The 144,179-nt window shown below is 43.0% G+C and overlaps 1 protein-coding gene across 1 annotated transcript; it reads right to left on the bottom strand.

Moving 5' to 3' along the window:
- Window positions 1–49,478: 49,478 nt before the first annotated feature.
- acad9 (acyl-CoA dehydrogenase family, member 9) lies at window positions 49,479–138,949 on the bottom strand. Its single transcript, XM_084317000.1, has 18 exons — window positions 138,706–138,949; window positions 136,025–136,118; window positions 104,811–104,912; window positions 99,584–99,690; window positions 96,042–96,142; window positions 95,677–95,755; window positions 94,811–94,985; window positions 92,159–92,232; window positions 91,021–91,096; window positions 90,011–90,081; window positions 86,262–86,381; window positions 84,830–84,958; window positions 83,741–83,820; window positions 82,706–82,832; window positions 79,826–79,903; window positions 72,692–72,820; window positions 50,724–50,796; window positions 49,479–50,433 (listed from the first exon to the last, which is right to left on the bottom strand). The coding sequence occupies exons 1-18, from the start codon at window positions 138,871–138,873 to the stop codon at window positions 50,333–50,335; spliced, it is 1,884 nt and encodes a 627-aa protein (XP_084173126.1). The 5' UTR covers window positions 138,874–138,949; the 3' UTR covers window positions 49,479–50,332.
- Window positions 138,950–144,179: the final 5,230 nt, after the last annotated feature.

The raw sequence follows: 144,179 nt of genomic DNA, 5'->3' as shown, positions 1-144,179 counted from the left end.
TAGCTCATTAGCTCACTCTGGCACATTTACATTGATGTGGAAACTGAAGATGTTGATTAATGTGCACTGTCCCTGGGTAAAAAAAAACTTAAACTTGATTTTCTAGTCTCTTAGACCAGTGGTTCCCAAAGTCGGGGTCGCGACCCAAAGGTGGGCCGCGAGCAGCCACGGATGGGCCGCGAGATGATTTAAAAAAAATATATATATTTTTTTTTTATTTTTTTGTCAGGCCACTGAACTTAGAAGCAGGCCAGGACAGTGTTTCTAGTTGTATTCTAAAATTATATTCTATTGTATTCTAAAATGTGACTATATTGTTTTATATTAACTTAATAAATAAACAAAAACGAAAAATCTACTTATTTCAACGAACATTTCAAACTAAATAACAGATTATGCACATAAAACGCTGAAAACAACCGAAGCAACAATAGTATTTTAATGAGGCTATTATTATTATCATTATTATTTTGCAACAAGTTAGCCCTCTCATAAATAGCACAAATAAAAATTAATAACTAACTTGAACTAACTTAATAGGATTGAAGTGATATTTGGCTTAAAAAATCGATCGCCCGACAAAAAAAAAAAAAAAAAAAAAAGCCAGACGATGTGCATTGGGCCGCGGCTCTCTGACGCCTTATTTTCTGGGCCCCGGCCTGAAAAGTTTGGGAACCCCTGTCTTAGACTACCCACACTTACAACTAGTAGCTCTATGCAAGTACATTTAATATAGTCTGATGGTTATATAATACCAATAAGCATAAAACAATGCACTACTGTTTTTGAAAATGCGTAATGTAATTTTGTAGAGGAATAACCTTCAATATGTAGACTCGTTTAAAACTCATTAAAACGACTGAGTTTGTGTTATTGATGCCTAATGAACAAGCCTATCTTGCATCTTCACTGATTGAAAAGTCTCTTTAAAATAGTGTTTGTTTCTACTGTGACTATTGTACAGATGGAAGTATCTTTAAAATAGTGTTTGTGTCTAATGTGTTCGTTTAACTATTTCTGTGTGCTGATGAGATTTGGTCTCAGACTCAGGTGACAAGATCTGGTAACTCATTACAATCGAGAATGTTCTGCTTGTACAGGTTCCAGTTGTGACTGTGAAACATAATACTTACATCATAGCATAACACATTACAAGTAAACAGGATAAAGGACTAGTACACACAGACAGACATTATACTTACATCATAACATAAAACATTATAGGTAAACAGGATAAATGACTAGTACACACACAGACATAATACTTACATCATAACATAAAACATTACAAGTAAACAGGATAAATGACTAGTACACACAGACACAGACATAATACTTACATCATAACATAACACATTACAAGTAAACATGACAAAGGATACACACACAGACATAATACTTACATCATAACATTACAAGTAAAAATGACAAAGGACTAGTACACAGACATAATACTTACATCATAACACATGACAAAGGACTAGTACACACACAGACATAATACTTACATCATAACATACAGTATAACATTACAAGTAAACATGACAAAGGTCTAGTACACACACGCAGACTTAATACTTACATCGTAACATTACAAGTAAACATGGTCTACTAGGACTACAGACTTGGAATAGTACACACACAAGCTCCAATATACAATAATCCAATACTCAAACTATGTGAAATAGCTAAGAATACTGTACACAACTATATACCCACACATTTGTTCATACATGCCTATTTTAACAGCCCACTAAATTGATGTTGATACATAATGATGATCACATTTGAGAAACTTTCACACATTTCAATAATATTTCATTTCTACATTTGTTCAAACATCCCTGTTGTGTAAAAAAGAAAGTAACTTACACAAAGTTCATAAAGAAAGTAACTCTTACATGAAATGCATAAAGAAAGTAACTCTTACGGGGGCGACTACGTGGCGTAGTGGGCAAGGCGCTCGCCACGAAATCTGGAGACGCTGGGCTTGCCTGTTCGAGCCCAGCGCTCCACATTTGCTTTCAGTTTAGCTGGTCGTCCGTACTAATACACATTGGCCGTATTAGGGGGTGGGAAACTGATGGGTGGGGATCGGGCGTTGTGGACAGCGACTCCTACAGGTCGGTTGGTGCGCCTGCGCAGTAGAATCAGGAAGTGTCGGGGGCAGCGTGAGCCTCCCACGCGTTACTCCTCGCCACTGAGAGATCGAGCTGCGCAGGTGAAAAGATGCGACTGCTGTTACCTCAAGTACCGGAGGGGACTTGTGCTATGTATGACTTAGTCCACATTGCAGCCGGCTTGTGGGAGGCAAGAAACAGCGTTCGTGACAGGGGAGGGTTGGATTGGATGATACGAAATTGGGATGGGAGAAAATAGAAAATGGGAGAAAAAAAGTAGATAAAAAAAAAAAAAAAAAGTAACTCTTACATGAAATGCATAAAGAAAGTAACTCTTACATGAAGTGCATAAAGAAAGTAACTCTTACATGAAGTGCATAAAGAAAATAACTTACATGAAGTGCATAAAGAAAGTAACTGTTACATGAAGTGCATAAAGAAGTGCATGACGACGTGTGTCTTCCCTCCCAGTTGGCATCAGCAGCACGGTGAACAGGCTGAGAGGCCTCTGTGAGCAGGACGGGTCAAAGACGTCCAAACCCCACAGAGACACTGCTGCACCGGGTACGTTTACAATTATCTGTGCTGCCTAATGTTTAATTTTCTATTGCATTTGTCTTTATTTATACGGGTAAAACACAGAGATCTCCTTCATGCGTGACCAGCTTACAATAGACATATAAAAACAGTACAGTTCAGACAAGAATTCAAATGTCAACAAACATGTATATCATTGCTTTCTGAGTAAAGTAGTCATTATGAAGAAAGAGAAAATAATGGCTCCGGTTTCTTTGGGGGCCTGAGGAATAAATAGTGTGTTATCAGCATGATTCATAGACATAGATTGTAAAGGATCTGCCTGAATTGTACAAGTGATGGCTTATTTTTAAGGTATGAACCTGTACTTTCATATTATGTAAAACAAATAAAAAAAATTTAAGATAAGGTGGTATGATACACAGCATGAGGTGTTTTAAGGTGGTATAATACACAGCATGGGGTGGTTTTAAGGTGGTATGATACACAGCATGGAGGGGTTTTAAGGTGGTATGATACACAGTGTGGAGGGATTTTAAGGTGGTATGATACACAGTATGGAGGGTTTTTAAGGTGGTATGATACAGTGTGGAGGGGTTTTTAGGTGGTATTATACACAGCGGGGAGGGGTTTTAAGGTGGTATGATACACAGCATTGAGGGGTTTTAAGGTGGAGAGAGTCATGTACAAAATGTCACCATAATCAAATAGAAAAGCATAATTTATGAAACCCAGTATTACTTTCAACCTTTTAGACAGGTGTTCCACATGTCATAGGTTATAAAATTCATAAATATTTACAATATTCTTCCATTTCATTTTGAGAACCCTGATGTGTATAAATGACAGCCGTGCAATCTTATTTTAGTTTTTATTATTATATATATTATAATCTATACAATCTCATTAGTTATTATAATCTACACATAATAATCTATACAATATTTTTGTTATTATAATCGATACATATTATAATCTATACATTTTATAATCTATACATTTTATTTCTGTTATTATAATCTATACAATCTTATTTTAGTTATTATAATCTATATATATTATAATCTATACAATTTAATTTTGGTTATTATAATCTATACATATTATAATCTATACATTTTTATTTGAGTTATAATCTATACATATTAATATAAACATTGTATAATACTGTATATAATATAATATAGTGTAGTATAAATAGTATGATTTAGTTAGTATAATAAAAATAATACAATTATATAGTATAATAGTATAGTATATAGAAGTATAATATAGAATACTACATTATATAATAGAACAGTGTACTATAAATATATAGATACGTGTGTGTGTGTGTGTGTGTGTGTGTATAAATGAATGAACCTCAGTAAATATGCAATTTAACTGATAGATACACAAAATGTATTTATTTATGTACATTTTATGTGTTGGATGTTTTCATTTCTGCAAAATAAGTATGTACATTTTGTTTGGTTTGGACTATGAACAGTGTGTGTTATGATGTCTACCAGTGTACTGTATGTGTGTAGGAGCAGGTACAATAAGAGTTTTCTTCTTCCTGTTCCTTTCGGCCATGGCATTTAGTGGATCATATTAACATATTAGTCATAATCCAGAAGAGGTTCCTCAGGATGAATTCTCACTCTACCAGATATGAACCATCTGCACCTCTGTTCCGCAAATATTCTCTACTATCAATTGACGAACTTAATACCTTTCAAACATGCTCATTCATATTCAAGTTCATTAACAATAGGCAAGATCTTCCTGATACCTTCCATAGTTTCTTCATCTTTTCATCAGAATTTCACTCATATCCAACAAACCATAGTAATAAACTCCACTTACCTTTCTGTCTGATATCTAGCCATCAATTCAACATTAGCTTTAGAGGTCCTAAACTCTGGAACACTCTAAGTTCATCATCGAGGTCAACAACCTCCTTATCTATATTTAAAAAACAATTAAAATCTAATTTAATTTCATCATAAATGACCATCACATTAAGTTACTCCTGTGCATCAGTGTTACATCTACTGTATGGCTGCTTGTTTCTTTTTCCTCATTATATACTGTTATTAATATGTTATTCTCCTCTCCTTTGCCCTCTTGTACAAAAAAAAAAAATTGTTCTTGTTATTGACTCGTGTCAATCTTCCATGTTTTCGCTATAGTGTCTGCCTTATGTCTCTGTTCCTGTTTTGTAGTTTATTTTCTAGACCATGTTTACATGTATTTCGTTCATATTGTTTATGGACAATGAGATGGGAGTGGAACTTTGTACAAGCCCTTTGGGCTTCGTTCCCTGCTAGCACTGTTTTTTCTTTTTTTATATATTGTGCTAAATAAATACACTAAACTAAACTAAGTGAACTATATGTATTGAAGACACTGTTGGACTGTAACAATTCCATGTACAAATAAATAAAAATTATGATGATGATGATGATGATGATGATGATGATGATGATGATGATGATGATGATGATGACATATTATAATCTCTAAATGTTTCAGCTCAGAAGCAGAACATCAGAAGGAGAGGAGCTGCCGCAGTAAAGATTGGTCTGACTCGTCTCCTAGCAGGTAGGTCTCTTGCCGACGACATAGTCCTCCTCTCACACACACAAACACAAATGCAGACCAAACTCACAAAACTTGCCACAATTGCAGCTACCACAGGACTACACATCAATAAAGCAAAAACAAAGGAGATGAAGATGAACCACAATTTAGAAGAGGCCGTACAACTGGACAGAGAAGCACTGGATGAGGTGGACACCTTCACATACCTGGGAAGCATCGTTGGGAAGGATGGAGGCAGCGACAAAGACATCAAAGCAAGAATAGGGAAGGCAAGAACAGCATTTTTAATACTGAAGCAAACATGGAATTCAAACCACATCTCCACAAAGACCAAACTCCGCATCTTCAACACCAATGTCAAATCAGTTCTATTATACGGAGCAGAAACATGGAGAACCACAAAAGCAACCTCAAACAAACTGCAAACCTTCATAAACAGATGTTTACGACACATCCTGGGAATCTACTGGCCAAACACCATCACAAACGAACAGTTCTGGCAAACCACTCAACAAGAACCACTTGAAACCCTAATCAAACGCAGGAAATGGGGCTGGATTGGACACACCCTGAGAAAACCATCCTCCAACACAACCAGGCAGGCCTTAACCTGGAACCCACAGGGGAAGAGAAAGCCAGGAAGACCCAGAAACAGCTGGAGAAGGTCTGTCGAGGCGGATCTCAAGGAAGAAAGAAAATCATGGAAGGAAGCAGAGAAAATCGCCCAACACCGAACCAGCTGGAGAGATTTCATGAATGACCTATGCTCCCCAAAGAGCAAAGGGGTTTAAGTCAAGGTCTCTCTCAGTAGATGAACTATGTATGTAGGCTACTATGTATGTAAATGTAGAAAAGTGCTTCTCCCTAGCCCTTTTCGGACAATTGGACAATGCTGCAATAGCAGCTGGTAAAACTTTGGCGATTTATGGAATGACCATTGTTATGTGTCCAAATCCCGAAATAGAAAATAGCTAGTGGTGGGACTTGATTAAAAATGTTAATCGAATTAATTCGAGACTTTATAGTTAATTAATCGAAATTAAACACATTTTAATCACATCAATATTTGATGCGAAAAGCAAAAATTTTCAATTCAAATTAATTTTCGTATACAAGTGAATCAATGAATATACATTATGATTATACATACATTTAAGCAGCAAAATCCTGTATTAGCTGCTACACAGACCAACAGAGCAATGCAATTTTTAACAAAGTGCAGCAATTTTAGGAATAATATATATATAGCGCAAAGGACCTTTTGTAAACTCAAGCACTTTCAAGGTAAAAGTAAAACGCAGTATTTTCAAGTACATTCCACAACAGTTGACCATTGAAAAAAAAACTCTTGATTGATCTCAATCAGGGATGCTCGATATTGGCTTTTTTACCGATACCGATATACCGATATTGTCCAACTCTTAATTTCTGATACCGATATCAACCGATACCGATATATATATATCTCTTATTTAATTTTTTTCTATGAACAAACCAGACTAAGAAAAAAAGTTATTTGCGATGTATTATACTTTATACTTATACAGCATTGCTTTGTTTCCGTGACGACCAGGGGAGCGATCGGTGACCAAGCGCTTCACCACTAACTCCACTGCAGTGTGCGAGGCGATGTGCTGCGTCTCGCTGGACCGCCCGCTGATGTCCGACCGGCTGAAGGCTGAACTCAACCCGCTCGTCATCACCATCCTGTCGGCCAAGTCCATGCCTCCGATCCCCATCCACGTCCTAGAGGTATGAGAACCATCTCACTTAATGTTGGCTTCAGGATCAGCCGCAAGGTTACGCTAATGCATTTTCTTTTTTTTTATCCACTTTTTCTCCCATTTTCTATATTTTCTCCCATCCCAATTTCGTATCATCCAATTCAACCCTCCCCTGTCACGAACGCTGTTTCTTGCCTCCCAAAAGCCGGCTGCAATGTGGACTAAGTCATACATAGCACAAGTCCCCTCCGGTACTTGAGGTAACAGCAGTCGCATCTTTTCACCTGCGCAGCTCGATCTCTCAGTGGCGAGGAGTAACGCGTGGGAGGCTCACGCTGCCCCCGACACTTCCTGATTCCACTGCGCAGGCGCACCAACCGACCTGTAGGAGTCGCTGTCCACAACGCCTGATCCCCACCCATCAGTTTCCCACCCCCTAATACGGCCAATGTGTATTAGTATGAACGACCAGCTAAACTGAAAGCAATGTGGAGCGCTGGGCTCGAACAGGCAAGCCCAGCGTCTCCGTCATTCGTGGCGAGCGCCTTGCCCACTACGCCACATAGCCGCCCTCGCTAATGCATTTTCATTAGGGATGTCCAATTGGCATTCAAATGTAATATCGGAAATGATCGGTATCTGTTTTAAATTTTAGTTTTTACATTTATTTAACCTTTATTTATCCAGGCAAGCAAGTAAGAACTAATTCTTATTTTATTTATTGTCAAAAGTATGCATAATGTTGTGTTAATTACACAACAAGAGATATGTAATGTTAATTACCTGAAATTATTCCGTTTTTTTCGGGGGGGAAACCCTGCATATATCGGTATCGGTTGATATCGGTATCGGAAATTAAGAGTTGGACAATATCGGTATATCGGATATCGGTAAAAAAAAAAGCCAATATCGAACATCCCTAATTTTCATTACAACTCATTACATGAGTTTCTCAAAAGGAGTAATTCTCACGTTTGACTTGCAGTGACTTGAGCTTTGAGATTGAAGCGGTTTACCGTTTAACGTGTTCTCCACCAGGACGAGTGCCCTCCCGTGTACTGCCAGTACAAGTTCCACAACTGCGAAAGGCATCGGACCCGCGGTCGAGAGCGCGGCGCCAACGTCTACTTCAACAACCGCAACGTGATCCTGAGCGGCCTGATGAGCCCGGGGGCGCTCCGGGAGTTCCTAGGAGGGCCTCCGCTGGAGATCCAGGTCCACGACCGCGACAGGAAGAAGGAGCGGACCGAGGTCCCGGCGCTGCCCGACGACGACGCCGCCAGGCTGGGGGGCAGTGTGGCGTCCCTGGTGGGCGGGAGACGCACCAATCACAACGCCGTCCGGGGGGCGGAGGAGGAGGAGGACGCCGAGGCGTGGGACTCCTACGGCGTGGCCCGGCTCGACCTGTCCCAGCTGCTCCTCGGATACACCAGTCTGAAGCGCCACTTGCAGATCACGTGCGGCCCTCCGCCTCGGCTGCTCGGGGGCGGCGAGAGAGGCGCGCGGGAGAGGAGGATGATGATGATGATGAACACGCCGGGCGCCGCCGCCGCCGACGGACCCGGCAAGCGGCCCCCCGTGCCCGCGGGCGAATACTTAGAAGCCAACTCTCAGCTCAAGGTCACGGTTCAATTAGCTTTCCCGCTGAACGCCGAGAGCGGTGGTGGTGGTGGGGGGGAAGCGGGGGGCTCGTCCGCTTGTCCGTTTGGACGCGTCGTCTACCTCTTTGCGTACGGAAATATCTCTGTCGTGACCAAGCTGAGGTCTGAGGTCCTGAGGATCAACGTGGCGGCTCTACGTCCAGACCGAGGTGAGTGAGGAAGGAGAGCAGCGTCGACCGTCACCATGTATTAGGGATGGGCATGGACACCGTGTAGTGTATTGAGAGGGGACCCTATTAACTGTTACACCGCTGAACGGCATGCTGGGTACAGCTCGCTAGCTAGTGTGGTGGAAAAACGCATTAAACACCACATTCTATATAAATGTAGTACAGGCCATATACATGTGCGACCCTTACTCTAACGTCTGAGTAAACTCACAAAGAGATTCTGAAGAGGACAGCGATTATGACTTAAACACATATAAATATAGACTAGATATCAACATAGTTGATAATGAAAGAACATACACACACGCTCACACACACACCACACACACTCACACCACACACACGCTCACACACCGTTTCAGATAGCAACAGAGTAAAGTGATGTCCAGTGACGTCAATGTATCTATAAAAGAAGGATAGGAGTTGATGAGACCAGGAGTTTTTCCAATGCTTTGATCAAAGATTAAACTTCCTCGTGCGGGCGTTCCAATTGAAGTTGAGTTTCTGGAGTCATCTTTGAAAGCGTTGTTTGCTTAATAATAAATCTGTTAAGAATGTAGTATTGAAATCCACTTTACTAGCCAGGTAGCATAACAGTCTGTTATAACTGCTGGGAGAACAGAAAAGAAAGATGAAGAAAGAGAGACTGGAGACGTCGTTACACGGTAGCAACGTTGTGTACGTTTGCCATGTTGTTTCACAGAGTTCACACATTTCAAGCATCGGTGAACTTTCAGAATGAATGCCTTTGTTCCCGGAAATACGCTAGCCTGCTCCGCTGGCGTTAGCCATTAGCAATGACTATTGAATAGTAATCCTGTGAGTTCTGCCCCTCCCTACTATGTATATCCCTCAGTTCTTAACATTTTTCCGAGGAAGGATTCCTTCACAAGGAACCAGAACCACGGCTGGCTAGTTGAAAGTAAATTAAACTAATTTGCTACCAACGTGTGTTATTGGACCTCAAATTGATCTCAAACTCCATCCTCTTTTCTCGATGTCTTCCCTCTGACATTTGTGATTGGAGGATCAAGAGAAGAGGGCAGGGTTTGAGATAGTAAAAACATCGACAGCCACCTTGACACTTGATGCATTATCTGCTGCAATAAATTGCCAATATTAATCACCCCCGACAGAAGGTTCACTGCTCCCATGAGTTGTGTTTACATTGGACAGCTTTGATGATCATGATGCCGCGTTGACCCATCCTCGTTCTCTCCCCCCCAGGTCTAGACTCAGCCTCGCTGGAAACCATTGAGAAGGTGCTATCAAATTACAGTGTCAAGGAGAGGGAGAGCGAGGATCTGGATTTCGTTACAGGATTCCACGTGATAGATACGAAGACGCACCTTTTTGTCCTTGAAGGGCTGAGAGATAAAGCCGTCAAAACACTCCGGGAGACGGTTCCCATGAAGTAAGGTTACAGCCGCTGTATTGGCTGAAAGGGGCAGTTGACCGAAATGTGATGCCGATTTATGACACACATCACCCGTGTGTCATCTGTACTTATACAGTGGCGTGTGGGAATAACCGGTTGTAAAAGGCTGCGAGGTGGGCAGTATTTCTGAACACGACCTCCTCGTCTGTCATTTAAACTGCGCTCATCCATCATCCCTTACATATCTAGAGTTGGGCCAGTTACTCAGGAAGTGTAATTCGTTACTTATTACTACTATGATACTTGTTACTTTCGATTACACCCCTCCCCCCTCAGAAAAGTAAGTACAACCTGTTCAGATTCTGTTAGCTGTCCAGATGTCACAGCTGTGGTGGAAACAAAGTCTACCTCTCCGAGTGAGGCCTTCAAATTAGCCTCCATCACCGCACATCGCGTAACAACACGTGCAACACGACCTCCTCGTCGGTCATTAAACTGTGCTCATCCATTGTCCTTATATCAAATCAAATATCAAATCTAAATTGTAATCGTTCTTGCAAAAAATGTGTTTGGTTTGAGAGTAAATTCGTTTAACTTCGTCCTCCTACTGTACTTACATACGTATTCCATGTACTGCTAATTACACCTCAGTGAACCATGAAAATTGGAGGCAATTTAATAATGGAAGAATTTATTTCATTAGTTGTTTTACATACTACTAAGCAGAATGAATGCAGGTTTTTAAGGAACAAGCCATTATAACACAAGAATGAAGCAAAGACTGTAGCGAAGATCACTCTTGGAGAATCAGTTACACTGAAGGATGGAATTGCTGCCATATATTATAAAGGTGAAATGCCCCTTTAATATTAGCAGTAATCGGCTGGGCAGTCCATCCATACGACTCTGCACTCAACACCGCAGCACCCAAGGTTCAGCACTGTTTGATGATCATTGCTACTCAGCTGAAAGAGTTGTACCCTTCCTGCTGACTTGTAAGTCGCTTTGGATAAAAGTGTTCAGCTAAATTAATAAATGTAAATGTAAAATGTAAATCCATCTGGCTGGAGTGGAGACGTCAAACTGTTCAAGTTGGTCATGAGCAGTAAAACCTGTTTGTTTTTAGTAATACTGTGCATGATCATTACACTAGAGGTTCCAGTAGTGGGCAGTTTGATTTGCCAGGTCCAAAAACCAACGCTTTAAGGAGACCTTTAATTTTTAGAGCATTAACTCTTTGGAATAACCTGCCTCAAAACCTCTTGCTGCATTTACAGTAGATTCACTTTTAGAAATAATCTTAAATTGTATTTAACACTGTAAAGTATTTTGTTTTGTTTTTTTTGTTTTCCGTTTCTTTGCCTGCATGTCATTTTAGCCATCTTAATTGTTAGTTTCGAGTACTGACTTTTAATAATTTTGTTTTGCAATAATAATTGTTTTTGTATGTTTTTTTGTGTGTGGACCCCAGGAAGACTAGCTGGTTGCTATGGCACCAGCTAACGGGGATCCGTAATAAAATCTAAATCAAATCAAACCCCGGTGGTGGATGTGGTGTGTTGCAGGCTGACGGGGCCCGAGGAGGAGCGGGTGATCGTTCTCTACAACTCGGGCCTTGGTTTCTTCCGGCGCCTCTATGACTCTCTGGACGTGGGCCTGAGGCCCGTCCGCCTCCTCCGACCCCTGGAGGCCATCATGAGAAACCCTCTGGTCTACGTCAGAGACATGGTCCCCAACCCCTGCTTCCAAGCGCTGTCACGGTATTCAATTTTCTTTTTTCAAAACTTTGTTTATTGAAGTTTTTCATTGCTATATGAAATGATGAGCAGGTCATATATATGTACACATATATGCCAGACGTATTCTACATATAAGTAGTCTCAGACCCCCCCCCCCCCAGGTTGACCCAGCTCCTGCTCCTTTATTAAACCCCGCCCCCAGGTTGACCCAGCTCCTGCAGGTGCAGCAGCTGCAGGTGGCGGTGAGGAGCGACCTGTTCCCCTCGGCCCTCATGCTGCTGAGCCTGGGCCGGGAGTACGGCGTCGTCCCCAGGAAGAGGGAGGAGGAAGAGCCAGAGGCGGAGGAAGAGGAAGAGGAAGAGACGGACGCGTGCCCTCTGCTCGTCCCCGAGGACGTGTCCACGCCCCTCGACACGCGCGGCAGAGAGGACAGGAAGTGGAGAGAACACAACGACCTGCGACCACAGACCAAGGACTATATTCAGGTGGGTAGGCCTCAGATTAGATTAGATTACATTAGACTAGACTAGATCAGATTAGACTAGATTACATTACATTAGACTAGATTACATTACATTAGACTAGACTAGACTACATTAGATTAGACTAGATTACATTAGATTAGACTAGACTAGATTACATCAGATTAGACTAGATTACATTACATTAGACTAGATTACATTACATTAGACTAGACTAGATTACATCAGATTAGACTAGATTACATTACATTAGACTAGATTACATTACATTAGACTAGACTAGATTACATCAGATTAGACTAGATTACATTACATTAGACTAGATTACATTACATTAGACTAGACTAGATTACATTAGATTAGACTAGATTACATTAGACTAGACTAGATTACATCAGATTAGACTAGATTACATTACATTAGACTAGATTACATTACATTAGACTAGACTAGATTACATTAGACTAGACTAGATTACATTAGATTAGACTAGACTAGATTACATTAGATTAGACTAGACTAGATTACATTAGATTAGACTAGATTACATTACATTAGACTAGATTACATTAGACTAGATTACATTAGACTAGACTAGATTACATTAGATTAGACTAGACTAGATTACATTAGATTAGACTAGATTACATTAGACTAGACTAGATTACATTAGATTAGACTAGATTACATTAGACTAGACTAGATTACATTAGATTAGACTAGACTAGATTACATTACATTAGACTAGATTACATTAGACTAGATTACATTAGACTAGATTACATTAGACTAGACTAGATTACATTAGATTAGACTAGACTAGATTACATTAGATTAGACTAGATTACATTAGACTAGACTAGATTACATTAGACTAGATTACATTAGATTAGACTAGATTACATTAGACTAGACTAGATTACATTAGATTAGACTAGATTACATTAGACTAGACTAGATTACATTAGATTAGACTAGACTAGATTACATTAGATTAGACTAGATTACATTAGATTAGACTAGATTACATTACATTAGACTAGACTAGATTACATTAGATTAGACTAGATTACATTAGACTAGACTAGATTACATTAGACTAGACTAGATTACATTAGATTAGACTAGATTACATTAGATTAGACTAGATTACATTAGACTAGACTAGATTACATTAGATTAGACTAGATTACATTACATTAGACTAGATTACATTAGACTAGACTAGATTACATTAGACTAGATTACTTTGGACTAGATTACTTTAGACTAGATTAGATTACATTAGATGAGACTAGATTACATTAGACTAGACTACTTTGGACTAGATTACTTTAGACTAGATTAGATTACATTAGACAACATTACATTATATTAGACTAGATTACATTAGACCAGACTAGATTACATTAGACAACATTACATTATATTAGACTAGATTACATTAGACCAGACTAGATTACATTAGACTAGACTAGATTACATTAGACTAGATTAGACTAGATTACATTAGACTAGATTACTTTGGACTAATTACATTAGACTAGATTACATTAGACTAGATTACTTTGGACTAGATTACATTAGACTAGATTACATTAGACTAGATTACTTTGGACTAGATTACATTAGACTAGATTACATTAGACTAGATTACTTTGGACTAGATTACATTAGACTAGATTACATTAGACTAGATTACTTTGGACTAGATTAGATTACATTAGATGAGACTAGATTACATTAGACGACATTACATTACATTATATTAGACTAGATTACATTAGACTAGACTAGATTACATTAGACTAGATTACTTTGGACTAGATTACTTTAGACTAGATTAGACTAGATTACTTTAGACTAGATTAGACTAGATTACATTAGACTAGATTACTTTGGACTAGATTAGATTACATTACATTAGACTAGATTACTTTGGACTAGATTACTTTAGACTAGATTAGATTACATTAGATGAGACTAGATTACATTAGACTAGACGACATTACATTACATTATATTAGACTAGATTACATTAATTAGATTAGACTAGATTACATTAGACTAGATTACATTAGACTAGATTACTTTAGACTAGATTAGATTACATTACATTAGACTAGACAACACTAGATTATATTAGACTAGATTACATTGATTAGACTAGATTACATTAATTAGATTACATTAGATTAGACTAGATTAAAATGTATCGTCATCATGCAGCACAACTAAAAGAAGTTTGGCATCCAACCAGAGTGCAAATGTAACAGTGAAGTGTAACAGTGATATACAATGTACAGGTGATTAAACTGGGTATAAAGTATATAAATTAGTACTACTGAGTAATAGTGCTAATCAGATGTATGTACAGAGTTGTAGTATTAATATGATACAGTTGATTACATGATTATGATTACAGTGATACAGGTATAAAGACACTATGGTAGTAAATCATACTGGCCAGCAACATAACTAGTAAGAGTAGGTAAGGTATATGTACAGACATAGATATAGTATCTATAGATATGTAAAAATTATTATATGCAGGTGTGTACAGACAGATGTGGATATATATGATGTATAAGAATAATTGCATGTATATGGATACCGGCACAGCATTCATGTGCATGCTATCATACAGAGTTATATAGGTTATATACAGATTGAACATTTGCTGGTTTAACTGCATGATTTTAACTACAGTATGTGTTAATATTGCATTATTGCAGGCCAATATTAAAGCGGTGCAACTGGCAAGTCTGCTGTTACAGAAGCCAAAGCCTGCAGTATTTGTGGCTGAACAGACTACAGAGGCAAAGGTATCTTACTATAGGAGATGGCTAATGTATTTTACTATAGGAGATGGCTAATGTATGTTACTATAGGAGATGGCCAAGGTATCTTACTATAGGAGATGGCCAAGGTATCTTACTATAGGAGATGGCCAAGGTATCTTACTATAGGAGATGGCCACGGTATTTTACTATAGGAGATAGCCAAGGTATGTTACTATAGGAGATGGCCAAGGTATCTTACTATAGGAGATGGCCAAGGTATCTTACTATAGGAGATGGCCAAGGTATCTTACTATAGGAGATGGCCAAGGTATCTTACTATAGGAGATGGCCACGGTATTTTACTATAGGAGATGGCTAATGCATCTTACTATAGGAGATGGCTAAGGTATTTTACTATAGGAGATGGCTAATGTATTTTACTATAGGAGATGGCTAATGTATTTTACTATAGGAGATGGCTAATGTATTTTACTATAGGAGATGGCCAAGGTATTTTACTATAGGAGATGGCCAAGGTATTTTACTATAGGAGATGGCCAAGGTATCTTACTATAGGAGATGGCCAAGGTATTTTACTATAGGAGATGGCCAAGGTATCTTACTATAGGAGATGGCCAAGGTATTTTACTATAGGAGATGGCCAAGGTATCTTACTATAGGAGATGGCCAAGGTATTTTACTATAGGAGATGGCCAAGGTATTTTACTATAGGTGTAGCTAAGGGGCTACACAACCCTGACTGTATTTAAATGTTTAGATTAAACCACTACTAGAGATATTAGTTAGCCAGACAATATTGTTACACAAAATGGCGGACACTTCATTAACTGCGAGGGGACAGTGAAACCGAGTTAAACAATCACTTTAATAGGGATAGAAAGCATACATAGAATATGAACACAGATCTCCTGTTATCACTTTAATATCAATGCCACAATGTCCGCGGTAACGATAGTTCCTATACTACGGGTACCCGACCGTTGGAGCTCTGAATGGAGTGAGACGGAGACGAAGCGAAGCAGTACAGGGAAAAGCAAGATGGTAGATGGAGACGGTACTTCTCTCTGGAGCTCCGACTCCAGAGAAACTGCAGACTGGTGGGATAATCCTGTCGTCACTGGGAAAGAGGGTCTCATACGGACTGGTCCTTGTATTCCTAGCGCCCGATGGCAGGATTAATAGCTATTAGTCCAAAGCCCGTTGGCATGGATGATAGCTAGTTAGCTCCGTTTGTACTTAAAGCTAACCCGCAGGAAGTCTTCAATGAGTAGTTATGTCCAGAACGTCGCTGGGTTCAACTATAAGTCTCTCCACGTTACTTCGCTTACACAAGTCACTATACTGTGCCAATAATGGCTCGACAATATTATGGTTGTATCTAATTAGCTGTTCGGCTCTCTATAACGATACGTTGCCTTGCCGTCCTGTTTACAACTGCGCCAACGTCACTTCTCTCTCACTCTGTTACCTGTGGACTGAGCCTGTTCACCCACACAGATCAATGCGCTCTCTCTGGGCTTGTCTGGGCATGTTCTGAAACATGTCTAGAGGGGCGCCTACGGCGTTAAGAATGGGACATATGATAAATACTGACACGTAAAACAGATGACGTGAAGATATATATCTTATATATATAAACAATATATAAGTTATACAAAATAATAAACGCAGACTTTCAGTGTTAATCTGGACCTTCAGAACAATAGGAGATGGCTAATGTATTTTACTATAGGAGATGGCCAAGGTATTTTACTATAGGAGATGGCTAAGGTATTTTACTATAGGAGATGGCTAATGTATTTTACTATAGGAGATGGCCAAGGTATCTTACTGTAGCAGGGTGGATTATCCCTACTTTATGAGAGTAGATGTACACTGTCACCAGGTAGTGGGAACGCAGCAGATCTGAGTCCGGCTGAATCCCCGACTGTAGTGCAGGAGTATTAGAGTGGAGCTTTAGCAGAGGGAGTGGATGGGGCCTAGGATTTACTAACCTAGGGGTGGTGCGCTGGTCCTTCTTGCCCTCCAGGGCGACTCGCAGTAATTCCCCACACACCCACACTTCTCCTAATACTACCCGCACCCTCCCACACCCGGTGGCAGTAGTGATAGATGATATACTTCCTCCCCAAAGCAGTACCTTTCCTTGCTGATGAGCAGAGACCTGTCCCAATGATGCTTAGGCAGGGGGTGGGGAAAGGGTTAAACAATAAAATGCATTACCCGGGCAGAAAGGGGTTAAGACAACAGACACAGTAACAGACACACACACACAGTGCTCCCATTCAGTGTTCTTTACTGAAGAAAGTATCCCGTTCTTAACACAAGGCACAATAAGCAAAGCTCTTCCCGCTTACACGAGGCACAATGACCAAAGCTCTTCCCGCTTACGCAACACAATGAATAAAGCGCATGGATGATAGCTAGTTAGCTCCGTTTGTACTTAAAGCTAACCCGCAGGAAGTCTTCAATGAGTAGTTATGTCCAGAACGTCGCTGGGTTCAACTATAAGTCTCTCCACGTTACTTCGCTTACACAAGTCACTATACTGTGCCAATAATGGCTCGACAATATTATGGTTGTATCTAATTAGCCGTTCGGCTCTCTATAACGATACGTTGCCTTGCCGTCCTGTTTACAACTGCGCCAACGTCACTTCTCTCTCACTCTGTTACCTGTGGACTGAGCCTGTTCACCCACACAGATCAATGCGCTCTCTCTGGGCTTGTCTGGGCATGTTCTGAAACATGTCTAGAGGGGCGCGCACTGGCGCCTACGGCGTTAAGAATGGGACATATACAAAAGGCGAATGATAAATACTGACACGTAAAACAGATGACGTGAAGATATATATCTTATATATATAAACAATATATAAGTTATACAAAATAATAAACGCAGACTTTCAGTGTTAATCTGGACCTTCAGAACAGCCGCCCCCTAATTAGTCCGAACCTAATTAGCAAATAAAATTTGGGGCACAGATTAATATTAAGGGTCAAGTCAACTTCTCCATAATGGGCTATGGGGAGTTGGAAGTAATCTATAAAGTCAGTGGGTTATCGTCGTCGTCAGGGGGGTCAGGGAACGCAGGAAGCTCTATCAACTTAGCTACTGGTCTGGTATAAGTCCGCCCTTGTACGATGACCTCTGCCGCTCTGACCTTCCCATCCGAACCATTGATCACTCTGCTCACACGGCCGGCTGGCCACGTAGCTCGGGGTAGTGACTGGTCTATGATCATCACGACGGTCCCCACGGTCAGGTTGTCCCCGTCTTTCACCCATTTCTGACGGGCTTGAAGGGAGGGTAAGTAGTGTAGGAGGAAGCAGGCCCAAAACTGGTCGGCCAGTACTTGGCTGTGTCTCCACATCCTCCGTCCGTTCATCTCGTCCTGTCTGTACACAGTCTGAGGAAGGGCAGGGTCCAGCCGCCCCATCAAGAGGTAGTTTGGGGTGATGGGGTCGATGTCAGCTACGTCGCTTGAAACGTAGCCGAGGGGCTTGGAGTTCAGAACTCCCTCAATCTCTGTGAGGACCGTAGCCAGGACTTCATCGCCCACGGTCTGGGCTCCAAGTACGGTGTACATAGCAGTCTTTATTGATCGGGCCTCTCTCTCCCACATTCCCCCGAAATGGGGGGCATTCGGAGGATTGAACTGGAAGGTGACCTGAGCAGGAGCGAGGCGAGTCTTGAGTTCTTCACCCATGTTCAGGAAGCTCGCTCTCAGTTCCGTGTCTCCTCCTCGGAAGTTTGTCCCTTGGTCTGACAATAGCACTGATGGGGTCCCTCTCCTCGCTTGGAACCTCCTGAATGACATGAGGAACGAGTCTGTACTCATCGACTGGAGGAGCTCAATGTGAACAGCTCGGGTGGTCATGCATTTATACACGATGCCCCACCTCTTCTCTGTTCGTCTTCCTCTCTTGACGTTGAATGGGCCGAAGCAGTCCACGCCCGTGGAATGGAAGGCCCGCTCGCCGAGTCGGAGGCGGCAGGGAGGCAGGTCTGCCATCTTCAGGATAATAGGCTGTGCCCTCCACTTGCGACAGGTCGGGCAAGTTCGTTGGAATCGGCGTACAGCTTCTCTCCCTTGGAGTATCCAGAAGCGCCGTCGGATCTCCGCAAAGACTCGCTCGGCCCCCGCGTGGCACACCACCTCGTCGTATTTCTGAATGATCAGATCTGCTATCCTGTGTCGGCTGCTTAGGATGATGGGATGCTTAACATCCTCGGCCAAGTCCGGGGCCCGTCTCAACTGACCACCCACCCTGATGAGGCCCTGGGCGTCGATCTCTGGGGCTAAGGTGAGGAGTCGACTGTCTGAGGGGACTGGCTTTGCCCTTATCAGACACTCTATTTCCTCTGGGAAAGAGTCTCTCTGCGCTCTCTGCAGCATAAGAAGTTCCGCTTCCTTGTATGCAGGTGCATCGAGGTCTGTGGTGGGGGGAAGCTCCGGGTGGTGCCATAGGAATGTCCTTTTCTGGGCACTCTCCAGAGTTAGACAGTCGTCTAGGTCCGGGCCCGTTGAATCCGGGGCTTGACTCAGCCCGCAGAACATGGACCTTTTTATCTCTGACTCGTCTTGGTTCGCCTCACGCGGTGTGGAGATAGGCCACCTCTCCTCCGGGAGCTTGAGGAATTCTGGGCCGTTACTGTATGAGTTAGGACGGGTGAGGTCGGCTAGGGACATCCCCCGTGTGATGACAACCGCCGGGTTCTGCTTGGTGTCAACATATCTCCAACATGCCGCTCCTACCAGGTCTTGGATTTCGGATACTCTGACTCCTACGAAAACCTTGTACCGACAGGAGGCGGACTGGATCCAGGTGATCACCTTTCATGGAGTCTGACCATAGGATGGTCTCACGCACCGGTATGGTGAGTTTACTTTGCACCATTTTGGCGAGTTGCGCGCCTACCAGAGCTGCGCAGAGCTCTAGTCGCGGGATCGACTGCTGCTTGCGGGGAGCTATCCTCGACTTCTCCTCCCTCTTCTCGAGCTCTCAGGTAGGCCACTGATCCGTACGCCACTTCAGAGGCGTCGCTGAAGACGTGCAGGTTGACCTCACAAGTCGCCAAGCGCACGGTAGGAGGGAAGTAGCTCCGCGGGATGGCCACCTCGCGGAGTAAGACAAGTTCATCCTCCCACTCTCTCCATGTGGTGGCTAGGTGCTCGGGTATGGGGTCGTCCCAGCCCTGCTCCTTGGCCCACAGTTCTCTCACCAGCATCTTCGCCCGGGTGGTGTAGGGGAGGATACACCCCATTGGGTCGTACTGGCTGGCGAGTGTTCGGTACACACTCCGCCGAGTGGTCAGTCTAGTCGTGGACGTCTCCTGATCCGTCCTCAGAGGTGTGTGTCGGTAGTGAAGCGAGTCCGTCTTGAAGCGTCAGACGAGGCCCAGAGTCATCTCTTGCGCTTCGCCTGGGGTGTGCGCCATCCAGGTCTCGCTGCTCGCGGCCTTAGTCTCTGGAGGGAGGTGCCGGAGAACTTGAGGGTCGCTACTGGCCCACTGTCGGAGGTCGAATCCACCTTTGGCTAACGAAGCCCGTAGCTTCAGTAGGATGCTCTCTGCTTCTTCTGGCGTGGATACGCTCTGTAGACAGTTGTCCACGTAGAAACTTCGTTCAACGCTGTGTCGGACGTCATCGTCAGCTCCGGGGTCTTCGGCCACGTGCTTCTGTAACGCGAACGTGGCGCAGCACGGGCTGCAGGTGGTGCCGAAGGGGAGTACCTCCCATTGGTATATCGAGGGTTGTTCGTCGTCGAGCCTCTCCCTCCACAGAAACCTCAGTAAAGGCTTGTCTTCCTCCATCAGTCGAACTTGTAGGAACATTCCCTTGATGTCGCCGCTGATGGCCACTTTGTCCTGACGAAAGCGTATCAGGACGCCGAGGAGGGAGGGTCCGAGTGTCGGGCCGGGCAGGAGTAGGTTATTCAGATTCTGCTGTCCAATCTGATAACTGCAATTGAACACGATGCGGTTATTTCCGTTGTGGGTGACCTTGTGGTGGGGCACGTACCATGACTCTGTCGTCCCTTCTGCCTCGTGGTCATCGATTTTCTTTATGTGGCCGGCTGTTACCAGCTTCTCGATCTCGGTGCAATAGATCGTTGCTTGGGGGGGATCCTTGGCGAGGCGCCGCTCAGTGCTCTGTAGGTAGTGGTGCGTCGCTCCCTTAGGCACATGCAGAGTGGGCATCCCTTCCCGCCTCAAGAGTGGGGTTGCGTATCTTAGCACTCCGTCGACCTCGACCCTCGTAGTCTTCTGCTCTAGTAGAGCGATGGCATACTTGTCCTCTTTGGACCGAACCATCTTGCGTTCGTTCTTGAATGGCAGCGCGTCTAGTGTCCATAGCCTCTCAACGTGCTGTAGGAGAGTGTTGTCTGTGTCGCTCACCTTGGTGTAAAGGCAGCGTGTGGACGTTGGTCGGCTGGAAGGCCCGGAGAGGGGGCCCTGGAGCGTCCACCCCAGTCGGGTCTTAACCGCGGCTGGGCATCCTCTGGGTCCGATGTGGACCGCCTCGGTTGGGACAATGAGGTCCGCGTGGTCGGAGCCAATGAGTAGGGTCGGTGTAGCGCCGCTGATAAACGGTATGGGCAATTGGCGTAGGTGGTCGTACTTTTCCCTCAGCTGTGAGATGGGGTAATCATAGCGTGACAAACCTATGTCGTAGCTCGTGAACGCCTTGCTGATGCTGTACCGCTTCTCAGGCTGGTCGATCGCTGCAATGGTGAACGAGACGTTTTCACCTTTGATTGTCTTTAAGTCTCGACGAATGGTACGGAGGGTCATGGTCTCCTCTGGGCCCGCAGGTCCAACTGGGTCGCGGCGGAGGCGAGGAGGAGTGTCTTCTCCGACCCATCGTCGAGGACGGCGTAGGTGTCGAGTACCTTGTCCCCGTGACTGAGGAGTACTCGTACCACCTTGAGGGGCACCCTGGAGCTCCCACTTTTCGCGGGGTCGATGTAGAGTACTTCTGCTCTCGAGTTGCTTTGTGGAGCTGGGTTTCGCTTGTTGCTCTCGTGCAGTGCTTCGAAGTGAGCGCCGTCACACTTGCCACACTTCTTAAGGCGGCATTCTGCTGCCATGTGGCTGCGTGCGCAGCGGCGGTTAGCTTTAATCCACTGACTTACTTCGACGGTGGTCAGTTTCTTGAATGCTTCGCACTGTGACAGCCAGTGTTCGTTGTCGCAGTATTGACATGCGATCTTCCATTTCCCCTTGGCGGGGGGGTTGTGACTCTTCTGTCGTGACACCGACTCGGCCTGGTGCATCACTGTGATGGGCCTGCTTTGGTCTTTAGCCCTCCTCAGTCCCTCTTTAGAGTTCGAGCCACCCCATGCGAAGGTGTCGATTCTTAGGCTGCTAACCTCCCTAGCTAGGAAGTCAGCAAGATCCAGCAGTGACTGTTCTGGGGCATTCGGGTCACGGTAGTTTCTTTGCCGCTGAAAACGTTCTTGGCGGAATGGGGGGAGCTTCTCTAATATGCGCTCCACGTTGGAGTTGGCGTACAGCTCGTGCATCCCCTTCTCTCGTTGGGAACCGAGCATCCCCACTAGGGACTGTACTTTGACGGATAGGTCGTCCAGGGCTCGGTTGTCTCTAGCCGGGGGGAGACGTTCGATCTCACGTATCTCCTGAATGACATAGTCCCATGTACGTCCGTAACGTCCGTCGAGGGCCGCCAGGGCGTCAGAATAGGGAGTTTGTGAATTGGAGTATGCCAGCGCAATGTTGTGAGCTCTAGTTACCTTGAGATGCTTAAGGAGAATGGCGTACTTGTATGACTCGTCCTGTACTCCTGATATGATTGTCTCTAGGCACATACGCAGCTCGGTATACTGCGCTCGGTCTTCTCTTGTGAAGTCTGGGAATGTGGGGGTCCCAATGTAGGGTGCCATGGATGGCTGTGACACTGACGCACGTGGGGGGAGAGGCATTCGCGGCGAGTCTCCCTGTGCGTTGGGCCGTTGGTTCGACGTTCGTGCTGGGCGGGAACCATGGGCTGGGTTGCCAGGCACCAGTGCATGTGAGCGGATCAGAGCGTGAGCGGCGCGGGGCGCGGAGCGGCCGGTTTTGACGTGAGCGAGGAGTGGGTTTTAAAATGAGTCGGCACGACGTCCGGAGCGAGAGTTCTCCTCCGCTCCAATCCACTCCAGGCCGCTCACAGTGGTTTAACACTGTTGATGTAATATACATGCAGTACAATGCCAAAGCAACAGATGGCGATGTACAAACATGAAGGCCATTTTCAACCAATGAGAAGGGTGAACCTGTGATATCCGGTTCAGGCTTCACTCCTCCTCCTTCACTCACTCCTGTTAGAAAAAGTATCGACGCCATTGTTGTTGTCGTTAGCTTACATGCTAACGTTAATGGCAGCGACCATAGCATTGTGGCTCGGCTAGCCTATCATCGCTTAATAGAGCTAGTGAATGGATAAACAATGTTATTTAACATTGCAGAATGGGTACAATTACAATGCGGCTCAATACAAACAATTGTTAAGGGGCCCAGGGGGTGTAGACTGTTGTAGTTTGAGCTAATTTACACCATGCTCCAAAAAAAAAAAAAAAAAAACTGCCGAGCGATCTGGCGCGGGGAGCGGGGAGCGCTCGATTCAAGGTGAGAGGGGAGCGAGCGGAGAGCGACTTGGGGGCGGGGTCAACATGACCGATTAGCGGAGCGGACCAAGCTTTAAAGAGCGAAGAGCGGATTTCTCGGCCGCGCCGATCCGCTCACGTGGCCTGCCAGGCACTAGTCCTCGGTGCCGTCTGGTGCTCGAACTCCCCACTGGGACGTGTTGGGGGTTCATGACGCAGCGTGTCGGGACTGAGGCCGGGGCTGCGCTGTGCCTCCTGGTCTGAGATGGAGTAGTGCGGGTGGGCCCTCTGTCCTCCCTCATCCTCAGTCAGGCTTTGTAGTCGCTCGGCTAGCTGTTCTGCAACGTAAGCAGGTTCTTCCCTTAGGCGGGTTCCCATGTAGCTTTGTCGTGGAGGGGAGGGTGCCCTCGACCCTTGGCGTGATGATCTCCGGGAGCTCCGGGTGGAAGAGTGGGGGGTCGCATTCTGGAGCGCTTGCGCCATCATTTGTGCTTGTAGACGGTCTCGCTGCATGGTTTCTTCAGCCTGGAGGCGCCTCTCTTCCAGCCTGAGATGTATCATGGCGTCAGCCTGGAGGCGACTCTCTTCCAGTCTGAGATGTTCGCGCTCACTCTCTCGTTGCGCCTGGAGGCGGTCACGCTCACCCTGGAGGCGGTCACGCTCACTCTCTCGGTGCTCCTGGAGGCGATCCCTTTCCGCCGAAGCGGTTATCGTGGCGATCAGGACTTGCGCTAGCCTCTGGTCGGCTTCGCTTGGGGAGGACGCTGATGATGGTGATTTGGAGTTGGCCGGGCTTGGCGTTGACCTGGTCTTCTCCCGCTCTCCGAGGTCCATCTCGGGGGCGCGGTACTCTTTACTTTCATGCGCTCCGAAGTCCATCTCTGGGGCGCGGTGTTCTATGGGTATAGTCAAGTCATGCCCCGCTTGTCCCCCCCCGTAAGCTAAGTCAGTTTCACTTAAACTAGCTTGGGTCTCTACATCTGGGGTTGACAGGTCGATAAGGTTGGGCATACTTGAGCTACCAATGTTATCCTTGCTTAACGTCCTCGTAGATAAGCTAGGGGGTAAATCTACAGCGTAGCCCTCCAAGTGGTGAGAGGGCTGACGCTGGCGCCTAGGGCGCTCTAATGGGGGAGAGCCGATTGGAGAGTGTCCGCCGCTGGCCATATTATCACTAATATTATTATTACTGATACCCTCCGGCTCGAAGGACCAATTGTAGCTAAGGGGCTACACAACCCTGACTGTATTTAAATGTTTAGATTAAACCACTACTAGAGATATTAGTTAGCCAGACAATATAGTTACACAAAATGGCGGACACTTCATTAACTGCGAGGGGACAGTGAAACAGAGTTAAACAATCACTTTAATAGGGATAGAAAGCATACATAGAATATGAACACAGATCTCCTGTTATCACTTTAACCCTTAGAAGTCAACGGGGCTTATTGCTCCCGTGGGCGGAGAACAAAATAATTAGAATCTCTCACAAATGCTCAGGAAGTCCCGTTTTTCAACAAATCTGTAAAAATAGAACAAAGACAATTTCGAGTGCATATAGTGTAATCTATATGTATCCTTACTTGCTAAACATAATACGACTTGTAAATATGTTTAATTCTTGCTAAATTGTATAGTTCTAAATATCCCTGTATTCCCCCGAAACTACAACGCGTCACGTACATGCACGCGCGCACACACAAACAGCGCATAGGTGTTAATCACTGAGTGATCTAATATGCATATTCTTCAGCGCGAGAGGGGGGGGGGGGGTTGTGTTTCTCACTGTCTGTCGTTGATAATAATAGTCCTGCAGTTCGCAGTTCATTCAAGCGCGCATCACGGTGATGACAGCTCTCTGGTCTAGAGTAGAGAGGTGGCCTGTTACTGTTCCATGATTTTCATTCGGCGCTTCAGCTCACCTGGCAGAGCAGCGGTCCTGCGCTCCTGCGGTCCGTTGTTGACGAGTTCGAATCCCATCAAAAAAAAAATGTAACGTGATTTTTTTTTTTACACGTGTATTCTTTCGCCGGTTAAGGTTAGGCATGGTTAAGGTTAAGGTTCTAGAATGTTCGATTATGATATCATACTGTGACATACTCCTCCTGTAGTGTGAAAAAACATGCATTCTCATAAATATTACGATCAAATCTATTTTGTACTTGATGATACATTTGAAATTGGTTTGGTTATGATCATGTTATTAGTGTGTGTGTGTGTGTGTGTGTGTGTAAAAAACTAATTAATAATATAATTATTATAAATGTCTCTCTCTGTATATCTCTCTCTCTCTCTCTCTCTCTCTCTCTCTCTCTATTACTATACTATTATATATCTATATATATATATATATATCTAAATGTCTAAACCTCTGTCTATCTAGTGTGTGTATACACCAGTATCACTGACTACCACGGCAAGCCTATAGAAAATGATTCTATTCTCTCTCTCTGTATCTTTCTTTCTTTCTTTCTTTCTTTCTTTCTTTCTTTCTTTCTTTCTTTCTTTCTTTCTTTCTTTCTTTCTTTCTTTCTTTCTTTCTTTCTTTCTTTCTTTCTTTCTTTCTTTCTATTATATTACTATTATATATCTATCTAAATATCTAAACCTCTGTCTATCTAGTGTGTGTATATGCATGGCATCAAATCAAAGTGTGTGTTGCCTGTATTGATCAGTCACACTATACCCCCATTCAGCTGTAATTGTTCCCTGCTGGGCCTTTGTTTCATGGTGTGAATTAGTCATTGAAATTAACATTGACATCACATTGAATTCTGGGAAGGAGTGTAGTTCCCTTATCATTAGCTGAATTCACTGAATTCTCTTCAGAGGCTCCTGCTGCAAATTGGCAATGACTGTACCAGAATGTTTGATAGGACATTGATTGAAAACTGTCGTCTCAAATTTGACAATTGATGGCTTATTTTGAAGGTATGAATCTGTAATTTTATATTATGTAACAAAAAAAAAGGGGGAAATTCTCAGGAGGAGGAGCTATTTAGGTTAGACTTATCAATGCCACAATGTCCGCGGTAACGATAGTTCCTATACTACGGGTACCCGACCGTTGGAGCTCTGAATGGAGTGAGACGGAGACGAAGCGAAGCAGTACAGGGAAAAGCAAGATGGTAGATGGAGACGGTACTTCTCTCTGGAGCTCCGACTCCAGAGAAACTGCAGACTGGTGGGATAATCCTGTCGTCACTGGGAAAGAGGGTCTCATACGGACTGGTCCTTGTATTCCTAGCGCCCGATGGCAGGATTAATAGCTATTAGTCCAAAGCCCGTTGGCATGGATGATAGCTAGTTAGCTCCGTTTGTACTTAAAGCTAACCCGCAGGAAGTCTTCAATGAGTAGTTATGTCCAGAACGTCGCTGGGTTCAACTATAAGTCTCTCCACGTTACTTCGCTTACACAAGTCACTATACTGTGCCAATAATGGCTCGACAATATTATGGTTGTATCTAATTAGCTGTTCGGCTCTCTATAACGATACGTTGCCTTGCCGTCCTGTTTACAACTGCGCCAACGTCACTTCTCTCTCACTCTGTTACCTGTGGACTGAGCCTGTTCACCCACACAGATCAATGCGCTCTCTCTGGGCTTGTCTGGGCATGTTCTGAAACATGTCTAGAGGGGCGCCTACGGCGTTAAGAATGGGACATATGATAAATACTGACACGTAAAACAGATGACGTGAAGATATATATCTTATATATATAAACAATATATAAGTTATACAAAATAATAAACGCAGACTTTCAGTGTTAATCTGGACCTTCAGAACAATAGGAGATGGCTAATGTATTTTACTATAGGAGATGGCCAAGGTATTTTACTATAGGAGATGGCTAAGGTATTTTACTATAGGAGATGGCTAATGTATTTTACTATAGGAGATGGCCAAGGTATCTTACTGTAGCAGGGTGGATTATCCCTACTTTATGAGAGTAGATGTACACTGTCACCAGGTAGTGGGAACGCAGCAGATCTGAGTCCGGCTGAATCCCCGACTGTAGTGCAGGAGTATTAGAGTGGAGCTTTAGCAGAGGGAGTGGATGGGGCCTAGGATTTACTAACCTAGGGGTGGTGCGCTGGTCCTTCTTGCCCTCCAGGGCGACTCGCAGTAATTCCCCACACACCCACACTTCTCCTAATACTACCCGCACCCTCCCACACCCGGTGGCAGTAGTGATAGATGATATACTTCCTCCCCAAAGCAGTACCTTTCCTTGCTGATGAGCAGAGACCTGTCCCAATGATGCTTAGGCAGGGGGTGGGGAAAGGGTTAAACAATAAAATGCATTACCCGGGCAGAAAGGGGTTAAGACAACAGACACAGTAACAGACACACACACACAGTGCTCCCATTCAGTGTTCTTTACTGAAGAAAGTATCCCGTTCTTAACACAAGGCACAATAAGCAAAGCTCTTCCCGCTTACACGAGGCACAATGACCAAAGCTCTTCCCGCTTACGCAACACAATGAATAAAGCGCTTCCCGCTTACCCACCCAACACAATGAATAAATCTCTTTCCACACCGGTCAATACACAGTAATGGAACCCGTCCCTTTAAGGGTTGAAATACCTGTTCATGCACCCGTAGGTGGGGAGAGAGGGGAGAAAGAGGGAGAGGGGTACGGGGCTACTAAATGGGAATTTTATAAAAGAACACACGTTATCACACCACACATTTTAACCAAAAGACAGTGGGCCCACGTTGAAAACAAAAGTCCTAGCTATAGCCGGCTCCCCAAAATAATAAATGTCGGGGCGCCCCTAAACACTGTTACCAGCGTCAGTTCAATGTACTGCTTCTCTTCGCCCTTAAAGGGCCCGCGCCGCACAAAGAGAAAGTCTACCAATAAAGTTCCAGCACTCGGAGCGCTCACGGTAACAGGCTGGAGTGTACTTAACCAAAGCTTGGCCCGCTCCCACCACCGACCGTCCGTGTAGTGAGATGGCCGTCGAGAAGTCCCGTGGTACTAGGAGGCAGGGCTGGGTGGACGTTAGGCAGGTGGCGGCTGGAGGTGCGTGCAGTGCCGCGACGTCCGTTGAGTGATCCACTGCTCGGCTTGAGAGGTGAAGCGACACGCGGACTAAACTGTGCCCTAGGCCTAACGAAGCTAATCTGCGGATCGGGACGACCCCCTGTCAATGTATTTTACTATAGGAGATGGCTAATGCATCTTACTATACGAGATGGCTAATGTATTTTACTATAGGAGATGGCCAAGGTATCTTACTATAGATGGCGGCCAAGGTACAGTATTTTACTATAGGAGATGGTCAAGATCAAGCCTAACTCTTTACTATAGGAGATGGCCAAGATCAAGCCTAACTCTTTACTATAGGAGATGGTCAAGATCAAGCCTAACTCTTTACTATAGGAGATGGTCAAGATCAAGCCTAACTCTTTACTATAGGAGATGGTCAAGATCAAGCCTAACTCTATATGTATGTAAATGTACTCTTTACTATAAGAGATGGTGGTCAAGCTAAAGACTAACTCTTTACTATAGGAGATGGTGGTCAAAATAAAGACTAACTCTTTACTATAGGAGGAGATGGTCAAGATAAAAACGAACTCTTTACTATAGGAGGATATAGTCACCATGGAGCCAGTTGATGTGGCGGCCCAGCGGCCCTGCACCATGAAGCCAGGTGACGTGACGGCCCAGTGGTCCTGCACCATGAAGCCAGGTGACGGATCGTTCCAGTGGTCCTGCACCGTGGAGCCAGTTGACGGATCGTTCCAGTGGTCCTGCACCGTGGAGCCAGTTGACGTGACGGCCCAGCGGTGCAGCAGCACTCCTTACATGACCTTCACAGGCATCGACAACACGCATCCTGTATGTCCAGACGAGGCCCGCATGGAGGAGCTGAGGAAGGTGGGTCACTGTTCCTCTCCCATTAGTCTGTCTTCACCCGCTTACTTACCTCCAGAGTGAAATACTTTACTATGAGGTGCCATGGTTTAGAATCAGCTAACCTTGCCTGGCAGCTGGCTTTGAGAGATCACATGAGAATCCATTGCATGCCTGAAAATGGATCAAAGCTACCCTTTCACAATGGTGAAAACCTGACGAGTGGCAATTGATTTACGTCGGTAAATTGTTAGTCTCGTCAGGCCGTGGCCTCAGATCATCTGCCCACACCGTCCTCATTAACCCCCGTCACAGGGTTAACTAAGCACACATTTAGAATAATTAGAATGGTGTGAATGCTCAATGGTGTGAACGCTCAATGGTGGCCAGTGTTGGAAAGTTAATTGCTCGACATAAATTGCAACATGATGCACTAAACCAGGGGTTCTCAAACTTTTTTATACCATGGCCGCATTTTATTTAGGATTTTTTTTTGGCGACCCGACACTTAACTCATTCAGCGCCATCGCTTAATGAGCCAGGGGGCGCTAGAACGCCATCGCTTTAATCAATGGGGAGACTGCAAGATTTGCGAGTGCTTAAAATATATCTTATATTATAGCTATGGGTCTAATACACCCGTCGATTGTCAGTGAGTTGCTTCCAGTCAACATGCACAAAACAGATTGTTTTTTCATCCGTACATTTCCGTTTTATACCGTTTTGAATATGAGTATAGTTTGTGATTTTTAGTAACCCCAGGAAAAGACGCGATAATAGCCCTTTAGTGGAATACACTAAACACGTTGTAATTTTTCGCCTGATTATCTAATCTTCCTGAAATCAATGCTAGATCATCATTATTATCCTTCCCCGTGCATACATGAAATGGCCCTCGTAGCGCGGCGCTCCCCCCGCCACCACGGTAAACAGCCACACACACACACACACACAGCTTCGATCGCGGTAGAAAGAAATAGCAGATCAACGCAAGATTGGATATATAGAGTCCTTACCAGGTCTCTGATGTAATGCAAAAGAAATAATCCAATTATCTGATCGCCATTCCAAATACTGCTTGTGGAGGTCCGTCCCACATTGCCCGGCATTGCATATGAAGGGGGGCAGCCTTGCAGATGTAACGTTGTAAACGCTAGTCCTGCCGGAGTATTTAAACCCCGCCCGCACGGCTCAGATCGGCCCAGAAAAGAAACTACACCATTTCTAATAGAGTGCAATACCGGCTGGATGGATGAAAAATGAATGGATATAGCTAATAAAATAAATAACTATTAAAACCCGAGCTTTCTTGTGATTGGCGCTGAACGGTTGGCGAGTTAACCCGACTTTTCTCGTGACTGGCGCTGAATGAGTTAATGTATCGCGTAATTTCAACGTGGAATTAAGGAATATCAAAATAAAAGCACACGTTGTTGAACTTGATCATGCATATTTATTAGAACATTTTATTACAGCACTATGTGTGAGGGTTTCGGTCAGGGATAGGAGAGGAGACCCCACATGCAGGAAACACGAGCAGAGAGAGAGAAGAGGCTGAGGCGATGGAATGAAGTGAACAGGCTTTTACTGAGCAGTTGCAAACAAGAATACCCTTCCTTGCTGACCAGTCGTTAGTGGCATTGGATAAAAGCGTTCAGCTAAATGACTAAATGTTTTTTTTATCCACTTTTTCTCCTCCTACTTTTCTGTATTTTCCTCCCATCCAAATTTAGTCGTTATGCCAATTCCCCCCTCCCCTTCCTGGTCGTTGCGCGCATGTTCCCCCCACTGGTCGGTCTAGGGAGCCCTGAAGTCTATCACATGCGTCCTCCGATACATAGGAGACAGCCAGCAGCCTCTTTTCACCTGGCAGCGAAGAATCTCATTGGTGAAGTGGGAGGTCACATTACCTTCACCATTTCCCTCGCTGTGCAGGCGCCCTGACCGACCTGTAGGAGTCGCTGTTTACAACGACCAGATTACCACCCACCGGCTTCCCTCCCGCTGACACCGCCAATTGTGCCAGTATGACGGCCGGCCAAGCCGGAGGCACCGCTGACAGCCGGATTGTCTCTTGCGGTGGTGGGCAGATGCTTAGTCCGCTGCGCCTCCCGGCCGCCCCCTAAATGACTAAATGTAAAACGTACCACCTGGTCACATGGCGATGGAGTCTTGAGAGCCTGCCTAGTCATCATGGGGTGAGAGCAGCGTCTTTGGGTTGGGTTTCGGTCCCTGTGGAGCAGGAGTGGCAGTTTTATGGGCATTCCTCAGCATCTGGGTGAAGGGATTAAGTTTTCATGTGTTTTCCCTCGGAGTCTCTTCTTCCCTCGTGATCCACGGAGCTCTGGGGAGGCACAGAGTAGCGTAAAATACGACCCGACGAGTGGCGATTGATTTACGTCGGTAAATTGTTAGTCTTGTCGGGCCGTCGCCTCAGATCATCTGCCCACACCGTCCTCATTAACCCCCGTCACGGGGTTAACTAAGCACACATTTAGAATAATTAGAAGCGTTTCGTTTTTGGTATTCCGTCGTACCCAAAACTATTTTCTACCGAACAATATCCCACATGATAATGAATGGGGGGGGGGGGGAATAAGGGTTTGCACAAGGTCCTTGAAGTGCTTAAAGTGCTTGATTTCTCACAAAAAAAAGTCAAGGCCTGGAATTCCTTGAAAACAGCCCATTCTTTTAACAAGGTGCTTAAAAAGTCATTGGATTTCAAATCAACCATTCACATTGAAAGTTTTGTTCATCCATGATCAAATAGTTGAATCAAGAAATATAATTTTTTTTATCTAAAGTGTAACTAATTGTCGGAAATGGGTTTGCTTGGAAAAGTACTTGAATTTTATTTAGCAATGTCTGTGGGAACCCTGGGGGATTTACTTCGGTAGAAGATAGTTCCTACATGAAACTGCTCACAGCAAAGTCTGTGGGATTATCTTGAGTAACAGGGTCATGATGTCTGGAAAGACATGTCGTTTGAGTTTTTAACAATATATTTCTGGAGCTTCGAGCCACAAGCTAATGTCGTTCAGCTCCGTTGTATCGGAATGACGGCACATATCTCCAAAAACTAGATTATCTGGATGGATAAATAGCACTCCGGGTAAATTATGTATTTTGGGTGAACTGCCTCTTTAAGAATTCTGGAGGCTGAAGTTTAGAGCACATGGTTGAGAAGGAAACACTTGGCATTTTGTCACCACCATCACGACGGAGTTGACCACTGATCTGATTACATCTACTATATACACACACACCTTAAAGCTGTTATAGATAACATTCAGCCACTAGATGTTGCACAAGAACACCTCTGTGGATGCATTTTTTTTTTATAAAGACTAATTAATTTCTGAAAGAAAATATAAATAAAACAGAGACATGTGTTTACAAACACACTGTACATTCTTTTTTATTGATCTTTTTCCCCCTCCTTTTTCCTCAGATTTTTCTCCCATCCCAATGTTAGTCGTTATGCCAATTCCCAATCCCCTTCCTGGTCGCTGCGCACTTACCCCCCACAGTCGGTCTGGGAGAGTGGAGGCTATCACGTGCTTCCTCCGACACACGTCTAGCCAATCAACCGCTTCTTTTCACCTGGCAGCGCGGTCTCTCACTGAGAGGGTGTAACGTGTGGAAGGATCACACTACCCCCCTTAGATCCTATCCGCACTGAGCAGGCCCCCCGACCGAACTGTAGGAGTCGCTGTTTACAACGACCCGGACCCACCCCGCCAGCTTTCCCACCCTCTAATACAGCCAATTGTATTAGTGTGAACGGCCAGCCAAGCTGGTGACAACGCCGGAGCTGTGAGCTGGATTCGAACAGGCGAATCCAGCGTCTCCGGTGTTGGTGACGAACGTAATAATCTCCGCTATGCCACCTGACCGCCCAACACACTGTACATTCTAAAGTATTGCATTCTCTGGGGATTTTAAATGTTTGATGTTTTGTTCCAGATCTCAAGAATCAGTGACATTTTAGACAGAATTAAAAATCACATATATAGGCCTATTATATTGTCAACGACGGTAATTCAACAGCACAGACCTTTGCATAAAAAATAACCCAAAACTACTAACCTTCATACTGTTTTTTACTATCATGCACTTTGCTACCAAGTAATCTTCCTTGCCTATACTACTATACTATGCTAATATGTCTATATTACTACCTATGCTAATATGTTTACTAATATACACTCAAGACTGTAGCACTCTTTCAACACTGTTTGACGAACAATTTACTGACCCTTAGCTGCCAGAGTTGTTTCCTTCCTGATGACCTGTCGTACACAACTTGTAAGTCGCTTTGGATGAAAGCGTTCAGCTAAATGACTAAATGTAAATGTGAATGGATGCACGATGGTGTCCCTTTTTAGAACAAGGCCCAGTCCTGATTGGTTCCGTTGTTCCACAGCCGTGGAGAGAGAACATACTGCACGGTAACACCCTGAAGCCCAGTCCTGATTGGTTCCGTTGTTCCACAGCCGTGGAGAGAGAACATACTGCACGGTAACACCCTGAAGCCCAGTCCTGATTGGTTCTGTTGTTCCACAGCCGTGGAGAGAGAACATACTGCACAGTAACACCCTGAAGCCCAGTCCTGATTGGTTCCGTTGTTCCACAGCCGTGGAGAGAGAACATACTGCACGGTAACACCCTGAAGCCCAGTCCTGATTGGTTCTGTTGTTCCACAGCCGTGGAGAGAGAACATACTGCACGGTAACACCCTGAAGCCCGTCCTGACCAGGGACCCCTTGCCTTGGAACCAGCGCTCACAGGACTTCCAGCTCTACACCAAACCTCTACCCATCTTCGGGCCGGCTCCCCCCTACATCCTCCTGGCAGGTAAGAGCCACACCATTCACCTGGCAGGTAAGAGCTTTGAGTGTCTAGAAAAGCACTATATAAATGTAATTAATTATTATTATATACTATATTACATATAAAAAATATTTTACCTTTAAGAAAACATTTTAGTTTCCCTGCTGGGGAACAAACCCAGGACGCTCACATGGGAGGCAAGTGACTTTAGCTCAAGACTTCCCACCTCTTGCAGAGACAAGTCGCATTTGTTTCCTCTCTCCCTAGGCCTTCGAGGTCGTTCCCATCGCCGCCGCTCACCGCCTCCCTGAAGCCGGTCTCGACGTGTCGACTCTACCTTCTTCAACGGAATCACCCAAATCAACTCGAAATGGATCTAATCAGTGGATTGCATATTGTCGTCAAGAAAGCAGAATAAGGCTAACGCTCTCTGCCTCTTGGGAGATTTCAATCGGGCTACCAACTTGAAGACGTGGACATTTGGATTATCGAAGCTTTTGGATTGCAATAAGAAGACTTTGGATCCGTTCACCACGCACAGGACCTACCAAAATGAACTGACTAAGACACTTGGACTAATGCATTCAGTCATTTGGACGGAGTTGTTAAAACTCACTCCACTCAAATCAATAGTTATAATTCACCCCCCCCTACCTCTCCACCCGGGGGGGGGAGCCAGGACTTGTCTTGCGCACTCCCATTCATCCCCCCCCCCCCTTCCTCTGCGTTGGTGCCACGCTGTCGGCCGCCTCGTGTGTGAGGGAGACCCCCCGCCTCCAACACCCCCACCCCCCTCCTTCCGCACATGCCGCCGCCTAGGTCGGCTGCCAGTCTGTTTGCGGTGGTGAATACGCATAATTTTGTCTCAAGGCTAGCCCTACATGCATCATCAAAGCGCATGTAGGTGTTTTTAATGCTCTGTACCATTATTACTATCTAAACTGTAATAATTGTGGAATATTACTGTAATGAGCTGCATGTGTATGATCCAAGCGTCCTATGATCCTCATAGGAGCATAACAGAAAAAAGCATTCCATGTGAAGGTATTCTGTATTTTTGCATGTCAACTAATAAAGAAACTTGAAACTACCAAGACACTTTTCTGATAGCCTCACCCAAACCTTAACCACACGGTTACCTTAAACTAACTATAAACCATAACCTTAATTACACTGTTACCTTAAACTAACTATAAACCGTAATCACACGGTTACCTTAAACTAAGCTTAACCCTAACTTTCCATCTTATCCATAACTGTTAAAACGAACCATCATCATAGTATTGCTGTTTGTATCAAATAATAATAATGCATTTTATTTAAATGCGCCTTTCAAAGCACCCAAGCTCGCCGTACAGGGTTAAAAACAAATACAATTACACACAGTAAAAACACAATATTAAAGTTACACATAGGGGAGCAGTTATAATAAACTTAAAATTAAAGTGAATATGCCAGAATGAACCGATGTGTTTTGAGACAGGAAACAAAGGTGGGGAGGTTGTCTATTGCACGGATGTCTTAAGGAATTCCAGAGGCGGGGGGCGCAGCGGGAGAAGGCTCTGGATCCCATGGTAGTCAGACAGGAAGGGGGAGTGACAAGTTGGAAGGAAGAGGAGGATCTGAGTGACCGAGAGGGAGTGTAGGACTGGAGAAGTTCTGTGAGATAAGGAGGGGCTGCGTCTATATTAATCCCAGCCGAAGAGTGCAAGAGCGCTTCCGCATTCTTCGCCATACGCCAGTACGGTAATGCGCATTTCCTTTTCCTTCACCCAGGTGCTCGCCGCGTATGCGCATCGACGCGAGACCCCCATTCAACACTAATCACAGATGCCAGAACGCGCCATATTAAACGCTGGTCAATCACATTAATACTATACGCTATTGCAATTGCTATATATGCTAACTACTGAGCTAACATGAAGCTAACTGCTGAGCTAACTACTGAGCTAACATGGAGCTAACTACTGAGCTAACATGAGCTAACTGCTGAGCTAACTACTGAGCTAACATGGAGCTAACTACTGAGCTAACTGCTGAGCTAACATGGAGCTAACATGAAGCTAACTACTGAGCTAACATGAGCTAACTGCTGAGCTAACACGAGCTAACTGCTGAGCTAACATGGAGCTAACATGCAGCTAACTGAGCTAACTAAGAGGTACGCGATTGATTGATTGACATGTATTCCATAATATGTAAAGTACATGTGGTCCTCGTTTGGATAATATGTAAAGTACAGTTGACAGCTGCGTTGTGTTAACGTTGCAATGTACAGGGAAAACGTTATGGTGTTGCGAGTGAATCGCGTCGCGATAATATACATGTATTCCATTTCGGCGTCTGAGCGGGGGAAAAGAAAATGCGCATTTGGAGCGCGTTACCGGGGCCAATCAGGGCAAAATGCGGAAGCGATCTTGCACTCTTCAGCTGGGATTAATATAGACGCGGAGGGGCTATGTTATGTCAAGTCAAGAGTAAGAGTTTTATTTGTCACGGCATACAGGGCATACAGTGAAATGCGGGTGGTCATGCCCGCAGCGATTGTGCAATAATACAAGTAATAAGAACAAGACATAACAGGTATAATGTACATAACGTTTAAAATGCATGGTAAAAGACATGCTAAGGTCCTGCGATAGTGCAATACAGTGTTAAGCTACACATGAGGCACTGGGTCTTATATACACTACTATACTATACAATACTATGGAGGGCCTTGAAGGTGAGTAGTAATACTTTGTAGTCAGTGCGTGACTTAACAGGCAGCCAGTGAAGTTGGTGGAGAACAGGAGTGATGTGGTTGGTGGAGGGAGTTAGAGTGATAATGCGGACCAGTTTTGGACCAGTTGGAGTTTATAGAGGTACTTGTGTGGGAGACAAATGAGGAGAGAGAGTGAGGGGGCTTTCACACTAGCCATCGGGGTCGAATCAGAGCGCGATCGCACCAAAATATCGCATGATGAGAACGCTCCCCCCCCGTCCCCGGGGACGCTGATTCGCTCCAAACCTGGACCGCTGGAATAGGTGGTCTCGGGTGCGAACCAGCGTCCCTGACGAGGAACGGAGCGTGGTGTGCAAGCTTACTGTAATGCTTTCATGCTTGCTTGAATTTTGGGCAGATAAAAACATACAGCAACAACTGGACAATACCCACAAAAACGATATTCATGGGCAATTTGGAGAGTTCAGATCTCAACCAAACAAGCATGTTGAGCCTCACGGCTCAGTGGATGAAAACTTCAAGATGAATCCACAGACGGTGGCATGGCATTTCCAGATTTTTTCCACTATTTTAAGGCGTACACATTAAGACCATTGACAACATGGTTTGATCCCCAAGCATTAGTATCCTGGAGAAAATTAGAAGAAAACATAGTAGCCCCACATAGACTGAAGGACATAGCATACACTAAACTATCAATCAAGCATTGCGAACGGAAATTTGGCCCCATAATTACTCATGCGATCCGGATATGGCGTGAAACACAAAAAAAATATCCTAACCCACATAAATGGCACAATCACTCCCTTATTCAATAACAATGCACTCTTGATTGGAAAACGACCTATAAGATTCCCTATATGGGAAAAGCAAGGCATACACTCATTAGGGGATGTTTTTAACAAACAGGGTTTTTGTAGTTATGAAGAAATACGGAAAAAATGTAACCTCACCAAGTTCACACATCTTTTTTACATACAGTTATTGTTATGTTTGAAGACTCAATGTGTTCCATTAACGAAACCAATTGAACACCACAGATACCACAAATTCTTCTATGAAAGAGAGACATCAAGAGGTTTTGTTTCAGATTTTTATCATCAATTACTAACGTCCTCATATGAAACCCTCCACCTAGACTCCGTCTGGAGGAGGGATATACCAGACCTGGAAAGTGATTTTGATTGGCAAGAAGCCTGGGCAAATGTTCGACTCACATCAAGGAACCCGGACCATCAACAAATCAATCTTAACTATATTCACAGGACATACTTGACTCCTATAAGACTGAAAAAAATGGGTCTTATACAAGACTCCAAATGCTCCTCATGTACAAATGGGGACGAGGGGACATTTATGCACATGTACTGGGACTGCCCACCAGTTAGGATATTCTGGAAAGAGGTGACCCAGCAATTATCAAATCTCTTAACCTGGAATATACCTGTACACCCCTCTGTATTACTGCTGAATGATGTTTTTGAGTGTGCAGTACATCCACAGCTAAAGAGATTGGTTTTATCGGGTATCACAGTGGCTAAAAAGCTGATAGCATCACGATGGTTCCAACCGGAAAAAATGTGCCGAAAGGTCTGGATTATTACATATCTCGATGTGATCTATCAAGAAATATCTACAGCAAGAATTTTGGGTCTCAATGAATCCAAAATGACATTGTGGTTAGAAGTGGTGGAGAAAATAAAAGCTAGCATATAATGGTAATGTCTGGTTAGGAGCGAGGGAAAATGGATGGATTATCCAATGGGGGGTCCGGGAGGGGGGGGTACGAGCTGGAGCATATGTGTGTAGGTTTTTAGATAACAGGTATTAATGGTATATCCTATATAAGACAATTAACTAAAATGTGATCTCATTGGATGTGCACTGTCAACTAATGCTTGTATATCTTATCGTGTGTTGTCATGTTTGTTTATGTGTTTGTTTAAAAGAATAATAAAAAAAATAAAATACAAAAAGATGAATCCACATTACAAGCCCAAGACTTCCCTGGCTCGCATTAGGCCTGGCAATTTTTTTTGCCATTGCTATGTCTATATACATTGGTTTCTTGTTCGAATGCATTTATTTCTATAGACCAGTGGTGCCCAACCAGTCGGCCGTGATCGACCGGTAGATTGCAGGCTGATCAAGTAGACCGCGAGATTATTTTTATATAACATCGAGTATGTGGTCATGTTGCGGCTGAGATGAGGCTTGCTTTAGCGCAGAGCTTTCCTCTCATTTCATTATAGACACAGACCAGCGCGGACCTTCAATGACATGCAATTGTAATTTCATTAGACACAGACCAGTGCGGACCTTCAATGACATGCAATATAATAATTGACGCGAGCAATGGGCTAACGTTAGCTGCTAACTAAGTTATCCCATGACTAGGCTAAGATAACTAGCATTAGCCGCTAACCCTGGAAAACGCTCAAAGCGGACTCCACGACACCAGTTCCATTCGTGAGAAAAGGGGGTGGGTTATATTGACAAGGTTTGACAACAGAGTTTCAAAGATAACTTCATATTGATTGGTTATTCGTTTGAATCGTTTCTTTATATCGGGCATCCAGTTTCCATCACCGTGTGTTCAACTCTTCATGTGCTTACGTTCGAGTGTGATCATCGCCTACGGCAGCTTACACGCTCAAAACGCAAACCGTAAACAAAACCCGAAGCGAACCAAGACTGCAGTGTGTACACAAACCAGAGGGGGGAGAGGGAGAGTTCGCACTCGGGGACGGAGCAAGGACGGAGCGGAGCACCCGTTCCTAATGAGAAAGCCCCCTTACAGTAATCCAGGTGGAATGTGACCAGCGTGTGAACAAGAGTAGTGGTGCCGGTAGGTGTAAGTGATGGGCGGAGACGATTAATGTTGCGTAGGTGGAAGTAAGCAGACCGTGTGATGTTATTTATGTGGGATTTGAAAAGCAAAAAGCAAAACAAGCAAGCAAGTAGAATAGAAGTAGAAGTGAAGTCAAAGAAGTCAAAGTAGACTTTAACAAGGCGAATCTTAAAAAAGCTTTACCGAACTTCTATCAGCATGTGACTTGTCCCACCAGAGGTGAGAATATATTAGACCATTGCTACTCACAATTTAAGGACAGGTATAAGTCGCAGGCTCTTAGCCCATTCGGTAAATCTGATCACGACGCCATCTTTCTTATGCCAAAGTATAAATATTGGGGTCTGCACCAGGTTTCTTTAACACATTCCCTGCCACGCTTCTATCCATCAATGTAGGATCACTGCCACCAGTCTAAGGCCCCGTTTAGACGGAAACGCTAGCAGGTGAATTCCACCTTCCAGGGTGGAATTCCTAGAAACGGTAAACCTTTGCGCCCTCATCTAAACTGTCAAACCGCATAAAACGATGACGATAGGGTCGTCAAGGCTCTCGTCGCGCCTACTGCTTACATCACAGGCATGCGCCAGTAGCCTAGAAGCGTAAACAAAGCATGTCTGATTCTATCCATGGCGATCACCTGAAGGCTACATTGGCAGTACTTTTAAATACACAAGAATCTGTCCCGCGGCTATCACAACTATTATGACTGGACCCACCGTCTGTGAGTGACTCTGCTTTGGTCCAATCACATTCCCCACCCACACTCTGCGAATCAGAGGCAGAGTAGGGCGGGTCTTCACAGCACGTCATGTGACATATGCGCCAATCGTGTGACAGCGGGGCTCCGTTGTCTCGAGTTGTTACAGCCTCGTCTGCACGGAGAATTCCACCCCAAAACACTAGTCTAAACGCAAAATTAAAAGTGAGACCGCAAGACGACTTTTGCGGTTTCTGTTCAGACTCTCTCAGTCTATACGTAGCCTAAGCCTATGGAGATGTTCACCTTCTTTGCAGGGCTATAACTTTTTAAATTGTATTGCTAAATTGACATTACTATGGCCCATTCAACATCGATTATCTATCGTTCAGGATGTAGGAATTCATAGATTCTTCCAAAAATACCTTCTAGAATATAAGTGTTTTTATCGTTTTCTGCAGTAATTCATAGAACGTGAGTTATAGGCATAAACGCATATATAGATTATCAACTGCCGTTTATTGCCGATACACGCTATATTAAAAAAAATCAACTGTACATGATCGTATACGTTATGATTAATCATGCGCGGATGAAAGGGGGGGGGGGGTCGTTTATAATTCCGTGATCGTCAGTAAATGCTTTATGTAGTATGGGTGATATAGTAACGGACAGTATTGATCTGATCGGTTTGCAGTGAAAAGAATAAACAATCAAGCTGAAAGTAACGTTACTGTCCTCTTACCGTTCGCCGATGAGACTGGAGAAAAAAGATCCCACTTATTTGACGTTGATCGACTAGATCCATTTCCGGTTTGTATGGCGCAATAAACGCCCAAATCATATCAATTATTGAGTTATGGCAGCGATCCATATGCACGCCAGTGTGTGTCCGTAGTCCCGCAACGATATGTGACTGCCGGACGGATTTCCCAGATGCACCGAGATCACCAGATCCACTCCTGGTTGTAACTCGCCCGATCATCCACCAGGCGGCGGTATTGAAGCGTTGCACTGTTGTGCATGGTCCCACTGTATCACCAGAGGCTGGGTGGCGGAATTATGAATGCCATGGCGAAAAAATGAAATATGATCTCAATAACGTCGTACAGCGTGGTCTGGCAGAATTAGCATGGCCAGCAAACACGTCGTAAGCCGTTTTTGGCGGTCAATGTGTTAATATGGGAGTAATAGCGGCTGTTTTGAGGGCAGATGGAACAAGAGCAGAGGTAAGGGAGGAGTGTATGATGGCAGCTATTTGAGAAGACAAGGATGGTAGGCAGGCTTTAACTAGGTGGGTGGGAAGGGGGTCTAACTGACATGTAGAGGATTCCTTTTCGGATGCGTTCGTACCAGGGTGGGTGTCTTAGTCTAGTAGTGGTGAGAGCTGTGTTTGTATCAGGGTGGGTGGGTGTCTTAGTCTAGTGGTGAGAGCTGTGTTTGTATCAGGGTGGGTGGGTGTCGTCTTAGTCTAGTGGTGAGAGCTGTGTTTGTATCAGGGTGGGTGTCTTAGTCTAGTGGTGAGAGCTGTGTTTGTATCAGGGTGGGTGTCTTAGTCTAGTGGTGAGAGCTGTGTTTGTATCAGGGTGGGTGGGTGTCTTAGTCTAGTGGTGAGAGCTGTGTTTGTATCAGGGTGGGTGTCTTAGTCTAGTGGTGAGAGCTGTGTTTGTATCAGGGTGGGTGTCTCGTCTAGTGGTGAGAGCTGCGTTTGTATCAGGGTGGGTGTCTTAGTCTAGTGGTGAGAGCTGTGTTTGTGTCAGGGTGGGTGTCTTAGTCTAGTTGTGAGAGCTGTGTTTGTATCAGGGTGGGTGTCTTAGTCTAGTGGTGAGAGCTGCGTTTGTATCAGGGTGGGTGTCTTAGTCTAGTGGTGAGAGCTGTTTGTATCAGGGTGGGTGGGTGTCTTAGTCTAGTGGTGAGGGCTGTGTTTGTATCAGGGTGGGTGTCTTAGTCTAGTGGTGAGAGCTGTGTTTGTATCAGGGTGGGTGTCTTAGTCTAGTTGTGAGAGCTGTGTTTGTATCAGGGTGGGTGTCTTAGTCTAGTGGTGAGAGCTGCGTTTGTATCAGGGTGGGTGTCTTAGTCTAGTGGTGAGAGCTGTGTTTGTATCAGGGTGGGTGTCTTAGTCTAGTGGTGAGAGCTGTGTTTGTATCAGGGTGGGTCTAGTAGTGAGAGCTGTGTTTGTATCAGGGTGGGTGTCTTAGTCTAGTGGTGAGAGCCGTGTTTGTATCAGGGTGGGTGTCTTAGTCTAGTGGTGAGAGCTGTGTTTGTATCAGGGTGGGTGTCTTAGTCTAGTGGTGAGAGCTGTGTTTGTATCAGGGTGGGTGGGTGTCTTAGTCTAGTGGTGAGAGCTGTGTTTGTATCAGGTTGGGTGTCTTAGTCTAGTGGTGAGAGCTGTGTTTGTATCAGGGTGGGTGTCTTAGTCTAGTGGTGAGAGCTGTGTTTGTATCAGGTTGGGTGAGTCTAGTGGTGAGAGCTGTGTTTGTATCAGGTTGGGTGAGTCTAGTGGTGAGAGCTGTGTTTGTATCAGGGTGGGTGTCTTAGTCTAGTGGTGAGAGCTGTATTTGTATCAGGGTGGGTGTCTTAGTCTAGTAGTGAGAGCTGTGTTTGTATCAGGGTGGGTGTCTTAGTCTAGTGGTGAGAGCGGTGTTTGTATCAGGGTGGGTGTCTTAGTCTAGTGGTGAGAGCTGTGTTTGTATCAGGGTGGTGTCTTAGTCTAGTGGTGAGAGCTGTGTTTGTATCAGGGTGGGTGTCTTAGTCTAGTGGTGAGAGCTGTGTTTGTATCAGGGTGGGTGTCTTAGTCTAGTGGTGAGAGCTGTGTTTGTATCAGGGTGGGTGTCTTAGTCTAGTGGCGAGAGCTGTGTTTGTATCAGGGTGGGTGTCTTAGTCTAGTGGTGAGAGCTGTGTTTCTATCAGGGTGGGTGTCTTAGTCTAGTGGTGAGAGCTGTGTTTGTATCAGGGTGGGTGTCTTAGTCTAGTGGTGAGAGCTGTGTTTGTATCAGGGTGGGTGTCTTAGTCTAGTGGTGAGAGCTGTGTTTGTATCAGGGTGGGTGTCTTAGTCTAGTGGTGAGAGCTGTGTTTGTATCAGGGTGGGTGTCTTAGTCTAGTGGTGAGAGCTGTGTTTCTATCAGGGTGGGTGTCTTAGTCTAGTGGTGAGAGCTGTGTTTGTATCAGGGTGGGTGTCTTAGTCTAGTGGTGAGAGCTGTGTTTGTATCAGGGTGGGTGTCTTAGTCTAGTGGTGAGAGCTGTGTTTGTATCAGGTTGGGTGTCTTAGTCTAGTGGTGAGAGCTGTGTTTGTATCAGGGTGGGTGGGTGTCTTAGTCTAGTGGTGAGAGCTGTGTTTGTATCAGGTTGGGTGTCTTAGTCTAGTGGTGAGAGCTGTGTTTGTATCAGGGTGGGTGTCTTAGTCTAGTGGTGAGAGCTGTGTTTGTATCAGGGTGGGTGTCTTAGTCTAGTGGTGAGAGCTGTGTTTGTATCAGGGTGGGTGTCTTAGTCTAGTGGTGAGAGCTGTGTTTGTATCAGGGTGGGTGTCTTAGTCTAGTGATGAGAGCTGTGTTTGTATCAGGGTGGGTGTCTTAGTCTAGTGGTGAGGGCTGTGTTTGTATCAGGGTGTGTGTCTTAGTCTAGTGGCGAGAGCTGTGTTTGTATCAGGGTGGGTGTCTTAGTCTAGTGGTGAGAGCTGTGTTTGTATCAGGGTGGGTGTCTTAGTCTAGTGGTGAGAGCTGTGTTTGTATCAGGGTGGGTGTCTTAGTCTAGTGGTGAGAGCTGTGTTTGTATCAGGGTGTGTGTCTTAGTCTAGTGGTGAGAGCTGTGTTTGTATCAGGGTGGGTGTCTTAGTCTAGTGGCAAGGCATTTGCCTAAATGGACCGACCGATGCCTTTTTTTTTATAAAAAATTTGATCTGAATGTCGTTTTATAAATGTTTATAGTTTTAAAACATTTTCCATCTCCTTTCATGTAGCACTTTGAGAATGTTACAATATAAAGTGAGTTACATTTTTTATTTATTATTATTATTATTATTATTATGAGAGCACTCGTCTCAACCACAATAATTTGTTCGACTCCCAGTCGAACCCCGGTTTGTTTTGGACTTTCAACCGATACGAAATGTAAATATAATTACTTATACAATCAGTAAATATATTACTTAACGCAATAACATAAGGTACATTATATACCTTTTTACCTGTGGTCGATTAGTACTTTCTTTACGTTTTCTGACGAGACCGCGCGTTTCCTGCCTCAGGAGACTCCCTGCGAGAGGAGCAACTCCAGACGGCCAGAGCTCAGTACAGCCGCTGGCTCAGCAAGGTGCTCCCGGCCCACAGCGCCCCCGCAGGACATGGCAGGGTCTGCGAGTTCAAGTGCCACATCCGCCAGGACACAGGGAGGCTCCAGGACATCCTGAAGGATGAGCCCCAGAAGTACTCGCTCAGGGCACCAGGCCTGGAGCTGAAGGTAAGGGGCGGTGTCATCAGCGTATTGTACAACAGGGTCAGTCCAGATGAAGGTACAGGGCGGTGTCATCAGCGTATTGTACAACAGGGTCAGTCCAGATGAAGGTACGGGGAGGTGTCATCAGCGTATTGTACAACAGGGTCAGTCCAGATGAAGGTACGGGGAGGTGTCATCAACGTATTGTACAACAGGGTCAGTCCAGATGAAGGTACAGGGAGGTGTCATCAGCGTATTGTACAACAGGGTCAGTCCAGATGAAGGTACGGGGAGGTGTCATCAGCGTATTGTACAACAGGGTCAGTCCAGATGAAGGTACAGGGAGGTGTCATCAGCGTATTGTACAACAGGGTCAGTGCAGATGAAGGTACGGGGAGATGTCATCAGCGTATTGTACAACAGGGTCAGTGCAGATGAAGGTACGGGGAGATGTCATCAGCGTATTGTACAACAGGGTCAGTCCAGATGAAGGTAAGGGGAGGTGTCATCAGCGTATTGTACAACAGGGTCAGTGCAGATGAAGGTACAGGGTGGTGTCATCAGCGTATTGTACAACAGGGTCAGTGCAGATGAAGGTACAGGGCGGTGTCATCAGCGTATTGTACAACAGGGTCAGTCCAGATGAAGGTACAGGGAGGTGTCATCAGCGTATTGTACAACAGGGTCAGTCCAGATGAAGGTACAGGGAGGTGTCATCAGCGTATTGTACAACAGGGTCAGTGCAGATGAAGGTAAGGGGAGGTGTCATCAGCGTATTGTACAACAGGGTCAGTCCAGATGAAGGTACGGGGAGGTGTCATCAGCGTATTGTACAACAGGGTCAGTCCAGATGAAGGTACAGGGAGGTGTCATCAGCGTATTGTACAACAGGGTCAGTGCAGATGAAGGTACGGGGAGATGTCATCAGCGTATTGTACAACAGGGTCAGTCCAGATGAAGGTACGGGGAGGTGTCATCAGCGTATTGTACAACAGGGTCAGTCCAGATGAAGGTACAGGGAGGTGTCATCAGCGTATTGTACAACAGGGTCAGTGCAGATGAAGGTACGGGGAGATGTCATCAGCGTATTGTACAACAGGGTCAGTCCAGATACAATGACCTCCAAAAACAGTTGGATATTATTTTCGATATTAACGCATTGAACACCAAAAACAAGTATACCGTAATTTCCGGACTATTAAGCGCACCTGAATATAAGACGCACCCACTGAATACATTTTTTTTTAAATGTTGTACATAAATAAGCCACACATGTCTATAAGCCGCAGGTGCCTACCAGTACATTGAAACAAACAAATAAACTTTACTCAGGCTTTAACGAAACATGGCTTGTAACAAAAATAAATACGTCACATTAAGTTTTTTGGCGGCATGAAGCTTGTGAAAGCAAAAGATGGTAGATTATTATATTAAAGAAAATTTAAATCCATAAATGAGCCGCGTCATTGTATAAGCCGCGAGGTTCAAAGCGTGGGTAAAAACCTGCGGCTTATAGTCCGGAAATTACGGTACTTGTTTTTATGTTTTTTTTTATTATTATCATACTAAAGTCCGCCAGAGCTTGCGTGTGGTCCTGGTAACCTAAGATAATTATAATTGCAATGACGATTGAATCCCGATAGGTGGCAGTCTTGCCTACCTTTTGATCTGGGCTAGTTTCCTGTAGGGGGGGGGGGGGGGGGGGGTTGCTCACTGTTTGCAAACAGTCTGCCTCGGCAATGGCGACGCGTGGAGCGAACTATTGGAGATTATTATGAAGAGGACAAAAGGGGACGATCACACTTATGGATGATAAGGTGCCATCCATGTTCCATAACGCCCCCTATCCTGCTGACTGTTCATCGTGGCCATCCATGAAATGATCAGCCATTAGTGTTTCTATTAGGCTCAGTTTGTCGGGTCACTTAAACCCATCAATGAGTCAAATGAAGGCTTCGAACAATGGGAACCCAATACAATGCATTCAGATGGTGTTTCTGAAGTGGGATTTAGGATGTTGACTGTTCTCACTGTATGTAGCTCCTCTCTGGTTCCAGTCAAGTCGTTGTCCCGATATTAAAACAATGATAATAAATACAGATAAATTAGCATTTAATCTAGATCATTTCACGATCTTCCAAAAAAAAAAAAAAAAACGTTGTCCAAAATAAAGCCCAAAACGTGCTGAAATATAAACACGTCCTGACCACAGCAGGCCTGCCTCAGAAAGACCGGTAGCCCCAGGATGTAACGGCTCCAACGATACCTGCTGAAATCAGATGCACTTAATCAGAAGAATCCCAAGCGACCAGGCTAATGTTTTAGTGAGTCACGCGTGTTGTGTGTTCCAGGCCCTGCCTGCTCTGTCCCTGATCCACTCTGGAGATACGTCTCTGGCTCCGGGGCTCTTCTTCCCAGACCGACGGCTCCGCTATCACCACATCCCCAGACACCACCTTCAGTACAGGAAGTACCACTTCATGTCAGTTCACCGAGCAGCGACCTTTATTTATAAATGTTCTTTAAAAAGAGAGAGAAAGAAACCAGCGGCCGTAAAAACGACGCAGAGGGGAAATCAACCCGTGTGTTTAACCCTTTCACTGCTACACTAGAGAAGGTTAACCCTTTACTATCACACACTACTACAGACGGTAACCGGTCGGTACTGTAACCGTCGGTAGTGTGATGGTAAAGGGTTAACCTTCTGCAGCGTGGCAGTGAAAGGGTTAACCCGCTGTCGTGTGGCAGTGAAAGGGTTAACCTTCCGTGTATTTGTCGCAGTGAAAGGGTTAACCGTTTGGCATTGCACCCTTACCCTAAGTTGTACCTCATCCCAGTTCTGCATTGTACTGTATATTGTAACTCAGTTACTAATTTTTTCTACTCTGTATTGTATATTATATATATATATTGAACACTTTTGTTTTTCACTTGTTTACGTACTTTTGACTTTCTATTTTATACTTTATCTATTTTTTATCTAGCACACTCTCACAAGAGCAAAACACAAAAAAGCATTTCATATAAAAGTATTCTGTATTTTTGTATGACAACTAGGGATGTTCGATATTGGCTTTTTTACGATATAGTCAAACTCTTAATTTCCGATACAGATATCAACCGATACAGATATATGCAGGGTTTCCCCCCCAAAAAACGGAATAATTTCAGGTAATTAACATTACTTATTACATGGCGTTTTCACATTCGCCGAAATGCTTGCTTGTGATTGGTCAATAGCCCCCCGACAGCGGTCATTATTTTTCAATAATGACCGCTGTGCGCAGCTGTTCGCAATCAAGCCCACTGACACACACTGTTTCAGTGCAATTAGACACTGCCGGTGTTCTGCTGCCGGCGATGACAGGGGGCGGAGCGACGAGCGGAGCCAGAACGCAGCCAGAACCAGTGTTGCGAGTCGATGTAAAATGAATTAGGTATATTGTTAGTAAGTTAGCCATGTAATAAGTGGGATAATGTATAGCTATACTCGGTCATTGTCGCAAAATAATTGACCTTCACTGACGTTTAAAACACCTCGCCAAAGCGGCTCGGTATTTTAAACTCCGTGTCGGTCAATTATTTTGCGACAATGACCTCGTAGCTATACATTATCCCTTACATATCTCTTGTCGTGGAATTAACACAACATTATGCATACTTTTGACAATAAATAAAATAAGAATTTGTTCTTACTTGCTTGCCTGGATAAATAAAAGGTTAAATAAAATAAAAAAAGTTATAAAATAATTATTATCTTTTTCTTTTGGAAAACCGATAGCGATATTTTCCGATATTACATTTGAATGTCAATATCGGACATCCCTAATGACGACTAATAAAGAAACTTGAAACTTGGTAGTACAGCAGTGAAAGGGTTTAAATGACTCCTTGTGTTTGCATGCTGCACAAGCGCACGGCCACGCCGCTGACGGAGGAGGAGAGGAGGAGGAGGGCGTACCCGTTACCGCCGAGCCTCCCACCACCCGTCGACCCACGGCTCTGTGCCATCAGCGAGGAGGAGGGCGTACACGTTACCGCCGAGCCTCCCACCACCCGTCGACCCGCGGCTCTGTGCCATCAGCGAGGAGGAGGGCGTACACGTTACCGCCGAGCCTCCCACCACCCGTCGACCCGCGGCTCTGTGCCATCAGCGAGGAGGAGGAGGAATAAAGGCTCTCTCTGGATTCTCCTGGAAGCGTCTGGAAGGTTCTAGAACATGGAGGAGCACTCTGAACAGATAAACACCACCAAGTATCATCACACAGCCTCCGTTTATTACCTCCATAAATCACAAACGATAAAACTATTAATGGTATGTACATGTCATTACATTATTAAATTACATGTCAGATAAGTGTCGTTTTAGAAGTGCATGTATAGATAATGCAGGAGCAGCAAACACTAAAAACCCTGAACCACGTCGGAAGCAGAATCACTGCAGAGCAGGACGGAGAGCGGCAGTCTTCTCACTCGCCAACAAGACGCCTCTCGCACCCCGGCCGGTCTGCCTCCAGTGTGGTTCGGGGGTAACAATCATGATGTGCAGCAAGTCTCACTGCCCCGCCAGAAGACCACCCAGCCTGCGACTCTCTCAGTCACTTAATTAAGGGCCTTGATATTCAACATCTGGATCCACAGAATCAATTCTCCACGGCGCGAACACCAACGGAGTGTCTTTCAACGGTTACCAATGGTGCCGTGCCTTTTTTTTTAGCATTTGATTGATTGGAAAAGAAGACATTCATAGAGACGTGTCGTGTCTTAGTGATGCGCTTCCAAAGCCCATCCGTCGCTAATGTTGATGTGAACAGGGAATTAGTGATTTATTTTCTTCTCTTTTATATAAATCGCCTTCCAAATTTTTTTCAAACTCCAATCATAAATGACAAAACATCTTTATTCTAGACAACATGCCGACGTCTGTCGAGGTTATGTTGGCCACAGATCTTCGGAGGGACCAATCATTTGAAATTCCTTTCATTCTCCCCAAATTACTTTTCTCCCCATAAAACGAGGCAACTGGATCCGACTTCAAATTATGGTCCGTTTTAAGTATCAACAGTAAGGGACGTCGTGAGTTAGGTGGTCTACAGGAGGAGAGAGAGCTCAGAAGGTCCTGTCCAGAGGGTGAGAGCAGATGTAGGCCCTCTTCTCCAGGACCTCCTTGGCAATCTTCTTGATATTGGCATCGTTGTTCTCCGGAGAATCTGGAAAGAATACGCCTTCGTTAGTGGCAAGTTGACTTTTTGTCAAACACGAAAGAAAAGAAAAAAAAAACAACGACGTTGCTTTCTTTATGAATCACCATCGCTGGATACGGACGTGTTTTACATTTTTTTCCTAATCAAAGCGACTTGTACAACGGGGAAATCTGAACACAACAGGAGGGTTGAGTGGTGGGGGGGTTCTCTGCAACACATGCAAGTCTTTTGTACCGAGAGGCAGTAAAAAAAGTTAACGGGGGCTGTTCCCAATTATGTTTCTGTGTTGGACTTACTTTTCTGCAGCTGAGTCATCAGATAGTTGTTCTTGAAGTAGGCTTCGCTGCAGAACGTGTTTGCTAGCAGCACCTTGGGAAGCCGAGAGAACGCACACCTTCATTAGACGTGTGCGAGAGTACGACTGTAAAGGATAATTAAGATGAATGAAACAAGTATGGAACGCACGTCGGGAAAAAAAAAATACTTCAATATGCACCGAAATGTACAATGAGACAATTGCAACCATATGCTAGATTCTACTTTGAATATGCACGCACGCGCACACACACACACACACACACGCACACACACACACACACCAAAAGTCAAGAACATAGCTCTGCACTGCAAATCACAAAAAACACAAGCTTTATGGCACGTGAATTAATTAAGGCACTGTATTTGTTTTTATATTTGACTATTTTCTGCATTTGGCTAAAGAGATTTCTTTCCCCTGCCGCTACGCCCGACAGACCTCAGGTCTGCCGCTACGCCTGACAGACCTCAGGTCTGCCGTTACGCCTGACAGACCTCAGGTCTGCCGTTACGCCTGACAGACCTCAGGTCTGCCGTTACGCCTGACAGACCTCAGGTTAGGGCTGGGCGATATGACGATATTATATAAATATCGGTTACAGTTCATTAACGATACACTTTTTAAACGTATCGTGGATATCGTGATGTTTTGCCCAAGAGGATTGTGTCGCGTCAATCTGGTCCACACGTTGAAACTTTTGAACAGCGCCGCCCCACACACACACTACTGCATCAAAGTTACTACTTATGATAACAAAGGCATTCGTTTTGTGGCATTAACGTTATATAGTTACACGTTCAATAACATCAGCGTATTTACATAGCAACGACCGAGGTCGACCTAGATATAGCAAGCATTAGCCGTTCATATCTCAGCCCGTGCTGACTCAGTTGTGCCCATTCTGCGGTCTGTTAATAAAGTTTTCAATCAGACAGATGTATGGAAAGGCTTTTATTATAACATTCGTTGCAGTAACATTATGCCTCGTTTAGTCATCCTGCGGAGCTAAAAGCTAAATGTCGGCCACGGGGAGCTACCGCTACCGTTGTTGTTGTCGTTGAGCTGAGCTCTCGTCAAAATCAATGGCAGATATAGCGGAAGTAAAAAATGAATACGCGCTTGCCGATTGGTGCTAAGAACAGCAGGGCGGGTGCAAGCGGTGTGACGTAATTGGCAGACTCGACTGTCAATCAAAATGATTCTGTTTGCCGTCTGAATGAATGAAAACGTTATTAACAGATTGAAGAATGGGTACAATACAGTACAGCTCAATACAACAACAGTGGACTGGAGGATGCAGACGAGAGAAAGACTTTCGTCTTGTTTACATCAGGGTCCCCCATTTTCAATTCATCATATTTCATATCTAAATCATATAATATCTCATTGCTAAATATATGCAATATATAATCTAATAATCCAATAATCAAAATCTAATATATAATATAAAAATGCTAAATGCATGGGTATTTTATTTTGTCTTTAATGTTAGCTTGCAAACTCAAATACCGTCTTGGTAAGCCTCATAATGAATTGTTTGGGGAAAAATAGAAAAACATTGTGATGCGTATCGTGTATCGCCGAAAGGTCAGAAAATATCGTGATATCATATTTAGGCCATATCGCCCAGCCCTACCTCAGCTCTGCCGTTACGCCTGACAGACCTCAGGTCTGCCGTTACGCCTGACAGACCTCAGGTCTGCCGTTACGCCTGACAGACCTCAGGTCTGCCGTTACGCCTGACACAGACCTCAGGTCTGCCGTTACGCCTGACACAGACCTCAGGTCTGCCGTTACGCCTGACAGACCTCAGGTCTGCCGTTACGCCTGACAGACCTCAGGTCTGCCGTTACGCCTGACACAGACCTCAGGTCTGCCGTTACGCCTGACACAGACCTCAGGTCTGCCGTTACGCCTGACACAGACCTCAGGTCTGCCGTTACGCCTGACAGACCTCAGGTCTGCCGTTACGCCTGACACAGACCTCAGGTCTGCCGTTACGCCTGACACAGACCTCAGGTCTGCCGTTACGCCTGACACAGACCTCAGGTCTGCCGTTACGCCTGACACAGACCTCAGCTCTGCCGTTACGCCTGACGGACCTCAGGTCTGCCGTTACGCCTGACAGACCTCAGGTCTGCCGTTACGCCTGACAGACCTCAGGTCTGCCGTTACGCCCGACAGACCTCAGGTCTGCCGTTACGCCTGACAGACCTCAGGTCTGCCGTTACGCCTGACACAGACCTCAGGTCTGCCGTTACGCCTGACACAGACCTCAGGTCTGCCGTTACGCCTGACAGACCTCAGGTCTGCCGTTACGCCTGACACAGACCTCAGGTCTGCCGTTACGCCTGACAGACCTCAGGTCTGCCGTTACGCCTGACACAGACCTCAGGTCTGCCGTTACGCCTGACAGACCTCAGGTCTGCCGTTACGCCTGACACAGACCTCAGGTCTGCCGTTACGCCTGACACAGACCTCAGCTCTGCCGTTACGCCTGACACAGACCTCAGGTCTGCCGTTACGCCTGACGGACCTCAGGTCTGCCGTTACGCCTGACACAGACCTCAGGTCTGCCGTTACGCCTGACACAGACCTCAGGTCTGCCGTTACGCCTGACACAGACCTCAGGTCTGCCGTTACGCCTGACACAGACCTCAGGCACAAGAGGAAGCCTAAGAAATGTAGTCCACTGTAAACACAACAGGAAGAGAGCGCTGCAGGGTTCAGACCCAGGAGAAGGGAGCCGCTGGTTAGAAACCTGTCACTGTGATGTTGGTGCGACTGTATTGGGCCTAAAAAAAAATAATGGTTTGTTTCCGGTTGCCGACGACCCTGCCGGTTTAGGTGCGACCCAATATATTTTATGAGTTAAAAAAATAAATAATAATTTTTTTTTTTTTTTTTTTATTCCCCCTTTTTCTTTAATAGAGTTTCATAGAAATCTTAGTCAAACCTTTAGTATTATGGATATTAAACATGCTGGCAGAGTACATGCATCCATGTTGTTGTGAACATTTTAATTAAATAAAGAAATTCCCTATCCATAGTCGCCGTGGGAAAGAATAAAATAAAAAATCTAATAAATTCCCTACCTACCCATGGCCTTAACTGACAACCAACAGGAACCAAACAATATTTTTTGTTATGCCTTATGTGTTGAACCTCTGGTGAACGATGAGTAATGTCTCTGTGCACTTTGTTGATGAAAATAATTACTGTTTTTAATGCACCAATGAACATGAATGATGCTTATTATACATAAAAAAAACTGAAACATGAATACTACTACGAATGCACTTTAGATTATGCACTAAGAATGCTCGATGCACTTCAGATGCCATCGTGCCACTTGCAACCAGTAACAGGGACGACGATGGAAATAAGTCCTGGTCTTTTCGTTTTATCCCTGCAAGGCAAATACAAAAGGTTGATCTGTCAATGTTGTTATGTTTGTAAATAAAATAAAATCAAAATCAAAAAGGTCCGCTCAAGTCAGAATGTCAAGAAGACCTGTATCAACGAGCTCGGTTCACGTGAAGCAGGGCTGTGCCCGACTAAGGATTTGGATGGTCGACGACTATGATTGGCCAAAATGTGCCGTTAGTCGACTATTGGTAAAAAAAAAGAAAAATAAAAAGAAAAATTTACATTTATATTTTTTTTATTTTAGACAGGGTACATTTTCAGAAAATCATAACCCTGAAGGCATTTCGTGTTTATTTTTGGTACACAACATTTCTAGGGGTATTAAGGGGTGCTGAATCCAGATCTGCTGTATACCAAGCTCAAAAATGTCAAATAAGGCCTCAAAATTGAGAAATACAACATGGCCGCCAGCGCCAGGCTGAAATCTATTTAAGTGCTTTATATCTTTTTGACTAAACAAGGTAGAAACATGAATGAAATGTGTTTTTATATGTTTGCATACATGAGGAATTTAAAATCATATCCTGATTTTAGATCAGTTGTGAAAATGTTGCTTGAAACTCATATTTATAGCAGAAACTGTGGTTGTTATTGATGCATAACTCATCAACCAAATAAGAAAGAAAAGCAGGATGATCCCAGGCCATGGATTTATTCATCAAACTCTTTTCTCTTGAATTATTTTAATCAACATGCCATTTATGCAAATTAGATAGTCCTTAATATGCGTACAGTAGCTTAGGTACAGTAATTTATTGTCAGTCATCAATCGTATTCAGGCAGGTGTCGCAGGTGTCTTGCAGTTGCATGATTCATCCAATGCCACTTTTCCTGAATAGAATAGATTATAATATAATATAATAAAATAAAAATATTATTTTACCATATCAATATAAGTGAATGTTCAAGTTTCTTTATTAGTTGTCATACAGAATACTTTGCATAAAATGTTTCTTTCTGTGTTGCTCCTGAGAGTGTGCTAGATAATAACAAGTTAGTATAAAATAAGTATAATAAGTATAAAATAGAAAGTCAAGTACATAAACAAGTGTAAACAACAAAATTGTTCAGTGTATCTATATATACAGTACAGCTGGTACAAGAATGGTGAAGTATAGCTTAGCTTGTGGTGCCACCTTGTAGTGGTGATGTGCAATAAGGAATGAGAATGATGTGCAATTTCCTTACCAATAATATAAATATAAAGTGTAAAGTGTGTCTAAAGTGGTAAAGTGGGTGCTACAGTGTGTTGTTTATTTAAGTGAGTGTATGTGCGCTGTGGGTGTGTTGATGGTTTGCTTATTGTTCATTGTTCATTCATTGAGCATCCTGATGGTCTGGGGATAGAAGCTCCTTCTGAGTCTCTCTGTGCTTGCTATGAGACTCCGGTATCACTTGCCTGACCGCAGCAGTTCAAAGAGGCAGTTGTTTGAGTGGCTGGAGTCTTTGATTATTCTCTTAGCCTTGCCCATGCACCGCTTGTTGTAAATGTCTTGGAGAGTGGGAAGCCCACCTTCAATTGTGCGTTCGGCTGAACGGGCCACTCTCTGTAGTCTGCTGCGGTCTTGTGCAGTGCCCAAGTTCCCAAACCAGGAGGTGATATTGCCAGTCAGGATGCTTTCTATATTGTGCATGAGTGGAAGTTCTTGAGGATCTTCTGACTCACGTTGAACTTCCTTAAGCACCTAAGGAAGTAGAGGCGTTGTCGTGCCTTCTTGATAACACTGTCAATGTGTGTGGTCCATGTCAAGTCCTCGGATATGTGGACTCCGAGGTACTTAAAACTGTTCACTCTCTCAACCGGTGCCCCGTCGATGCTGAGGGGGCTGTAGTCCCTGACCCCGACCTCCTAAAGTCCACAATCATCTCCTTTGTTTTGCTGACGTTCAGGGAGAGGCTGTTCTCTTGACACCATCCCGCTAGAACCTTAACCTCTTCCAGGTAGGCCCTCTCGTCGTTTGCAGAGATCAGGCCCACCACTACTGCGTCGTCAGCAAATTTTATGATTGTGTTGTTGTTCCGCTGTGCCACACAGTCATGTGTGTACAGGGAGTGGAGGAGGGGACTCAGTCAGGACACAGCCCTGGGGGGCCCCTATGTTGAGAGTGATGGATGAGGAGGTGCAGTTGCCTGCTCTCACCACCTGGGGTCTGCCCGTCAGGAAGTCCAAGACCCACTGGCAGAGGTCATAGTTCAAGCCTGGGTCTCTGAGCTTGGCTATGAGTATGGAGGGGACTATGGTATTGAATTCTGAGCTGTAGTCGATGAATAGCATTCTCACATAGTTTCCCTGCCTCTTGTCCAGGTGTGATGCTGCTGTGTGCAGCACATGGGCTATGGCGTCCTCCGTGGACCTGTTGGGGCGGTATGCAAATTGCAGGGGGTCCAGGTTGATGGGGAGGGAGGAACAGATGTAGCATCCGAGGTTGGTGGCAGAGTCTCTTGTGGACAGCCTTTGCAGAATAACTCAAGGCACACCATAGATCTTGCAGATGAATCTCTCTGTTGATGTCACAAGATCTTCTGTGAAAGGGCTCTTCCCAAGGCCAGCAAGATCAGTGTGATGGTGCTTGAACACCTGCCAGGCTGTTTTCTTTCCGTGACCACTGAACTGGGACACACTGTCACATCCGGTGAGGGCATGGAAGGCAAGGATTGTGTCCAGTTGATCATCAGATAGTAGCTTTCTAATGTCATGTACTGGAAAATATTTTGGATCCTTCGATGTCCCAGCTTTCATGTAGAGATGCGTACATCGGATTCTGTCATAGTGAGCCAAGAGTAGAAGCAGCACATCTGTGTCACGCGCTGACACAACGATTGTTTCCACTGGAGCCTGGATGAGAAAATCAGACGTGTATCAGCTTCCTCATGGTCAGCACTCAGAGAGGAGACTTCAAGATCTGGATCTGTTGACTTGACAGTTGTCGCTTCAGCAAACCTCTCTGATACTACAACTACAGGTTCATCATCCGGGCTGTGTTCTATCAGGTGGTTTGAGAGTAGTTGAGCGATATCTGATTTGTTGTCTTCAAGGGCCATGAAGCTCGACCAATCGGCAGGAAGTGGAACAGACTTGTTTTTGATTTCACGACGTACTGGTCTGTGGCGCTGTTTGCGTTTCACCCTTGTGCCTGTTTTGATGGATTGGTCATGGTATCTGTCAAAGACGACATCTACTCTGGTATTTTGCTCCCATCTTCAACACGGTGTCAGTGAACTTGTTGGCATAGTCACCAAATGTTGTAGTGTCAGGTGGCTTTCCGAGTGCCATTACCAGAGCTTGGCCATCAATGACCAGGCAGCTGGGTCCCTGAAGGGTAAGATCTGCAGGGGTTTTAACTTGTTTCGTCAGTATATTTGCGAACACAGACTTGTTGGTGGAATGTAGACTCCCATTAGTTGTGGCCAGAGATGGCGAGATGGGCATGAGCTCATGCTGGAGGATATTGTCAAGGTCTACCTTACGACCTGCTCTGTAAGCTGTGATGAGCATTTGTAGAATCTGCCTGTCCACTTTGATGGTGTTTTGCTTGTTCTTGGAAAGTTGCACAACTTCATACAAAGAGGCAAATGTCTTTGGCTTTGTTCTTTCGAATGGGTGATTTCAGGTTCAGGTGCTGGTCACTATCTGGAGGTTCACACAAACGTTTGTCCTAGGGCTGGGCGATATGGAAAAAAATCATATCGCGATAACGATATGATAATTTTATTTTATTTCTCGATATCGATAATTATCGAATTGTTATAAGTATAATTTTTTTCTTTTCTTTTTTTTTAACAACAGATGTATGTTTATTTTGCAGCAATTCTTTGTCATTGCCGCCATCTTTAGTGTTACATCCCCTCACACTCCAGTTCTCAGGCTGCAGCTGGTTTAAAAGCTAAAGTAAACCGGCTTCTCTGCTGGCTGTGGCTCCAGAGGAGTTGAACAGTTCTGGCTCTGCTAGTTTATTTTCGATCTTTTGGCGCTTTTTTGGTGGACAAACCACCGCACATGTGCACTGTGACTTGTGACTGGAGTCTAGTTCTGCTAGCACACATAGCCTACTGTGTACAGACGGTTTCAAAATGTATTTTAAATTAGAAAGCAAACAAAATAAATGGACAAGAGAAAAAGAAATCTGAATTTGGTCAGTATTGTCATTTGGACAAGCAAAGCCATTACTTTAAGTTGCAGGCAAGAAAGACAAGTCTGTCCACTGTCTCTGGTTTTAAAACTGCCCTGTTGCAGGTAAAAAAAAAAAAACGATTTTTCGATTTTTTTTTCTTTTCGATATTCGATATCGATTATTAAAATATATCGCGATATTTATCGTTATCGTTATATCGCCCAGCCCTAGTTTGTCCACAAACATGTTCAGTTGTGCCTGTCCAAGGTGTTCTGCGCCAAGTATGGATTCTTGAATCTCCGGTGTGACTACGTCCTTGTTGATGTATGTAAGAAAACTTACAAAAGCACATTTAATTCAGGTTTGTACCTTGTGTAGTCACACTTAACTCATTAAGCACCACCATTTATTTTTTGAAAATTCGCCTAAAACAGCATGCTTACATTAAAATGCTTATATATCCAGATTTATAAGAGCTACTTGCATAAACTTGGTACCTGAAGAAAGCCAAGACTTGGGGGATTCTAATGTTGGTGTCCAACACTGTACAGTTATTACCAATTGCTGTAGTATTCCTGCAAACACTGAAGAAATGTCATTTTTTGTATCCTCACCTATACAAAGATTACAGTTAGACAGTCAAAAACACCCTGTTACTCATGGTTGCACCCCAGCTATATTCCTACTTTCTTCCTCCATAGGTGCAGATGTTCAGTGCAAACGTTCATGTCAGTAGAATAAAAACTGTGGGTTTAGCACCTGTTTTTGTGGAGAGAGGGCCTGGTGCTGGCGGCCATGTTGGATTTCTCAATTTTGAGGCCTTATTTGACATTTTTGAGCTTGGTATACAGCAGATTTGGATTCAGCATCCCTTAATACCCCTAGAAATGTTGTGTACCAAAAATAAACACGAAATGCCTTCAGCACTTTATACAAGCACATTTTCTGAAATTCTGCCTAGTCTATTTTGTATCATTCCATTTGGGCTGTGGGGGTGCTTAATGTCTGAAGGAGTCGACTGAAGGCTTCTTGTCCTCTGCAAGAGCATGCAATTGGTCCACTGATGGATACATCTTGATATTTGTCTAGTCTAGTGTGTTCATTAGATGGGTGAAATCCTCTTTCAGTGCCTCTGAGCCTGTTTTCGTAGGCAGTTAGCCTCTGGTATGCGTGCCATTAGCGTTAGCCACGCTTCTAGGCCTCTTTTCTTTTGGAAAGAATGATAATTTTATTTTTTATTATTATTATTATTATTATTATTATTATTATTATTATTATTATTATTATTATTATTATTATTATTATTATTATTATTTATTTTTATATATTCGACTAAGAGGTTGGCCAGTCGACTAATCGACTAATAGGGGTCAGCCCTAATGTGAAGCAAGAGATACTTTTGAAAAAAAGAAAGAAAAGAAAAAAGAAAGTATAACGCAAAGCATAACGCAAAGCAGACGCTGCCATCTTGAATTTCGTTCCCACGGATGTTCTGCTCTCGTTGCCTCCACGCGAGTGTTTCTCATTACGCGCAGGCCTCGTCTGCAGTTAAGTGTAAACTCCCTGCCATCTTGTGTTCCCGCCGGGAGCGTGAGACGTGAGTGTTGCTGCACATCAATGTTTTCTACATTCTTCTGCCTTTTCACTCACATTTTCTCCCCCAATTTAGTCATTAAGTCAATTCCCCCGCGCGTCCGTCCTGGTCCTGGTGTGGGGAGGGAGGGAGGAGACGACCACATGCACCTTGTGGAGACGGATTACTTTCACTCATAGTATGTATTTTTTAAATTTGATTGCCTATATTCCTATTCCTGTCTCCAGTAGCCAACTAAATTAGTTAGATTGGACATTTTGATTAATTATTTCAAGCGGAGAATTGAGAAATTCGGCACTACTGATATTATACTGTATGAAGTTATTTCAGGACACTGCCTATTATTATTATTTGTTTATTTAGACGGGACAGAGCATATTAACACTTTGAACATCAGCCGTGTTAGCCATCCTTGTACTCAGTGTGCCACCGCTGTAAAAGATAGGGATTTTCACTGTGTGTCGCGGTGTTTGCAGGGCTATATCTATATTCTATATCAGGGGTCAGCAACCTTTTTGTGTGCCTGTTTGAAATATAGTTGTAACTAGTGTGCCTCAACAATATTCCATGCATCGTACATTTTTTTCCCTCATAATCAGCTGCATACAGTGCAACCATTTCACTCACATTTGCCCATTCATTTTTGGACACATCACACACCATCGGTGTGTGTACTGTACGTGTGCTGTCATAGCTCCACCTACAGGTCTAATGGAGAACACTAGGATGTGAATGGAGGGTGAATGTGAGGTATATCGTGTAAATAAGTTTTAATTGATCGCAAGACTACACTGTAAAATTTTTTATAATAATAAGTTACCAGAACTTAAAAATATTGAGTTGTTACTGTGCATTAAGGTTCAGTTTTCAATCCATAATAAGTTAACAGAAAAATAAGTACACAACCACATTATTTCAACCTAATAAAACTATGTTTATTATCATTGTTTTAAGAACACAAGTTGACTTGGTAATACTCACATTTTGAGTAAAAAAAATTGCTTTTAACATGTGCAATGTTCAATGAAATAGACAAATAAATAATAAAATGTGTTGATTAATCCCACTGGTCACAATGGTGACCGTAATAATGTTTTTGTTATAAGGCTCTGCAAATGTTACTGAATGATGTAGCAATGTATTTCCAGCTAAATTGAAATAATAAACAAATAAAGGGTCTCAATTAAATATGTGGTAGTAAAAAGAACCTGTGGGAGGATTTCAACAAGATAAATGCGACAACAGTGCAAAATATTTCACTATAATATATAAAAAAAAAAATATATATATATATATATATATTTTTTTTTTGTGCTGCCCCCTGTGCCCATGAAAATTCCCCTGCGTGCCTATGCAGGCACGCGTGCCTAGGGTTGCCTACCCCTGTTCTATATTATAGCTATGGAGACAATACTATGGCTCATTTGACTGTCTCCGGTGTACAAATTCTTTATCGTCTATATCTATTGTAACATATAATATAACCGATAGGGCATACAGACCCTCATCTGCACCTTTGTTTACACCGTTTGTTTTTCTCATATTTTTATATTCAGATCTAAATTGTATTGCCCATATTTATGTCTTTCTACTATTACCCTGCCCATACCTGTACCTCCCCCCTCCCCCATGCTACTCCGACGCCCACATTTCCCTAACGGGATCAATACAGGAAGATGTCATGCCTCCTCCGATACATGTGGAGTCGCCGGCCGCTTCTTTTCACCCGACAGCGAGGAACGCGTGCGGAGGTTCACACCATTTACCCCAGATCCCCTCCCCAGGGTTCCCACAGACATTGCAAAATGAAATTCAATGACACTATTTTTTTAGTCTACTTTTTCTCCCCCTTTTTCTGTGATTTTTTCTCCCATCCCAATTTACCTCTCGTGCCAATTCTCCGTCCCCTGTCCTGATCGTTGCTCGCATGTGCCCCCCACTGGCCGGTCGTAGGGAGGATAGAAGCCCATCGCATGTCCCCTCCGATACATGTGGAGGCAGCCAGTCACATCTTTTCACCTGCCAGCACGGACTCTCATTGGCGAGGAGTCAGTATTACGGCCGGCCCAAGCCGGAGGCAACGCTGACAGCCGGATTCGAGACCGGTGTCTCTTGCGTTGATGACGAGCGCAATGTCCGCTGCGCCACCCAGCCGCCCAAATTCAAGGACTTTTAAAGTACTTTTCCAAGTACTATTTTTCATTTTCAAGGATGTCACTCGAAGGATACAATTCACCAGCTAGAGCATCACACGCGAAGAAATGAGGAAAAGCAGTTGGAGCGTGCGAGACAGCGACTAGTCAGATTTAATTAAAAACAGAATAAAAAGAGGCGGTTAGGTGGTCGAGCGGAGATTGCGTTCGTCACCAGCCCCGGAGCTGTGAGCTTGATTCGCCTGTTCGAATCCAGCTCACAGCTCCGGGGTTGTCACCAGCTTGGCTGGCCGTCTGCACTGATACAATTGGCTGTATCAGAGGGTGGGAGAAGCTGGCGGGGTGGGTCCGGGTCGTTGTAAACAGCGACTCCTACAGTTCGGTCGGGGCGCCTGCTAAGCGCGGATTGGACGTGAGGGGGATAGTGTGGTCCTCCCACACGCTACGCCCTCTCAATGAGAATCCGCGCTGCCAGGTGAAAAGAAGCGGTGATTGGCTGGACGTGTGTCGGAGGAAGCACGTGGTAGCCTCCACTCTCCCAAAAATGATCCGACTGTGGGGGGTAAAGCGCAGCGACCAGGAAGGGACTGGGAATTGGCATACGACTAACATTGGGATGGGAGAAAATCGGAGGAAAATGGAGGGGGAAAAAGACCAAAAAAAAAAAAAAAAAAAACAGAATAAAAAATAAAGATTTCTTGATTCAGAACAATTTGATAATGGATGAACAAAACATTCAATGCGAATGGTTGATTTTAATTTCAAGGACTTTTTAAGCACCTTGTTAAAAAATTGGCTGTTTACGGAATTCCAGGCCTGGATTTTCTTTGTAAAAAAATCAGGCACTTTAAGCACTTCAAGGACCTTGTGCGAACCCTGCCTCCCTGCTGAACAGGCGCCCAGACCGACCAGTAGGAGTCGCAACGACCAGGACTCTTACCCCACCGGCTTCCCACCCGCCAACACTAACAGTTGTGTTCGTTGGAACGCCACGTCAAGTCCTGTGTCACCGCAAATTGGACCTGGGTCTCTGCGGTGGAAGGCGAGTGCTTACATCTCTACATTACCCAGACGCCCCAGCGCTTAGACCTCTACATTACCCAGACGCCCCAGCGCTTATACCTCTACATTACCCAGATGCCCCAGCGCTTAGGCCTCTACATTACCCAGACGCCCCAGTGCTTAGAGCTCTACAAAAGATTGGCGCTAATTGCCACGCGCAGTTAAAGCGCCGCTATTTGCGTCTTCAGCGATTTAGTGGTAACTAAGCGCATTTATAAAGGGGCGTCATTGCCAGCGTCTCAGGTTATCAAGGCAGCAGTAAATTTTTGCCAGGGGGCGAAGGCATCGTAATGCCAGGCGTGCTCGTGAAAGAATATTATTTTAGAATATATATCGTGGAGAATATAACTTTGATTTAGGCTGAGACTGAAATCATCCGGAGACACAGGTTGCCAGCTCAAGCAATTCTTGGATCTACTCTATGAAATCAAGGATGCTATTGAGCCAGCCACCCAGAGATCCCATGCAATCTAATTTAAATATTGTTATTTAACGTCGTCGGCTTTCTCAATGTTGTCGGCGCTATTGATTGATAGATTTTGTAACGAGATTTAGATTTTGCATCATGCTGCAATTTTTATTTGTGTTATGCATTGCTCTTGCTGCTTGTTTTATTATGTCTTCATTTTATGAAGCATTTTGCACTGCAATCCTTGTATGAAAGGTGCTATATAAATAAAGTTTATTATTGTTATTATTAACTCATTATTAACTCATTAAGCCATTCACGAGAAAAGTTGGGTTAACTCGCCATGCGTTGAGCGCCAATCACGAGAAAAGTCGGGTTTTAATCGTTATTTATTTTATTCGCTATATCCATACATTTTTCATCCATCCAGCCTGATGTTATCATTGGGAATGGGTCTGACCTCGCAAAAGGCCAATACCGCCGCCTAACGCCTTCCGGCCGGTATTGCACATCATTGAAATCCCTCCCCCTTGGGCTGTACGCTGATCTAAGAAGTCCGGTCCAGGTTTTCCTTCTCGGGCATGCAGTATCGTTATAACACATGGACTGGAGAGACTGGGAGCAGCATGGAAAATGCGTTTGACATACGTTGGATCAATAAACGCGATCAATATTTGGAATGGCGATCAGGAATTGGATTAATCTTTTTGCAGTACATCAGATGTGAGGTAAGGACTATGTTACCAATCTTGGGTTAATCAGATGTTTCTTTCGTAACGATCACGCATGCGTGTGTGTGTGTGTGCGTGCGGTTGGCTGCGACCAAGGCACGGAGAAGCGATTTTTCAGCCCCACTTCTGTCCGTGCATGAAGACACAGAATACCGATAATCTAGCGTTATTTTCAGAACGATTCATAAATCAAGTGACAAATGGCACGATTTCTAAGGAAATACATTGAAGCGCGGTTTGCTCGAGTTTCTTGAGATTAGACAGAATCGCTCTGGAACTATATTCATATTCACCACGGTATAAAACGGAAATGTATGTATGAAAGAAGTATCTGTTTTTTGCATGTTGACTGGACGCAACTCACTGACAATCGACGTGTTTATTAGATCCATAGCTATAATATTTCGTATAGTTTTAGCACTCGCAAAACACGGCATTCTCCCCATTGCATTACAGCGATGGCGTTCTAACCAGAAGGTAAACAGCGCCCCGTTGGCGTCCATTGAGTTCATGACTGCACTCACGTTCCAATTGTACCACCAAGCGAAAACGAACATGTTTTTTAGAAATAGGAAGCAAACGTATTCAATCAACACAGGTAGTGTGCAACGGCAGTAATATAATAACGAATGTGGTTGCCAAATTCCCTGGGTCCACTTGCCGTGCATAATCCTGCCAACGTTGGAGAGGCGGCGTACAATCGAGCTCACATGAGAACTAGGCGTGTGAACATTTCTCAATTCTAAGATGCATCACGATGCAGACGTGGATGATTCTGCATCGATGCAGTGACAGAACATAATCGATTATTAAAAAAAAAAAAAAATGTTCTTTTACAATGTAGCACTTTTATATATAATCAAATATATTATTATTATTAAAGCTAGTGCTCTGGTCATGCATCCACTCAACTCAGAAAATACAGCACCAGGCTATTCTAAAGTATTGATACTAATAAAATAGAGTATTGAACCGTTTTAACAGCTGGGTATCGAGATACCTTTCTAGTATCTATCATGCAACACTAGTAAAGACATTTATTTTGACAGTGATTTAAGAACTTTCTAAATAAAAGTAAATTTATCTGGTTGCTTGTATTAATTGATAAAGTAGCCATGTGCAGTAATATAGATTTTAGAAGAATAGAATAGAAAATTGAGGATGTAATATATTATTGAGCTGGAGTAAATCAGGAGCAAATTTCACACTATGGGCGGTTTTGCGCTAGTATATATATCTGCCGCAATATCTTTAGTGAATCGGTTGCAAAGACGGAGCAGATACCGCTCGATAATCACGCGCAGTTACGGGTGCTATTAGCGCAGCGCAATCCATTCTTTGTGAATTCGCCCCTTACCTGTATGTTCCCTCTACCCCAGAGTTGTTCCATACATTGTTTACATTTCTGCTGTTTGTAACATTGTATTTTGAGCTATAATGAGCTATGAATGTTATTTTCCATTAACAAGTGAATAATCTATATGCATGTTTGAGTCAAATATACTACGTATTGAGACTTTAAATTTACTATTTGATTTGACCATCTACTGTTAGGATGCATTATTCACACATGTACGTAAACAGTTTGACTTGTGAAATGGAAAATACACTTTTTTTTATAACCTTGTAGTTGTAAATAGAGGAGAGTTTTCCTTAAATGTTTACAAACATTACAAATTTAAGCAAACGTTTAATAGCCTGAAAAGTAAACTGGAACTCCAATGTTTGTTCATTTTGTAGGATTCTTCCTTGTCTTTTTATCATCGTGGAGCAGGCCACGTGAGCGGATCGGCGCGGCCGAGAAATCCGCTCTTCGCTCTTTAAAGCTTGGTCCGCTCCGCTAATCGATCATGTTGACCCCGCCCCCAAGTCGCTCCCCGCTCACCTTGAATCGAGCGCTCCCCGCGCCAGATTTTTTATTTTTTTTTGGAGCATGGTGTAAATTAGCTCAAACTACAACAGTATACACCCCCTGGGCCCCTTAACAATTGTTTGTATTGAGCCGCATTGTAATTGTACCCATTCTGCAATGTTAAATAACGTTGTTTATCCATTCACTAGCTCTATTAAGCGATGATAGGCTAGCCGAGCCACAATGCTATGGTCGCTGCCATTAACGTTAGCATGTAAGCTAACGTCAACAACAATGGCGTCGATACTTTTTCTAACAGGAGTGAGTGTGGGCGTCTCTACAGTGACAAAGCCTGAACAGGATATCACAGGTTCACCCTTCTCATTGGTTGAAAATGGCCTTCATGTTTGTACATCGCCATCTGTTGCTTTGGCATTGTACTGCATGTATATTACATCAACAGTGTTAAACCACTGAGCGACCTGGAGTGGATTGGAGCGGAGGAGAACTCTCGCTCCGGACGTCGCGCCGACCCATTTTAAAACCCACTCCTCGCTCACGTCAAAACCGCCCGCTCCGCGCCCCGCGCCGCTCACGCTCCGATCCGCTCACATGGCCTGTCGTGGAGACATCGGTCAGTCTGATACCAGGCCAGAACAGGTCTGATACCAGGCCAGAACAGGTCTGATACCAGGCAAGAACAGGTCTGATACCAGGCAAGAACAGGTCTGATGCCAGGCCAGAACAGGTCTGATACCAGGCCAAAACAGGTCTGATACCAGGCCAGAACAGGTCTGATACCAGGCCAGAACAGGTCTGATACCAGGCAAGAACAGGTCTGATACCAGGCAAGAACAGGTCTGATACCAGGCCAAAACAGGTCTGATACCAGGCCAAAACAGGTCTGATACCAGGCCAAAACAGGTCTGATACCAGGCCAAAACAGGTCTGATACCAGGCCAGAACAGGTCTGATACCAGGCCAGAACAGGTCTGATACCAGGCTAAAAACAGGTCTGATACCAGGCTAGAAACAGGTCTGATACCAGGCTAGAAACGGGTCCGATACCAGGCTAAAAACAGGTCTGATACCAGGCCAACACAGGTCTGATACCAGGCCAGAACAGGTCTGATACCAGGCCAGAACAGGTCTGATACCAGGCCAGAACAGGTCTGATACCAGGCCAGAACAGGTCTGATACCAGGCTAAAACAAGTCTGATACCAGGCCAAAACAGGTCTGATACCAGGCCAGAACAGGTCCGATACCAGGCTAAACACAGGTCTGATACCAGGCCAGAACAGGTCCGATACCAGGCTAAACACAGGTCTGATACCAGGCTAAAAACAGGTCTGATACCAGGCCAGAACAGGTCTGATACCAGGCCAGAACAGGTCTGATACCAGGCCAGAACAGGTCTGATACCAGGCCAGAACAGGTCTGATACCAGGCCAGAACAGGTCTGATACCAGGCCAGAACAGGTCTGATACCAGGCCAGAACAGGTCTGATACCAGGCCAGAACAGGTCTGATACCAGGCCAGAACAGGTCTGATACCAGGCCAGAACGGGTCTGATACCAGGCCAGAACAGGTCTGATACCAGGCCAGAACAGGTCTGATACCAGGCCAGAACAAGTCTGATACCAGGCCAGAACAGGTCTGATACCAGGCCAGAACAGGTCTGATACCAGGCCAGAACAGGTCTGATACCAGGCCAGAACGGGTCTGATACCAGGCCAGAACAGGTCCGATACCAGGCTAAACACAGGTCTGATACCAGGCCAGAACAGGTCTGATACCAGGCCAGAACAGGTCTGATACCAGGCTAAAAACAGGTCTGATACCAGGCTAAAAACAGGTCTGATACCAGGCCAGAACAGGTCTGATACCAGGCCAGAACAGGTCTGATACCAGGCCAGAACAGGTCTGATACCAGGCTAAAAACAGGTCTGATACCAGGCTAAAAACAGGTCTGATACCAGGCCAGAACAGGTCTGATACCAGGCCAGAACAGGTCTGATACCAGGTCAGAACAGGTCTGATACCAGGCTAAAAACAGGTCTGATACCAGGCTAAAAACAGGTCTGATACCAGGCTAAACACAGGTCTGATACCAGGCCAGAACAGGTCTGATACCAGGCCAACACAGGTCTGATACCAGGCTAAAAACAGGTCTGATACCAGGCCAGAACAGGTCTGATACCAGGCTAAAAACAGGTCCGATACCAGGCTAAAAACAGGTCTGATACCAGGCTAGAACAGGTCTGATACCAGGCCAGAACAGGTCTGATACCAGGCCAGAACAGGTCTGATACCAGGCTAAAAACAGGTCCGATACCAGGCTAAAAACAGGTCTGATTCCAGGCCAGGTCTGATACCAGGCTAAAAACAGGTCTGATACCAGGCTAGAACAGGTCTGATACCAGGCCAGAACAGGTCTGATACCAGGCCAGAACAGGTCTGATACCAGGCCAGAACAGGTCTGATACCAGGCCAGAACAGGTCTGATACCAGGCTAAAAACAGGTCTGATACCAGGCCAGAACAGGTCTGATACCAGGCTAGAAACAGGTCTGATACCAGGCTAAAAACAGGTCTGATACCAGGCTAGAACAGGTCTGATACCAGGCTAAAAACAGGTCTGATACCAGGCTAAAAACAGGTCTGATACCAGGCCAGAACAGGTCTGATACCAGGCCAGAACAGGTCTGATACCAGGCTAGAACAGGTCTGATACCAGGCTAAAAACAGGTCTGATACCAGGCTAAAAACAGGTCTGATACCAGGCTAAAAACAGGTCTGATACCAGGCCAGAACAGGTCTGATACCAGGCCAGAACAGGTCTGATACCAGGCTAAAAACAGGTCTGATGCCAGGCCAAAACAGGTCTGATACCAGGCTAAAAACAGGTCTGATACCAGGCTAGAACAGGTCTGATACCAGGCCAGAACAGGTCTGATACCAGGCCAGAACATGTCTGATACCAGGCTAAAAACGGGTCTGATACCAGGCTAAAAACAGGTCTGATACCAGGCTAAAAACAGGTCTGATACCAGGCTAGAACAGGTCTGATACCAGGCCAGAACAGGTCTGATACCAGGCTAGAACAGGTCTGATACCAGGCTAAAAACAGGTCTGATACCAGGCTAAAAACAGGTCTGATACCAGGCTAAAAACAGGTCTGATAGCAGTATCTGAGAATACCAAAAAAACATGTCAGAAAATCTAATCAAATTAACTTGATTTTCTGCATTTTTGGCACATAGTAGAATATTATACGTCTCTAACAGTGAACTAGTAGAATGTTAGATGAGTGAGAGAGTGAGGATATAAGATAGGTTTTCTTTGATCAAATAAATAAAATTGATCCACAGTTTATCCATCTGCCTGATCATCAAAAGCTGTTATATATATATGTGGGGAGAAAAGTCAGTGTACAGTATTAGCTGCAAAATATATAGGTTGTTGTCATACAATAAGAGAACAAGCTCTGTAAATACATGTATCTCAAGTTTCAAGTTTCAAGTTTCTTTAATAGTTGTCATACAGAAGTACAGAATACTTTCATACAAAATGCTTCTTACTGTTACGCTCCAGAGACTGTGCTAGACAAGATAGTATCAAATAACATAGTATAGCATGTAATTTAGAAGAAGAAAATGAGGTCACAGTGTTCGGTATAGACATATGTACAATGTTCTGAGTTACCATATAATATACAATACTATGCAGTGTACTAATGTACAGTACTATATAGTGCAAAGCAGAAATGGGATGAGGTACAATTTAGGTACAATTTACAGTAAGGTGTACGAGTTGTAGTGCAATCCTTCATCAATAAATATAAAGTGTGGGGAGTGGGTGCTACAGTGTGTTTGTTTAAAGTGGGTGTGTGCTATAAAGTGTGTGGAGTGGGTGCTACAGTGTGTCTGTTTAAAGTGAGTGTGTGCGTGTGGATGTGTGTGCTATGTGCGTTTGGTGGTTGTTGTTGTGTAGTGTTCATTGTTCGTTTAGCAGTCTGATGGCCTGGGGATAGAAGCTTCTTCTGAGTCTTTCTGTGCTCGCCTTGAGACTCCGGTATCGCTTGCATGACCGCAGCAGTTCAAAGAGGCAGTTGTTCGGGGGACTGGAGTCTTTAATGATTCTCTTAGCCTTGCCCTTGCAACGCTTGTTGTAAATGTTCTGGAGGGTGGGGAGCCCCCCTCCAATTGTGCGTTCGGCTGAACGTGTCACTCTTTGTAGTCTGCTTCGGTCTTGTGCAGTGCTATTCCCAAACCAGGAAGTGATGTTGCCAGTCAAGATGCTCTCTATTGTACATGAGTAGAAGTTCTTAAGGATCTTCTGACTGACTTGGAACTTCCTTAGGCGCCTGAGGAAGTAGAGGCGTTGTCGTGCCTTCTTCACAACACTGTCAATGTGTGTGGTCCATGTCAAGTCCTCGGATATGTAGGCTCCGAGGTACTTAAAGCTGTTGACTCTCTCAACCGGTGCCCCGTCGATGCTGAGGGGGCTGTAGTCCTTGACCCCCGACCTCCTGAAGTCCACAATCATCTCCTTTGTTTTGCTGACGTTCAGGGAGAGGCTGTTTTCCTGGCACCATCCCGCCAGGACCTTGACCTCTTCCAGGTAGGCCCTCTCGTCGTTGGCAGAGATCAGGCCCACCACCACTGTGTCGTCAGCAAATTTGATGATTGTATTGCTACTCCGCTGAGCCACACAGTCGTGTGTGTACAGGGAGTAGAGGAGGGGACTCAGAACACAGCCCTGGGGGGCCCCTATGTTGAGGGTGATGGATGAGGAGGTGCAGTTGCCTGCTCTCACCACCTGGGGTCTGCCAGTCAGGAAGTCCAAGACCCACTGGCAGAGGTCATAGTTCAAGCCCAGGTCCCTGAGCTTGGCTATGAGTATGGAGGGGACTATGGTATTGAATGCCGAGTTGTAGTCGATGAATAGCATTCTCACATAATTCCCCTGCCTCTTGTCCAGGTGTGCTGTGTGCAGCACATGGGCTATGGCGTCCTCCGTGGACCTCTTGGGGCGGTATGCAAATTGCAGGGGGTCCATGTTGATGGGGAGGGAGGAGCAGATGTAGCCCTTTACTAGCTTCTCAAAGCACTTCATGGCTATGGAGGTGAGAGCTACAGGGCGGTAGTCGTTGAGGCAAGCAGGCTTGGATTTTTTGGGTACAGGGATAATAGTAGACTTCTTCAGGCAGGTGGGGATGACAGCCTGTTCTAAGGACAGGTTAAATATGTCAGTGAATACCGGGGCTAGTTGGTCGGCACAGACTTTTAGGACGCGGCCGGGGATGCCGTCCGGACCTGCTGCCTTCCTGATATTCACTTTTTTTAAAGGTCCGCCTCACCTCATGCTGTTACCCTGAACACTGAGTCTCCATAAACTCTCATTTTGGTAGTGGGGATTGTTTCTTCCACCAAAGTACAAACATAGTCCAGCACTGTCTCCGTGTAGACATTAATGTTATCTGTGTCGCGGAACACGTTCCAGTCTGTGCAGTCAAACGCAGCCTGGAGCGTCTCCTCTGACGTCAAATCCCATTTCTGCACCTCTCGCGAGACTACAGGAGTGCTTTTGATTCTCTGTTTGTACTTTGGTGAAAGGAAAATGGACGCGTGATCTGATTTACCAAAGCCACTATCAGAATGAGCCTTGTAGCCACCCTTAAATTGCGTGTAACAGTGATCTAGGATGTTACCGCCTCTGGTGTTGCAAGTCACATGCTGATAGAAGTCAGGTAATACCTTTCTCAGATTGGTGCTATTGATCTGGGTGGCTACATCTGTAAAATGATTACCCGTTTCTGTTGATTGTTTTACCGTTATTGCTAATGTTATGGTATTTTTGATTGCTTATATATGTTATTGTTTGTATGTTGGACTTGCTTTGGCAATAAGTAGGTTGATATTTCATGCCAATAAAGCCTATTTGAATTTTAATTTGAGAGAGACAGAGACAGTGAGAGAGAGTGAGAGAGAGACAGAGTGAGAAGAGAGAGACAGAGAGTGAGGAGAGAGAGATAGATAGTGAGAGAGAGTGAGAGTGAGAGACAGAGAGTGAGGAGAGAGAGATAGATAGTGAGAGAGTGAGAGAGAGTGAGAGAGAGGGAGAGGGAGAGACAGAGAGTGAGAGACAGAGAGTGAGACAGAGAGAGAGACAGATACAGAGAGAGAGATAGAGTGAGAGAGATAGAGTGAGAGAGAGAAGAGAGAGACAGAGACAGAGAGAGAGAGAGAGATAGAGAGAGAGATAGAGAGAGTGAGAGAGATAGAGAGAGTGACAGACAGATAGTGGGAGAGAAAGAGAGAGAGTGAGTGAGAGAGAGAGATAGAGTGAGAGAGATAGAGAGAGTGAGAAGAGAGAGAGAGAAGAGAGAGAGACAGAGAGAGACAGAGAGAGATAGAGTGAGAGATAGAGAGAGAGAGTGACAGAGAGAGAGAGAGAGAGAGAGAGAGAGAGAGAGAGAGAGAGAGAGAGAGATGGAGAGACAGAGAGTGAGAGAGAGAGACAGAGAGTGAGAGAGACAGAGACTAAAAGAGATTAAAAAATAAACTTGACAGAGGCAGAGAGAGAGAGAGCTCATGCGTACCTCGTGGTCGTGGTTCCGCAGCCCGATGCTGATGGAGCGGCTGGCTCTGGACAGCACGGCCGTCATGGCGTACAGGTTGATGAGGACGTCCGCCACGCGCTTCAGGATCAGCTGCTCGTCTACGATCGTCTGGACAACAGAGAGACACGAGAGGCTCCGCGTTAACCCTTTCACTGCCACGCGGTTAACCCTTTCACGGCGACAATACAGAAGGTTAACCCTTTCCCTGCCACATGGTTAACCCTTTCATGGCGACAATACAGAAGGTTAACCCCTTTCACTGCCACACGGCAAAGGGTTGACCCTTTCACAACCACACTACAGAAGGTTAACCCTTTCACTACCACACTACAGACGGTTAACCGTCTGTAGTGTGGTAGTGAAAGGGTTAAGTATGTGTATAAAGTACACAAAGTACAACATTAATAATACTAATCCTGGCTGCTTATGTTTGGGGGAAATATAACAAAGGTAATGTAATCAACTAGGGGTGGGGAAAGAAATCGATATGTAGTAGTATTGCGATACTTTGCGTGGCGATACTGTATCGATACAGGGTATCGATATTTAATTATTCAAACAAAAACAAAATAAAAAAATTGTGTAAGGAAGTTGCATTGTTCATTTCAATACCTGTAATAGTACAGTAGTCCACACACACACATGTGCATTCAGTTAAGTTGGAATATGACTAATACAAACAGTTCAGTTTGTCAGGTACATGCAACACAGATTACAGTGTTGACATCTGCTTGAGAAAATACCATGTTCTGCAATAAAAATGATTGAAGTGAGATGAACAGACTGAACTTTATTTTATTAGATAAAACATGTTGACAGTTTTACTTTGCAGTTGAAAAAAGGTAATAAATTAAATTAAAATTAAAAATATTCAAATTAAAAGAAATTCCGCGATACTCAGCGTATCACGATATATTTAGTATTGCGATACTATCGTATCGTGACGCAAGTATCACGATAGTATCGTATCGTGAAGTCTCTGGCGATTCTAATCCCTATAATCAACAGACATGTAATGTACGGTAATCAACAGACAGACATGTAATGTAATCAACAGACATGTAATGTAATCAACAGACATGTAATGTAATCAACAGACACGTAAGTAGTGATGCACGATATATCGGCCCCCGATATAATATCGGCTGATATGGTAATTTCTTTACACATCGGTATCGGTCCGATATCAAAATAGGGCAGATTTTTTTTTTCTCTCTTTATATCTAAACATGTTTTGGTCTTAAATTGTTTTAAAAATATCAGTCATTTCTGAAAATAAATTACAAAAGTAAAAAAAATAAAATGCGTTTTGGAAAATAGCTCTTTATTTGATTATCATAAAAAAAGTGTTTTCTATACAGAGATATCGACATCGGTAAATATCGGTATCGGCCAGAACAGCAATTTCCACATGGGTGCATCACTACACGTAAGGTAATCAACAGACGGGCCGCTCCGACGAGCCCCTGACTACAACAGGCCTATAGGAGCTCGTTAGGACCGAGGAGGACCAGCTGTCCCGCAGATGGACATATGAACAAAAGGACCCACTTACACTAAACAGACCCCTGGCTGTAATTTTAGGACCACAGTTACCATGGAGACCAGTCATTACATTCAACTAGGGATGTGCACAACACTTGCTGTTGATTATTCTGTTGTCGCGACGACCGGATCATCGAATGATTTTGGTCTTGCTGACTCTTTTCATGGGTTTGGTAGGAGAACAGTGTTCGTTGTGGTTGTTTAGGTCAGGGCTTCCTGCAAGGTAACGCTGTGGGCGGAGCCCTGCAGGCTGTCATGGTAACGCTGTGGGCGGAGCCCTGCAGGCTGTCATGGTAACGCTGTGGGCGGAGCCCTGCAAGGTGTCATCCTAGGCCTTCTCCACAAGACCACAATGGAAATAAAGTTATACATAATCTTTATTGTGTTATCCTCTGTATCTTCAATTAATATGTATATTCACTTTTATATATATACTGTATATATAAATATATACGTGTAGTTTAGTTTTAATTTATTTGTTAGAGAGGGGCAACGTACATTAAGGAGCATTTTATAAAATAGAATGTAAATGTACCCAAAAGGCTAGTTTACATTGGCAGTCGCCCTGACTCGCCCTGATTTATTTTTTTATATGGTATGTCAAATCAAATCACAGAATATTATAAGATATTCTATTTGGATGTAATTGAACTATTTGCGAGGGGATTTTCTTTTAAAAAGGTACAAACGCAATATTAGACTTGAAAACTGCTATTTACTTATCACATCTATCACATTGTGGATATACAGGAACATTATGGATGTACAGGAACAGTATGGATGTACAGGCACAGTATTTGGCCCGCCAGCCACGTTACATTTGGGCCCTTGGCCCTCCGTCAAAAGGTTTGGGTGCCCCTGGTTTAGATTACAAAGAGTATATATATTTTAACAGTCGTATAGATTTCAAAGCTCTTTATGTTCCGACACGTCCCTACGTTCAACCTACATGACACAACTGGGAAATCCACCCCATGGAATCCTAAATATTTCACCAGGAACTGAAGACCAAGCAGCCCGTTCCCTTCAGAGTAGAGCAGACTATATGTCATAAATAGGGTGAATAATAAACGCTCCGGTCACCTTTCCATATCTGTAGAGCCGACTCTGTGTCATAAATAGGGTGAATAATAAACCCAGACTCTGTCATAATATAGTCCCGGGCAACATACACAACATTTTCATGGGCAGAGATGGGGGTTATAATCTAAGAGGGGAATTGAATTGAATTTAACACTATGATCGCCGCGGACGAGTTTTCACGTCATTCCGAGCCATGCTCATTCTGCCGAAGACGCCGTAACTCGTCTTTGATGTCAATATTTCAAAAATCTGTCATCGAAATCATATTTCCTTTCCGGAGCCCTGAGACACACTGCTGATCTCCTCTCAACTCTCTAGCGGTTCAAGAGCGCCATCTGGTGGCCGATCGGCAGATCGCCAACCGGATATTAACCTTTGAACCGGTAGTACTCATCCATATGTGGTCCGGCCACTCGCTATAGCTCCCGCGACTCCATCTTGAAACACTGGATAATAGATCGCTCGCCCTAACTCAATAAACAACGTTATTTGGACGTATATACTATTATACAACCTGGAAATGGATCAGGCATTTCTACATCCCATAATAGAAAAAAATCTGTTCCACGCTCATCTGCCAGCGGCGCGAGGAAGCCACGGTAAGATTCAGCGTTATTTTCTAACGTATTCCATACTAACTGATCTGATGAACATATGACCCACTCTGGATGAATCATCTAACGCTGCCCACGGAATTATAAACGATCCCCCGCCCATCCGGTCAACATCAGATGATGCGTAGAAACTTCTAGAAGTACGTCCAGTTGAAACTTTTTATCTCGCACAGATTCCTACCAAACTGTATTTGATCATCAATATAATGCATTTAGGGCTATAAATCACGTTCTGAAGAAAGCTGCAGAAAACGATAAAAACATACTTATACTTTAGACCATATTTTAGTATGAATATGTGAATGAAAAAGTTTAATGTTGCTACACCCTGAACAATACATATAGGACATTGAATGGGCCATAATAAATGGCAATTTAGCAATAGAATTTAAAAAGTGATAGCCCTGCAAAGGGGAACTTCTCCATAGACAAATAGAGCTGGCGAGGGATGGTAAATTATTAATTTAACCCATGGCGATTAAAGTGTTAAAACAACCTATTGTCTGTACTACTCTCAAAAGCAAGTGCATCTCAGTTTGTGGGGTATCCCATTTGGAATGGCCTTGATGTAGCAATAAAAACAAGTACTATTGAAATGTTTAAATGCAGATATAAAATAGGAATTCTTGGACAAGTATAAGTTAGAGGAGCTTGAAAATAACGTGAACTAGTATTTTTGTAATTATTTATTTATCTTTTGCTGTAGTGGATAGGTATATTATTTTTGATATTGATAGATAACTTATTACATATTTAATATGATATTGTAAGGAAGGGGCAGGACCAGATAAGCTTTGCTTCCTTCTGTCCCTTCTCGAACAAAACGAGCTTGAGCTTGTCTTGAGCTATGTTTACATTTACATTTAGTCATTTAGCTGAACGCTTTTATCCAAAGCGACTTACAAGTTCTGTACGACAAGTCATCAGGAAGGGTACAACTCTATCAGCTGAGTAACAATGTTCATCAGAGTGTTGAGTGCTACAGTGTAGGTTAGTATATTAGGACAAGTGCATGACAGTAAGGTTAGTTAGGGTTCATTCTTTTTGTGTGTGGCTATGTTGACTATTGCTTCCATGTCTAGGAAGATATATTTAATTTTATTTGTATTTGATTTAGTTTTTTATAAAAAATGTTAACACTATGATCGTCGGGGACGAGTTAAGACGTCATTCCTAGCCATGCTCATTCTGCCGAAGACGCCGTAACTCGTCTTTGATGTCAATATTTCAAAAATCTGTCATCGAAATCATATTTCCTTTCTGGAGCCCTGAGATGTACTGGTGAGCTCCACTCAACTGTCTAACGTTTCGAGAGCGCCATCTGGTGGCCGATTCAGCGTTATTTTCTAACGCAGCGGTTCTCAACAGGGGTTCCGCGGCACACAGGGGTTCCGCGGAGAGCTGTCAGGGGTTCCGCGAGATGCCTGGCAATGTTCTTTAAAAATATAGAATGACAACAGTCTTATTTTGAAAATCCTATAGCGGGTCTCATTTATGCCCACGCGCAGCTCCAGCTATAATAACTAGGCTCCAAAAGCTAGCAACATTAAGGTCATTATGATACTCTTATTTTGAAAATCCGTGGTGTCGTGACTCATATCCGCTCCAGCACACAGCCAATAGGATGCAGCTGAGCAGTGAGCAGTAGCGTCTCTCAGCTCAGCAGCAGCAGTAGCGTCTGGATCTGGAACGCGGACATTGAAACACAGCAAGGGTAGTGTTTTTGCGACCCAAAACAAATCCCTGCTGTTTTATTCCGCAACGGGTCAAATGCATATAACATGCTTTGCAATCCTTGCCATTCCTTTATGACCACGTTGTGTTTAAGACCGGAATTAATGTCCCGTTACCATAAGCTAACAACAAGCTAAAGCCCTGTTCAGAGCGACAGAGAACAGCAGGGTGGGGACTTGGAAGGATGACTGGGAAGGAGGGGGGGGGGGGGCATTCTCCCTCTATGTGTGTGCGTTTGAAAAGATGATGAAGTCAGACTACTATATTATATTGATAGTAAATGTACTGAGGGTGGACAGACAGATTATGTTGATATTTAAACATAAAAAATACAATACATAATAAATGTATCCATGATCATCATGCAACATAAAACAATTGCAGGAACGGTTTGGGAGAGGAAGGTGTTTTAGGTTGCGTGTTCCAAAAAATGTACTTAAAGTTTAAAGCTCAATATATCAAAACGTGGCACTTTATAGTGAACATGCACTTTATAGTGAATCCTAATTCTTTTTGGATTACAGAAAATTATCCCTAAAGTGCTATCTGTTGCAGCTGCACTGTTTTCCATGAAAATACCATATTTGGATAAGTTTGACCATTTCTAAAAATCTGAAAATCATTATTTAATAAAACACAGAAAAGGATCACCAAGTTACTCTGGATAAAAAAAACTTTACAGACAACATTGAGACAAAGCTTCCTGACACATCTCCATCCAAACTCTAGGAAGAACTCATTGAAATCTCATCTGATACCACCTGGAGAGCTAGTTTCAGAGTGTGGTGCTGAGTCATTCATTCATTCATTCATTCATTCATTCATTCATTCATTCATTCATTCATTCATTCATTCAGTACCAAGTATCTCATGATGCTGCAGTTAAGGTGTTGATACCATTCAGCCCCACATATCTGTGTGAAGCTGGCTTTTCATCCATGACAGCTCTGAAAACAAAATATAGGGCCAAGTTGAGCCTTGATGATGACATGCGTGTTGCCTTGTCAAAGATCTCCCCACGTATTGACCGTATTATTAGCCAGCAGCAGCGGACCTCGCATTGAGCTAGAAATGTCCACTGAGTGAACAAGTGCTTATTTTCTGTATTTATTTATATTTTTTGAGAAATGGTAACTTGGTGATCCTTTTCTGTATTTAAAAAAAATACATGATTTTCTGTTTTTGAGAAATTGTCAAACTTATCCAAATATGCTATTTTTATGGAGAACAGTGCAGCTGCAACAGATAGCACTTTAGTGATCCTTTTCTGTATTTAAAAAAAAAACGTTTGTCATCAGATTCAGATTCAGACAACTTTATTGATCCCGCGTGGGGCAATTCATATTTGCAGATTCACCAACAAGCAACAAAGACAAACAAACAACAAAACATCTCAACGACAGCACGGCAAATAAAGAGTCATTGTATCATCATTGTAGCAAAAAAGACAGGACCGGGAAAGTCTTTATCGTATGTAGGGGTGCCCTGGAATATTTTATTGAACACAGGGGTGCCTTGGCAGCAGAAAGGTTGAGAACCCCTGTTCTAACGTATTCCATATAAACTGCTATGATGAACATATGACCCACTCTGGATGAATCATCTAACGCTGCCCACGGAATTATAAACGATCCCCCGCCCATCCGGTCATCATCAGATCATACGTAGATCATTCTAGAAGTACGTCCAGTTGAAATTTTTCATCTTGCGCCGATCGCTACCAAACTGTATTTCATCATCAATATAATGCATTTAGGGCTATAAATCACGTTCTGAAGAAAGCTGCAGAAAACGATAAAAACATACTTATACTTTAGACCATATTTTAGTATGAATATGTGAATGAAAAAGTTTAACGTTGCTACACCCTGAACAATACATATATGACATTGAATGGGCCATAATAATGGCAATGTAGCAATAGAATTTAAAAAGTTATAGCCCTGCAAAGAAGGGGAACTTCTCCATAGACAAATAGAGCTGGCGAGGGATGGTAAATTATGAATTTAACCCATGGCGATTAAAGTGTTAAATGTATTTTTTGTTATTTCAATTTTGTGTGTTTATGGTTGTTCGAGATAAATAAAGATCAAAATCAAATCAAATAAAGAGGGTGAATAATAAACGTTCTGGTCACCTTTCCATATCTGTAGAGCAGATTCTCTGCCGTTCCTCCGAAATGCACCACGTTCACCTCAAACTTCTTGGCACTTTCCTGTGAACAGAGAGCAGTACGTCTCACATGCTGGTGATTCACACCTCAGTCAAGACCAAACATATATATTAACTAGGGATGTCCCGATCACGTTTTTTTGCTCCCGATCCGATCATGTGATTTTGATTATCTACCGATACCGATCTTTCCCGATCCGATCAAAAAAAATTATTTAACTTTTTTTTTTATTCAACAAATAACAACATGTCTTAAACTCATACTGAGGCCTTAGTTTTGGTTTTAAATAGCATATAATCATTCATTTATTTATTGTCACACAGAGCCAGCCACACTCTCAGACCCAAACGCATTTCCTTTGATTTAATTATACATCAAATGATTTATGTCAAGGATTGCAATGCCTCACTTGAATGAAGTTAACTTTTCACCTGGATAACGTCAACATTCAGGGTGAATGTAATGTGAGAAATTGGGATTAAAAAAATATATATATATATTTAAATTTGGGTCTGAAAGTGTGGCTGGTCTGCCGTTCTGCAGCTGGATACTATTAGTTTGTTTTGGCAAAATTCTTCTGCTCTGTGTGACAATAAATAAATTAATGATATGCAATTTAAAACCAAAACTAAGGCCTCAGTATGAGTTTAAGACATGGTCATGTTTGTTGAATAAAAAAGAAAAAGAATTTAAAATAAAAATCCTGGTTTTTCTTTTCTTTTTTTTGCCGATCCCGATCTTCGGAAAATCACGTGATCGGCCCCGATCCCGATCACATGATCGGATCGGGACATCCCTAATATTAACTTTAAGTCACTTTCACCAGTGATTACATCATTAAATCAGGCGTGTGGAACATCACGTTAGCTAGATAACCCAACCGTTCGTCATCATATTGGACATTGCACAGTAATGGGACGTGTGATACAGAATTCATATTCTCAAATCTTTCAGTAATAGTTTAGTGACAAATCTGACTTGATGTTTGCTTTCAATCATGACAGAATTGTTGCATTACGTTATAAAAAAAATCCCACAATACAATAGCACACACAGGTCGATGGATGAGAAATATCAGCCAATGTGAAAGAGCAGTGTATGTATTTTTTAGCAAAGGATTAACTATATGCTCATCCATAGTGGGTGATCAGTTACTCTACTGTCTTTAACTATGAATGAACACAACACTCAACCTCTCACTACTCAACATCCATCATCTGTAACTATCTTTAGTCTTTAGAATACAATTTGAAAACAGAGTTATATGGTTCTTGTTCCGAGCTATTGTCCCTGACGTTTTAATTGACCTGATTGAAAGGTCTGATTAAAGGCTGGTGTTAGTTAAGGTCTGGTGTTGGTTAAGGTCTGGTGTTGGTTAAGGTCTGGTGTTGGTTAAGGTCTGGTGTTGGTTAAAGGCTGGTGTTGGTTAAGGTCTGGTGAACAGTTCTGGTGTTGGTTAAGGTCTGGTGTTGGTTAAGGTCTGGTGTTGGTTAAGGTCTGGTGTTGGTTAAGGTCTGGTGTTGGTTAAGGTCTGGTGTTGGTTAAAGGATGGTGTTGGTTAAGGTCTGGTGTTGGTTAAGGGCTGGTGTTGGTTAAGGGCTGGTGTTGGTTAAGGTCTGGTGTTGGTTAAGGTCTGGTGTTGGTTAAGGTCTGGTGTTGGTTAAAGGTCTTGTGTTGGTTAAAGGTCTGGTGTTGGTTAAGGTCTGGTGTTGGTTAAGGTCTGGTGTTGGTTAAGGTCTGGTGTTGGTTAAGGTCTGGTGTTGGTTAAGGTCTGGTGTTGGTTAAGGTCTGGTGTTGGTTAAAGGATGGTGTTGGTTAAGGTCTGGTGTTGGTTAAGGTCTGGTGTTGGTTAAGGTCTGGTGTTGGTTAAGGTCTGGTGTTGGTTAAGGGCTGGTGTTGGTTAAGGGCTGGTGTTGGTTAAGGGCTGGTGTTGGTTAAGGGCTGGTGTTGGTTAAGGGCTGGTGTTGGTTAAGGGCTGGTGTTGGTTAAGGGCTGGTGTTGGTTAAGGTCTGGTGTTGGTTAAGGTCTGGTGTTGGTTAAGGGCTGGTGTTGGTTAAGGGCTGGTGTTGGTTAAGGGCTGGTGTTGGTTAAGGGCTGGTGTTGGTTAAGGTCTGGTGTTGGTTAAGGTCTGGTGTTGGTTAAGGTCTGGTGTTGGTTAAGGTCTGGTGTTGGTTAAGGTCTGGTGTTGGTTAAGGTCTGGTGTTGGTTAAGGTCTGGTGTTGGTTAAGGTCTGGTGTTGGTTAAGGTGTGGTGTTGGTTAAGGTCTGGTGTTGGTTAAGGTCTGGTGTTGGTTAAGGTCTGGTGTTGGTTAAGGTCTGGTGTTGGTTAAGGTCTGGTGTTGGTTAAAGGTCTGGTGTTGGTTAAAGGATGGTGTTGGTTAAGGTCTGGTGTTGGTTAAGGTGTGGTGTTGGTTAAGGTGTGGTGTTGGTTAAAGTCTGGTGTTGGTTAAGGTCTGGTGTTGGTTAAGGTCTGGTGTTGGTTAAGGTCTGGTGTTGGTTAAGGTCTGGTGTTGGTTAAGGTCTGGCGTTGGTTAAAGGCTGGTGTTGGTTAAGGTCTGGTGTTGGTTAAGGTCTGGTGTTGGTTAAAGGCTGGTGTTGGTTAAGGTCTGGTGTTGGTTAAAGTCTGGTGTTGGTTAAGGGCTGGTGTTGGTTAAGGTCTGGTGAACAGGTCTGGTGTTGGTTAAGGTCTGGTGTTGGTTAAGGTCTGGTGTTGGTTAAGGTCTGTTGAACAGTTCTGGTGTTGGTTAAAGGATGGTGTTGGTTAAGGTCTGGTGTTGTTTAAAGGCTCGTGTTGGTTAAGGTCTGGTGAACAGGTCTCTGGTGTTGGTTGGTTAGCGGCTCTTACCGCCAGGCTGGGATGAACCACTCCGTCTCGGCCCGTGAGCCCCAGGTCCACCGTGCCCCCCATGGCGTCCCTCAGCTTCTTGCCCAGGAGGCCCATAGCGACGCTCAAGTTGCCCTTCTTCATCTCCCTGAGGGGCGAGACAGACAGGCCATCAGACAGGCCATCAGACACGCCATCAGACATGCCATCAGACACGCCATTCATCCACCATTTAATAAAGCTGCTATGTGCAACATTTCAGATCGTCTGGAATGAGGACCATGCAGACTCAACAACCACATTCAAATTAAGAACGTAATTACATTTTCAGCCAGTCAGACAAAGTGAAGACTGTTTGAATTAAGGTTTTTATCGAACGTGATCTCTTTGGGCTTCTCCGATTGGTCAGAAGGGAGAGGCTCTCTGTGACACTTCAGAATGGAATAACTGTACAGCTGCTAGACTGGTCAATGACACCCACTGACAGTCAATGACACCCACCCATTTGGGACCATGACGGAAATAAGGGTTTTACTCTCTCATGTTATCCTTTGGATCCTTGTTGTGTGTTTTTAATCCATCAATAAAATAAAATCACTGACAGTCAATGACAGCCACTCAGTCAATGACACCCACTCAGTCAATGACACCCACTCACAGTCAATGACACCCACTCACAGTCAATGACACACACTCACCGTCAATGACACCCACTCACCGTCAATGACACACACTCACAGTCAATGACACCCACTCACCGTCAATGACACACTCACAGTCAATGACACCCACTATAATAACTATAAAACAAACCATGAATTTTATACTTTTTAAAGTCAAGACCGACTGAGGCAGGACTCCTGTGATTAATCAAGACTGAGGCAGGACTCCTGTGATTAATCAAGACTGAGGCAGGACTCCTGTGATTAATCAAGACTGAGGCAGGACTCCTGTGATTAATCAAGACCGACTGAGGAGGACTCCTGTGATTAATCAAGACTCACTGACTGAGGCAGGACTCCTGTGGAAGTTTTAATAACAAGATAGAATTCTTACTTAATTTTCCCGGTCAGTATTTTGCCAGCGTACTGCATTCCGGTCAGGGCGATGTACATCCTCAGGATCTCATTGGTCCCCTGGAAAGACAAGACAATGTAGAAACATTACATTCATGTTTACAGAAATTCCATACAGGTATATACAGGTATATTCAGACAGATATGGACACATATATATATCATCCATAGCAACACTACTATCACCGACATCCAAGAAGGGGGATCCCCCCCCTTCAACGGCCCTTCTAAGGTTTCTCTCCTCCACATTGCCTGTGGTGCTTTTTTCCTATCGTTAGGTTTTTAGGCCAAATTTCCCTCGGGATGATTAAAGTATTTCTATTCTATTTTCCTTACTTTTCGCTGGGGTATGTCTGAGAGTGTTGTTCTGGATTTCATGATGTTTTTTTTTGTTCTTGATTTATTGTGATGTTTCTTCTTGACTTGTTTAAAGAAGACTTGTCCAGCCCATGGGGACATTAACGTGTGATTGCGGGCTCTACAAATACATTTGATTTGATTTATATACTGTATATTCTAAAATAAATATAAATATGTATACGGTATATACAGCACTATTGTACATGTTATCATATAGAGTTATACAGATCTAATCTGGATTGGTATATGGATTACTGAGTTTTAGCAGCACATAGTTAAAGTACTTTGTGATGCATCAAATTCACACTGAGGATCTGGATTTACTTCACGACCGCAAACACAGGGTCTTGTCCAAAACACTAGCAAGCAGTTATATGGTTCTTCAGCTGTTGTTTTCAGATGTATCTTTTCAGAAGTATCTTTTCAGAAGTATCTTTTCAGAAGTATCTTTTCAGAAGTATCTTTTCAGATGTATCTTTTCAGAAGTATCTTTTCAGACGTATCTTTACAGACGTATCTTTACAGATGTGAGGAGGTCAAAAGTAACTACCACAAAAGTCTCCCTTTTCCCTTTCACAATACCTCCGCCTTTTCTTGAAGTGGGCCTACAACACCCCCCGGTGGTCACATACAGAACGGACTCATGAAACTACAGCGACAGGTTCCATGTCTAACTGAAGACCTAAAGCGTTACTCAGCAGCAGAGTACCTCGAAGATGAGCAGGATGCGGCAGTCCCTCAGGTAGCGCTCGTACGGGTAGTTCTTGGTGTAGCCGAGACCTCCGAGGATCTGCAGGGCCTCACTGACGCAGATCCAGCCCCCCTCCGAGCTGAACACCTGCACAGACAAATCATTCATTTTAGAGTATAACATATAATATAACCGATATATATATACACACAGATCATTCATTTAGAGTATAACATTATATATATATACACACAGACTGATAATTTATTTACATTATAACATAATATAACGGATACATATATCTGCACCTCATCTGCACCTTTGTTTACACTGTTTATTTTCCACATATTTTTATTTTCCACATATTTTTATATTCAGTTTTTAATTATATTGTTTACACCCGTTTACTTTTATATTGATATCTAATTATCAAATATATTATCCATATAACTGATATATATATATACATACGCTCATCTGCACCTTTGTTTACACTGATTATTTTCTCCATATTTTTATATTCAGTTGTTTTGAATTATATCGTTTACACCGTTTACTTTTATATTAATATCAAACTGTATTGCCTATATTTATGTCTTTCTACTATTACCCTGCCCATACCTGTACCTCCCCTCCACCCCATGCTGCTATGATGCCAGGATTTCCCCAAGGGATCAATAAAGGAATATCTCATCTTAATTTAGTAGTTTTCTTTTCCTCATCTTCAAAGCCCTTGGATTCACACTGAGGTCAGGTTAACAACACGCAGACCCAGGCTCTCCTGGATGAAATATTGATGTCTTGAAGTGTTTATATAACCTACTAACACTCTCTAACATACATGAATACTGCACAGGACATGCTATACAGTTCCTAAAGCTAGAACACAATCAATGCCACACAGTGTGCAGTATAGAGCCACGGTTAGGGATGCACCGATCCGATATTGGTAAAAAAGGGTATCGGTAAAGAAATATATATATATATATATATATATAGGATTTTTTTTTAATTAATACATTTTTTAAATAAAATAACCATTCAGTACATTTATATCTATGTGTTAATTTGTTACATTTAGTTTCACTAAGTTAGGAAAGTAATGTTTTAAGTCAAGCCTGATGTTGCGGATCGGTGCATCCCTAGCCACGGTCGCATGGAACTCACTTCCAGAACAGATTGCTGAAGCGCAAACTAAAACCAGTTTTAAAAGACAACTAACAGCCATACACATGTAAACACATTCTGTATACTTAGACATACATATACACATACTATTTTAATTTTAGTGATAGGAATATCAATAGCCTATACAAATAGGTGGTACTAGTTTACTTTGTATGTATATCAGTGCCTATGAATCAGGGTAAAAGACTGTAGTATATGTATGTATATCAGTGCCTATCACAGCCTGCAACTCCAAGGTCTGGTATTTAATCAGCTGTCTGACCTTCACCATGGCGGCTTCCAGAGAGCAGTCTGGGAGTCCCGGTCTGTCCATCATCCCTGCCGTCAGGTAGGCCATGCTCTCCATCACGAAGGCGTTCAGAGCCATCACTGCAAACTTCTCCTGCAAGAGGACAAGGACGACATGTCAAACTTCTCCTGCACCTTGTGTATACTGCACCTTGTGTATACTGCACCTTGTGTTTACTGCACCTTGTGCTTACTGCACCTTGTGTATACTGCACCTTGTGTTTACTGCACCTTGTGTATACTGCACCTTGTGTATACCGCACCTTGTGTATACCGCACCTTGTGTATACCGCACCTTGTGTTTACCGCACCTTGTGTATACTGCACCTTGTGTATACTGCACCTTGTGTTTACTGCACCTTGTGTATACTGCACCTAGTGTATACTGCACCTTGTGTATACTGCACCTTGTGTATACTGCACCTAGTGTATACTGCACCTTGTGTATACTGCACCTTGTGTATACTGCACCTAGTGTATACTGCACCTTGTGTATAATGCACCTTGTGTGTTACAAAGGGTCAGATTAAACCGAATATATATATTTATTGCTTGATATCCCTTGTATAATATTTGTATATCGTTTGATATCCCTTGTATATTCTTTGTATATATACACGGAATATCCCTTTACCTGGGTACAAACCAGACCATAATATTCGTTCTCCTATTGGACAGCGACCCCTAGGCGCCAACGGCCATACCCCCAATGGCAAGTTCAAAGGCAACGCCAAGGCATGTCTCAACATGTCCAGGTTTGCGCAGTAATACGAGACAGAACTGAGGTTGGCACTAGATTATTCACTTTACGTAAAAATACGTCGCAGGTGGATACAGCAGTGGTCTTATCCTAAACGTTGAAGCCTTCACCACGAGACAACGTGCCGTGAAGTGGGCCTCTTTGCCCCTGAATAGAGCCTTGAGAACCGTGTGCGAATATATAGCTAAAGTGTCAGAGTTTAACGCAGTATCGTTGAGTTCGACTTATTCTAATGTGAAGTAATAGTCTATCATTTATAGTGTATCGTGCGGCTACCGTTCTTCAGTGACCAGCATTACCACCGGTTCGTCGTACCTATAGCTAGTGCACTTATCCAGGCTGGGCGGCCTAAACTTGTGCCACCACCCGAGGAGTCCTAGACGAGACCCGTTGGATATGTACACCGGAGAACCTACACCGGCGAATGCAGAGCCTTTTCTGGCTGGATTATATTGCTTTGGTACCGTGACTGCTGGAGCAGAGAACCGTCTACCCCACTATCGTGTGGGATCTACCCCTGTGAGGAGCACCCTCGAGCCCGCCTCTAGGACCAGAGGCTGGCTAGCTTTCATCCATGCTGTCGGGCATACTGGATTATAGCTGTTGCTTTGTCTGCGGACCAAGGGAGTACTGCACTGGCTCCTGTATCTGGAGCCTCGTTATTCCGCGTTGACCCAGACTTTGCACCCGAACATTCCTCTACCCTGCCGGCTTACAACCGGAGGGAACCCCCCAGTGTCTCCAGCTGACTACTAGTGTGCCTTATGTAATTGCTATGCTACAGGTGGCGTCAGTTATACCCATCTTACTATTCTCATGGACTTACACTCTTGACCTACTTTAAGTGTTCTTCGCCTTACAAGCGCAAGTATAATTCTCAATCTGTAACCTACCGTTGCTTGCTCTAATAATAATAAATCCCTCTAACTAGAACTTTATGTGTCATTGCCGTATTCTTGTGTGGGTGTTCACCAGATATATTCATGTACTGTATGGCCAGTAATTAAAGTACATAACTAAGTAGTGGTTTAATAATACCATACTCTCAATACAGTCAGGGAATTGTACCCCTCAGTTACATTGTGTATACTGCACCTTGTGTATACTGCACCTTGTGTATACTGCACCTTGTGTATACTGCACCTTGTGTATACTGCACCTAGTGTATACTGCACCTTGTGTAATACTGCACCTTGTGTAATACTGCACCTTGTGTAATACTGCACCTTGTGTAATACTGCACCTTGTGTATACTACACCTTGTGTATACTGCACCTTGTGTATACTGCATACTGCACCTTGTGTACACTGCACCTAGTGTACACTGCACCTAGTGTATACTGTACCTAGTGTATACTGCACCTTGTGTATACTGCACCTTGTGTATACTGCACCTTGTGTATACTGTACCTTGTGTATACTGTACCTTGTGTATACTGCACCTAGTGTATACTGTACCTAGTGTTTACTGTACCTTATGTACACTGCACCTAGTGTATACTGCACCTAGTGTATACTGTACCTTGTGTATACTGTACCTAGTGTATACTGTACCTAGTGTATACTGTACCTAGTGTATACTGTACCTAGTGTATACTGTACCTTGTGTTTACTGCACCTTGTGTATACTGTACCTAGTGTATACTGTACCTAGTGTTTACTGCACCTTGTGTATACTGCACCTTGTGTTTACTGCACCTTGTGTTTACTGCACCTTGTGTTTACTGCACCTTGTGTATACTGTACCTTGTGTATACTGCACCTTGTGTATACTGCACCTTGTGTATACTGCACCTTGTGTATACTGCACCTTGTGTATACTGCACCTTGTGTATACTGCACCTTGTGTTTACTGACCTTGTGTATACTGTACCTTGTGTATACTGCACCTTGTGTATACTGCACCTTGTGTATACTGTACCTAGTGTATACTGCACCTTGTGTATACTGCACCTTGTGTATACTGCACCTTGTGTATACTGTACCTTGTGTTTACTGCACCTTGTGTTTACTGACCTTGTGTATACTGCACCTTGTGTATACTGTACCTTGTGTATACTGTACCTTGTGTATACTACACCTAGTGTATACTGTACCTAGTGTTTACTGTACCTTATGTACACTGCACCTAGTGTACACTGCACCTAGTGTATACTGCACCTAGTGTATACTGTACCTTGTGTATACTGTACCTAGTGTATACTGTACCTAGTGTATACTGTACCTAGTGTATACTGTACCTAGTGTATACTGTACCTTGTGTTTACTGCACCTTGTGTATACTGTACCTAGTGTATACTGTACCTAGTGTTTACTGCACCTTGTGTATACTGCACCTTGTGTTTACTGCACCTTGTGTTTACTGCACCTTGTGTTTACTGCACCTTGTGTATACTGTACCTTGTGTATACTGTACCTTGTGTATACTGCACCTTGTGTATACTGCACCTTGTGTATACTGCACCTTGTGTATACTGCACCTTGTGTATACTGCACCTTGTGTTTACTGACCTTGTGTATACTGTACCTTGTGTATACTGCACCTTGTGTATACTGCACCTTGTGTATACTGTACCTAGTGTATACTGCACCTTGTGTATACTGCACCTTGTGTATACTGCACCTTGTGTATACTGTACCTTGTGTTTACTGCACCTTGTGTATACTGTACCTTGTGTATACTGCACCTTGTGTATACTGCACCTTGTGTATACTGCAGCTTGTGTATACTGTACCTTGTGTATACTGCAGCTTGTGTATACTGTACCTTGTGTATACCCTTTACTTTTACTCACAGTATATATTCAGATTCTAATTCTTTATTGCCTATATTTATTGTAAGGTATAATATAACCCATAGGGCATACAGACCCTCATCTGCACCTTTGTTTACACAGTTTATCTTTTCCATATTTTTATATTCAGATCAAATTTGATAAAGGCCAAATAAAAGCCGCCCGTACCTGAATCATACCAAATTCGCTCAGCTTCTTGTTGAACTGCTTCCTGGTTCCGGCATACTCTGCCGTCATCTCTACCAAAAGACATGGGAAATTTTTTTAAATAACAAAAGGAATCTCTAAAAGCACCATATCAATAGAGGCCTTGCTCTCAGTCTTCCAACATGGCTGCCTGTAACCACTTACAAAAGAGATTGCCTAGTTTCCATGCAATGGTAGAGCAGGTAAAACACTGGACAAACACTTGATATTACTGTGACTTATTTAAAATAAGACTGCAACGCTCTGTGCAATACCACTATTAACCCTTTCACTACCACACTACAGAAGTTTAACCTTTCACTACCACACTACAGACGGTTAACCTTTCACTACCACACTACAGACGGTTAACCTTTCACTACCACACTACAGACGGTTAACCTTTCACTACCACACTACAGAAGGTTAACCCTTTCACTACCACACTACAGAAGGTTAACCGTCTATAGTGTGGTAGTGAAAGGTTAACCGTCTGTAGTGTGGTAGTCAATGAAAGGGTTAACACTTCTGTAGTGTGGTAGTCAGTGAAAGGGTTAACACTTCTGTAGTGTGGTAGTGAAATGTTAACCGTCTGTAGTGTGGTCGTGAAAGGGTTAACCTTCTGTATTGTCGCAGTGAAAGGGTTAACCCTTTGGTAGTGTGGTAGTGAAAGGGTTAATAACAGTTCATATTCAATAATAATCTTTTTCGCTGTCGATTAAAGACGTACTTCACCCATTATTATTATTATTATTATTATTTTTTTTTTTTAATAAAAAATAAAATCGAACCCTAACTAACCTTACTGTCTTGTCCTAATAAACTAACCTACACTGTAGCACTCAACACTCTGAGGAACATTGTTGCTCAGCTGATAGAGTTGTACCCTTCCTGCTGACCTGTCGTACAGAACTTGTAAGTCGCTTTGGATAAAAGAGTCAGCTAAATGACAAAATGTAAAAGTAAAATAAGAGACCAGGAGCACCTCTTACCGATCAGCTTCTTGATCATGCCGGCTCCTGCGCTGCCCATACTGAACCTCCCCGAGTTCAGGATGTTCATGGCCACCTGTCCAGGACACACCACACACCAACACCATCAGATTCTAATGCATCGTCATCATGCAGCACAAGTACAGTACAACCAAAAGAAGTTTGGCATCCAACCAGAGTGCAAATGTTAACAGTAAAGTTCATTAGTAATGTACAATGTACAGGTGATTAAACTGGGTATAACATATATAAATGAGTACTACAGCGTAATAGTGCTAATCAGATGTATGTACACATTGTACAGAGTTGTAGTATTAACATGTACAGTGATACAGGTATAAACACAGTATGGTAGTAAGTCATACTGGCCAGCGCTGTGAAAGATATGACCCGTTTTCATTATGGTGATAACAGAACGTACGTAGACCTAAACATCTAGAGTTGAAAGGTGTCTTTGGTCTGTGTGTTAAAACACATGCCTGGCTAAGACAGAGGGCCTGTGAACAAAGTCATAACAATAGACTTTAAAACAGCACAATTAATGTATAAAGCAAAAGGTAATGTACTTCCAGGAAACATTCAAGAACTGTTCTTTGATAGAGAGGAGGGTTATAATCTGAGGGGAGAATCTGTGGAGTGAAACTGTGGAACAGTCTGAATGTGGTGCTAAAGCAATGTCCAAATATGAGACAATTCAAACTGAATTATAAAGAAATTATGTTCACGAGGTACAGGGATCAGGAAGGGATTTGACATTCACATTTTTATTTTCTTTCTTTCATGTTTTACATATAAAATTTCGTTTTTTGTTTTGCATATATATTTGTTTTGTAAGGTTTTTAATTAGTACACTCATTGAAAGGGATAAGATTAAATAAGTGTATACTTCTTCCTACTCCTTTTTCGAACATGTAAATTGAGTTATGTTTTGCTTTTGTTTATTTATTATTTTCCATAAAATGTCTTGATCAATGATTTGTTTTGATTTGATATTGTTTGTATTTATTTACATGTTCGAAATAAAGATTTCAATCAATCAATAGATGAGCCCCAAGGAGTCTACTGAGCAGGTCATTCACTCATTAGTTTCTCTAAAGTCGCCCACTGCAGCTTTAACTGATGAAAGGAAGGCCGTTACCTTGAATCCACCTCCAACTTCTCCTATGACGTTCTCCAGAGGCACCGGCACGTTATCAAAGGCCACTTCACAAGCTGAGAGAACATGGAGAAACATACGTCATGATCTGAGAGAGAACATGGAGAAACATACGTCATGATCCGAGAGAGAACATGGAGAAACATACGTCATGATCTGAGAGAGAACATGGAGAAACATACGTCATGATCCGAGAGAGAACATGGAGAAACATACGTCATGATCCGAGAGAGAACATGGAGAAACATACGTCATGATCCGAGAGAGAACATGGAGAAACATACGTCATGATCTGAGAGAGAACATGGAGAAACATACGTCATGATCCGAGAGAGAACATGGAGAAACATACGTCATGATCCGAGAGAGAACATGGAGAAACATACGTCATGATCTGAGAGAGAACATGGAGAAACATACGTCATGATCCGAGAGAGAACATGGAGAAACATACGTCATGATCCGAGAGAGAACATGGAGAAACATACGTCATGATCCGAGAGAGAACATGGAGAAACATACGTCATGATCTGAGAGAGAACATGGAGAAACATACGTCATGATCTGAGAGAGAACATGGAGAAACATACGTCATGATCTGAGAGAGAACATGGAGAAACATACGTCACGAGCCGTGTGTCCTGGGTAAAGATACAGGGTCAGGGCTTTAGTGATAGATACTTTATTCATCCTCTTGGGGAAATGCAGGTATCCGGTAGCTCAGTGCAGTTGATGACAGACAATAAAAAGCGATAAAAAAAGGACAACCAATACTGTAACTGAGGGGTACAATTCCCTGACTGTATTACTAGATATGATACTTACTACCACTACCTTTGTACTTAATATTCGGCCACCCAGTACACGGCATAAATATATTATCATAAACACTCTCACGTAGATGAAACGGATCCAACACAAATGTACGAAGTCGAAACAGGTCTTTATTTCTACACAGCGATGGTGTGTAGAACAAGCACTTAATCACTTAATTACATTTATGAATTGAAATAGTATGCACTTTTATGGCAAAGAGTATTCGTCGGTATATCAATAGAGAATGTCCAATCTCTGAAGGCGCAGGTGGTAAATATACGACCTGGAATAGTTAAGGAATAACAGCAATGATACTTTAATGATTATATACTAGATACACTAGAGGGGGTTAATCCGGTCGCTTGTAAGCCGACAGGAGTAGGAGGGGGGGGGGGGGTAGAATCCGGCTGCCTCGTCCGGCCAAGGGTATCCCAGGTGAACCCACTGTAGTGCCGTTCAATGCGCCGGCGATCCTTGGACCACAGATGAAAGCAGGTGGACTCTTTGTGGGCCGGCTCTCTCCGGTCCACGGGGGAGAGACGTGAAGCGACCTCGTCTTGCAGAGCGTCTCCTCACCTTGCGTCCTCTCCAGGGGGGGGGGTTCCAACACACGGCAGTGTCGGGGGTCTTTATCCATGGAATAATCAAAGTATACAAAGCATAATCCGTGCCTGGGAAGGCGGGCTGTCGTCGGTAGAATAATCCGGTATACAGGTCCACTCGCTCGTCGGCTCTGGGGCTCCTCGGGTGCAGCTTCACATGGGGTCAACCACCCTGGGTAAGCAGCCAGTTCTCTGCCCGAAACGATGGGGTACTGACTACGGTAGTATTCTCACCGCACGAAGCACTATATATTAACAGACTATTATTAGCTTAATAGACTACGTCCAACTCGACGATATAGTGCCAAATATGACTATTCAAATATTAATATACACGATGTCTCAATACCGATGGTAGGCGAACTTGGCCTTACTCCCACACGTGGCGTCGCGGGGAGGCTTTACGTCTGTGACTCTATTGGAGGGTAAGAAACTGGACTGAAAAGAAAGTCCTACTTTAGTAGCGCAGTATATATACGCACTATGAACAAATAGTCCCATTAGTGGTGCGGTAGCCAGATTCCTACGCGGAACTAGGACTTGTTCGTACATGTGGAGCGGTACGTTTGAACTGGGTCTGAGGGGTATGGCAGCCTGGCACCAAGGTCTCGACCAATAGTAGAATGGAGACTATTATGGGATGTTCAGTAGGCTAGAATGGATATTCAATGCATATTGTACAAGGAATATACAAGGGATATCAGGGAATATTAGAGAATATACAAATACAATTAAATATATATATATAAATAAATATATATATTCGGTTTAATCTGGCCCTTCACAACAAATACAACAAACAAACAATAAAAGTCAGCGCTGAAGTTTAGCACCAAATTCTGATTTATTGCTCAGGTTGGAACTTTGTTTGTCTGTTCACATATATATATTTTTTTATCCACTTTTTCTCCCCATTTACATTTTTTTCTCCCATCCCCATTTCGTAAATCCAATTCTTCCCTCCCCTGTCTTGAACGTTGCTCGACTATGCCTCCCACTGGTCGGTTGTAGTGAGGATAGACGCCTTGCATCATTTGTCCCCTCCGGTACACGAGGAGGCAGCCTGTCGCATCTTTTCACCGCAGCAGCTCGAACTCTGTGGCGAGGAGTCACGCGTGGAAGGGACGCTGCCCCCGATACGTCCTGTTCCCCATGGGGACATTAACGTGTGTTGTCGGGCCTTACAAATACATTTTATTTGATCCGATCTACTCACTGTTGGAGCCCCGGATGCCCAGCTTGTCCTCCGGCTTGCCGCTGACGATGCCCCCGAAGGCTCTCTCCACGATGAAGGCGGAGATCTTGTCCTTCTTCAGCCCGTCCTTGTCCTCCACCTCCGTCCGGGCGAACACCGTCATCACGTCTGCCATGCCGCCGTTGGAAATCCAGATCTGAAGAAAACAAACATAATAATGGAGAACCCGTGATCACCAGTTTGTAACCCTTTCACTGCCGCACGACAAAGGGTTAACCGGCTGTAGTGTGATGGTAAAGAGTTAACCTTCTGTAGTGTGGTAGTGAAAGGGTTAAAGAAGCGTGATGGTATCTCATTAACGTGGGGGTTTAACCCTGCTCCCATGCGACGCTAGACATGCTTTACAAAACATTAAATATCTTTGGAACCGATTGTGATAAAGCTTCGCTTTGAATTTTATTTGATATCTTATTATATATCTTCTCCTGTAAGTTGCAGGGAGATATTGGTTCAAATATGAAGCCAACACCAAAATTGATATATTTTCACATACAGTAGTCTTTAAAAAATATATATAAGGCACCCAAGTGGCGACCCATGTAACACGCTGCGTCGCGAAGCGGCCGACCCGGGTTCGATTCCCAGACCCGGCGTCCTTTGCCGAATGTCTTCCCCCGCTCTGTCTCCCGTTCTTCCTCTCTCTCTCCCTCTCTGCCCGGTAGAACAAACAAATGAAGAAATCTACCAAAAACATAAAAAAAAATATATATAAATAAAATAATGGCCGTCACCCACAGAGGAAAAGGTGCATTTGCACCAGATTTCACATGGAGGCTCAAAACACCTAAATAAATATAAACATCCAGCTGATCATCAGTGCTGCTCACCTTGGAGCCGTTCAGCAGGTAATGTGTTCCATCCTCAGACAGAGTGGCGCGGGTCTGGATGGAGGCAGCATCACTTCCACTGAAAGCAAATTAACACACTGATGATTAGTAAACCTAATGTAACTTAAGTTATTCAATAATAAACAATATAGTCATGATTCATGTCCTGTTAAAACCACAGTAGAACACATATAGAGTGTTGAAACACAGTAGAACACATATAGAGTGTTGAAACACATAGATGAGGTGTTGAAACACAGTAGAAGCCTGTGGTTTCAGAGACAGTGGATGACGGGGCGTATGGAGCGACTACATGGTTCTCTAACAGAGCAGAAATGCAGACTGGTGAGATTCCAGCTCCTCACCTGCCAGGCTCAGTCAGACAGAAGGCTGCTATATGTTCTCCCGACGCCAGCTTGGGCAGATACTTCTCCTTCTGGGCGTCAGTCCCGGCTATCAGGATCCCCTGAAACAAACACCAGACACCTGTTAGTCCCTCTGTAGCTCATCATCCCTGAAACAACACCAGACACCCGTTAGTCCCTCTGTAGCTCATCATCCCTGAAACAAACACCAGACACCTGTTAGTCCCTCTGAAGCTCATCATCCCTGAAACAACACCAGACACCTGTTAGTCCCTCTGTAGCTCATCATCCCTGAAACAACACCAGACACCTGTTAGTCCCTCTGTAGCTCATCATCCCTGAAACAACACCAGACACCCGTTAGTCCCTCTGTAGCTCATCATCCCTGAAACAACACCACACACCCGTTAGTCCCTCTGTAGCTCATCATCCCTGAAACAACACCACACACCCGTTAGTCCCTCTGTAGCTCATCATCCCTGAAACAACACCAGACACCTGTTAGTCCCTCTGTAGCTCATCATCCCTGAAACAACACCAGACACCTGTTAGTCCCTCTGTAGCTCATCATCCCTGAAACAACACCAGACACCAGTTAGTCCCTCTGTAGCTCATCATCCCTGAAACAAACACCAGACACCTGTTAGTCCCTCTGTAGCTCATCATCCCTGAAACAACACCAGACACCTGTTAGTCCCTCTGTAGCTCATCATCCCTGAAACAACACCAGACACCTGTTAGTCCCTCTGTAGCTCATCATCCCTGAAACAACACCAGACACCTGTTAGTCCCTCTGTAGCTCATCATCCCTGAAACACCAGACACCTGTTAGTCCCTCTGTAGCTCATCATCCCTGAAACAACACCAGACACCTGTTAGTCCCTCTGTAGCTCATCATCCCTGAAACAACACCAGACACCTGTTAGTCCCTCTGTAGCTCATCATCCCTGAAACAACACCAGACACCAGTTAGTCCCTCTGTAGCTCATCATCCCTGAAACAAACACCAGACACCTGTTAGTCCCTCTGTAGCTCATCATCCCTGAAACAACACCAGACACCAGTTAGTCCCTCTGTAGCTCATCATCCCTGAAACAAACACCAGACACCTGTTAGTCCCTCTGTAGCTCATCATCCCTGAAACAACACCAGACACCTGTTAGTCCCTCTGTAGCTCATCATCCCTGAAACAACACCAGACACCAGTTAGTCCCTCTGTAGCTCATCATCCCTGAAACGGGTCACTCTGAAGTAGGGCTGGGCGATTAATCACTTTTATCGATTAATTCGAATTCATGATTTAGGACGATTTAAAAAAAATTAATAGATTAAAAAAAATATGTATTTAATTTAATTTGACAAAAAGTGATGTTTGGTGAAAGTTAGATTTGCACTTTATTAAATACATTCTTGTTTGATGATCAAGAGGCACCTTTAATTTGTTTTAAGTGAAGTTTGGTGAAAAGGCAAGTTATTGCACTATTAATCCCAATAGGGACATTCATCTTTGTTTGATCAAGAGTAACCTTTTATATATTTTAAGTGAAGATTGGTGAAAGTTGGTGAAAGTTAGGTTTGCACTTCAATCCCAATAGGGAAATTCCTCTTGGTTTGATAATATTTTTGTGTCAAATAAAAACAAAGCTTATTTGAATGATTTCCTTGGCGTTTGTAGTTTGAGAAAAAAAATCGATTAAAATCGTAAATGGTGTGAACAAAATCGGAGATTTTATTTTTAGGCCATATCGCCCACAGCCCTACTCTGAAGCTCATCCCTGAAACCCCTCTGATTATTCACTCACTCCACAGGAGTGGAACAAGTTGCATTTGACCACCAAACAGGGCTTGAACCTGTGTAGTTTAAGGTGAACGTTAGGAGATGGCTCCTAGAAAATGTCCCAGAGTAACTAAGGAAGCTTCCAGTTTTAGTGTAGTTTTAGTGTGTCTGTACATTTTGTAGGGGTGTAAAGGTACACGTATCCTTACCGAACTGAACAAGTTTCAGTGTGTACCGTACCGAACGGCTGTGTAGTGTACCGAACAAATACAACGGTATGTTAACACTTTGATTGCCTAAGGCTAAATTCATGATATACCATAGGTTGCCAGCTCTATTTGTCTATGGAGAAGTTCCCCTTCTTTGCAGGGCTATAACTTTTTAAATTCTATTGCTAAATTGCCATTATTAGGGCCCATTCAATGTGCTATATGTATTGTTCAGGGTGTATGAACGTTAAACTTTTTCATTCACATATTCATACTAAAATATGATCTAAAGTATAAGTATGTTTTCATCTCTTTCTGCAGCTTTCTCCAGAACGTGATTTATAGCCCCAAATGCATTATATTGATGATCAAATACAGTTTGATAGCAATCGGCGCGATATAAAAAAAATCCAACTGGACGGACTTCTGGAAGTTACTACACGTCATCTGATGTTGACCGGATGGGCGAGGGGGCGTTTATAATTCCGTGGGCAGCGTTATACCATTCATCTAATGTGGGTCAAATGTTCATCATAGCAGTTAGTGTCGAACACGGAAATATTACACGCTAAAACTCACCCCAGTCTCCGCGGGCCGTTGGGCGATCAGCGTGGGGTAGACAGTTTTCCATTATGGGATGTAGAAATATCCGGTCCATTTCCAGCTTGTATAATAGTATATACGTCAAAATCATGTTGTTTATCGAGTTATTGGCAACGGATCGCTATGTATTGTGACGAGCTAGAGTGCCGGAACCTATACCGAGTGCCCGGAAGTAATATGGGTGAACAGCACATCGTCCAAGTAACTTCCTGTTTGGCGATTGCGCCGATCGGCCACCAGATGGCACTCTTGAACCGCTAGAGGGTTCAGTGGGGCTTTTTGGTGGGTCTCAGGCCAGCGGATGGGAAATATGAATCCGATCACAGATTTTTGAAATATTGATATCAAAGACTAGTTACGGCGTCTTCGGCAACTTGAGCATGGCGGGGAAGGACGCCTAAACACGTCTTCCGGCAGTTCAAGTGTTAACCACTAACGACCGCCCACCGGGGGCTGTTTTTTTCACAATCTAATAATTATTACTATTTAAAAAAGAAATTACAAGTCAATTATTAATTTCAATATAGAATATTCGTTGACAGCCCTACAAGTACAATTAGTTACTGCACACTACATCACCCCTGAGTGGAACATGGAAAGCCAAACTTTCCCCCACTGTACCGAAAACCCGTACCGAACCTTGACTTCAAAACCGAGGTACATACCGTACCGTGGTTTTTGTGTACCGTTACACCCCTAACATTTTGTACAAATTTTTATTAATAATGTATTTAACTTTTGTATCTTATTTTTAGCAATATACTGTAGGCTGATGATAATATGTGTAATACATGTTTATGTAAATACTATGTGCTGGTGAGACCAAGGACCACAATGGAAATAAGTCTGACTTTTTTGTCCCATCCTTGATCATTTTAGAATGCATGACTTGTTGTATGTATTTTAATAATTGTCAAATCAACTAAACTAAACAAAAAGAAATTCCACTTCACCTTCAGCCCGATGGCTTGATGTGCGGCCAGCGTCACAGCGATGGACCCGTCCAGGGAGATAATCTCTCCCAGCCGTGCGTACATGGTGTTGGACAGTCCCAGCCCCCCTGGGGGAACAAGTCACGGTAGAAGATTAGACGTTAAGTGTAGGAGCCGCATTTACCGGTAAGTTTATTTTGTTTTGATTCTCTCTGAACCTTTACTAATACATGTTTCTATTTCAGTGAGTGGTGCGCTTTGCTCAGGTGAAGGGGGCGGGGCTAAAGCTATAAGCCACAGGTGCGGTGTGTGACGTGGGCGCGGCAGGCAGCAGCTATACCGTCATTGACACGCAGCCTTATGTTCAAGACAGATTATTAGGATCTCCTGTTTATTTCTACGTTTAATATTGTTTTCATTTTGTTTTTGCTGGACAATAAACAAGTAAAAGAGCAACCAAAATGTCCAGTGGTTTTTTGTACTGCGAGTCTGACACTGCTTCCCAGCCCCAAGCTCTACATGTGGTCAAGAAAAGGAACCTTCAGTGATTTTGGCCACTACATTAACTCATTCTGCGCAGTCACGAGAAAAGTCGGGTTAACTCGCCAAACGTTCAGCGCCAATCACGAGAAAACTCGGGTTTTAATCGTAGTTTCTTTTATTAGCTATATCCATTCATTTTTCATCCATACAGCCTGATGTTATCATTGGGAATGGGTCTGAGCTCGCAAAATGGCAAATACGCCGGCTACGCCTTCCAGCCGGTATTGCACTCCATTAGAAATGGTGTAGTTTATTTTCTGGGCCGATCTGAGCCGTGCGGGCAGGGTTTAAATACTCCGGCAGGAGTAGCGTTTACAACGATACATCTTAGATTCTGCCCCCCCCCCCCCCCCCCCTTCATATGCAATGGCGGACAATGTGGGACGGACCTCCACGAGCAGTATTTGGAATGGCGATCAGATTTGGATTTTTTTTTTAAATTACATCTAGGGATGGGTACCGAATTCGGTACTTTTGAGGCACCGAACCGAAACACGTCGGTATTACAGAGTATCGAATCAAGTGAGAAACCGATTTTTTTTTTTTTTTTTTTTTTTTTTTTTACTTTTTTCTTTTCATGTCAACGTTCACACGCACAATATATGCTTACCTAGGATTTGACTTGATTCAACAACAAAGCAGTCGGAGCAATGACAAGCCGAAAACTGTCGAAATTGTAGTTATTTGAAGTTTGGATTTTTTTTTACGACTGAGGTAGGTAAATAAAATTTCTTGAGACTAAAGTACAGAAAAAAGGTACCGTTGGGTACCGGTATCGATTCACAGGTACCGGTATCGGTTCAAATGTGAAAGGTACCCATCCCTAATTACATCAGAGACCAGGTAAGGACTCTAAAGATCCAATCTTGCGTTGATCTGATATTTCTTTCTACCGCGATCGAAGCTGTCTGTGTGGAATGTGTTGTGCGAGCGCCCCACTACGAGGGCCATTTTATGTATGCACGAGGAGACATAATAATAATCTAGCGTTGATTTCAGGAAGATTCGATAATCAGGCGAAAAATGACAATGTGACAAGTTATTCCACTAAAACGCTATTATCGCGTCTTTTCCTGGGATTACTAAGAATCACCAAAACTACTCATTCAAAACTGTATAAAACGGAAATGTACGGATGAAAAAACAATCCGTTTTGTGCATGTTGACCGGAAGCAACTCACTGACAATCGACGGGTGTATTAGACCCATAGCTATAATATAAGATATATTTTAAGCACACGCAAATTTCGCAGTCTCCCCATTGATTAAAGCGATGGCGTTCTAGCGCCCCCCTCTGTATATATAACCAGGCAGAGACCAGACCAAACCGGCCAGTCGGGTCGTTAAGGGTAAATTAATGGTATACCGGGTCTCAATTAGATTAGATTCAAATGTATTGTCATTGTCATCATACAGCACAAGTACAGTACAACGAAAATAAGTTCAGCATCCAACCAGAGTGCAAATGTAACAGTACAGTGCAATAGTAATATACAATGTACAGGTGATTATACTGGGTATAAAGTATATAAATGAGTACTACTGGGTAATAGTACTAATCAGATGTATGCACAGAGTTGTAGTATTAATATGTACAGTGATACAGGTACAAAGACACTATGGTAATAAGTCATACTGGCCAGCAGCGTAACTAGTAAGAGTAGGTAAGGGATATGTACAGATATAGTATCTACAGATATGCAACAAGGATTACAGTATATGCTGGTATATACAGACAGCATATAGATATAGTATCTACAGATATGTAACAAGGATTATATGCAGGTATGTACAGACAGATGTGGATAGATATATATGTGGTAATCATCGGTCCGATATCAGCAATTATGACGTCATCCCGATAAACCAGATAAAATTATTGATAGATCCGATGATATATAATAAATTTTTTGGTTAAAAGAAATGCGGTGTGGGTGGATTGGGAAGGGTGTTTGTTTTTCTGTAGGCTCCTCCCGTTTGCCAGTACTGTGGTACGACTGATTGCGTGTGGTTTAGGAAGAGGGAGTTTTTCACAAATCCAGCGCTCCCTTTCTCATGCCTGGCTGTGACGTAGTCACGTAACTTTCAGAAGCAGCACAGATAGTAAACAAACATGGCGTCAGTAGTGTGCGACTTTTTCAAAGTTTCAGAGGAAAACAGTTCGCTTGCTATTTGTAACAAATGCAGAAGTTCCACGAGGAGGGAAAAGGGCAACAAGCTATAACACATCCAACCTAATAAATCACCTGAAACATCACCACCGCTACGATGGTGTATTAATTAAAAATCCTACGACGACACGCAAGCAGCTAAAGCTGCTGCAAATCCAAAGCCAGCTGCAAAGGAACCGGCGGGGCTTGTACCCATTGACAAGGCCTTTGCAAAATTAAAGACGTTTGACAGAGAAGGGCTCAAGCAATCTCTAACTTGACCACAGAAATGATTGCACTTGACGACCAGCCCTTTTCCCTCGTCGAAGACAAAGGATTCTGTCTGCTACTTCGTCATTTAGAGCCCAGGTTCATAATTCCAAGCCGCCGTCACTTTGTAAAGGAGTGTTTACAAGCCAAGTATGACGAGATCGCCTTACTCCTACATACTCTGATAGACAACGATGCACAGCATGTAAGTTTCACCACGGACATATGGACCTGTGATGTTAACTTTGTTTGGTTTATTTAATTCTTTTTGAGGCGTGCTGTCCTATAAATGCCAAGTAATAGTTGTTTCATGGACCAAGACCACAACAGTCTCCTCTCCTATAGCGTCAAATGTTTTATCTGCTGACAAAGCACAATACCTGTTGGTTTTTATTAGTTCACTCATTGTTCAGGGAAACACATTGTGACATTGACGGATTGTGAATTTTGTGATCGACATTATATTTATTTTGAAAAATAAATAGTCACTTTATTTGAAGAGTCAAAACTGTTCTCTTGGCTTTGTTTTGTTCATAGTAGTAACGCTCATGTCATGATAAATCTGGTTAGGTCAAAACTACAGGAATATACAAAAAAAAAATTATAATTCAATAAATATATATATATTATGGGTATCAGTATCGACCTTGAGGAGCAGAAAGTTATCGATATCGAGGTCAGAAAATCAATATCGTGCACCCCTAATATGCGGTAAGAATAAATATATGTATATAGTAGGTTATATAGAGCATTAATGGAGGCGGGTCTATGTCAAACTCATGGGGAACAAGGTGCACAAATCCTTGGCGACTCATTGGCCCGTTGCTCGGTCAGCTGACTAGGCACAGAAACAGGCTGAGGACAAAGCGCTGTGGACACTCCTTCCTGCCAGCTGTGGACACTCCTTCCTGCCAGCTGTGGACACTCCTTCCTGCCAGCTGTGGACACTCCTTCCTGCCAGCTGGGATCTGTCCACGACGTCTCCAGCAGAGTTCAAGGACTCGTACCTCAGTCAACACCAACACAGCTTGGTTTGGTAACCCGTCTGTACAACTAAAGTCCAAACTGGTCCATCTGATGCATTGCAGACTGCATGGAAGATCATAGGGGTGAAAGGTCACCCATCCCTGCAGTCTATTTTTGAACAGGCTACTCTAAGGCAAGCCAATAGAATAGTCTGGGACCCCTCCCATGCCTTACATGCCGAGTATGAGCTACTGCCCTCTGGGAGGAGGTTTAGAGTTCCACGCTCTCTAGACTAAATAGGGTTAAAAACTCCTTTAGCCCGATCTCAGTTAAACTTTTAAATAGTGCCAGATAAAGGGCAATTATCGAATAACTGATATTTGGTTGTTATATATTATCGATATTCGATAACCGATATTTGGGTATACTATTCTATATATATGTGGTGTTGCCAGTTATCCTGCTGTGCAGGTACTTTACTGTATCTTTTACATTGTTTATCTCCTCTGTTTGGAGTCAGTTGTGTTGTGTCATGTCTGTATGCATGCGTCTGTGGCTGTAGTGGGTGTAAGCCCAAGACCAATTTGAATTTCCCAGCTGATGGGACAATAAAGTGACTCTTGACTACCGATACCGCAGCAGCATCATACCTCAGTGAACACCACTGATACAGCATCATACCTCAGTGAACACCACAGATACAGCAGCATCATACCTCAGTGAACACCACAGATACAGCAGCATCATACCTCAGTGAACACCACAGATACAGCAGCATCATACCTCAGTGAACACCACTGATACCGCAGCATGTTATTAGTGCACAGGAAAATGGTGGTAAACGTTTTTAAATCCACGTATGTGTTGATGTTTTAAAAAACACATTCTGGATCTTTTCAACAGTTTCATACGACTTCCTTGAAGCTATGGACCACGTTCGACTGAAAGTTGACTAAATTGTCCATTTTAAAAAGGTGTGGTAGGTAAGGGATCTCATTACCATACTTCTAAACGGTCTGTTTTAAAGGTGTGGGAGGTAAGTAAACGGTCTGTTTTAAAGGTGTGGGAGGTAAGTAAACGGTCTGATTTAAAGGTGTGGGAGGTAAGTAAACGGCGTCTGTTTTAAAGGTGTGGTAGGTAAGTAAACGGTCTGTTTTAAAGGTGTGGGAGGTAAGTAAACGGTCTGTTTTAAAGGTGTGGGAGGTAAGTAAACGGTCTGATTTAAAGGTGTGGGAGGTAAGTAAACTGTCTGTTTTAAAGGTGTGGTAGGTAAGTAAACGGTCTGTTTTAAAGGTGTGGGAGGTAAGTGGTCTCATTACCATACTCCTCTGGGACCTGGATTCCAAACAGCCCCAGCTCCTTCAGACCATCCAGGGTCTCTGCAGGGATCTTGGCTTCATGGTCGATCCTCTTCGAGTCGACTGAAATTAAAGAGCAAACAGAAGGAAAGGAATGAAAACATGATGATAGTGTATCTTATTGTATTGTATCATATTGTATTGAATCATATTATATTGCTTATTCTGTACAACTAGCCATTGAGAACCTGCACATTTCCTTTAAAAAGGTGCTCTAGATCAGTGGTTCTCAACTGGTCTAGCCTCGGGACCCAACATTTCCCTTAAGTCATTAAGTCGCAACCCACATTTTTGAACCACTATGATTTATTTCAAAAAAAGATTTTTGCAGTAATACACAATCTTTCATGCACTTAAAAACATGAAATAAACACAAAAAGTGCAACATTAGTACAACTAGGGCTAAAAACCCAATGAAATTAAATAATATATGCTTCTTAGCAGACTTCTTAGCTTAACATCACAGGGAACTAATGGGATAACTGGGGATGTTGTTTGCTCCTGACAAGAGCAGTGGCGTCATTTCAGTAAATGGCAAGGTATGGCAAGGAGGGAGGGTGGGGGTTGAACGGGGGGTTTCCCCCCCTTGGTGTATTTCTTTTGTCAAATCAGTTGTGCAATAGTCACTTTTGGTGAGTAGTTTCTATACAATTCACTTATGACATTTAGGTAGACACAGGACTACAAAAGCATTTAGTATAGAAATGTGTCAACAGACTAAAGCAGAGAACTACAATATTTTGCATACAAATTATGCTGAGCCGAATGTAATATCATAACTGTCTATGTTATTTTTCTTGCAATTGAGCCAATTTCCCTTAGGTACGGTTTTGAGGTGTGTTCAACAGAATGTAGTATCAAAAACACGTTCACAAAAAGTATGGGTTACTGAATGCTGAACTGCACTGTTATAATCACTAAGCCATTGTAAGACCGTACCTGTGTCCCTGCATCACTCGTCTCTGCTGCCCTTTGACTAAAAACCGTTTGTATCTCCATTTTCCTTTTTTCCCCTGGCAGCATATTTGACCTATAGTAAAAACCTTTGCACCTATAGCAAAAGTCATCTAGTAAAAGTGAGATAATTGACTATATCAAAACATGCTAGGGCTGTACCGAATAGTTCGAAGCTTCATTCTTCTAAATCAACATAACATTTTTAATAAATCTTTTTTATAAATTTTTTAAATATTAATTTGCCAAGGTATGGCGAGTGGAGGCCTGCCACGATAACACATTTTGCTGGGCGATTAATTGCCCCCGAAAATATCGCGATAAGCGATATTATTGCGACCGGTTAGAGAATTTTTTTTGAGAAATTTATTTCCCAAAACTTTTATTTTGAAGCCCACCGACCGGACCGGAAGTATTGTTGTGATTATCCTAGCAGAACCTATGAGCCGACAACTTGTCTCGTCCGGTTCTGTGTTTTTGAGCTAATGATAAAACAAATATTGAGATTGTTGGTGAACAACTAACTTTAGGTTAGTTTTAACGTTAGCTACTAACGTTAGATGCAGCTACTACAGGCAATCAACGATGAGGAGGAAGCGTCAAAGCAGTATATAATAGAATAGCTGTGGTGCGTAGGCACTGCAGCACGACTCGAAACTACCTACTACGTTATAATAAATGAATTCATGTTTAACTTGTCCCCGTGTCCAGTCCTTTGACTAGCCCCACCCGTTCATTGTAAACAATGATGCATGTAATTGTATTAACGTTATTCTGTGTTGTAGCTATGCTATACGTTGTATTTAGTTTGTTAGCTAATGTTGTTAGCATTGAATGAGAATCAACACTCGATCTTTCATCTTTATTTAGCAGTCCAGTTTCTCCGGGCAGTAGCGAGTAACTACTTGGGTCTAAAAATAGCTAACGTTACACTATAAATAACGCTACTTGGTTAAAAGGAGCAACACTATTGAGAAATGTAGTTAAGCTATGTGGCGTTGCCCCACGGAGCTCCTGTGCTGTGCTCTGTAGTAAAGCCAGCGGCCCGCCTCCCAACACGGACAGTGACTGACAAGGGGCACTGGTTCCGCCTCATTAAAACAAACGCGCAAATAGCAATTAATCGCGCCCGTCAAAATCATTCCATTCATTTTAATTATCGCGGCAATTAATCGATTTATTGCTTATCGCGGCAGGCCTAGCGAGTGCCATACTTTGCCATACCAAAACGACGCCCCTGGACAAGAGTCTCAAAGTCTGGGGTGATGACAAAGCAACTCTGAGGTCATGCTCAATGTCCAATCGGTTTCTCTGCTTAGTCTTCAGCTGGACCAGAGCTAAGAAGCCACTTTCACAAAGATAGGTAGTGCGAAGATATATATATTTATTTTTTATACTTTTTTTTTTTTTATACAGACACATCCGCGACCCACTCAAAATGGCCCCGCGACCCACTTTTGGGTCGCATCCCACCAGTTGAGAAAGACTGCTCTAGATAACATTCTGCCACTAGATGTCGCACTAGAGCACCAGCATGTCATTTATCCAATCAGGCGAATTCCACGTGGGGAAATGGACGCTATGATGACACTAACTCACTCATTCATTCATTCATTCACACACCACTCTGCCCCCTAATGGAGTCCCACAAGCAGTACTCGAGTTGAGGGGGGGATGAGGGGGGATGGCATCCCCCCCTGAAATAAAAACTGTCAATATCATCACCCTTCTAAAACGGCCATCCCCCCTTCCCATCAAAGTATCAGAATGTTTATAGAAATTCCCGCGGGCCATCCTCTCAGTCACGAGAGCACTCGCAAATATGCTGCGCATATCACTGTCAAATGGTGAGCGTCTCGTGCCACTGTCGGTCGCTTGATTGACAGTGGCACGAGACCACTGCACAAGACCCACGAAAATATCAGAATGTTTCATAAGAATTCCAGCGGTACCGGCCATACTGTCAGTGCACCAGCGTTTTCGTTAGCCGGTAATTACCAGTATTTGACCGGCAAAATCTGTTGAAGTCCGACATATTTAATCTCTCCGGTCTTAATGTCCGGTGAAAATAATTCCCTGAGTCTAAGCACAATTTGATTATTTGAATTGTATTAAAATAGGCTAAAATTAAATAGCCTATGCGATGAACGAAACGATCATTACATTTGTTTCCTCGTTGCTTCTAATAATGACAACGACGTTGTCAGCGAGAGCTTAGTGCTGGGTGTGCGAACTTTTGTGAAGCTGCAGAGCCGGAGGAGCAGCAGCACAATGCAGTATTCCAGCAGTACTCCAATTCAGCCATTTTCAGCCAATGTTGGGTGGGGGGCGCTGCTGTGCGGTTCCCAGAAAAGAGCCAATAACAGCTGAATCAGCTGCTCTGCAGCGCCCAGGCATGCGTTCTTCATGGGACGGGGTTGCACTCCGTGCCACCCCATGATAAGTACTTGTATTTGCATATCAATAGCGCCGGTCGTCAGGTGTGTTAAATACGCTCTCAGATACAGTCACACCCAACCTGTTGTGAAGACATGTGTTACATTCCATTCGTAGAGGCAATTAGGCACCGTCTCCAGTCTGCGCTCAAGCGAGGGGACATTAAATGCGCATTCGCGGGAGCGCACGCGCCGGGAGCGCGCGTGCACGTGGTGCGTGCAACCTCCGATGATTTTAATAACGCACCACTGGCAGCGCCATACTCTTTGCAAATAAGTCGTTGCGAGGTGGAGAGAGTCGTCACGCAAACCACGATAATGTTGCAGTCTCTCTGCTTTCTCAGTTCTTCGCTTGATATAATTAATACAAATGTCCAATATAACGGAATTCGTTAGCTCATAAAAATGTGATTATAACAGACTGCCGTTTAGTGTCGGACCGACTGCCCACATACGCGGTCTATTTTATTTCAAGTCAGCAGCAGCACGGAGTATCGAGGGACTTATTTTATTTGGAATATATTAATGACTATACGCAAAAGTAGCCTAGTTTTAAGTAATAATATTATAAATCTACATGCCTTGAGGATGACATTCTTTATATAGCCTGCCTATCAATTGTTTTAAAGCTCAATAAACTATGACCGGAATTAATCTCATTTGTCCGGTAGATTGAAATCTTGCAGGTCACGGAGACCGGCAACAATTTTTTCTAACGGAAACCCTGCAGTGCACGTCTTGTGACAGCCGTCGGTGGCTTAGCGCAGCCAGTTACGGTCATCAATATCGTAATGGCCAAATGACCAGAGTGCAGCGTGATCTAAGGGACATGTTTAAAAAGGCAAAAAATAATATAACAGGTACGTCAAGTGCACGATCATTACTTTAGTTATCAAAGGTGGAATCTCTAGACATAAGCAATGAATGAGTTTAAAGCTAAGCTACGTTTTTCTCTCTCGTTAGAAGAGGGATCACTTCAGTTAGATTTGATTTGATCTTTATTTATCTCGAACATTTTCAACCATAAACACACATTTGTAATAACAAAAAAAAAAAAAAAACGAAATAAAATAAAATTAAATATATCTTCCTATGGAAGCAATAATCAACATAGCTCAAGAAAGACAAATGGTTTTGTTCGAGAAGGGACAGAAAGAAGCAAAGCTTATCTGGTCCTGCACCTTCCTTACAATATCATATTATTATGTAATAAGTTATCAATAGTTAACTAACGTAGCTAGCTAAACCATGAGGACTTGGATGTCTTTAACCAGGCTAGCATTTGTGTCAGCTAATCATCAGAAAAATATGAATTGTCCCCCCCCCAATAATATGTGCTATCAAGAGTAGTGCATCTACTCCCACTCTGTAATTCTAGTTTTGAAATACTCCTAAAAGCTTCATTTGCATATTCAAATCAATTTTCTACCGGGGGACGATGCCCCCGGACCCCCCTACTCTGCGTCCCCCCCAAACTTGTCATGAGATCTGCAGCAGACCATCCCCCTGTTTTTTTCTTCACAACTCGAGTACTGCCCACAACCATTATGTATTTAAGTTACTGACATTCTGAACCGTGTTTATACTGTAGCTATGTTAGCTATTAGCTAAGTATTTAAGTTAGACATTCTGAGCCGTGTTTATACTGTAGCTACGTTAGCTAAGTATTTAAGTTACTGACATTCTGAGCCACATTTATACTGTAGCTACATTAGCCAAGTATTTCAGTTACTGACATTCTGAGCCGTGTTTATACTGTAGCTACATTAGCCAAGTATTTCAGTTACTGACATTCTGAGCCGTGTTTATACTGTAGCTACATTAGCCAAGTATTTCAGTTACTGACATTCTGAGCCGTGTTTATACTGTAGCTACATTAGCTAAGTATTTAAGTTACTGACATTCTGAGCCATGTTTATACTGTAGCTACGTTAGCTAAGTATTTCAGTTACTGACATTCTGAGCTGTGTTTATACTGTAGTAGGGCAGTACTGAATAGTTCGAAGCTTCATTCATAATGTTGACATTCAAATTCTAAAAACATTCGAATTTTATTTACATTTTATAATTTGTTTGGGTGTATATTCATTCTGTTTAAACCAATGGGGGGTTTCTTCACAGTTGCAGATAAAGATTAGGCTACACTAATATTATAGTATGACTAGTCTTAAAAATGTAAATAAAACATTTATCATAAATTATTTATATTATTCAAATGGTTCCGTTGTGATGTCACAGTATGATGTCATAATAGAACATTCTAGAACATTTGTGATGTCACAGTATGATGACCAAACATTCTAGAACATTTGTGATGTCACAGTATGTCATAATCGAACATTCTAGAACATTTGTGATGTCACATTATGATGTCATAATAGAACATTCTAGAACATTTGTGATGTCACAGTATGATGTCATAATAGAACATTCTAGAATATGTGTGATGTCACAGTATGATGTCATAATAGAACATTCTAGAATATGTGTGATGTCACAGTATGATGTCATAATAGAACATTCTAGAATATGTGTGATGTCACAGTATGATGTCATAATAAAACATTGTAGAACATTTGTGATGTCACAGTATGATGTCAGAATAGAACATTCTAGAACATTTGTGATGTCACAGTATGATGGCATAATAGACCATTCTAGAACATTTGTGTTCTATATATATATATAAATAGACCCATCTCAAACCCTGCCCTCTTTTCTTGATCCTCCAATCACAACCGTCGCTTGCCTCGGACAAACAAAGCTTGTCCGAGGCAAGAGACCGTTGTGATTGGAGGATCAAGAAAAGAGGGCGGGGTTTGAGACAGGACTGAACAGATAGACTAGATTGAAACCTGCATTTCTCAACCAAGGTGCCTTGCCTACCGTTTTGCTGTGGAAAGGTGAGTGTCCACAACGGCTAGCTAGCTGTTCTACTTGAATACTGAATGTTAATATTGAATCAGACAATATTGAATACTTGAATGTTAATTCAGGTTGACAGTTGACATCATTTGACAGTTGACGGCAGTGGCGGCTGCTGACCAAATTTTTTGGTGAAGCACAAATTATTATATTATATGCCCCGATCGATCGGCCAGCGATCGGTATCGGCCGATATTCAGTATAAATATTGAGATCGGTGAATTCCGATAATGCTTTATTTTCGCAGATCGTTAAAACCGATGACACGGAAAACATGATCCAATTCTCTGCGGAGTTCACTCGCTCTTCTCTCACAGCCACACTCTACTGCTGCACGTATTGCCCCTCCTCCTCCTCCTCCTCCCAGACCCATCTCATGTCAACAAACCCTTCGGCAAGACTCGACTGCATGAGCACCGCAGAGCTCCTCTTTCAACATAACAAGCATTAAATAAAATGGCCCAGTCATCTATTCACTTTTGTTTAATACATGAGGCGTTGTCTAATGTTATCTAGCTACTGATATCAACGTCTGATATCATCAGTTTGGTATTCGTTTTCGCAAGTGCTGGGCTGGCTAGCGTTGGCTAACTAGCCATCGCTCGTGAGCTAACGTTAACCACCAAGCTAACGTTACTGTTTAAACAAAACTACACAGTCAACTATTCACTTTAGTTTAATACATGATGCATTGTCTAACTGGCTCGCTACTGATAGCTCCTGATATCAACAAATGCGCATTTCAGTTTAAGAATGATAGGGATGCGCCAGCATGAGACCTCCGTTAGCTAGGTAGCTCACGTTTTTTTTTTTTTTTTTTTTATCTTTTTTCCCCCTCCTTTTTCCTCCCATTTTCTCCCATCCCAATGTTAGTCGTTATGCCAATTCCCAATCTCCTTCCTGGTCGCTGCACACTTACCCCCCACAGACGGTCTGGGAGAGTGGAGGCTACCACGTGCTTCCTCCGACACACGTCCAGCCAATCAACCGCTTCTTTTCACCTGGCAGCGCGGATTCTCACTGAGAGGGCGTAGCGTGTGGAAGGATCACACTATCCCACTTAGATCCTATCCGCGCTTAGCAGGCGCCCCGACCGAACTGTAGGAGTCGCTGTTTACAATGACCCGGACCCACCCCGCCAGCTTCTCCCACCCTCTAATACTGCCAATTGTATTAGTGTGAACGGTCAGCCAAGCTGGTGACAACCCCGGAGCTGTGAGCTGGATTCGAACAGGTGAATCCAGCCACCCCGGGGTTGGTGACGAACGCAATCTCCGTTACGCCACCTGACCAGCTCACGTTAGTTTTAACGAAATGACCCAGTAAACTAAATAGTTCACTTTATTTTAATACATGATGCATTGTCTAACGTCATCTAGCCAGCTAGCAGTAGCTACAGATAGCTCCTGATATCAATGTCTTATAACATAATTGACATTATTCGTTTTTGCAGCTGAACATTGGCTAATTAGCTATCATGCTTCATAACACGTTTCAGACCCTGTTGAACTATCGCTCTGACTCAATAGTATCCATCTGCAGAACGTCAGCCCCAGCTCTCAGGCCCCACGCTGAATGTGATTTGACCAAAGCAGAGTACACAGACAGTGGAGCTGTTTGCAGATAGCGAGCATTTTCACTTGTTGCGTGGTGGCGATGTCTCGCAGACAATACAACAAGTATAATTATATAATATATATATTTAAAAAAATATATATACATATATATATATATTTTTTTTATAAAAGCAAAAACTATCGGTATCGATATCGGCATCGGTGGCAAAAAAAAGTTATCGGGGCATCCCTAATATGTTAAAATATATTTTTAAAACATCCCCCAATGTGTGCGTCAGTGGTGGCTGTGAGTTAAAAATATTGGGGAGGACGGGAGATGAAAAAAAAAAATCATAAAGAAGTACAGACAGTGTGGTTATGAAGACCGCAGACAGACACTACAGTTAGGTCGCTTTCACACAGGGGCTGTTTGGTCCGGATTATCGGACCAGAATTCGATAGTCCGGTTTTTCGAGTTTGTGTGAATGCGCGTCGAACTCGGTTCGCGGACCAAACAGGCGAACTCTGGTCCGCCTGAAAACGTAGGTCTCGGTTGGGCTTCATCGAACCAAACACGAACCAAATATAGGAAGTGCTATTATTACCACTGCTCGCAGCATTCACTGCAAAACAAGCACACTGCATCTATCTATATATCTAACTGTGCGTCTTGGGTAGAAGGAATAAGAAAAAAAACACGGCTTATTATTAATACCGTGGCGCGCATTACAAGCACACTGTGTAAACATGTCTCGTGGACAGACTTGGGTGATCCGCTGATCTGTAGTCAGACATGGCTCGCAGACAGTCCACACACAGACACACACACGCGCACACACGGGCACGCAGTTTGTGTATTTCCGCATTTCACTTTCTGAAGGGGAGGGATTTCCACTCTCCATTGTGTCCAAACTCCAATAGACGAGCGCCCTTTTCGACCGCGTGACATTGTTCAGATAGTTCGGTGCGCTGGACAAATTCCTATGTGAATGCAGACGAACCAAATGAAAATGCAACAATGTTGCAACTTCACCACCAGAACCGCACCGAGTCCACCAAAACTATATGTGAAAGCGACCTTAAAGACAACAGGCACTAGTAAAATACCTTGGAGTAACTCTTGACACACACGCCTCACTTACAAACATCACATCAATAGCTTAGTCAAGAAGGCAAATCAAAAACTATTTGTTTACAGCCAGATCAGACCATTGCTCACCCTCACTGTTTCAAACGCATATCTACATGCAATTTTTCTTTCACCAATATCTTACTGTCTCCCAATCTGGTCCCTCACAACAAAGGAAATTCTAGGAAATTATATGGGTAGGCCGGGTGGGGGAAACTGTACAAGCAAAACTGTACATTGGAATATTGACGAAACCATACTTGGTAGAAGAGGGTCTCGTGTATTCTTGGGTTAGGTCATTTACTGTACATTGGAGGGGGTTGGGTTAGGACATTACATTCTAGTGTTGTCACGATACTGGAATTTCAACTTCGATACCTTGAAAAGTATCGATACCAACAAAAAAATAATAATAATATATATATATATATATTTTTTTTTAACAAATTTAGCTTTTGTTGCTGGTTGATTCTCCTCAGCTTCTCTCTGGTACTATAAGAGAAGATAAATATAACACTTTTAAAACCCTTTGTTTATCTTTAGATCACACATTTAAAAATCATTTTAATTGCAGATGCAGAACAAACATAGTGTTTACATCTGTCTGCTTGAGAAAATACCATCTGTGTTGCATGTACCTGACAAACTGAACTGTTTGTATTACAGTTAGTAACAGTTTCGATTTTTATTTAAAGATAACGAGAGAGAGAGAGAGAGAGAGAGCGAGAGAGAGGCTATGCTCGGAGCATTAAGCATTTTATTAACGTTACATTTTCAACAAGATTGCTGCTATTTAAACACTTCATGGAAACGGGGTAACGTTAACCTTATGTCGACTGTAGTATTGTATGACCTCGACATAACGTTACTCCGTTTCCATGCAGTAATTATAAAAGTGGCCAGCTAAGCTAACGGAGCCAACGGCTAGCAGTAGCTAACGTTAGCTGAAAGCTGTAACGTTACTAACAACGAATCAGCTGTTGATATTATGCGCCATCAGTAGACAACGTATCATGTATTAAACTAGAGTTAATGGTTTAATGCTTCAGTCATAGTGACGTTGAAAGAGCAGCTGTCACGAACCTCTTTCATTTCTTTATGGAGATCTGCGTTGGCCACTGCTCTGTAACACCGCTTGCAAATAGCATTGGTGCATCTTTAGCTTGTCCTTCGTTGTTTACTTCAAACCCGAAGTACCTCCAAACAGCACTTCTGCTGTTTTCTTTATCCACAAGCACAAGTTGCGGAGGCTCTGCATTTGCCATCTTCAGCTAAAATGTTTGTGAAGACTGCTCTGTGAGGGGGAGGGCTGGACTCTGAGGAGGCGGAGGGGCAAGTGTGCTCTGAACAGCGAGTCAACAACTTGCGGTAGAACACTCGCCAGCTGGTACCGATACTGCATTTACCGATCGGTATTTCGGGAAATGAGTATCGAAACCATTTTAAATATTCAGTATCGATATGTATCGATATTTTTGACAACACTATTACATTCACATCACTCAGCACTATAGGAAATTAACGACACACACACGCACGTGCTACACACACACACAAGGACGGGATGGGTTAGGCGCAGAGACTCAATCGCATCGGCGACTGAGGAAAGGCAATGCGTGTGTGTGTGTGTGTGTGTGTGTGTGTATCCCGGTGTGTGTGTGCCGCTCCAATTGCATGTCCAGTTCGTTGCATGCCGAATAAAGACCCACCTAAAGAGGTCCTGCATTACACACGCAAGGCCACAGCGGGCCAATTAATTCATAATCAACAAAGGCCCGCCCCACACAGCTACTAAATATAAAGAAAAAAAATCACTCACCATTGACGACTTACTTCTTACGAGGAAATAGTGTCCCTCGTAAATAGACTCCCTCCCATCTGATCACTTGTAAATTAAATCCATATTTTCTGATGAAAAAGGTCTCCATTCGTCTTCCCCAGCCAGCCCACTCAGAGCGAGACTAAGTCGGCCCGTCTGACCTGGTAGTCCGATAACCTTGGTCGTGGGGGTCTATCTGGGGTTGCTTGGTAGATTTCAATGCAACTCCCGGTTCTCCCTGGCCACAGGTAAACACATGTTTCGCGAATCCTCCCCCAAACTCCTTATACTACCTCCGATTCCTGTACAAAGAGTTGTGTTGACACTTCCGCCCTAGCCGTCTCATTAGCTGGCGCCAATCTCTGATTGGATCTTAAGTTTGTCAACACAATGTGGCACGGCGTGAACACCAATCAATCAAGTGCGCCTAACCTCACTACCCGCCTTTTTTAAACTCAAATACCCTATTTTGATTGGATAATTATATTCTTAAGCCCAACCCGTGCAGTCTTTTTGCAGTGAGTGATTGACAGCTGGCCATTATGTGTTATCATGGGATCAGGCCAGGGAGCTCAGAGCAGTCACTTGGAAATTTTTGAAGAAAACAAATTCACTGGCATTGTTTTTTTTCACAGAGGAAAACATTTAATAAAAAAAAAATATATATATATATATATATATATATATATATATATATATATATTAATAATAATATATATATATTTTTTGTCTGTATATTACTAGTGAAGCACTGCCTCACTAGTTGTCATGCAATAACCTCGACAGGGGGCTGGAAAGTTGATTTTAATTGTTATAATAATTAATAGTTATTTATTTTAACTGTTTTTTATTTAAATTTTTTAAATGTTTGAATTGTTTCAACAGATCGAAGTGCTCCTGAATTGGAAGAAAAGGCTGGAGATTTTGAGCCAGCAGCTGGAGGAAGAGAAGAAAAGGCTGGACATTGACCATTGGCTTGAGGCAAAGGTTTGTTAACACTTTCGCGGCCACTGGGATGAGAGTAATTAATCTCAAGAGGACCGTGAAATGTAAACAGACGTGGGGCTGTTTGTAGAGCTAAATCTATACTTTATAGTATTGCTATCTGTCCATTCTCATTGTGAATTGAGACCATAAACCGTCCCTTCAAAATGGCTTAAAGAAAAGAAAATGCATCAATACGTTCTCATTTTATAGCGCCGTGAATATAAGCATTATACCGGATTTGGTCTAGTATATTTCCTGGAAGCCGAGATAATGGGCTAATAGCTAATAACGTTAAATCCAATGGCATTTCGGTTATAGATACGCTCCAGTTAAAACTCAAACTGCATATGATCGGCACGATCCTCACGCATGTATGCATGAAAGGGGGGGCGGGGGACGTCGTTTCTGATTATCGATTACCAATAACCGCGTTAGCCTCGGGCCTCACAAGGCCCGATCGGGATGTACTTTACGTGAAAAAGATCTTACCGTGGTCCGGTGGGATCCCCCCGAGCATTTCCCCGTTATCGATCGCCATCTGGTAGATCGATATGTCCATTGGCTGATGATAAATCCCCTTATTGCATAGTGAAATCTGCGATGCAAAACGTAATCCAAGCTACATGCTGCACATCTAGAATCCTGCTAACTGAAATCTCCATTGAAAGTAAAAAAAATTAAAAATACCGATCCGTTCAGCCACAGGGCACACTGCATTATCGCGATAGCGCCCCTAAGAGGATCTGGCCGGTATTGCACCTTCTCGAATTCATAGAGTAGGGTAAATCTGCAGTGCCGCTCGGCAACCTTGAATAGGTTATTAATATGGAATAAAAGCAATAACATCTTGCCACGGATTTATCCGTGCTTCTGTCCACAACGGGTGGAATCGAAACATGGATAAATACGTTGTTCGTCCCCATTGTGTTAACACTATCAGTGCCGGCCTTTTGTTTACCTTTTTATCCCCTTGAATGCCATCATCCACTTCAATGTTAGCGTTAAAAAACGCATAATCTATGTTTTAAATTATGGCCATGTGTAATCTGCCCGTCGCTTATTGTCGTTTTTTTTTTATATAAATCGGTTCATATCCTTTTTATAGCATTTCGAAAAGCTATCGTTCTCTCAAATTCTGAAAATTTAAAGATTCCCCCATAAACGGCATTTATTGGAATATTCTCGAATACACTAGACACGTTGTCATTTGTCAGCCTATTTATGAATAGTTTTCAAATAAACGCTAGATTATCGATAGTATATGTGTACTTATGCACGCTATAGACGCGAGCTGAAAAATCTATTCTCTTATTTCCTCAAGATCACACACACGGCACATGCTATTATCTCAGTGAACACAGCTCTGATTATCCTAAAACTGGTAACATAGACTCCTTACCTTAGATCAGATGTTCTCCAAAAAGATTATTCCAATTCCTGATCGGCATTCCAAATATCGATCGCGTTTATCGATTGATTATTGGCTGCTGTAAATATATATTCCACGCTGCTTTCCATCTCGAGATCACTTCCATGTTCATCAGACGGCTCGCCAGCATAATGGAGCCAGTTGGCTCCACCTCTACAGATCCAGCAGTATAATCGAATGGGCTGCAGTTACACACGGATAGACGATAGGGGGCGGTATTTTCCCATCTGAGCTCCTAGAGGGTCTGCTGTACCAACGGGAGACTCTGTTGATGAAATATGAATTCAGATCGCTAATAAAAAAAATCAAACGACAATACACGTCGTCGGCACTCAAAGTGTTAAGAGAGGGCTTTTAAACATCACACTAAGAATCATTCATAACCAACAGCTTTCTTAATGTAAGACGTTTCTTTTTTCTCCTCTCTAGAAAGTACGGCATGTCAAAAGGTGGCAGAAGAATCTAGTCAAGGTGAGGAAGAGTCTGTTCCTGCAGCAGCAACTCATTGAAAGGAGCGAGAAGATCTTGATTCGGGAACAGCGGCAACTCGCCATAAAAGAACAATGGCTGGAGAAGGAACCGTCCCAACATCAGTTTGGCTCTGCAGGGACGCTGCTCATTCATGTACTTGTGGAAGGAAGATGAGGCAGATACATCCCTTCCACAAAAACCCTATTAGCTATGTGAACATCTACCCCAAGTACAATGGGACACGCTGGCGAAACCTACCCGACAACGACGTACCTATAACAATAGAAGACATCGAGGTAACCATTGCAACCACGACAAACCTACCCGACAACGACGTACCTATAACAATAGAAGACATCGAGGTAACCATTGCAACCACGACAACACCTGTTGTAGAGGGGGGCAAACCTACCACACCTACACCAGCCACAGGTACACACTGGCGTAGGCCTGCCACGATAACACATTTTGCTGGGCGATTAATTGCCCCCGAAAATATCGCGATAAGCGATATTATTGCGACCGGTTAGAGAATTTTTTTTTTTAGAAATGTATTTCCCAAAACTTTTATTTTGAAGCCCACCGACCGGACCGGAAGTATTGTTGTGATTATCAGGTACTTTTTTAGTCCCTGCTCTGTCTTGGTTCCAAGCGAGTAGAAGTGAGATGCATGCATCTTATTGGTAGAAGTGGTACCAGAAAAGTCACGTGAAACACTGCAGACCACTGATTGGTCAGAATAGAGACGCGTCACTCGTTGGAGTCTGAGGGAGTCTGAACCAAAACAGAACGCCGCCATCTTTAATGTCTCGCATAGGATTTCATAATCATTATGTTTGCAGCAGGCACAAGTGCAATAAACAAAGGATACAGTCACTGTGTATTCTGCCTCATTTATTGATTAAACAAAACCGACATCAACACAATTTGCCACCGAGCGGAGAGTTTAGTCTCGCAAAAAGATCGCTGACTTGTTAAGGCTTGTTGTTAGGTTAGGTGCTAATGTTGTGCTAGCGTTTTAGCATGGCTATCGTACATAGCGTGATCAATATAACTCGCTATTGATTGTTTGTATGAGTAACGTTAATGCTAGTAGAATAGACACAATGAGGGGTAACGTTAGCCCCACGGAGCTCCTGTGCTGTGCTCTGTAGTAAAGCCAGCGGCCCGCCTCCCAACACGGACAGTGACTGACAAGGGGCACTGGTTCCGCCTCATTAAAACAAACGCGCAAATAGCAATTAATCGCGCCCGTCAAAATCATTGCATTCATTTTAATTATCGCGGCAATGAATGTCGTGAGGTCGTGCTCAATGTCCAATCTGTTCCTCTGCTCTGTCTTCAGCTGGACCAGAGCTGAGAAGCCACTTTCACAAAGATAGGTAGTGCAAAAAAGAAGAAAAAAAAAAGAAAAAAAATTATATAATTGTTTTTCGATTAGTCGACTACCAAAATAGTCATTAGTTGCAGCCCTAAACATGACCCTTACTACTAGGCATTAAAGTACGGATACATATCATAGACGGATCAAAAGATTTATAGATCTAACCCCCACCACTTGGTAATTAAAAACGAGACCGTATCACATGACAATGATGATAAACTAGATGACCCCTAAAAAAATTATTTTCCTTCCGTTTTCCTTCTGGTTCATCGTTAGATCTTCACGCCTTCTAATTAACAAAGCCCTAGATGGTATTTCACTACATACTGAGGTCTTCAAAAAGCAGATAGACCGCAACTCGTTCCTTCATTACTCTATAGCTATCACACTCCTGCATTAAAGAATAGTCTCCCCTTCAGCCAAATCTTACGTTATAGGAGAATTTGTGACGCGGACGATTTATTGCTCAATCAGAAGTCCTCCGTGGCAGTTTCCATGATAGAGGTTATAGTGATTCATTGACACTTAAAGCCCTGAATAAAACCAAACAGATAGACAGAACCTTGCTGTTTTCCCACAAAAAAAGAAAAGAAAGCACGGACAAAGTATCATTTGTTTCCACGTATAGTCCCATCACGAGAGACATACGTAGTATTGTCAATAAATATTGGCACATTCTACAGTCAGATCCCTTTACTGGGGCAGCGTTTCAGCACCCGCCCAATTATGTCTATAAACGACAAGCTAACCTTTCCAATCTTTTAGTCAAAACTGATCTTCCCATAAGGAAACTCTCACATTTTATGTCCAACATCCCTGACAGTAATTTCCCCTGTCAGGCATGTGTACAATGCCAAGGCATGATTAAAGATAGATTCTATGCACACCCTAAAACAGGCAAGTGTATACCTGTCAAAGGGCGTATTACTTGTAATTCCTCAAATCTAGTGTATATGTTGAAATGTCCTTGCAATTTTTCTTATGTGGGAAAAACAACTAGAGCTTTTAAAACTAGAATCAGTGAGCACAAATGTTCAGTCAGAAATCTAGGTGTCAAGTCATCAGTAGCTCGCCATTTTTCCAAATGCAATCATTCTGTCAATGATCTGAACTATATGGGACTCGAGCTAGTCAACAGGCCCTCTAGAGGGGGAGACAGGCATTAGGGATGGGTATCGTTAGGATTTTATCGATACTACTACTCTTATCGATACTGCTTAACGGTTCGGTACTTTATCGATACTCTTATCGGTTCTTTTTGGTTCTTTTTTTGCAAGAAAAAAAGACAATTAATTAAGAACAGAATCAACATTGCTTTATTATTTATAAATACAACTTTATAAATAAGTATTATAAATAAATATAATTTCTTCAGCAACAGCAATGTTCTTTTATATAACTTTATAAATAAATATAATAAATTAATATAATTTCTTCAGCAACAGCAGCAACAATGTTTTAAATGTGTCTGACTCTGAATTATAGACTTTTTATAATAAACAACAAATGCAAAAGGCTAACAGAACTGTGACACTCGTTCACCCTATCCTCTGTCATCCTTCCTCTAGCTGCTAGGGAGAAAGGACTTTGGGTGGTGGAGGGAGGTAGATGGAGGATGTGTGGTGGCCCTGGGCTCACTGGCCTGGGACATAGTGGCTGACGCCTCAGCTTGACGATCTATAAAAAGTTTAGATTGTAGTATTTGTAGCTAAACAATTGTTTTGTTTATTAGCCTATTTGTAATAATTCGTTATTAGCCTAGGCAACTCCGTATCTTGGCTTACGGTTACGGCTGCAGTGGATGCAGATGGAACACTGCGCGCAAGGCAGTCGAATACGCGCATTTCTGCACACTAATATCATGTTTTGCCAACAGATGTTTTGATAAATTGATTTGCTCGTATTGCCACCCTTATTGGCAAATGTTTTGTTGCACTTGTGGCAACGTGCATTGTCGGCATTGACCCTTGTAAAGTATATCCATACTTTAGAACGCTTCGCTCTATCCGCCATGATCACGACTCAGTGCATGCAGAGCTGCTGTCTGTGTGCTGAGCGCTATAGCACGGGGCGTCGGGGACACTTTCATTAAGGAGTACCCGTATGTAGGACCCGTATGTCTATGTGTAGCACTAGCGAGCGACTCGCGAGGAGACTCGCTGGCTGCGGCTCGCTTCTCGTGCAGAGACAGAGAGAGGATCGTTCGCAACTTTTAAATAATAATAATAATAATAATAATAATAATAATTTCTCTAGAGTATCGATAGCAGTACCGAGGACGTCAGAGCTTATAAATACTCCGGTATTTTCTAATATAGTACCGGTTCCTGTTTAAAACCGGGGTCCGGGGGGCATCCCTAACAGGCATAAACTGCTATTACAACGTGAATGTTACTACATTCATTTGTTTAATTGTATAGAACCAAAGGGAATGAATGAGAACGTGTTATCCTGTTTCCTATAATAAGTGACCTTTACTTTTTAGAATGGGGAAATGTTTTTCCTTTTGTTTTCTTAAAGAGAATTGTGTTTGCAATTATGGTAATTAGCTCATTTATTTAGCCCTATTACCAGTAGCTATGGTGAAGACTGTTTATTTTGTTTCTGGTCTTTATTTGTATTTACTTCACATTATAACATACTAGATTATAATGTCCTTCCTACTGTCAAAGTTGACTAGTAATTCCAGGCACACCGGCAATGATGTCACTTCCTGCCTACCTTGTATATAGCCCCCATCTTTACAAGTTATTGTTGCTAGCCATTAACACTGAAGAAGGAACCTTTGTTCCGAAACATGTTTGTTCCAGGCTGCAATTAAAACTTTGAATCAGAGAGTGTTGGTCCGGCTTCCTGCTTCCTTCTGTTTTTCCCCGAAATTACGTACATGATACCAGATATGACAGAAAAGGTAAACAAAATATGCCATAGTGAGAGAATGAATAACAAGATTGGCTCTATAAGCCTTGTTATGGCTAACACACTAGAACTGGAGAATTAGGCCATGGTCATACACTGTCAGCCTAGTGTCTGGGCTGTAGCTAGTTGATCACATCAACTAGTCAAGCTGTACAGAGATTTAACATGAAAATAGATAACATTTCCCTCAACAGATATTTCACTTCAGTAGAACCCGTCAAAATGTACTTACAGTATCTCAAACCCGCTCTCCTTTCTTGATCTTGCAATCACAACTGTTGCTTTCCTCGGAATTCGGAGGGTAATATAAATTATTATTATATTATAAAAAATATATACCCCAGGGCGGCTAGGTGGTGCAGTGGGCAAGGCACTCACCACCAATGCTGGAGACGCTGGGTTCGAGCCCAGCTATCTACATTGGCTGGTCGTCCGTACTAATACAATTGGCAGTATTAGGGGGAGGGAAAACTGATGGGTTTGATTGATTGAAAACTTTATTAACAGATTGCAGAATGGGTACAATACAGTACAGCTGAATACACACAATTGTTAAGGGGATGCAGACCAGAGAAAGACTTTCGTCTTGTTTACATCAGGGTCCCCCATTTTCAATTCATCAGGACATATATGACATACATGACATACAGATAGTAAGTACTGCTACATCTATACATTTATGACATACCAGATTTGCAAATACAGTACCGTTTGTGATACAAAAGGAGTCAAGAAAAGAGAGTATATACATTTGACGTAGAAACTGTACATTGGAGGGGGTTGGGTGGGGTTGTGTGGGGGGGGGGGTTGGGTACATTGGGATATTGACAACCATACTGGGTAATTTACATTGGAGGTGGTTGGGGGGGGGGGGAGAAACACTGTATAAACAAGCAAAACTGTACATTGGACTATTGACAAAACCATACTAGGTAAATTACTGTACATTGGAGGGGGTTGGGTTAGGACATTTACAGGGGCCAGTTTTGAATTGCAGTCTCCCGTAGGTGTCCCTTGAGATTGGTTTTGAAAGTGGGTAGTGATCCACATTCCTTTACAGCTTTGGGTAGGGCGTTCCACATTGATGTGGCATAATTGCGAAACGTGTTTAGTCCCTTATTTGAGCCGAATCTGGGTTGAACATGATTTGTGGAGCTCCCTCTGGTGTTGTGATCGTGGTATTCACTGACCTTTGGGAAGTATTTTGACATGTACATGGGTACCTTGGTCGTGTAGTGTATCTTGTAGACCAGGCCCATTGCAAGTTGCTGTACTCTGTCGTCTACTCTAAGCCATCCTAGGTTGTCAAAGTGGGCAGGGGTGAGGTGGGTTCTAGGAGTAAGGTCAAGCAGTAGTCTGACCAGTTTGTTTTGAGATGTTTGTAATTTTGTTTTTAGTGCCTTTGAGGTGCTTTGGTACCATGAGGTGCAAGCATAGTCGTAGTACCCTTGAATGAGTGCTCCTGCCAGAGTCTTCAGGGTATTCCTGTTTACCAGAGAGGAGATCCGGTACAAGAATCGAGTTCTTTGGTTGACTTTTTTTATTACATTGGATGCCATTTTGTCACAGGAGAGATTAGCCTCTAGGATGGAACCCAGGTAGGTAATTTCATCTTTCCTTGTGACAATATTGTCACCCACTGTAACTGAGAAGCTGTCGGTCTTGCTGAGTTTGTTATTTGAACCGAAGAGAATGGACTCCGTTTTGCCCATGTGTAATGATAGTTTGTTATCAGCGAGCCATATGCAGATTCTGCCTAGTTCCGAGCTGAGGGTTTTTTCAACCTGTAACTTGTTCTTGTCAGAGACCAGCAGGGCTTAGTCGTCCGCAAACAGGAACAAGTTGCAGTCACAAGCTGACGACATGTCATTTGCATAAATTAGGAACAGTAGCGGTCCTAGTATGCTTCCTTGTGGAACACCACAGCTCACTGTGAGGGGGGGGGATAGGGTACCGTTTACCTCCACCATCTGTTCCCTCCCCTCAAGGTAGGATTGCATCCAGCTCACTGCTAGACTATCAAAACCAATTGCTTTTAGCTTGTCAGTCAGAATGGAGTGATTGACAGTGTTGAAGGCCTTTTGTAGGTCCAGCATGACCATGCCGCAGTATTTGCCCGCGTCCACCTCTTGTTTGATGTGGTCATTCAAATAGAGAAGGCATGCGTCAGTGGAGTGGGATGTTCTGAAGCCAGATTGGAATTCGTAGATTAGATTTTTTTCCGCTAGGTACTTTTCGACCTGTTCGTAGACTATTTTTTCCATGACTTTCGAGATGGAGGTGAGAATAGAAACAGGGCGGTAGTTACCTGGGTCTAATTTGCTGCCCTTTTTGTGCAGAGGGGTAACCCTCGCAATTTTGAAGTCCTTGGGGACGTGTCCCTGTTTTATGGAGAGGTTTATTATGTGTGTGATGACTGGGGTGATGGCAGCTGCTGAGTCTCTGAGGAATTTGGAGGGGATGTTGTCATGACCAGTGGCCTTGTTAGGTTGGAGGGCGCTCAGTTTTTTGAGTACCTCATCTGTTGTTACCATTTCCAGCTTGAAGTCGTCCTTGCGGACCCCTAGGTTTTTGTAGTAAGCTACCATGTGTTCTACCCCATAAAGCCCTGAGTGGGAGGGTAGTTTGTTTACCAGTGTTGTGGCTATGTTTGTGAAGAAAATGTTTAAGTAATTGGCTACATCCAGCTTGTCTGTGATGAGCGTGTTGTCCGTTTTTATGTTTATGTTTGAGAATCTGGTTTTAAGTATTTTTTTTTTTTTTTTTTTACTTTGGCCATTCCGCTGGCTCTTTTTTGCGTTTATCGCATTTACTCTGGTCAAGGATGACCGACAAACAGGCTGAATGGGGTACAGATGGGGGGAAGACACTCTGGGAAAGGCACGGCTGCACGGGATTCGAACTCGCTAAACCCCAGATCCGTGACGAGCACGGTTGTCCCCGGCGCCGAAATAGCGCTCGAGGTACGCGGTGAGCTACTGGAGCTCCCCGGTTGGTTTTAAGTTTTTTACTGCATCCTAGTTGATTATTGAGTAATTTCCAAAGTTCACATGGTTTGTTTTTGTTTCTCAGTTTTGTCATTGATGAAATTCTTTTTTTGCAGTTTTGATCATGGAATTTACGTCGTTTCTTAGTCTGTTTCTTTCTAGTTTGAGTTCAGTCACGTGGGCTTGGAGTTCACTGCTCGTGCTTTTGGTAAGCTTTGACTGACTTTTACGAAACTCTGAGCATTTTTTGTCTCTGGTTTTCATAGCGGCCAGTATTTCGGAGTGCATCCACGGCTCAGCGCGATTTTTTACCCTGGTGGTTCTTAGGGGGGCCATGTCGTTTAGTATTGTTGAAAATTTGGTTTTGAAACCAAGCCATGTTTCTTCAACCAGTGTACCATTGAGTTCATCTGACCAGTCCAGACTCTCCAGTTCAAGGTTAAAGGCCTCGCTAGAGTAGGTTTTGAAGTCTCTAAATGTGACTGTTTTGTGGCAGCCAGCCTTTTGTTTTAGCTTTTTGAGAGTACAGAATATCATATAATGATCACTTAACCCGCATGCTATAACCCCTTTATTGGAGATCTTGGACTTGTCGGAGGTCAGAATGAGGTCAATGGTAGTCTGAGTTGATTCACATACACGTGTGGGTTGGGTGATTAGCTGGCTGAGGCCGTGCAGATCACAAAGCCTACTGAATGACTTGAAGACGGGTGCATCTTTTCGTTGCATATCCGTGTTCCGGGATCGGACGTTGTGGACAGCGACTCCTACAGGTCGGTTGGTGCGCCTGCGCAGTAGAATCAAGAAGCGATGGGGGCGGCGTCCCTCCAAAGCGCAGACCCCCGACGCTGAAAGATCGCGCTGCGCAGGTGAAAAGATGCGACGGCTGCTACCTCGAGTATCGGAGGGGACACGTGCTATGTATGGCTTCGTCCACATTGCAGCCGGCTTGTGGGAGGCATGAAACAGCGTTCGAGGAAATACACAAACAATTTAATCTCACCAGTTCCACATATTATTTTTACGCAGTTATTGTTATGTCTGAAGGCTCATGGTGTCCCATTAAGGATACCAATTGAACACCACAGATACCACAAATTCTTCTATGAAAGAGAGACATCGAGAGGTTTTGTATCAGATTTTTATCATCAATTATTAACGTCCTCGTATGGAATCCTCCACCTAGACTCAGTCTGGAGGAGGGATATACCAGACCTGGAAATAATTTTGATTGGCAAGAAGCCTGGGCAAACGTTCGACTTGCGTCACTTAACCCGGACCATCAACAAATCAATCTTAACTATATTCATAGGACATACCCGACTCGTATAAGACTGAACAGATGGGACTTAAACAAGACTCCAGATGCTCCTTATGTACAAATGGGGATGAGGGTACATGTATGCACATGTACTGGGATTGCCCACCAGTTAAGATATTCTGGAAAGAAGTGACCCAGCAATTATCAAATCTCTTAACTTTGAATATACCTGTACACCCCTCTGTATTGCTGTTGAATGATGTTTTTGAGTTTGCAGTCCCTATACAGCTAAAGAGATTGGTTTCATCTGGTATGACCGCGGCTAAAAAGCTGATAGCATCACGATGGTTTCAACCGGAAAAATATTTGCCGGAAGGTTTGGATTCTTACATATCTCGATGTGATTTATCTAGAAATATCTACAGCAAGAATTTTAGGTCTCAGTGAATCCAAAATTGCAATGTGGTTAGAAGTGGTGGAGAGAATAAAAGCTAGCAAACTTTCTAACGAAAAAAATGGCACAAAAAGTTATTACTAAGGTCAATCAAAAAACCAAATTTTTATTTAGAATTTCCTCGTTCATAAATAGAAACACTCTGAGGACCCTAGCTGGAGCCCTCATCCAATGTCACTTTGACTATGCTTGCACTTCATGGTACAGCAACATATCCAAACAAATGAAGACAAAGATCCAGACCTGCCAAGATAGACTAGTGAGACTCCTGCACAACCTTCACTCTAGGACTCATCTAACGCCAGCCCACTTTAGCAGTCTGGGATGGCTTAGGGTTGAGGAAAGGGTACACCAGCTTAAAATGCTACTGGTTTTTAAAGTACTGAAAGAAACGGGGAGCGAGCGAGAGCATGTGTGTGTAGGGTATTAGATAGCAAGTATTAGGTGTATATCTCATATAATACATTTATTTAAATGGTCATTGGATGTGCACTGTTAATTAATGCTTGTATATCTAATTTTATGTTATGTTTATGTTTATGTGTATGTTAAAAAAAAAATATATATATATATATATATATATAAAAAAAAAAAAAAAAACAGCGTTCGAGATAGGGGAGGGTTGAATTGGACGTTACGAAATTGGGGATGGGAGAAAAATAGAAAATGGGAGAAAAAGTTGATGCCAAAAAAAATATATATATATATATTAGTGCTGTCAGGCGATTAAAAAAATTTATCTAATTAATTACAGGATTTGTAATTAATTAATCTAATTAATCGCATTTAAATCACATTACCATTTTATGCCTCATATTCTATAATCATATTTCAAATTGCATGTGTCCAGATGGCTGAATTCAGTACTGTATCTACAAAACCTTCTGTTTAATCATCTTCCATCTATTAATTTGCTTAGATTTGTCAGGTCTGGTCAATTTGAGCATGGTGTTATTCACAGTCAAAGATAAAAAAAAAAAATTGATATTCTCATTTGGTTCATTACAATTTACTTAAAATAAAATTTTCATTCAATCAATCACCGCGCAGATTGATTGATTGAATGAAAATGTTATTAACAGATTGCAGAATGGGTACAATACAGTACGGCTCAATACACACAATTGTTAAGGGAATGCAGACCAGAGAAAGACTTTCGTCTTGTTTACATCAGGGTCCCCCATTTTCAATTCATAATGAATTGTAAGTAAGGGTGCAACTTGCACCGTGCAATCCATTCTTTGTGGATCTAGCCCACAGTATTTCTGACACTGGGAATACATTCCCTGAGATTCATAGATGTCCCTAGAATCAGATACCAAGAACATGCAAATGGACCATATTAAAAAAAAATCTGTAAATGTGTATTCTACATGCTTATCGAATGAATGAGATACAAAAAAGTTTTTATTAAAAAAAGAAAAAAAAAACTTTTTTTTGTAATTAATTTTGAGTTAATTTTCATAACGCGATTATTTGCTGTGTAATTAATTAATCTAATTAACGCGATAAACTGACAGCCCTAATATATATACCCCACAACAACAAAACAAGATATGTTATATAGAACAAAACAAGACAGATTATATAGAACATAACACAGTACAGATATGGTACAATATACTACCTGTTCGCCGTATATGCAGTGATGGGCAGTAGCTTGCTACAAGTAGCGAAGCTACATAGCTTAACTACAATTCTCAGTAGCGTGCTGGTAGCTCGCTACTTTTTAACCAGGGTAGCGGTCTCTGTAGCGGAGCTATTTATAGAACGAAGTAGTAACGTAGCGACGAGAAACGTTACACGCTACTTTCGAGAGAAACAGTCTAGACTAGAATATCTGCGAGGAGAAAAAAAACTCCCCGTAAAAAACCCACTATGATTGGTTGGTTTGTTTAGATATGAGTGACGACTCACGATTGGGTATGGTAGGCCAAAACGTTATGGGTAGGCCAATCAGAGGCAGGATAGGGCGGGACTCCAGCCGCAAAGCAGGAAGTGAAAATCAAAACACAGACGTATTGAATGAATGCAATTTAACGGATTACATGAACAAGAACCAGTCTGCGCGAAATGGCAGAGGGGTTCGATGGCATTGATGAAGATGATGATGTCAATAACAACAATGACTCTCCATGGCCCTATCTGGGACACATTTATGAGTTTGACTGAAAAAACGGCTAAAACATATGCTGCTCTCTCAACACGTCCAGCACTAACTTGAAGACACGTCATTCAGGTGAGCTGATGAAAATCAATTGTTCCCAAACAGCACACAAGTCAGTACACTTTGTCAACAGCTTTAACTAAGATAGCTGCTATCATGATGTTTCACTGTAGGCAGAAAATGAACAATATTATTGGGGTGGAGAAAAGAAAAAAAAGAGGGAAAAGCAGTGGTTCTCAACCTGTGGGACAGGACCCCCAGGGGCGGTCCCCACATGATTTTGGGGCCATGGAATGTTTTGTGAGTTACATATTTAAATACATTTGGTCATTTAGCTGACACTTTCATTCAAAGCAACTTACAAATTGTGTACAACAAGTCAGTAGTGGTACATATCTAGCGGCCAAGGATAAGTAGTATTGTTTGTCAGTGTCAAGCTTGAGTGTTATACTCTGAGTACATACTGTAGTAGTATAGACATATTAGCATAGTTGGTAGTAGTATATACATGGTAGCATAATACTAGTAAAATGAAGTAAAACAATTCAGATATTGAAGAAGTGTGTAATACAAGTTCATGTTAAAAGGATGACACAAAAAGCCAGACCGAGGGCTTGTTTCAGTTTTATAATAAATAATCAAACTGAGAATTTTTTTTCCTGCCTATTTGTTTGGTGGAAACTTGGTCACGAAGTAAAAAAAAAAAAAGTAGTGCCGATGTAGCTAGCTATTTTTGACATGTTCTTGTAGTGTAGCTTGCTACATTTCTCTGGGGATAGCTTCCATTGTAGTTGAGCTATATTTAAAGGGGAACTATCTTATAAATGGCCTTTTTGAGTGTTTAGCATCGTTTCCTAGCTATGTGAACTTATATTAATATGATCCATGTCTCAAAATTCTCATATTGGCGCATTCTTCCAATTCTCCTCTCACAATATTCACCCTCACTGAACTGAGTCGTTTGAAAATGTGCCTATATGTGATGTCATATAGTCACTGCTGCATGTTAATGTTCAGGCGGACGACGCCGCTGCACAGTGGCTGGACCTGGACCTGGAGCCCAGGCTCAAAACAGCTCGAGATCTTGAGGTAGAAAAATGCTGTTTTTGAGGACTTGATTAGAAATACAAAACAATGAATAAAAAAAAGATATATATTACAGAGGTGTTCCATAGACTCACAGGAATTGTGTAAAAGTGCCCAAATAGTGAAAGAAAGTAAAATAGTTCCCCTTTAATCGAGAGTAACTTGTAGTGTAGCTTGCTACATTTTCCAAGTAGCTTGCCCATCACTGCGTATACGTCAGACTCAGTGTGCACGCGCATCACCGGGGCAGAAAGGAATGTAATCCTGGTCAGAACAACGGGGCAGACTACACTATATTTGCATTTGTTAGCCATGCTAGCAATCTAAACAATCAATCCATGCCAAAGCTAGATATGTAAAAGGTGAAAGACTGGTATTGGTATTGCTGATTGGCTCCAACACGGTATGTTTGTAAACAGCGAACAGGTCTATTGGGTGTTGTGGTCACATGACTGGGAACAGGTACGACTAGGGTATGTAAAGTGATGACATGATTGAGACGGTTGAGAGAAGCGGTCAATGAACAAAGCCACTGCACCGACAAGAAGCCCTCTTTGTGATTCATTGGGCGCCTGTTCAGCAGGGAGGGGATCTGGGGGGAAATAGCATGAACCTAACGTTCCCCCAGTGAAACTCCTCGCTGTCAGGTGAAAAGAAGCGGCTGGCGACTCCACATGTATTGGAGGAGGCATGTGGTAGTTCTACACCCTCCCCAGGCATGATAGCAGCATTTTCTGCAAGCTTAAGCTTTAAGAGTCCAAGGTTACTAAATAAAGGTCCAGTTGGGTCTCTGTAGTCAGACCATGATATGGCGTGTATAACTTTGTTTTGTAATGATTGTAGTTTTTTAATGTAACTGGGAAGTGTTGGACCCTATGTTGCAGTGGTTTAAGTGAGGTTCAAATAGAGATTTATATAAGGTGAGCAGAGCTGAATGTGGAAGACAAGCCAACATATTTAGATAGTGTTTTTATTAGATGATCAATATGGTACTTGAAATTCATGATAAAGAAATATAAGAGTAAAAGGTAAAGAACAAGGTAAAATATGAACAAAAGAATAAATGGTGAGTTTCTGGTCAGCTGGACAGGTGAGACATATGTTACTCTTATCAATAATAACACCACAATGGACATATTACTGTAGATTAAAAGGTATTGTCATCATACAGCGCAAGTACAGTATAATGAAAATAAGTTGGCATCTACCCAGAGTGCAAATGTAACAGTAAGTACAATAGTAAAACTATAAATAGTGTTCAGGTAAATTAGCCTCATTACAACTGAAATGAAGAGGGTGTGTTATTATTTGGTCATGTGCAAAGGTCAAAGTTCATTTCAATACAGCGATATGTGTTCCGTTTCCATGAAAACGTCTTCTGATCTTCTATTGGGCCGCAGCCACCCAGCCTCATCCACACTGTGACATCATCATTAGTGGAATTCACCCGATTGGATAAATGACATGGCAGTGCTCTAGTCCGACACCTAGTGGGAGAATGTTACCTATAGCAGCGGTTCTCAACAGGGGTGCCGCGGCACCCTAGGGTGCCTCAGAGAGCTGCCAGAGGTGCCTTGAGATTTAAAAAAATAAAATACTTTTTTTTATTATTATTATTTTTTTATTCTTTTTGGATTACAAAAATTATCACTAAAGTGCTATCTGTTGCAGCTGCACTGTTAACCATGAAAATACCATATTTGGATAAGTTTGACCATTTCTCAAAATCATTATTTAATAAAACACAGAAAAGGATCACCAAATTACTCTGGATTAAAAAAACTTTACAGACAACATTGAGACAAAGCTTCCCGACACATCTCCATCCAAACTCTTGGAAGAACTCATTAAAATCTCATCTGATACCACCTGGAGACCTCGTTTCAGAGTGTGGTGCTGAGTACCAAGTATCTCATGATGCAGCAGTTAAGGTGTTGATACCATTCAGCACCACATATCTGTGTGAAGCTGGCTTTTCATCCATGACAGCTCTGAAAACAAAATATAGGGCCAAGTTGAGCCTCGAGGATGACATGCTTGTTGCCTTGTCAAAGATCTCCCCACGTATTGACCATATTATTAGCCAGCATAGGTATTCGGTATTCACTGACATATTTAACCTGTCCTTAGAACAGGCTGTCATCACCACCTGTCTGAAGAAGTCCACCATTATCCCTGTACCCCAAAAATCTACGCCCGCTTTCCTCAACGACTACCGCCCTGTAGCCCTCACCTCCATAGCCATGAAGTGCTTTGAGAAGCTAGTGAAGGGATACATCTGTTCCTCCCTCCCCATCAACCTAGACCCCCTGCAATTTGCATATCGCCCCAACAGGTCCACGGAGGACGCCATAGCCCATGTGCTGCAGACAGCAGCATCACACCTGGACAAGAGGCAGGGGAACTATGTGAGCTCAGCTCAGCATTCAATACCATAGTCCCCTCCAAACTCATAGCCAAGCTCAGGGACCTGGGCTTGAACTATGACCTCTGCCAGTGGGTCTTGGACTTCCTGACGGGTAGACCCCAGGTGGTAACAGCAGGCAACTGCACCTCCTCATCCATCACGCTCAACATAGGGGCCCCCCAGGGCTGTGTTCTGAGTCCCCTCCTCTACTCCCTGTACACACATGACTGTGTGGCACAGCGGAACAACAACACAATCATCAAATTTGCTGATGACACAGTAGTGGTGGGCCTGATCTCTGCCAACGACGAGAGGGCCTACCTGGAAGAGGTAGAGAATCTGTCGCAGTGGTCTCAGGAGAACTGCCTCTCCCTGAACGTCAGCAAAACAAAAGAGATGATTGTGGACTTCAGGAGGTCGGGGGTCAGGGACTACAGCCCCCTCAGCATCGACGGGGCACCGGTTGAGAGAGTGAACAGTTTCAAGTACCTCGGAGCCCACATATCCGAGGACTTGACATGGACCTCACACATTGACAGTGTTGTGAAGAAGGCACGGCAACGCCTCTACTTCCTCAGGCGCCTAAGGAAGTTCCAAGTCAGTCAGAAGATCCTTAAGAACTTCTACTCATGCACAATAGAGAGCATCCTGACTGGCAATATCACCTCCTGGTTTGGGAATAGCACCGCACAAGACCGTAGCAGACTACAGAGAGTGGCCCGTTCAGCCGAACGCACAATTGGAGGGGGGCTTCCCACTCTCCAGGACATTTACAACAAGCGGTGCATGGGTAAGGCTAAGAGAATTATCAAAGACTCCAGCCACCCAAACAACTGCCTCTTTGAACTGCTGCGGTCAGGCAAGCGATACAGGAGTCTCATGGCAAGCACAGAGAGACTCAGAAGAAGCTTCTATCCCCAGGCCATCAGGATGCTCAACGAACAATAACAATATGTAACAACCATCAAATGCACTCACAGCACACACATACTCACTTTAAACAAACAACTCACTACAGCACCCACTTTAGAACACTAAACACACTTTATATTTATTGGTAAAGAATTTTCACTACAACCCATACCTCATTACACCTTACTGTAAATTGTACCTCATCCCATTTCTGCTTTGTACTGTATAGTATATTGTAACTCAGTTACTTCTACTCTGCATTGTACATTTTATATATGTATATACTGAACACTTTTGTCTACGTACTTGACTTCTATTTTATACTGCTATACTTATTTTATAATCTATTTTTGTCTAGCACAGTCCCTGGAGCGTAACAGAAAGAAGCATTTTGTATAAAAGTATTCTGTACTTCTGTATGACAACTAATAAAGAAACTTGATACTTGAGCAGCAGCAGACCTCGCATTGAGCTAGAAATGTCCACCGAGTGAACGAGTGCTTATTTTCTGTATTTATTTATATTTTTTGAGAAATGGTAACTTGGTGATCCTTTAGTTAGTTCAAGTTAGTTATTCATTTATATGTGCTATTTATGAGAGGGCTAACTTGTTGCAAAATAATAATGATAATAATAATAGCCTCATTAAAATACTATTGTTTCTTCGGTTGTTTTCAGCGTTTTATGTGCATAATCGGTTATTTAGTTTGAAATGTTCGTTGAAATAAGTAGATTTTTCATTTTTTGTTTATTTATTAAGTTAATATAAAACCATATAGTCACATTTTAGAATACAATAGAATAGCATTTTAGAATACAACTAGAAACACTGTCCTGGCCTGCTTCTAAGTTCAGTGGCCTGACAATTATTTTTTTTTTTTTTTTTTTAAATCATCTCACGGCCCTCCCGTGGCTGCTCGCGGCCCACCTTTGGGTCGCAACCCCGACTTTGGGAACTACTGCTCTAGATAACATTCTGCCACTAGATGTCGCACTAGAGCACCAGCATGTCATTTATCCAATCAGGCTAATTCCACGTGGGGAAATGGACGCTATGACGGCACTAACTCACTCACTCATTCATTCACACACCACTCTGCCCTCTAATGGAGTCCCACAAGCATTATGTATTTAAGTTACTGACATTCTAAACCGTGTTTATACTGTAGCTACGTTAGCTAAGTATTTAAGTTACCGACATTCTGAGCCGTGTTTATACTATAGCTACGTTAGCTAAGTATTTAAGTTGCTGACATTCTGAGCTGTGTTTATACTGTAGTAGGGCAGTACTGAATAGTTTGAAGCGTCATTCATAATGTTGACATTCAAATTCTAAATCAACATTAGAATTTTATTTAGATTTTTTTTTAATTCTTTGGGGTTTCTATTCATTCTGTTTAAACCTTTTCTTCACAGTTGCAGATAAAGATTAGGCTACACTAATATTATAGTATTTTATAGTATGACTAGTCTTACATTTTTTTTATAAAACATGTATCATAAATGATGTAGCCTATCTGCATCCGCTTGGCACTCGGCGCTCCATCAAGACGTCACCATTACTTTCGTACCAACCTTGCCCTGATTGGATTATTTATGTTGACGAAACTGATGAGTTATATTCATTAAAGAAAGTTGATTAAAAAAATTATAAAAATCATTTAATCAGATTAATCACTTTATTCAAATTGAGGATTTAGTTTGAGGATATACAGTATATAATATATATATATCTTTATGATTAAGTCATAAAATATGACGACAGACATTCGAAGCTTCATTCGAAAACTTCAATAGAAGTTTACATTCGGTACAGCCCTATACTGTAGATACGTTAGCTAAGTATTTAAGTTACTGTACAGACATGAGCTGAGTTTATAAGTTACTACTCACCCTCTTCACTGAAGAATCGTTCCACAGGTGCAACAAACTGATTTATCTCCTCCAGTTCTTCACGTCCAAGCTCTGGATAAGGAAAGACTTCTGCCTGAAAGCAAAATACATTCATTTCTGTTTAGAAGCAGCCAGGAACAAGACGGTAACTCTGTAGCGACGACCTCAGTGGACGTCTTGGGCCGACGATACCTGCAACACAAGTCTGCTGGGCTTGAAGAGTAGGGCAATATGGCCAAAATATCATATGACAGACGATATATATATATATTTTTTACAGTATAATGGTATTTGACTATTCGTTTTCCAGTACAGATTACACTGTGATACAACATGCGTTTCATGTAGTTATCTTATGAATATGTTATTGTATGTATATAATGTATATATATTTTTTTTACCACATGTACATATATTGTGGATGACGGTATAGTAGAAATCCATACCATTTGCATGGATCTATGACGGTATACCATCATATTATTCGCTATACCTCTCATACAGTACTTGAATGGCAAATCACTACAATTTCCTGAAATGTAGCAAGGAAACTATAAAAGAATGATGTCAGAATGCCAGCGTTCCATACCGAGGAAACTATAAAAGAAGGAAGGGTTGTGATGTCAGAATGCCAGCGTTCCATACCGAGGAAACTATAAAAGAAGGAAGGGTTGTCAAGTCAGAATTCTAGCGTTCTATGCTTTGCTTGGTGCCTGTATTATAATATACCAACTATCTGAGGAAATAATTACATCAACCGATATACAAAACGTTAGTTAGTTACCAATGAAACACATTGCAGATTATTCTGACATCCAAGGTAATAACCTGTTTAAATGATAAACAAGGAGACGTTGATTTTTTTCAATAAAATTCATTGTTTTGTATTTTTAAAGGTGCACCACTTTCTCCCCTTCCAAAGTACAAGCTGTTTTTGGCTGGGCTCCGCCCATACTCGCAATGCGCTTTGATTGACAAATCACCCACCTGCACTGGCAGATAAGAGGTTCCACACCCGCACGGGCGCACCCACACCCTCTGTGTGTGTGTGTGTGTGTGTGTGTGCGTGTACGTGACGCAAGTTGGGCGAGTGTGTGTGTGTGTGTCTGTTAGAGGGGTGAGAAGCGCTGTGTGTAGCCCAAAAACAGCCACTGCCCTGGTTCATTGCTTGTGGAGCACGATATCATTAGGAAACTATTAGGAACTGTCGAACACTTTTGAGGAAGTGCTGACAGTGGAACAGCTGAAGGTGGCAACTCTGCTGTCGAAAACCGCTTCCGCATTATTTCCACTCGCTGCTTGGTTTTGCTCATACTTTCAACGTTATGCCAACTCCTCCAATCACAGTTGATTGTGGGCGGGCGGTGGCAGATCAGAATTCTTACACGTCACGGATCCGAGTAAATTCAGAATGGCTTGTTTCACTGGGGGAGGTTCTTGTCTCAGCTGAACTGCAGAAACGGGACTTTGTAGAGATTTCACATTTAGTGAGTGTTGGTACAACCCCACATTGCTTGAAAACAATGCAAAACACTGGAAAAGGCCATTTTTACCTTTAATACTATATCTATACATAGATCTGATTAGCACTATTACTCAGTAGTACCAATTTATATCTTATACCCAGTTTAATCACCTGTACATTGTATATCACACTTTACCGTTACATTTGCACTCTGGTTGGATGCCAGACTTCTCGTTGTACTGTACTACTTGTGCTGCATGATTGATGACAACACATTTTAATCAAATCTAATATGCGAGCCAACAGGTGGCCGCACCAGGTGCACCAGGACAGCTCATTAGAGTGACCCGATCATCAAGGTTATCAGTTCCACCTGCTGCGTTTATCCATCTGACACTTTGAAGTGTGAACGCCGTAAAGAAGACAGCTCCTTGGTTTTAATTTAATCATATTAACCTATTGTTTGCCTACCAAGATGTATGTGGTAATGATGTAATGGAATATTGATTGATTGAATTTATTGAAAATGTTATATTAACAGATTGCAGAATGGGTACAATACACAGTACGGCTCAATACACACAATTGTTAAGGGGATGCAGACCAGAGAAAGACTTTCGTCTTGTTTATATCAGGGTCCCCCATCTTCAATTCATCATAAATCAATATAAATTTGATAGCAATATCAAATTGCTACAATAGACACATGGCTACCTCGTCTTTGCATTTTTTTAAAGTTTGCATTTTGTACTTTAGTTGAATATTGTATAGTTGTATAGTGTTTGGACTTTATTCTTACTGTATGAAGCACAATCTCAGGAGACTTAGAACCAAGCATTTCACTGTAATGCACATTATGTGACAAATAAAACACAACTTGAAACTTGGACATGCAATCAAAACCTCTGTTTTAGAACAGTACATTGAAGTTTAACGCACTAAAAATAAATAACAGGACAATCTGCACAGACAGTAGCTGGTTACTTCTGGACATTGGGACAGTTAGCTGTGTGATTGTATGCAGGTAGTTCTCGCCCTGTCACAGTATTGTTTGTTGACACTTGGCACACCTGGCTGCCTTCCAAACAGCAGGAACATGAGACAAATGATGCACAATACTGGACTGGTCGACTATAAGTCAGCATAATGGTTTCTGTCCCAATCTCACCAGAACTATCTGCTGTTAGTCTGTTCTAGTCCTGATGACCTTACTTACCTTGTTTACTTGTCCGAGGAACAGGTCTTTGGCATAAGCAAGGCTCCTGGCGTGAGTCCTGATGGACCTGCGATGCTGCTGGACACCGGTTTGTCTCACAGTATTACAGGTGAGCAGCCTTTGGACAGATTTGGAGGACAAAACAATAACTCTATTGATGTTATTCATGGTTCTGGACACACAGGTCTGTTTCACCTCCTATCCTCATCACCGTCCACTAGCAGCAGCAGCACCTTTCACCTCATTCTGTCGCACGGTGATGATGGCGACGCTGTGACGCGTCTGTCCTTATATATGGTGCGCCGGGTGGAATAATAAAAATACCCACCGTGTGTCGCTGGAGGGCGCTGTTTGGTAGATAAAGGACTGAACAGCACAGGAGATTTGTGTGTGTTGTATTATGTTGTATAACATGAATGGCACAAACATTATATTCCAAATATAGACTTGACTTGATTGTAGCTTTGAAATGTAGCCTATTTTGTGTGTGTCTGTGTGTGTGTGCGTGTGCGTGCGTGCGTGGCCTTGTTTTTATACTGTTGTCCCCACATGTGATCAAAACAAGATTGATTGATTGATGATTGAAAACGTTATTAACAGATTGCAGAATGGGTACAATACAGTAAAGCTCAACTGTATACCTGTATGTCAGAAATGTCATGATATATATCTGTATGTTGCGTATGTCATTAATCTCATTATGAATTGAAAATGGGGGACCCTGATGTAAAACGAGACGAAAGTCTTTCTCTGGTCTGCATCCCCTTAACAATTGTGTGTATTGAGCCGTACTGTATTGTACCCATTCTGCAATCTGTTAATAAAGTTTTCAATCAATCAATCAATACAACAACTGCTAAGAGGATGAAGACCAGAAAAATACGTTCGTCTTGTTTACACCAGGGTCCCCCATTTTCAATTCATCAAAACATGTAGAGACATACAAATATACAGTACTATGTAAGAAAAAAATAGAAAACAAAAGGAGAACATGTACATTAGAAGGGGTTGTGTGTGTAGGGGGTGTTGTTAGGATTAAACATGTAGTCATTATGATTAGGGTTAAGGTTAGGATTAAACATGTAGTCATAAAGGTTAGGATTAAACATGTAGTCATAAAGGTTAGGATTAAACATGTAGTCATTATGGTTAGGGTTAAAGGAAAACTCCAACATTTTGGGAAATTAGCTTATTTGCCATCTACCCTGGAGTTAGACAAGAAGATACATACCTTTTTCTTCTCTGTGCATGCAGTAGGAGTAGGAAGACGCGCACCGTTAGCCTAGCTTAGCGTCAGTCACTGGAAGTAGGTTCCTCCATTAGCCTAGTTCCCAACGTCTTCCTACTCCTACTGCATGCACAGAGAAGAAAAATGTATGTATCATCTTGTCTAACTCCAGGGTAGATGGCAAATAAGCAACTGTAATTTCCCAACATTTTTGAGTTAAGGTTAGGATTAAACATGTAGTAATTTTGGTGTTGTTAGGATTAAACATGTAGTCATTATGGTTAGGATTAAAGATGTAGTCATTAAGGTTAGGATTAAACATGTAGTTGCTATGGTTAGGGTTAAACATGTAGTCATTATGGTTAGAGTTAGGGTAGGCAGTTAGGGAATGAATGTAAGTCTATGGAATGTCTCCACAATGTATGAAAACATAGCTGTGTGGGTGTGTAATTTTCCTATGCTTGTGGGGACCAAATGTACTCGGGTAAGATGGCCGCCATATGGTTTATTATCACACGTCCATCTACTGTTTTAGATCTGTGAATCATGCCTGGAGATAGCCAATCATGAACATCTATAAGCCACCGTCCCATCGTCACCGTGGCGACCCAGTTCCCCAGGCTGACCATGAGGAGGATGGACAGAGAGAGAGAGAGAGAGAGAGAGAGAGAGAGAGAGAGAGAGAGAGAGAGAGAGAGAGAGAGAGAGAGAGAGAGAGAGAGAGAGAGAGAGAGAGAGAGACGGACTGACAGACAGACAGAGAGAGAGACGGACAGAGAGACAGACGGACTGACAGACAGATGGAGAGAGAGAGAGAGAGAGAGAGAGAGAGAGAGAGAGAGAGAGAGAGAGAGAGACGGACTGACAGACAGAGAGAGAGAGAGAGACGGACAGAAGGACAGACAGAGAGAGAGAGACAGACAGATGGACAGACAGAGAGAGAGAGAGAGACAGACTGACAGACAGAGAGAGACTGACAGAGAGACAGACAGACAGACAGACAGACAAGGCACTTACACCACCTGTCTCATATTGAGAGAAGAGGTGACCCAGTTATGCTGTGGAAGTTTACCTTTACTATCAGATCTGCTCCAACCCTATAGTGATGTTTACGTCTGTGTTAAAGACTCTTCTCACTGGCTGTTCGCTCACGTATGTACATCCGAGCTTCTATTCTGACTGTGCCTTTTATATTGTATCTGTATTGTTATGTGTGTAGTACTCTTTGCAGTGCTATTTCTGTGTGTGTAAACTGTGCACCTTGTGTTGTATTTGTAATAGTATTGTATTTAGGGATGCTCGATATTGGCTTTTTTACCGATACCGATAAACCGATATTGTCCAACTCTTAATTTCCGATACCGATATCAACCGATATATGCGATAATTTCAGGTAATTAACATTACATATCTCTTGTTGTGGAATTAACACAACTTTATGCATACTTTTGACAATAAATAAAATCAGAATTTGTTCTTACTTGCTCGCCTGGGTAAATAAGGGTTAAATAAATGTAAAAAAAAAAAAAATATATATATATTTTTTTTAAACCGATAGTGATATTTTCCGATATCACATTTTAATGCCAATATCGGCCGATAATATCGGACATCCCTAATTGTATTCACATTACTTTTGTACTTCGTATTGTGCAGCACTATAGTCAACCTCGGTTGTTTTTAAATGTGCTGTATGAATAAATCTGACCTTGAGCTTGAACAAAACTCTTGTAGCAGCTGGAGAGATAATGTGTATAATATAACCCCGGCAGAGGAAATCACCATCGCTAATAGAGGTCAATATATCATATATATATATACACACAGCACACACATACTAAACTGCCATATTAACCTCTGTTGACATGGTGATTTGCAGAGAATATTTATGGCATCTTTATGGGATAGTAATGATAATGATTAGGATCAATTCCACCCTTGAGGGTCTTTATATAGTCAGGTTACATCTTTAATACAACATTAATCCTCCTCTTCCTCTTTACACACAGATGCATGCATTAATCATACACACACCACACCCCACACACACACACACAGGAGGTAGAGCAGTCGCCTGGTAGTCGGAAGGTTCCCGGTTCGATTCCCACTCCTCCTGGGCAGCGTGTGTCAAAGTGTCCTTGAGCAAGACACTTAACCCCTAACTGCTCCCGATGAGCAGGTTGGCACCTTGCATGGTCGCCTCCGCCATCGGTGTGTGAATGTGTGAGTGAATGGGTGAATGTGAGGAACAGAATTGTAAAGCGCCTTGGATAAAATAGTTATATAAATGCACCATTCACACACAGGTTTCTATTCACTTAATGACACAAGGATCAGAGGTCGTGACCTCCAACAGAAGACTGACAGCTTCAACAGTATATGGTTTTATTCAGCGTTCTCAACAGTCACAGTAATAGTTTTACATCAACGGGTCTCATCTACGTAGAAACTGAATGCATAATAAAATGTCTCCTGCCGTCCCTCATAAAGGCTGTGAGTTTAATGAGGACGGTGATGAGAGGATGAGAACCGCCAGTGGGCCTCTGGATCCGGTGATGAGTCTGTGTTTGTGGGACGCGGGTCTGAGTTTGTTTGTGGGACGCGGGTCTCTGTGTTTGTGGGACGCGGGCCTCTGAGTTTGTGGGACGTGGGTCTCTGTTTGTGGGACGCGGGTCTGAGTTTGTGGGACGCAGAGTGAAGTGAGTCGACGGTGACGTGAGTCTCGGAGAGGGAGCAGGAATGCACCTCCAATGTAGGCATTGAATTATAATAATTTACAGAATATTTACAAATGTTCCTTTCTTCCTCTTTCTCCGCCCTCGTCCATTCCTTCCCTTTTCCAGATCCTCCTTATGTGACCAAGAGTTGAGACCATTGAGACCCCTCCCCCTCCTCCCCTCCAGATGCATCTGCTATATATTTACACTCTTTATGCAGAGGAAATAGAAGTGAAATGCATGCTGGGAGTAAGAATGACGGCTTTTTAAAATGAAAAAGAAATAATAGCAAGCTGATTATTATCTAAATGTAAACAGGCGTCAAGAAGAGAAATCTAACCTGAATTTGCGAGTCTTGTTACAGTAAGCCTGTTGCTTGATTAAATAATAATAATAGTTAAAAAAGAAGGGAAAAAAGAGAGAAAGAAAATAAAAATAAACGGTAGGCATCGATGGCATGCAGTGAAACACATGGACCCTGGACAGGAGCTGGAGGGCAGTGACTGAGTCAGAGCCATTTCATCTGATTTGATCTTATCTTGAAGGTTGAATTCATTTTAAATTGAACCTGGTCGAGTCTCACCGCTACGAGGGTTCTGAACCCGCTAAATACATTTGCCTCGCCTCCACTAGCCAGGGTTTAGCCGTGCTGTGGCCTCGTCTCCACTAGCCAGGGTTTAGCCGTGCTATGGCCTCGTCTCCACTAGCCAGGGTTTAGCCGTGCTATGGCCTTGTCTCCACTAGCCAGGGTTTAGCCGTGCTGTGGCCTTGTCTCCACTAGCCAGGGTTTAGCCGTGCTGTGGCCTTGTCTCCACTAGCCAGGGTTTAGCCGTGCTGTGGCCTGTCTGGTCTCCACTATCCAGGGTTTAGCCCTGCTGTGGCCTTGTCTCCACTAGCCAGGGTTTAGCCGTGCTGTGGCCTGTCTGGTCTCCACTAGCCAGGGTTTAGCCCTGCTGTGGCCTTGTCTCCACTAGCCAGGGTTTAGCCGTGCTGTGGCCTCGTCTCCACTAGCCAGGGTTTAGCCGTGCTGTGGCCTGTCTGGTCTCCACTAGCCAGGGTTTAGCCGCGCTGTGGCCTGTCTGGTCTCCACTAGCCAGGGTTTAGCCGTGCTGTGGCCTGTCTGGTCTCCACTAGCCAGCTTACTGATAACTGAACACTAATGATGACTACGGGGTGAAAGATATGATAAGTTCTATAATTCCTAGAGAACATTCCAAAGAAACCTGAAAGGGTTAAACCTCAGCAACATGAGGATCACAGGCTGCGTTCACACAGCAGACCAAAGAGGCCCAAATCTGATTTCTTGGCTCATATGTGAACAGCACAAATCACATGGAATCTGATCTTTTCAATTCTGAGGATTTGCGACTTTCATGTGACTTTTACGTCACTTCTAGATTGACATTTGTCACCGTTTTTACGTTCATCTTCTTTATTGTTCCTTTGTGCGTGCGGGTCAGTCCAGGAGCAGTGACCAGTTCACACTGGAATCTGATAATTGACCAAAAAAAAGATTATGTGAACAATGT

The sequence above is a fragment of the Notolepis coatsorum genome (assembly GCF_963971535.1).
Source record: "Notolepis coatsorum genome assembly, chromosome: 6".
NCBI lineage: Eukaryota > Metazoa > Chordata > Actinopteri > Aulopiformes > Paralepididae > Notolepis > Notolepis coatsorum.
This window is presented reverse-complemented; position numbering and strand designations above follow the sequence as displayed.

Bases quoted from the DNA above. Each gene is read 5' to 3' on its own strand.
- acad9 (XM_084317000.1), bottom strand. From the start codon at position 138,873: ATGAATAACATCAATAGAGTTATTGTTTTGTCCTCCAAATCTGTCCAA. The intron at 95,756-96,041 runs GTGAGGAGCTGG...ATTTGCTTTCAG, and splicing joins TGTCTGACTGAGCCTGGCAG to TGGAAGTGATGCTGCCTCCA. The intron at 50,434-50,723 runs GTAAGTCCAACA...TATTCTTTCCAG, and splicing joins GATGACTCAGCTGCAGAAAA to ATTCTCCGGAGAACAACGAT.